The sequence below is a fragment of the Amblyomma maculatum genome, chromosome 11, assembly GCF_055883805.1.
Source record: "Amblyomma maculatum isolate TAMU_Amacu chromosome 11, ASM5588380v1, whole genome shotgun sequence".
NCBI lineage: Eukaryota > Metazoa > Arthropoda > Arachnida > Ixodida > Ixodidae > Amblyomma > Amblyomma maculatum.
The window spans coordinates 80,995,281-81,139,459 of NC_139354.1; the positions used below are offsets into that span (position 1 = coordinate 80,995,281).

Below are 144,179 nucleotides of genomic sequence, written 5' to 3' on the forward strand. Positions count from 1 at the left end.
ATGAGCCTACTTCACAAAGGTCAATGGCTCATTGCACACGCATGTCGATTTGAAATTGATTTTATCCTGATAAGTACGTCTGGGTTTGACGCATGTTTTTGACATTGCGCGTGTGCGCTGATTGAGTAGAGTATATATTGATCTGTGTTTCTTTTTCCTAATAAAGACAGTTGTAAGTTCAGCGTCGTCGTTGTGCACCTCCTTCCACTCGTCTCTGTCCTTTTGCGCTGCTGCTTAAACATTCTATAGCTACCTTGATGTGACTAGTTTGCTTTGCCACTTCCTTTTATGGAAACTCCCCCTTGCCTTGTGGTATAACATTACTAATGTCGTCAATATCAAGCTTCGTTTCTAGCGCCGTTGCTTCCGACTAACCCCTCTCGCTAGAAAGTTCCTGGACTCTTTGTTTAGCACTCGTTCGGTCCAAGCAGGAATACGCACTCCCAGTGTGGGAGAATCATCAGTGTAATCTTTCTTACTCATCAATTTGTTCAAAATCTTTCGACAAATTTAATTTATTCGGGTTCTTTTTAAAATGAACATTTATTCCCCCATCCACTGTTTCACACCGTAAATGTGCCAATGTGCTGAACTATGTCTTTTTAATAACTTTAATCACTCACTGCTTAAAATTTGGGATTTCTTAGCAGCTCACCGCGTTTTTATCTTATCAATCACGACAAAAAACCGTTTACCCACCATCCGCATTGACAACCGCGCATCTTAACGCTTTCTTTCCTCACAAAGCCAAGAATTAACTCTCTGCCGACGCAGTTTACCGCAGTAATGCAGTTCACTTTTAGTCATTTATTGAAGAAAATATTCGACACGCAGTAACATTCCCCCACTCATGTAGTACCCAACATGGGCATTTGAGGTGTCAACAAATACATAACTAAATACAAAACTTTGCACAATTTCCGCATAAATTAGCACAGACGGCCAAAGGGCAAAAATAAGGAACTGCTCTGTTACTTGTGCAGGCATCGCAACAAAGAAGACAAAAGCGCGCTGCTAATTCAAGCTATAAATTTCACACAGTAATCTGGGAAACCTTATTGATAATTCATAAAACAAGGTATTTTGTATTTGCCTTTGTTTTGTTGGAGCCCAGCTGTCAAATAGACAATTTATAACTTTTTGTTTAGGTATTTTGCTCCCTCTTCCTTTTTTACTGCGGTTATGCTGCCATCGCACCATACTTCTGTGACCAGTCGTCGCGCCACTACAACTCCGCCTTCTCGATACTTCGTTTCAAAATCTGCTCGCACTGCTACAAAACATAAAGTCGGCCTGAGCTAATCAGGATCGAGCATGTTGGATGAATACGTTCACAAGCTCGTGCTAGAAACGTTGGCATAGGAGAGTATAGGAGCACAGTAACATCCTATTATTTTGATTGGTCCAGGTCGCCCTCGCTATTCATAGGTCTGCGAAAATCTTTGGAAACGAGGTATAGTTATGAGTCACTGCAGACGTTTAGCAAGGAGCATACTTTTTGTAGTTTCCTTGGAATGTAAAGCCTACTCTTGCCGTCGAATGTTTGCAATTCAACGCTTGTACTATTCATTAAGCATTCAACAGGAATCGGTTGATCGCTGTGTTATGATGGCCCTCATTTTAACGTGAAAGCGTTAGCACGTTCATGTCGAATAATATTGCCCGACAGCATCCCCCGTGCAGGGGCTTGCAGGCTTGACAAACCAAGAGCATGCCTATGAGAGGTTTACAGAGTCTGGGCATCAGTAACTTCAAGGCGACAAAAATTATGTGGTGGCAACGGCGTCTAACATTTGTACCCTCGCAGTCTCGAAAAATGAAAAGCATGCCTCTGACCGGTTGGTATGTGAAACATACCGGGGTCATTGCAACGCGGTTTGGAGCATCGCAGGTTCTAAATATTGAGTGTATGCCGGATTCAAGTGGGTGGTGGAAATGACATGGTAAGGCATTTATAAGCCGGAAGTGCCGTGGTGCGCCGGTGGTCTTTTGTCTTTCGCCCATGCACATCGTCAGGCGAATGATTGGTCAGCGGGTTGTGTAGAGTCGAGACCAGATGGCATTGTCAATTTCTCAAGGTTCACTTGGAGCATGTTCTCTCATATTCTGTGTGCGATGGCAATGGAACCCCTTGCTCCTGCAGTTTCAAACCAGGCCACTTCGAAAAGTCCCGAACCTGTCTGTGGAAGGCATGAAAGTGCACACTTAGCGAACACGAGATTTCTATCATCCCATGAAGTTTGAACCCTTCCCCTGAAAGAAACACCGAAGGCATCCAGTAAATTCTAGGTCAATTAAATGTAAGTTTACATTGCACAATAAAAGATTTTGAAACTTCTTTTTTTCTGTCGTTTTTTATCTAAGCGATAATATTATCACTCAGCATATTGTTACGTACTCAGTACGTAACGGGGGTGTTTATTGGTAGTCTAAAGCGCTGCGAGTCACGCAAGGAACAGCAGCACACACCACTCTGTCTTCCGTTTCTTCTTCTTCTCCAGCCTCTTCTTCCTTTCCTGACGCCCCGAAGCACGTGGCACTTCCCCCCTCGCAGACGAAGCCCCAGGACAAGCAGTTTAAGGAAGGTGCCGGGGATGGAAACTTTTTAGCCGAGCCACATGCACCACCTGGGTCCGGCGTGAGCATCGGCCACTTTCGGTGCGGCGTGAAATTACATAGTTCACGTCACTCAGGCGCTCCAAAACGACAAAAGGGCCGCTATAACGAAACAGCAGCTTCTGGGCTAAACCACGCTTCCGCAGCGGCGTCCACAGCAACACTAAATCACCGGGCACATAAGAGACATGCGGGCGTCGGTTGTCATAACGCTCCATCGAACGTTCCTGTGAGTCTAGGATGCAAGGCGGGCAACGCGGCGAGCTTCTTCGGCTCGACATAAATTAGTGGCGATAGAAGGCTCGTTGTGGAGGGAGAAAGGAAGGATGGTATCAAGACAACTGCGGGGAACTCGAGCATACAAGAGATAAAACGGACTGTAGCCAGTCGTCTCATGCTGTGCAGTGTTATATGCGAATGTAATAAAAGGGAGGATTTCATCCCAGTTCTTATGATCAGAGTCCACGTACATCGCCAACTAAGTGGTCAGAGTGCGGTTGGTCCGTTCAACAAGTACATTCGATTGCGGGTGATACGGCGTTGTATGAAGGTAATCGCAGGTGCATAGACGAAGGAGTTCTTCGATAACTTCAGCAGTAAATTGGCGCCCACGGTCACTGATCAGAACTCGAGGAGGGCCGTAGCGCAGGACGAGAAATCGCAGAAGAAATAGGGATACTTCGTAAGCAGTGGCTGAGGGTATTGCGGCTGTTTCTGAATATCGAGTGAGATAGTCAACACATACCAGTATCCACCGGTTACCGTTAGAAGATCGCGGTAAAGGACCCAAGAGGTCGATGCCCACCTGCTCAAAGGATGTGGTCGGAGGCGCAATAGGGCGCAGCGGTCCAGGTGGACGGGAATTTGGGAACTTGTACTGCTGGCACTTGACGCAACTGGCTACATAGCGCTGAATGACTTGACGCATTTTCGGCCAGTAAAAGCGTTCCTGTGTGCGATGAAGGGTCCGGGCGACACCCAAGTGGCCCGCCGTGGTATCGTCGTGCATCATTTCAAGAACGGGAATGCGGAGGTTTTCCGGCACGACGAGAAGAAAGCGTGCACCTCCGGGGTTGAAATTCTTCTTGTAAAGTAAGCCGACACGAACGCAGAAACGCGCATTTCTTGAATCATGAGCGGCAGAGAAGAGCGGTGCCAAAGTCGGATCGTTGCGTTGTTCTGTCTGGAACAGCTGAGGGTCAGGAAACGTTGCCGAGATAAGCGCCAGGTAGTTATCAAAGTTGTCATCATCACTACCAGTTGATGAAAGTGGCAAGCGTGACAGACAGTCAGCGTCAGCATGTTGGCGGCCTCTTTTGTATGTCACAGTGAAGTTAAACTCTTGCAACCACAATGCCCATCGAGCGAGCCGGCCGCAAGGGTCACGAAGATTTACGAGCCAACAGAGCGAATGGTGGTCAGTGACGATGGTAAAAACATTGCCATATAGGTAGGAACGGAATCGTTGCACCGCAAAAACCACTGCGAGGCACTCTTGTTCAGTAACGGTGTAGTTGCGTTTCGCCTTGCTCAACGAAACGACTAGCATAAGCTATCACGTGCTGATCGGTGCCATGACGCTGGATGAGCACAGCACCAACGCCCACGCCACTAGCGTCGGTGTGAACTTCGATGGGGGCAGAAGGACAGAAGTGACGTGGGATAGGTCCGGATGTCAGAAGGAATTTGAGGTGGCGGTAGGCAGAGTCGCAGTCAGTAGTCCAATTGAACGGTGCATCTTTGTGCAAAAGGCACGTGAGCGGGTATGCGATGTCAGCGAATCTGGACACAAAACGACGAAAATAGGGACACAGTCCTAAAAAGCTACAAAGCTGCTTCGCTGATTTCGGTGCTGTAAAGCTGGTTACAGCCGCAATCTTCTGAGGATCCGGCCGAACACCATCCTTATCGACCAAGTAACCAAGAACAATTGTTTGGCGTTCGCTAAAGTGGCACTTCTTAGAGTTGAGGACGAGGCCTGCTCTCTAATTGCAATCAAGAACGATGGCGAGGCGGCTATTGTGTTCCTGAAAGGTCTTGCCGAAAATCACAACGTCGTACAAAAGCACAAACAAATTTTCCACTTGAGTCCGCGCAGAATGGTGTCCATGAATCGTTCGAACGTGGCAGGCGCATTGCACAATCCAAAGGGCATTACGTTGAACTCATAGAGACCATCAGGGGTCACAAATGCTGTCTTTTCTTTGTCGCTTGGGTTCATCGGTATCTGCCAGTACACCGATCTCAAGTCTACCGAGGAGAAGTATGACGCCGAATGAAGACAGTCGATTGCATCGTCAATACGTGGAAGTGGATATACATCTTTTTTGGTGACGGCGTTAAGGCGACGACAGTCCACCCAGAAACGCCCTGTGTTGTCTTTCTTTATAACGAGAATAACTGGAGACGCCCAAGAACTTGAAGTTTCCTGGATAACGCCACGTTGGAGCATGTCATGAACTTGTTCGTCAATAAGCTGACGTTCGGCCGGAGACACACGGTAGGGTTTCTGTCTGATCGAGCGAGAAATTCCAGTATCAATCGAATGATGAATGCGAGAATTTGGAATCGGTGGCTGATAATCTCTGGCGAAGTCGAAAACTGAAACATGCTTGGACAGCAGGTCTGTCAAAATTCGGCGCTCCTGTTCTCCCAACGCTGTATTTATTATTGCCTGGATTCGAGACTCTGCAAAATGAGATGTTTTTTCTCTTCAGGAGGATGGTTACTTAGTGCCGCCACGTCCTCGTAATGAGCGAGCCTCATGCCACGAGGCAACACGGCTGGCTCGTCTGAATAGTTTACAGTCCACAGCAAGGTGTGGCCTCTGGTGACTGAAACTACGCAACGAGGCAACAAGACACTCTTCTTTGCACAGGCCAGCATTGTAGGTTCTACTACGGCGTCGAAATCCTCGCATAATTTCGTAGATGAAATAACTTGAATGAATTCTCCGGACATCGCAGGTACAACTGTATCTTCAGACACAGAAAACGCTCCTAAATCGAGCGACGAGGTTTCTACAAGGGCCGACATCAACGCAGCATTAAGCGAGATCTGTCCACTACGGAAGTCTAACGTTGCACCACACTGGTGCAAAAAGTCTATACCTAGAATTACTTCATGCGTGGAACGAGGCAACACTGTGAATTTGGTTCGCAACGCTTGGCCCCCAATCACAACTTTCGCGTAGCACACACCCAAAGGCACCCATAATTCACCGCCAACACCACGCAATACCACAACTTGATTCAAGCTAAACATCACTTTAGGTCCTAATCGATTCTTGAATGCTAAACTCATAACAGAGACTGTTAAGCCAGTGTCCATTAGTGCCATCGTGGGAATGCCGTCAATGGATTCTTCGAGTTTGTTCTTTAACATAAACACAGGCAGAGGTATTGAGAACGTTGATTTTCCGGCGACCTCACCCCCATCGGCCAAGTCTTCTAGTTTCCCGAAGGGGAAGAACGGCGCCGAGGAGACGGTGACTGTCGCTGTCTTTGGGTTGGCGGCGTCAAGCTGCGGTTCGAAGCAGGCGATCTGTTTCGCATCTGTGCCAGGCGGTATGTATCCAGAGTCGGTGTCGGATAAGATTCAGTGTCGAAATGATTAGAAACGTTGAGCAGCGGTCGATGATCTTGTGGTAGTAGGCCCCGTCGACGGCAATACCGGGAGATGTGTCCGATCATGCCACAGCTATAACACACGGGTTGCTGGCGTCACCGGTCCGAGTAAATGCGGGCGGGAACTGGTTCTGGTTGGCGTTAGTAAGGTAGTAATCGGGACGGCGTTGCTTGACGAACCACCTGGCGTGTGTAGGTGGTTCTTCGGCCCATCCCTGGCTGAGAAGTGCTAAAATTGTTATGCTGTCTGCCCTCGCCAAAGCGTGATGCATTTAAAGCCGGAGTCCAGGAAATTGATGTGGTCGCGGGTTCTGCTTGCAGCGCGCAACCGTCATACTGGTGTTCGTCCCGGCACGCAGAGTCTTTGCCACGCAACAATTCTTCCCGCACAATCCGGCGTATCAGGTCAGCCATGGACTCCGGAGCACTGACATCAACGCGCGCAACAGATGTGACGTTGGCCAGTCGCCCAAATTTATGAGTGATGCGGCGCAACTTCAAGGTTTCGAAAGTGCGGCAGTGCCTGATGAAGTCAGCTGTAGTGTTCAAATTGTCTTTGCTAATAAGAAAATTATAGACATCTACAGCGATACCTTTAAGCAAGTGCCCCACATTATCTTCCTCGGACATCCGAGGGTTTACCACCTTGCACAATTTCACAATATCCTCGATATATGCGGTGCATGTCTCGCCAGATACCTGGGCCCGCTGCATCAACGTTTGTTCTGCGCGTTTCTTCTTCGCGGATCCGTCGCCAAAGCAGTGCTTTATCTGTTCTGTGAAACAATCCCAGCTGGTAAGCGAGTCTTCATGATTATCAAACCCAACTAGGGCAGTGCCCTCCAAGAAGAACACTGCGTTCGCTAGTTTAACGGTCGCGTCCCAACGATTGTACCGGCTCACCCGCTCGTAGTTGGTTAGCCACTTGTCGACGTCCTCGTCAGATTTTCCACCAAATGTGCGCGGCTCGCGGTAGTGCTGCCAGTTGCTCACCGCAGGTGTTGTTCGGTCAGCGTCGCCGTCTTGAGCCATATCAGATGGTAGGGGTGGCAAACCAGCGAGCCGGCGGCTTCGTCGAAGACAACGGGGATCCGTGTTGATCGACACCGCAAACTCCACCACAACTGTTACGTACTCAGTACGTAACGGGGGTGTTTATTGGTAGTCTAAAGCGCTGCGAGTCACGCAAGGAACACCAGCACACACCACTGTGTCTTCCGTTTCTTCTTCTTCTCCAGCCTCTTCTTCCTTTCCTGACGCCTCGAACATGCACCGACATGCACCGCTATCGTGTGCATTGTGCATGAGTTTCATTGATCGTATGCTTTTTTGGCTCAATGGAGGCGTCCAAACGAGATGATCGCATGAATATCCGCTATTTTCTAATGGACAAGCTGTTTTAAAAACTGACTCTAAAAATTCTCAATTTGTTTTACTTACTCTCATATTTTAAATGAAGATGACACGACGACATGTTGTAGCTTTATGCATGCAACCAATGCGGGACTTGTACTTGTTACTGTCTTTTTTGTTCTCTATGAAAACCTTCGCCAATCCCACACAACAAAACATCTCGAAGAATGCTTCGAGGGTTTGCGAATAGTGCAAGCTCTCGAGCGTGCAGTAGTAGACTTTAACATCTTAGTTTCTGATACAGCTCAGCTCTATGCCAGAAAGGCAGCGTCTTTAAGCTAAATACAATTACATAATGCACTGTTCGTGCTTTCAGTTTATTATTATCAGCTCGGCTCTATGTAAAAAGGCAGCGTCTTCAAGCCAGATACAATTACATAATGCACTGTTCGTGCTTTCAGTTTGACAAATTGTAATTTCCGAACCAGTTCTTCAAATTTTATCTCCACTGAGTAGTTCTGTGCTATGAAAGTGGCATCTTCGCTGCCACCGTCGACCGGTGTTGCGTGTGCCGTTCGTATGTGCGGTCCACCGCCATATCAGCTGAAGAATAATGTGGAAGAGGGTGAGTGTGAACTTTTGACCAAACAAAGTTTTGGTGATCATTATTGACAAAGCAGTTGACAAATTGCTTCAAACCTTCTGCAATACACTCGGCCCACGTCAAGTCCTTCGCCGAGTCTCTACGGTAGCACTCTCACAAGACAAACGAGGTGGCACCACCAGCATCATCTTTGGGACAGCGGCACGTTTTACTTCGTGGTCAGCGCCTGCGATGAGAGCTTTTGATTTCTTCTGATCACATCACGCAAGTATCTAATTTGCCTAATCTCACATTTTCATCGGAACAAGAAAATCTAGTTTTTTTAATAAAATGCCACTTCTGTGCAAACTGTAGGTTCTAATGATTCAACGTGTTCAGTTTTGATAGCTATTCTAGCAAGAGGCATACAATTGTACAATGCGCTCAATTGTTTTATTTGTTAGCCACAGGAGTGTACACGATTTTTAAAGAGTTGATGGTAAAGGAAAGAAATGCATGATAACACCAAAAAACTGTAGTTACATGAATGATTGCTGCTCTTTAAGGAATGTTAAGATGTTCTAAAAAGTATAAGTAAAAGTTATATCCGAAATGCAGCATTCGCGGATTCTTTTTCTGCGACAAAATTGCGCATTCTGTGAAACTTGTGTGTTCTCGTTGATCGGCTGCACATCGCACAGCTTTCAGTGGTGCTCTCAGATGGCCGTCGCTGTTAATAACGTTGACCGCTGACCACTGAGAACAGTCAGCTCGTCCCCTTCCACTTCGATGCTTGCCGCCCTTTTTCCGCCGTCCTTGATGTTTAGATCCACCACCTGTTAAAAAGACGTGATACAGACTGCTCTATTAAAATTGCTGAGACAATTGTATTCTATATAAGTTCACTTTATCCTGTGATTAGTTCTAAGCCCGCGGTAGTCAATTTCGAAACATTTCGGCGCGAACGCCGGAGAAAACGGGGCATGTTGAAGGACCTAGGGGCTTTCAGACGGGCCACCGAGATCCGGGCCACCATGCTGCGCATCCTCGCCCCATCGACATGGGCAAAAAGGCACGCTGACTCACGCATACATTCAACCGCAATGGGCCTCGTCCTCCTCACCTCGTGCAAATGAAGAAGCTGCGCAGGCTCACCATGGCTTCTAGCAAATTCCAGGTCTTTCTAGCAAGCCGGAAGAGGCGAGCATACGTTTGGGTAGTGCTAAGCTATTTCCGATCCTACTCCGCATATCCAGCATTCGACGGCGGTTGTTTGAGAGCGCGCCGCGCGGTCATCGGTGGTTCGGGTCTTTGAGAAAGCGGCCATTGCGGTAGCAGGCAGGCCCCTGCTTAGAAGAAGAGCTAGGGTCCAATGTTGCATTTAGCGTGCCAATTCGTGGAGTTGCGCTTAGTTTTCGTTCAGTCTCTTTTGTACAGTTTAATCGGCTCTCTGTCTTTTGTAAATAAGTTTTCCGTACCTTGTGTTTGTGCCATATAAACTTAGATTTCATCTTGTTACTTCAAGGGCGTTGTCCTTCGTCTCAATGTCTTTGTAAACTACACGTCACCCGCCAAATCGACGCGCACCTCGAAGAAGTGTAGAACAATTGAAAATGAAAACAACGACCCCTGGCCTTTAGTTAAGTCATCTGCTGTCGCTTACAGAATAAAACCAATTATGAATCGAAGTAAGTGGACAACCTTTTTTTTTTTCAAAACAAGAAGCACAACTCATATTGAAAGCATTGCACCAGAAAAAGAAACCTTGATTTAGGCAACTAACTCTGCATTAAAATATATTGCTCGGCGAGGTACGCAATTCATTGCTGTTTGTCCACTCAACTCCCGCAGATACCGGACCCTATGAAAATTTGGAATATTTTTACATTACGGCAACTAAATTTACTCAAAATCGAAAACCATCTCATCACAGTGCACTTTCAAATGAATCCATCTGGCCGCTAATTGCAAGCAAGCATGATTTTACATCTTATTCGGATAATAATTTGGTCGAATAAATACTGGCAAAGTTTTCAAAATAAGGAAAAGTTTGCATTACATGGTACATTCCAAAAACACACCGCACGACATGTTATAAATGCATTAAAAAATTCTTGAGGACACTATTTACCCGTAAAGTGGATGAGGTGAAAGCCATTATAGCACGGTGGATTGCAGCCCTCTACTACTGCCCCTCCATCTCCCTCAATAGAGGCAGATAGAGATGAGGTATAGGATAGAGAACATGTACCTTCCTTTACGGCATGGTACATGTGTCCGCGGAGAATTGCAACAGATATTGCGCCTTTTCTATCCTGTAAATGAATTTCAAACGCCGCTCATGCTTGCTGGAGTAACGCCTCCTAGACGCCTATTTCCGAACTGTAAACTGTCCAACACCTGGCTCCGCTTCTGTGTGCTGTGTGGTGCGGTGTTCGAGGAAGCACCAAATGAAAGGAGTCGCACGGATACCTGGAACAGACACCGGCGGGATCAGCTTCGTAAATGCGTTGATTGATTGATTAAAACTTTATTTTCCACCGATTTAGGAGACCCACTATTCCCCGCTCCTGACACGCAGGCCTGAGGAATAGGGCTGGATTCTCCACGACTGTCAGCTGCAGCTAAAATCGATCGCAAAACCATCCTAATTTGGGTCACCACTCACACGTCCATTTCCGGCAACGAAGTGGCCCATGATTTAGCCCGAGATCTCTTCTTCCTGGTAAACGCGGAACCGCCTGACTACCAGAAGATTGACGAACGTTTGGAAACCTATCAAGAAATCACCGAAAATTATAGATTAGGCAGACGTCTTGTGCCGCCAACGAATCCTATTGCTTGAATAATAAAGAGGCCATAGCCTGGCGGCGGTTACAAGCCGGAAACTTCCCAAACTTTGTCTGGTTGTTTCACACCCAGATAGAGTAGAGCACAAATGATAAATGCAAAGCCTGCGAAGCGAGAGGGACCCTCGACCATATACTTAGGGAATGCCCAAAGTCTGCGGGAGCTAGGGACACGAAAAGTACAAAGCCTGACGGACCCTGTTGCGAAGTGACGTCTTATATGCATGATTCACCTGGTGACGTCATGACCTGTCATGATGGTACATCATGCGCCCCTCGTCGAACACAACCGGCATTTCATTGAAAGCATCAAAGTTCACCGGCGTTTTATAATTCGTTTGTAGGATAACAAAGGCGTATTATCTGTCAAGTGATCTGTGGTGGTGGTCATTGATTGTATATACAAAAGGAAGGAAAAGATGTTTGCCAGCCCCGGTATCTGCTATCTGATATCTGAAGCACCTGAACTGGGCGACGGAAATAAAAGGATAATGAGAAAAATGTAGAGGAAATCGAAGAGTTGAACGATAAGGAGAAAGAAAAGGGTATGTAAAACCAAAAAAATATATATATACTATGGTACAGTATACAGTAGTTTGCTTGAGGCCCACCCGCAAATGTCTTAGGTCACTGAGCACTCGGCACATCGGGCGGGCCTACAGTCTCAGCCACTACAACTGCACCTGGCGTAGACAGCCTCCTGCTCCACCTGTGGGAGGCTCGCAGTGGGATCGTCAAGAGTAGAAACGGCAAAAACACAACAGGAAGCTGAAGCTAAGAATAGCCCAAATCACTGCCGAAGCAGAGAACTATGCTGCCGAGCTGACAAATAACAACTGTCATCGCTTTTGCGACCATCTCGAAGGCACTCTCGGCATGGCTCGCACGTGGTCGCTGCTCCGCGCTTTACTCGACCTCAAACAATCCAAATCCAAGACGAGCAAGGCGATACGTACGCTCCTGCGCAAGGAACAGTGTGACGACGACGCTGTCCTCTCCCAACTAGAACAGCGCTACATCAGTACAAGGACTACCACTACGAGGACGAGAACAGGCCACTCGACGCTGACATAACAGAGGCCGAAGTCCGAGCAAGTCTACAAAATGTTACGAAGAATACGGCGCCGGGTAGGGATGGCATCCATTACAAGGTGCTTAAAAACCTGGACAACCAGTCAATCTCCCAGCTGACATCGTTCTACAATAAAGCCTGGACGACGGGAGCCTTCACTCAAGAGTGGAAGCACGCCGAAATTACGCTCATTCCCAAACCTGGCAAACAACTCTCACTAGCAACTCTTCGGCCAATCTCGCTCACCTCGTGTATCGGAAAACTATTCGAACACATTGTATTATTCCGGCTCTACCCCCCACCTCGAAGCACGAAGATTCTTCCCGGACACGCTGCTTCGTTTCCGACCAAATTTATCCATACAAGATGTCAAGCTACAACTGGCGGAGGAAGTAATGGGCCATCCTAGCAAGCTTCAAACGAGGGCGACACTTGCGCTCCACTTAAAAGGCGCTTTCGATAACGTTGCACATTACCTCATCCTTGACAACCTGGCATCGTCCCATTGTGGGAATAGGATATACAACTACATCAGAACATTTCTGACGGACCGCACGGCCACCATAGGACTAGGCGTACTACGCTCCGACAATATCGCTCTTACAGGCCGAGGGACGCCACAGGGCTCGGTCCTCTCTCCGACTCTTTTCAATGTGGCGATGGCAAAACTGCCACGTCTGCTAGACAACATCCCCCGGGTTCGTCATGCTCTCTACGCGAATGATATCACAATATGGGTCACGGAGGGCTCTGACGGCGATATGCAAGACGCGCTTCAGGAAGCCATAGACGTGGCCCAGACGTACGCCGCCGCTGGCTGGCTAACCTGCGCAGCGGAAAAGTCCGAACTCTTGATTATAAGCAAGAACAGCCACGGAAGGGGAAAACAGCCTCCAGAGATCGATCTTTTCCTTAAAGATGCGCCAATGCCATAAGTGGAGAGGCTTCGGGTGCTGGGGCTACACCTCCAATCTAATGGTAGAGCCGCACGCACAGTACATCTTCTCCGTAAAAAAATGTCTCAAATCACCCACATGATAAGACGGATTTCCAACCGACGAAGAGGTCTTAAGGAGAGGGACACGCTGCGCATAGTTCAGGCGGTCATCATCAGTCGCCTCACGTACCACCTCTCGTACCACCACCTCAATCGGGCCGAACTAGAAAAACCTAACGTGGTACTCCGGTCGGAGGTAAAGACGGCACTGGGTGTCCCTCCCCACGCAGCCACTCACCGCCTTTTTCACTGAGGCATCCACAATATGGTGGAAGAATTAATTGAAGCACAGTGGGTAGGATAAGTAACTAGATTACAAAACACACGCACAGGACGTGCCCTACTCGCGAGACTCGGGTATCCAGCCCCCAGCACCGCTTTACCACCAGATCCGGAGCCCATGAACCCCTTAATGAGAGCAAAGATCCAAGTAGCCCCAATCCCAAAAAACATGCATCCAGACCTTAACGCGGGCCGATGGCATGCCCGAGTATGGGCACTTCAACGTACATTAAGAAATAATGAATTCGTATTATACACCGACGCAACAAGCTACCCCGGCAAACCTGCCGGAAGCCTGGCCGTAACGAACGATGACGGTCAGGTACAAGTAACAGGCTCCATTCTCACGACCTCGATCAGAACGGCGGAAGAGACAGCCATAGCCCTCGCCATCCGATACATCTCATCCATTGCACAAACACTTAAAAACCTGCACTGTTGTCAAAGACTCACATGCAGCATGCCGAGCCTTCTCAATCGGTCTGCTGTCTCCCAAAATCCACCAAATCCTTCGTCAGTGCAAAGAAAAGACGCACACGCCGCTTATTCGAATACTTTGGGCTCCAGGTCACGCATTTCTTTCTGGCAACGAGCGCGCCCACGCACTCGCCCGCGAACTAACTTGCCGGGCACCAGGAGGGAAGACTGAAGACGGCGGATTGCCAGCTAATACGCAAACCAGAGAGGAAAATGCTCCGAGGCCATCATCAAGCTCTCAGCTGTCAACCACCACAGAAGAACTCACGTACACACTTACCCTCGAATACTACAGGCAACAACGAAGAACACGTCCCGCACCGCACAAATCCCTCTCCAGAACAGATGCCTCTACCTGGCGACTTCAAATGCACACATTCCGGAACCCTTACCACAAACACCTTTTCTTTCCCTCGCGGTACCCTTCGATCTGCCAATCATGCGCCAGCACCAAACCAACACTAAACCATTCCATATGGGCGTGTCCAAAGCCGCAAGGCTTCCCGCCCATTCCCCACCCCACCGTCTCCTCTTGGGAAACTGCTCTGGCTAGCTCACACCTGCAAGATCAACAACGGCTGATCGAGCGGGTGCGCGGGATAGCAGCAGCTGCCGGCAACCTGGACTGAGGAGGCCGCCTGAAATGGACACGACCGCCTAATCACCAGTGCCTAGTTATTGGGTTTAAAAAAATGTTTTTCCTCCTCCTCCAAAATATATCTGCGTCCAGGCAACTGTTCACTACGCACGCACTTGCACACTGTAAAAAACATTGACGGCCGTCGTGGGGCGATCAGCCGTTATTATCCCAAATAGCACACGAAGAGCGTTCGGTCACAGCGTGCAGTATCTGGCGAGGTAAAATATGCAGGTCATCAAGACTTCCTGTTAGGTATATTCGCACAGGCTCACGTGTGTTTGCTCGCGGACGCGCGCACTGCCCGGCGGCCACAGGAGCACAGCTACGCTGTCCGGGATTACCCCTTGCGCTCTGTAAGCCGCCAGTAACTCACGTCGTGGTTCGGCTACCGCGGCGCAGTGCAGTAGATGTTAGAGAGTTTCTACCGCGCCACAGACGTCACACACGTCACTGATGGCAAGTCTGTGGCGCATCGGTCTTTCCCCAGGCCACACAAATTCAATGCGTGCACGGACGATAATTGCGCGTTGCAGCCGAGTTAGCGTGCAGCCGCTGACACTGTGAGTGCGCTCACCTCATGCGATGCGTGGGTCGGGGTGCTGCGTCCGGAGGTGATCGTCGATTACCGCACGCACGTCCGCTAAAGCAAGTTGCTCGTCGCTAGGAGGGAGTTTATGTGCTGCGGTCGCGAGCTCGTCAGCACGTTCGTTGCCCTCTACGCCGCAGTTCCCGGGGATCTACTGTGGCCGTATAGAGCAGCCGCGCTCCGCCAAGCGCTCGAGACACGCCCGAATCTGACACAGCAGCGGAGTTCCCCGGCCGGTGGTACGAAGGTGGCTGAGGGCAGCGCGGGATTTAGATAGCACGGCACACATGGGTGGCGGCGGAGTCAGTTCAAGCAGTAGATCCAGGCCTAGGCGTAGGCCCAACAGCTCCGCCATGGTGCAGAAACCCAGGAATGACAAATGCAGCTGCCTGCACAGTTGCAGGGCGGGGATAGTAGCCGCCGCTGCTACCGAGCAACTATCTCTGGCCACGAAGCCGTCGGTGTTAAACGATGAGGCGGTGTTGGAGATCCTCGTCGATGACGGCTCCGGTCAGCTGCTGCACTGCACAGAGCGGCGTGGTTTGTTTCCCCGCGATGCCGACAATCTCTCGCTGAACCTCCTTAGCAGCGGGCCAGGGCGAGAAGAGGTCGTAGGGAGGCGTTTCATTGGTGAGCTGCTCGTACTCAAGCAGCGCCGCACCTATGCGCGAGTGGCGATGATGTCGCAACCGATTTAATAGCGGGCCGCCGCCCTGGAGGTCGAGCATCGCAAGGCGCTCCGTATTTGCCTCGGCCTTCCTCAGAACTCTCAATGCGCAGTTACTTTGGCCGTGGCAGGCGCGTGGCCAATAAAACTTAAGGCCACGCTGCGGGCGCTTCGACACATCAAGGATAGGGTTCCATTTTAGGTAATTATGCTTATGGACCTCCACTGTATGTCGCGCTCCAGAATGGCAGGTTGTCACCGTGACAGGGATGCCAGACCTGCTCGACTTTATTTTCGAGAGAGTACGAAGCGGTTTATTGCCATTCAAAAAGTGGCTGCAGAACCTTCCGAATGGCTCTCAAGGGTAAAGCCTTTGTTGTCGCTTCGGGAGTTTCAAAGCGACGAGGCCAGTCTAACACTAGCTGATCATGACATTTATTCATGTACATTGCCTTATGTGTTTTTTGTTTTACGTTTTGATGGGATTTTCCTTTGTGATATGTCGTGTGCTAAAGCCAGGGAATCAAGAAGAAAAAAATTCGGAGCGTGGCGCAGTTAGTAAAGCGCAGGGAGGGAGAAGCGCTGAGGGAAAAAGGGAGAGAAAGATGCACGCCGCAACAGCCAATGTCCACCACCGAAGCGGTGGCGGGTGCAGTGACGGCCTACAACAGATAAACATTCGGTGGCAGGCTAGCCTCCATCACAGCGGGGACCTACCTGTCCCAGCCCCATCAGAACCAGCATCAGCCACCCTTCCTCCCCTTCTCTTTTATCCGCACGAGGCAGCGCAGGTGGCTCAGCTCCCCTCCCTTCCTGATGGGGCTGGGACAGGCAGGTCACCGCCGCCTGCGACGGGGCTAGCCTGCACCGAATTTTTATCTGTAGTAGACCATCATTGTACCCTTCACCGCTTCGGTGGTGGACGACGGCTGTTGCTGCAGCGCTTGTCTTTCTTTCCCTCGTCCTTTTCTTTCTTCTCTATTTTCTCTTCTGTCTGCACGAGGCAGCAGAAGTGGCACAGCTACAGAGCCAGTAGCAGGCCTGTGCATTTTCTTTTCCTTCAGTCGCAACAACAAAACATTTGCGACATTGCGGTCAATGTAGCTCTCGCACAAAATATTTGGTTCACAGGAAGAGAAAGGCGCAGTATCTGTCCCACTTGTTCTTGTTGTGACTGAAGGAAGAATGAAAAGAAAATGCATGGAACTGCTACTGGCTCTGTAGCTGTGCCATTTCCGCTGCCTCGTGCAGACAGAAGAGAAAACAGAGAAGAAAGAAAAGCGTTAAAGAAGTGCGACTTGAATTGGGCTAGATTTTGAATGTTTTAAGTGGGAAGAAATTGGAACTTCTATCTCCAAAACTTTGGTTTCAAAATAACCTGTTGTTGCTGTTATGGTTTTTATGAATGAGTTTTAAGTGAAAATTTGTGCTTGCGCTCGTTTTTGTCGTTTTAATACTGCCCTAGACGGGTGTCTTTTTTTAATAAACGTGAATTGCTGGTTAGCGCCTGTCGTGTATTTTCTACTCTCCGCCTGCTTTCGTTTTCGCTGTATTTTTTGAGCCCTACCACTCAACGAAGTTGCCGACATTTCTACTCTATTCCGGAAATTACAATTTCAGCACTTGTGAATTGTTACCACTGGTTTTGGAACGGGAAGCAATCCGAGCGCGTACTGCTGGATTATAGGCCGCATAGAAGCCGGCTATAACTATCAGCAGTTGGCTGAATACTCTTCTTGGAAAACTCTTTCCCCCAGAAAACTGCTGCATGTGTTTTCGCTAGAAATGTTTTCTTTAGTTAGCCAACTAAGTGGTTTTTAGTTAATGCATGTGGTATTACTGTGCTAATTTTCAGCAAATCATTAACGCAAGGCAACCATCTACTGTTCGTTGTCAGTGCATTAAGCAACCACAGCTAGGTAGTCAACTGTATCTTAGGTCTTTCACAGCAGTATCCGTCATAGCCAGAGCTGTTCTCAGGCGTTATTCCGTTAACCACAAAACAACCAAAAGTATATACGCTTATTGAAATTTCCCCTCCGCAAAAACAAAACCATGAATCCTTTACCCAACGCACATCACAAGATGATGGCCAGCACTAATCCGCGCCTAAGCATGAGCGCCTACTAGACACGAAAAAAGTGAAGAGCTCTGCCATTTTTGTCACGTCCAGAACATGCCATAATAATCGATTCAAAGAATTAACTTTAAAGGCATAACTGCTTCTCCGGAGTCTTGTAACCGTAACCAAATATAAACTCTTATGAGGGTTTTTGTTTCTGAGCTTGCTGCATACCCAGGGAACACTCAGAAATGCTCAGCGGTTGTGTTTGTATCTGGCCCTTCTCATCATAAATATACTTCTTTTTTTTCTTAAATTCACATCGTTGCCTACGTCCTAGCGCAGTTTTACTCATATTGCAATGTCAGTGAAAATAAGGTGCAGAAATGGCATTTTTAAATGACATTCTTACATCACTAATGGCAGCTCTTACTATTCCGGAATAGGCTGCGCCTTGGATACTTCGCTTCCGTTAAATTTCTCTGTTCTTTTTGTATTTCCGGTGAAATTTTTATCACTTGAGTCTACCCTATAAGTCTAGTCGGACTAAATGTACCGATTTAAAGTCCATTGAAAAGACCAGTTCATTGTGGACTTAATTGTCATGTCAACAAAGAACATCTCACAGTGTCTATTAGATTACGCTTCCTGAGAAAGCCACATATTAAGAGATCTCAGGTGAACCAATACAGCGCACTGTTCTTTAAGGTTTTGAAGAACGACAAGCTAGGATTTCATTTCTGCCGCAGATAACTGGGATATCTTGCGCGTGCTCGCCGTGCTTGCAAAGTTTTGTTTGGCTAAAGTTACTCTATTCCGCTGTTTTCTTTTCTACCTTTTTTGAAATGCTGATCTGCTCCAGGCTTCGTATATGCTAGGTCTGTTAGTGGTAGCCAAGCCGTATGCGAAAAACACGCCTGTGCTGATAGTGGAAACACATCCGAAACTATAAATACTTAGAGGGCAACCATACAATATTTACTCATTTTGCTCTGTGCAACATAGTTTTGTACTAAATCCGTAATTTCTATGGCAAAAGCTGGTGGGAAGAATAACTTACCTTTAGATCATTGCGAATCAGGGTTAACTTCTTCCACAAAGACAAAAACAGTGGACTTGTGAAACGGAAATTTCGGCGCATGTTTTGACCCCCACCTGCAATGCCGACACGATATTATTGACCGAAAAGAAAAGTATAGCTAATTTAGACGCTCAAAACAAACGATCTTTAATCAGCATTGCTGATTGTTAATAAGGATGCAGGCTCAGTTTACTTGGTGGGCACGCAATCGCTACGGAAGGCACAAGTGAAGTACTGCAACCATAGTCTAAACAATGTCCTGTTCAGAGAAAAGTTTCGAGTCGATGCATAAATTTAAATTGCGGCATGCTGAAGTAGCTGCTCTTGTCTGAATACATTCGAGAACAAGAAACGTTTATTATTGATGCCGTCTCTGGTGTGTTCCGGATGTCGGTATTATATGAGTGTTTACTTTTAAGCTGGCAATTTTAGCTCATAGAGCAACGAAGATTCTAATTTGAAGTGTGAAGAATTTCAGAAGCATCCGCACAATTGTTTTAAACTTAGATCGCGAAAGTAAATTTGATGGAACTGAGCCTCGCTACACGTATTCGATTATCCTGCGAAGACAGGTTGTACACATAGGCTGATCTAAAACAAACCCAAGTTCCTAAGTGACCGCGAAAGAATCCATGCGCTAGCCAACGCCTGACGCAAGTTATGAGTACCATGAACTAAATGCGAAGAATGCAAGTAAACGTCTTTCTGAATTATTGCAGGCGTGGCGGCTGATTGGGGTTGAAGAAAAATGCATTCTTGATACAGCGATAACATAAACAATTTTTGAAGTCGACGCAGTCGAATGACAAGTATTTTTAAAAAAGCTCCAAGGATTTTACGAACAAGAACCTGTTTTTGAAGCCTCAATGCCTCTTACTGTTTTTGAGGATCCAGGTATAACGAGAGGAAGAAGATGGATTACACGGTATGAAGAAGCACTGAGCAAGGATAAATGGGACCTGCGAACTGAGCCGTATCCCATTTACCATTGTTCAGCGCTTCTTCTTACTGTTTTGGTTTTTCCGTAGGCTTTTTATATATATGTCGAACATGTTTCTGTTGTGCATCAAAAAAAAAATCATCATGTATGCTGTGCGAACATTAAAGGCTGCGAACTCACCTGTAGCAAGACTTATACCGGTTCCCAGCACGATCGTCAGTATGGCACCAATGAAGGACATCCAATAGAAGGAGATCCGGTACAGTGGAAATACGGCTGAGCTGCGCTTGGGGCAAGAGGAAGAAAGGAAACATGATTAATTGTTTTGAGTGAACAAATTGTCTACCAGTAAATTCTTCACAAACATAGCTGAGGCTGTGGCCAATGGAGTAGAAACTGAAATTTAAAAGTGAATAGCAAGATTAACGTTTTTGCTGCAGAATTTTTGCGTGTGCTACCAGTGCTAAATATGATTTTCAATGACCTTTTTGCGTTTTGCTTTGCTCCAGTGCTTTTTAGTACTTTTCAGTGATTTTCTTAGCCCTTCATAAAGTATGAGTCTCTTCTTGACTAACCGGGGCTAAATTAGGCCACGCAGCTACTCTCAGTGAAGCTAAAACGCAAAGCCGCGTATATATTGCATAATGTCAGTGTCTTTTGAAGGTGCTCAAATAGACTACATTAATGGCGTCCTCAACTAAAGCTTTTTGTAGCCTGGGATGCCTCGGGACGTGTACCCTGCGCATCTTGGTATCATACCATTCACAGTTCATCACTTCATGTTACTCACGAAATCAAGTGTCACCTCCCTCAAGGAGTACCTTCGTCTCCCAACACTCGAATCACGCCGTGTCATTTCTCGCCTATGTTTGTTTCACAGATTTTATCATAATACAATAACACGCCACTACTTGATAACTGCCGCGCTATGAACGTCCTCCCCCCTCAGCCATGATAAACCGATGGCACGTATAATCGGTCACATGTCTTCTTATAACAGTTCATTCTTCCCTAACGCAATAGTACTCTGGAATTCGCTGCCTAAGCACATCGCTTCATGCATTCATCGTAAAACATTCCGCGAAAAACAAAAGCTCATTTCGCTCAGATATCAACTATTTTTGTACAATTGGTTTTTCTTATTTTAATCTTATATATGTTATAGAGCAGTATAATCCTTTGCTATAATCTTACATCAATACCATATAGTTCTCACGTGTGTTTCACTTGGTAGTTACTTCTCACTGTGTGCTTTATTTTCATTGTTTCCGACATTTCCGATACTATATATGTCCCGCCTTATGTAATGCCTTCGGGCCCTTAAGGAATCAGTAAATGAAATGAAATGTATACCCTTTGGTTGCCACAAATGCACGTGAACCTGATCAAATTGAAGCCGTGGTCGTTAGAATGTTTTTCTTCTTTTGGTACCCACGCCAATTTCATTGCATCAATACTTCTTTCCTGAATTTTATATTGTAGTCATGTCGATTTCGTTCCTTTCACCGGGCAAACCGAGGAACAGAAAATTTACGCGAATTGCAGCTGTTTATATCCAGACTCATGATGCATACAGAACAGATAAATCGGATGTTTTTTTGAGTCCTTGTGAAAATTGTTTTATTTTTGCATGACTTCTCAGTCACCCCATGAACGAGCACTGAAGAAGAGTAGTGGGAGAGCCTCAGTGTGCAAGCCGAGACAATGTTACAACAAGGTGACTTGCTTTCTTCTGGCCCAGTCGAAAACAAGTCCCCCTTTTTTTCTTGTCAAAACGCTGGCTCGGCTTGCAATCTGAGGCTCCCCCTCAAACATTGGTAAGTACTCATTATTATTTTCAGTCATCACCAGACAATGTTTTTGTATGTTGAAGTGTTTCAAATAAAATAATCTGCTTACATACGTTTCAAAGGTGGTCGGAGGACATATGCTGATTCCCGGAAATGCAATATTTTTGGGTGAACTATTCATCTTTTCGCGCAATGTTTGCGCAAAAAAAAGAATAAACAGCAAAAACCATGCAAGCACTCCACCAACATAACAATCTACAAATGAGGGAGTCTACTGATGAGTGGTTTAGCTTCCGCCTTTAGAAATGTTGTTGTGCGCTAAAACATTTAAGCAATCATTGCCAGCGGGATAATAAGCTAACAAAGTTCAGTTTCAAAAGTTTGGATTAGAATTCTCATTTATATTCTACTTTAGAGCAGTCCCCTCTCATTAGAATTCGGATTTTCGTAAAATGCGTTGTTAAAAGAGGATATGTTTTTTTTTGTGGTTCGCGTTTCGCCTACATCGAAAGCAAGCTACCGCGGTTGTGTTCTTTGCTTATTATTGCAGATTGACTTTGTACCCGTTGAACCATTCTGCCAGAATATTTTATTGGTAGACGCCACAATCAAAGTTGATACAATGAGCTCAAGAAGAAAACTGCATATTTTTTTATCTTGCCATGATCGTGAAGTCAAAAAAGAATCTGCGCGACCTGATGCATTCTTTAGTGAAATGCAATTACGTTCAATGAAATGAAATTTGATGTCATTTATGACACGTGTATGTTTTATACTATGTGGTGAAAAAAGAAAAGTGGAGCACATATTAAGCACCCCGGCATCCCTAATTAGGTATTTCCGCGCTCCAGCTTTTGAGCTGAAGTAGATTCCCTGCTCCTAGCACTAGATCACAAGGAGAGTATAGCTAAGAACTAGCTTAAATTAAAGCAGCTGTAATAGTGAAGTTCAAGCGAATAACGTAAGGAAGACCAACGCAAAAAGTTTCCTTTGGTAATACCATCAGGGATGGCCTCGATATCAGTGTAGGTTTTATTCAAGTCGCTAAGCGATTCTTCCTCTCTAAGGCAATTCAATTCGCTGTTTCTATCAGATGGGGGGGGGGGGGGGGTGCTATTGTGATGAGAACTAGATCCAGCAGATCTTCAATCGCTCACCCATCTAAGTCTCCATCGTGCTGAAACGAAAATCGCTTTCTCTCTCTCCCTGACACTCCCACCCGCAATTCTCTTGCATCTGCAACATCCATGCTCATTAGGGCAGGCACACCGTATCACTAATATGTGACATGCTGCGTGAGTTCTAATTATCATTCCACAATTTAGAGCTACTGCTAACCAATAAAATGCTAGCCATATTTACGAGCACTCCTTAGACACAACGCAGAATGCCCATAAGCACCAACTACCAAGCACGCTTCAGGACGCCCTAAGGCCATTTACGCTTGTTAACCGCCTGACACATTGCTGAAGATCATGGGCAACTACAAACTGCGAACGGAACCCCTCTCTCATCCCTTTCCCCAGCAGCCGCGATGTTATCCTTTTATTGTTTGCAGAGGACATGCTTGGCTCTGTTGTGCTTTCAACCATAAAAGCTTCACGTATTGTCACGAATGCGCGTCTTGAAACTTCACTAGGAATGCGAAACCGAACAGTAATTAATTTGATTTCACTCGTATGTAGATAACTTCTTTGACGAAATGTCTGCACCGAGGGACTAAAAAAAATTCATAGCCACTGTTCGGCCAGTGTGTTAGACTGTTTGCAGAAAACTGACCTTCCTGTTTCCGTCTCGTCCGCATAATTTGCAGATTCCTCAGTGCCGTTTGAAACGCTCGCGTTCAAAGGGCAGCGGTCCAAAGTTTTAGGGAGGAAGGGAGGTAGGTAGAAGTCCGAAGATATCCTCCCTATCACGTGCCACATCTGTAGCGTGCACACCAGGAGAGTCGCACATGCGATACCCTGCAGGTGAGAGCAGTAGTTTTGGAATGTGCATTCTTCCAGTGTTGGTACACAGCCAGTCTCCCGACGCACACTGTTTCAAAAACTAAGTGCACCTAGAAAGCATGGTAAAACCAAATGCACGTTCAGAAGGGAATCTTCACTATTTCTGTCTTATATTCTGAGGGAATTTCTCAAGTAAAGCAATCTGCTACGATCTACAATAAGAATATTCAATTGGTGTTTTTTTCTTCTGCCCGTACGAATCTCCTTTATATCAAAACCTATACTGACAACAAATGCTCTGCGGTTTTTCATTACTTGCCATGCTATTTATTTGCTGAGCATTCTGCTAAAAGCTGAGGGACAAGAACAGAACAATGTGAAAAACCAGATAAATATCGGGAGAAAATTGTTAACTGGTTTGATAAGTGTCGATGCTTTTTAAAAGCGACTAAATCATTCTCTGTGCTTGCAGTTCTATGCAATACTTTTTTTATGTTCTCCAGCTAGATTCTGTGTAGCGCAGGACTTATTTAAAAACAAACTTGCTTGTTGACGTCGTCACTAACCTAGTCATTTCTTCTGGTTTACGACTGTATGTTTACAGAGTAGTACATCATATTAACAGAGCACTTGTTAAATTAAAGTGCAATGAAAACGTACTTCAAGTAACCTCATTTTTAGCGTAGCTATGACTTCATCATAGCAATAGAAATAAGTTTCGTTGAGATGATCGTGTTATTGTGCACACTCCGAAAGTCGTGCAGTGTATCTGAAGAGGACACAGTCGCATAGGTGAGTGGCCTGAGATATGTTTTACCTGCATTTATACGTGATTTTGGTCGCAACTTTACATTCACCTGCATGAAGCGCATTTGTCGCAAACCCTCTGTCGTCTGTGATTAATATTTCTGGATGCATTGAACTTAATCCTTACCTTTACGTTGACCCACGGAGATGACATGGCAAGAAGAAAAAGACCGGCGAACGGGCCCGAAGCAGATGAGTAAAATGACATGAAAAGCTAAGGACGGAAAATAGTGAAAACAAAATTGGATTAATGAAAATGCGAAGAATGTACAGAACAAACTTTTCAAAACTACTTCACTCACCCGAGCAGCCGTTCCAAGGTATGGCACCGCAATTGCCAACAGCGTCATTATGGTTCCGCTGCAAAAAGCTGAAAGACCACATGTTCTCTTATTGTCGCGGCCACTATTTCCTAGTTTAAAGAAGGCATGATGTAGTACGGTACTAAAGGTACCTGTCTAGCAAGCTCAAGCACTGGAGTAGAAATCGACGTAGCGAGAAACCAGAGTTCACATAAATGCTAGTCGAAAATGTTAGCGCCACGAATTTATTATTTTTGGGAATCTATTCTCATCAGCTCATTTTCATATTATCGACCGAAACAAGTTGAGTTTTGCTTTTGCGCGCCAAAATGCCTTTTCCTAGAATAAAAGACCAGCTCATGAAAGTCCCATAGCATGTTTTTTTTGTTTTTTTTTTTCAGAAGTTACAATACAAATGGCACCACGGAATAATCGTGTGCGACTTTTCTTCTAAGTTCTGAAAAGAAAAAAATGTCCGAAAAGAAATGATTTTGCTTCTATTCAGAAGCGATTTTATTCAGATACCGCTGGAAACATTGCAACCGCAAAACCAAATTAGTTCCATACGCATCTCTCGTATGCCCTTTAAGTACGTAGATGCAGTTTTGGGACCCAGAGCCTTAAGCAGAAACTAACCGCGTAGAATGAATAAAACAGCGTTTCATTTTATTTATAGTGCTTATGGTAGACAGTTTTCGGCATGAGACCTTTACAAACGGTCCGGTATTTGCGTACTAGAATCACGGCAAAAATTGCCTCGCCTTGAAATGAAATTAAACTGTTAACCGAAACAAAAAAAACTAGGCTTCCAGACTTACGTGCACTGTAAGAGTGCACGATCTACTTGAACAAAACACTGCAAGGCGATTTTGATATCCCAATGTCGAAAAAACTCCCACAAGGCTTCCTTTTTCCTGAGGGCCGTTTTTAAGTGAAACAGGCTGCCGAGTAAGGCGGTGAACCTGTCAACGTCCCAATCCTTTGAATCCGTTTTGGCAGCCGTTGTTGCTTGCTTGTGATTGCTGTGCATATGTTGTTATTTTTTAATTTGCCAGTTTGCTAATAAGTGTTGAATTCATGTGTTGCTGAGTAATAGTTGAGTTTTAATTCTTCACTGCATATTTTTGTTGATGTTTTGTATTTCGCTGCTTTTGTCGCCATAATAGGACAGGAATTTGTAGCAAACAGAACTTTTTTTTTGCTTTGTAACCACTCCAGCCTTGGAGGCCAAACGTTTGCTGGCGGTATTGAATAAATGAGTAAATGAGCGATGGTTCTGACAAGCAACGTTTGTTTAGATATTGTTGTTTGTGAGAAAGAAGAAACACTGCCCAGTTTTTTATTGCCATTATTTGCCTCAGGGCATCAGTAAGGTTTGACATGAAGAATGAGCTAATGATAATGAATAGAAAGAGGTTGGCTGATATTATGAGGTCCAAGAGTAAGCGATAATGTAGTCCCTGCGTTCAAGCGAGATACGAGGCAGGATTGCTTGCTGAAAGGCCAGCTATCGTCAACTGCCGGATTCGTGTTGGTTTCAGAGCTAGGCAGACCCACAGTAAATGGTAAATGTCGGCTTCAACATTTTCATCTTTACATATCGGACACCCTGGGCGGGGATATAAGTATCGGAAGTGAGACAACGTCCGAGTGACAGCTAGTGTCAGGGCAACCCCGACCCAGATCCTCCGAAGCGCAACCTCCTCAGCACGGGTGAGATCGTGGGGGAGCGATACCGCACACGGAGGGATAAGAGCACGTGTGCGGCGCCGGAGGTGTTACTTTCTTGATAAAAGAAGGGTAGTGTCGTCTATATCAAGGAGCCGTGGTAATGATGAGTCTTGGGTCACGAGGCACGTCGCTAAGTATGCTTGACTCTGGAAGGTAGAATGTCCCGTGGGACGCACTCAAAACGTACTGACTGCGGGATGGGCGCCTCAAGCTGGTAAATGTCCTGACATAATTTGGGCAACGGCTGACCCGTCGAAGCAAACGTACCGCTTGAAGTGCGTCAGTGCGAATGATAACTTGGGCCGTAGGAAGCATTGTAATGGTGGCCGCGAAGCAGAGCGCCTCCTGAACTGCCACGAGCTCAGCGCAGAAAGATGTAGGTTGTTCATAAAATTTAAGCGTAGAGGTCTGATCCAGGCTAGGTCTCCACGGAAAGTAGATTACTGTTTTTGCTTAACAGTCTTGTATGCTTGCATCCACGTACACTACAATTTATCCTTGAGGCAGGTGAGCGTCTTGTTCTTCATATCTCTGGCAAAGGGACGATGCCGAGTTGACAGACGTTGATCTGCGGTTATCTGTTGGCTTGCTGTCACGTAACTGTACAAACTTCGAGGGAGGGAGAACTGGCGCAGGTGGCTGAAGAATAATGTGTGAAGTTGCCTACGCCCTCAGTGCTTGCATGGAATGTAATAAGGCGGCTTTAAGTCTGCGCGCATCACGGTGCTGCTGTACTAGATCATCTGTGGTCTTGAGCTGCGCATTCTCGTGTAATGCCCCGACCGGGGTGATTCGTAGAAAGCATGTAGTGGTTCTCATAACTTTTCAGTTCACGGATTCAAAGCGATCCCATTGTACTCTTGAAAGATGTTCGAACTGGACTTCATAAACGTTACGTGGCTGCAGCACCGCTCTCACCAACTGGCGTGCAACAGATGAGCCAGCGCCACCGATTTTAGGAGCAATTCTTCTAATCAAACCCATAATCTTAATAGCTTGCTTTTTTGCCTGGGAAAGCCAAGCAGTCGCTGATCCTGACTGGTGAATCGTTAAGCCTAAAATTTTTGCGCTCAGACTTTCCTGTAGAGGGGTGCCTGATAGACAGAGATCAATTGGATTAGCAGTACGTTTACCGCGTCCCCAAGGGTTAGAGACACGTGTACACGCAGAAAGCTGAAGGCCAATGGAAGAAGCGTAATTAGAGGTAACATCTAAAGCTGACTGAAGGGCAGCCTCTTGAGTAAGCTGTTCTTGGTGAGTGCTCCATACCGTGATGTCATCAGCATATAGCAGAAACTTGCTTTTAGAGATGTCATGTAAGTGCCATGCAAGTGGGATGAAACCAATATTAAACAATGTCGGTGACAATACTGATCCATGGGGCACGCCACGTAGTGAAAAGAATCAACAAACTGCGTCACCACTGAGGCGTATTGCAAATGTTTTCCGTCCAAAAATGATGCGACAAACCTGAGTACTATCAAAGGTAGGTGGAGCATGTCAATGGCGTTCAGAACTGCGGCATGAATGATGTTGTCGTATGCTTTATTTATTTATTTATTTATTTATTTATTTATTTATTTATTTATTTATTTATTTATTTATTTATTTATTTATTTATTTATTTATTTATTACATACTGCAGACCCTTTGGTCCAAGCAGAGGGGCATAGTTGAGTACAAAAAAGAGCAAAGAACAACAACAAAAGTAATAAGAAATTATACAATATTATTCGCAATGCATATCCATCTGTAAATTAGTGTTCCAATCTGATATTGTGCGAGGGAAAAAGGAAAACATAAACGTGTTAGTTCGAGCATAATAGGGTGTCAGTGAGTCAGGATGATGATGTCTCGTATAGCGTGTTGATGCAGGAGATATATAAGGGGGCTGGTTTATTGCAAGTGTGTTATTTATCAGAAGAGAAAGGAACACAATCCTCAACTGTTTTCTGCGGGATTCAAGTGTGGGAATAGAATTATCTGTCATTGTTTGAGAGGGTGAGTCGAAACTAGCGAATTTATTAAATATAAACCGAACTGATTTTCTTTGTATTTTCTCAAGGTGCTTGATATCTGACTTAGTGTGAGGATCCCATGCTATGCATGCATACTCTAGCTTAGGTCTAATGAAAGAGATGTAACAGAGTAACTTTACGGAAGCGGGTGCATTTTTTAGTTTGTGTCTTAAGAAACAGAGTTTGTGGAAGGCAGAGGAGCAGATAGTGTTATATGTAAGCTCCAGGACAGAGTAGAAGTTAAGGTAACACCCAAGTATGTGTAGCTGTTAGTACTGCGCAACGTCCTTTGTCAATATTGTACAGACATTGCGGCTGCGGGTAGATGACAACACTTCTGATGCCAAGACCGCCCACCTGTCCACTGCAAGGATGAAATCCAATTTGAGCGGGGTGATATACACCGTGCTGTTCCAGACACCAAGCAAGTCGTATAACCAGCATTTTCTCTGCAAGCTTGCACAGCGTTCATGATAAGGAGATCGGTCGCAAGTTGGCGAGGTCTGAAGGCGCTTTCCTGGTTTGGAATTAGGGATCAGCTTTTCCAGTTAGTGAAGAATACTGTCTTTAGTGTTGTAATAATTTAAAACGACGCGTCATCTATAACAAAATTTGTTGTATCTGACATCAGGTAACCGAAATTTACATCACGTTATAGCCATCGGTCGGCTCGTAAAGCATATAGCGTAAATGCCGCGGACGTCTTTCCACTCCGATTTCTGGCTGATTCGGATGTTTTGCAATAGGCCACGCATTATTTTGACCACTCACAAACGGCGCCACTCGAGCCAGGCTCTTCGAGCCGTAGAGCCGCAGTTGCTTACTACAGGTGCTGTGGGGTCGTTCGGTGCTGGGGTATGTACGTCTCCCTTTTATATGTACATATTTGTTTCAGATTTCCTTATTTTATAAAATACAAAGCAGTTGTTAGACCCGTAGAAAATGGCTTATTGCGTCTCTAAACAAAAAACATGGTTGCAAATGTAGGCTGCAGCGAATCAGCAAACACACTATACATCAGAAATATCCCATGTCATGTCGAGCACATCAAAAGAACGAATAAAAAAACATTTCCGTGCAGAATGTTGTGTCCCAATAAAAAGTAATTGCAAAGTTCTGCCGGAGAGAACATTCCTGGAGCTATGCAAGCCCTTCAAAATAGTCAGCGATTCCCATTTTGATAGCAGTCCACTTGATTAGGACAGCATTTACTTTCTTTTTGAAGTACATTGTAAACTAATCCATACATTTAAGATGTTTGCATAAAATGCGTCTTGGTTGTATACTTTAACATTAACAGCTTCTTTTATATGTACTGGCAGTGAATTCGAGACTATGCGGGTCATACATTCTACAATCCTTATACTGTATACATTGTGAGATGCACCAAGATTCAAATTCTGTTTGGTGGCAGCTCTTGTATTTCGAGTTGGCATTTTAAGTAATCTGATCAGAAACTGGCGATCAGTTTTTCAGTGGTGTGAGGCAAGGCTCGCAGTGATATCAAGTGCTTTCTACATAGAGTCAGTTTACGTTAATTTGTGCTCTGCCAGCTGAGTGAACCTGAAAGAAGTGGAATGGTAGCCATGACGCGCCTTTGCATCTACTGAAAGCGTCTTTGATTCATTTGTACAGCTGGTAAAGGTTTCCTTAAATGTAACACTTCACCAAAACGAACGGCCGACCTCAACTTGCATGCTTGCCAAATTCGGGTTAAGCAGCTTTAAACTACATTTAAACATCACAAGAGAAATGTGTGAAGGCTGTGTTCAGATGAAGCTCTCCGGTTAAATAATATGGTAACCATCGACCGCCAAAATATATATTTATATATGACCCTAAAAATTGAAAACGTTTTCGGCATTTCGCTTTCATCGAAAATACTGCTTCGGCAGCCAGAAATAAATCCAGCGCTGTAGAGTTTAGTAGCAACTCGTCTCCGTCGTTATGCGAGAGCGCTGGGAACTATAGGCGACGAAGAGTGCATAAGCGATGTTGTATTGGTGGGCGGTATTGAATGTTTTGCTAAATTACGCAAAAGCGTTTGACTGCGAAGCTCACAGCAGATTGTGGCGAACTCTCGAAGAGATGGCAGTTCCAATTCACCTCATCTGTCTCCTCAGGAACCTGTATGAAGGGCAAGAGGCCACAGTCAGAACTGGGCATGGTCACACTCATTGGTTTCCGATTGAGCAAGGAATGAGACAAGGCTGCATACTGTCGCCCTGCCTATTTAACCGATATACTGAGTGCATCATGAGGAAGGCCGGTGTGGACGAGTCTTCAGCTAGAGTGAAGATTGCTGGAAAACGTACCAACAACCTTAGATGTGCGGATGATACCACTTTATTCGCAGAAAGTGAAGTGGAGCTCAAGAGACTTCTGATGCGCGTACAGGAAGAGAGTGAGAAGTTTGGGCTTAAACTGAACATTAAAAAGACAAATATCATGGCGCCTTGCCCTATCAAGTCCTGGAGCATCAAGGGACAAGAAGTGGAAGCTGTGACAGATTTTCTCTTCTTGGGCTGCAAGATTATCCCGGAAGGAGACTGCATCCATGAAATTAGGGGACGCCTGCTTCTGGGTAATAGAGCCATGATTATTCTTGACTGCCCAGTAAAGAGCAGAGACATTAGTCTGCCAACCAAGATCCGTATAACTCGTGCTATGGTCTTTCCAGTTGTGATGTATGGATGCGAAATTTGAACTGTGAAGAAGGCTGACCGCCGAAGAATTGACGCATTTGAATTGTGGTGCTGGCGGAGACTCTTGAGAGTTCCTTGGACTGCCAGAAGATCAAATAAGTCGATATTGTCCACCATAAACCCTTACTGCTCATTGGAGGGTCAAATTCTAAAGGTAAAACTCAGCTACTTTGGTCATCTGATGAGAAGAGAGGAGTCGCTGGAGAAAGATTTGATTTTGGGAAAGGTTGAGGGTCGCCGGAGAAGGGGTAGGCAGCGAACGCAATGGTTAGATGGCATCCTCGAGGCGCTGAAGATGAAGTTATGTGATGTTAGGAAGATAGTGAGAGACCGGAAAGCGTGGCGTGACATGGTCCATAGGATCACGAAGAATCGGACACGACTGAACGACTGTACTGAACTGAACTGAGCTAGCGAACATGCCCCTGTCGTTCCTCTAATCAGTCTGCTATTTTACACAAGCTCTGTCTACTCAGAGAGACTGAGAGCTTCAGGAAAGGATAGGTGATCAGACGCAGTGATAAAATATTTTAACGGCTGTAGTGTGTTGTGAGTGAGTGTCCGTTTATATGGGTTTACAAAACTTGTAGTAGGCCTTTTAAAGTATTTAGCTTGTCCGAAATGATGTTCTGTCGCGAGACGCTTTGGATCGAGATCGAAAATTGTGCAAATTTAGCTGGTGCATTTAATATCAAGAAGTTATATAACAATAGTCTTACGAAAGTAAAGGTGTAGTATCTGTCACACTTTATACGTAGACACCTTAACCGCTCACTGAAGGAAGGAAAGAAGGTTGGAGTAAAAGTGGAAATGGAGAAAGATTTGCCATAGTGAGGGGCTACCATTCCTAAAGAAATACTGACAGCACATTTCCTTATCTTCATATTGCTGGCACGTATCTACTAATCTTTATGGTGCCTTATGCGGCGCAAAAACTTATAGCATATGGTCAAACTACTAGAGGCCAAGGGATTGAAAATAAAAATGTAGGTCACTTCGCATGTAGAGTTCCTGGTGTAGTGAGAGAGCGAAAATTCGTCCTCACTGTCATGACAATGGGAAGTTCATGCCCTCATTAAGACCTATTTTTTTTAGTATCCTCGTGGCTTCCAATATCCTTAACGGAGGAAAAGCTCAGTGGTTACAACACTTACCTATCTAACGGAACATAATTTCAATCACGACATCGGCGGTCCTTTATAGATTTGCTGCTTGGGCGATGTGATGTGCGATAGCATTGACGCTCAAAACTTCAAAGTAGTCTAAATTGATCATGAGTCATACACTGTGGCATCACTTAGACGACGAGCTGCTTTGAGTGGTAAAACTCCACAGTTATCGTTTATTATTTATAACTTAATATTGATAATTAGCAAACAAAAGCTACATAATTAGAAAAATAAATTCCAGAATATTTGCGTCGCTGGTTGAGAGTTGTTTCCGCAAGGAATTCCAACTTCGGGCGAGCTTTACGGCCACGTAGATAGTACTTCGCAAAACAATACGCGATACTACATGTTTTCTTCTGACCTGGTCATGCTAAAGATATCCTAACGAACGTGTGGGCACAGAGGAGTTGAATACAAGGGCGCGGAAATATAAATATTCTTGATTTCGGCCATCTAACAGGTCAGCCTTATACAAAACATTTAGGATCAGTATTCGTAAATCATATAGGCATTTGTCCAACGCCGCCAGAAAGCTTCCAGGTCGTGTGTGCAGGCCAGCTCTCTAGTTTCTTGAAGTTTGGGTTTGGCTTTGTGGGGTTTAACGTCCCAAAGCGACTGAGGCTATGTGAGATGCCATAGTTGAGGACTCGGGAAATTTACGCCACCTGGGGTTCTTTAACGTGCACTGACATCGCACAGCACACGAGCGCCTTGCTTTTCACCGCCATCTAAAAGCGGCCGCCGAAGCCGGGATTCGATCCCACTTCCTTGGGAACAATAGTCGGGCGCCGTAACCACTGCGCCATCCAGGCGGGGTCCTTGAAGTTTTAAGACACAAATATGTGAAGGCAGGAGTTCGACTCAAATTTACGTATTTAGCTAAAGACGAGAAATTAGTTTGCTTGACTGAAAGATATAATACTATTGATGTCACTTATTAAGACTATACCTTCCCCATAACAACGTGGTTTTCTTGATCTATGTATGCGGTCACAAACCTAATCAAAGACAATAGACGAATTCCCTTAAATAGACCTTTCCGGGGCTATAACAATGCAATAAATAAAAAAAATTCGCGGCATTTTTTGAAGTTGAATTGTTTGATATCAGGAAGCACAAAATGATTCCATACCTCGCTCTCCCGAGGCGCATGCTTAGCGCGTACAAGACATACACTTAGCGCGAAACATGGCAAGTCGATTGCAGTGAAATTCTACTTACCTAATAGGCGCATGATGATCAGTGCTCTCTTGTCACTTATCTTGACGTATGGAGTGACGACATCGATGTAAAATATGGCTGCGTGAGAGTTTACGATGGAAGAAACAGTGCTGCAAGAGGAATAGAGGGTTTATTGCACATACCCCATTCGCACACGTATCGCGTGTGTTTGCTACAATGAAATATTTGCATTTCCACCAAACTCCAGCATCCGTGCGATGCTCGTCATAATAATTATTACGTGTTGAGCAGACGCGCTCTTAATGTTAGCTTTTAAATATTCGCTCCGTATACAACCCTTCTTTGCACACTTCATAAAGTGTAGGGAAAAATAGGATATAAGTTTTTGAAATTTTTTTCAATTCAGTAAATTCTACACAGCAATCACAATTATGCTTTTTTTTAATGTTTTGGTGCTATGATGTGATTCAATTGGTTTGCCGCACACCTCAGTCCTATACGATTGTCCACAAAGGAGAAGCTGCTACCTACACAATGTAGAAAAACACTAAGACCAAAAACAGCTTTGGTCTTAACAAACCCCACACACTAATATAAATATAAACCATATTTATACAAAATATAATGGGATAATCTCGCGCATCTACAACTTTCAGATGAAAGCAAACGCAACGCAAAGTCAATAACATATAGTGCCGGGAGCAAGCAGTACGGTGTCATGTGCAGTGCAATCCACTAGAGAAAAGGAAAATTCATTATTATCTGTAGGCTAAAAATAGGATTGACGTGGTATTTGTACACGTGGCGTGATTTTCTTGATGAGTGCATAATTTTGAATTCTTGTATACGGACACGTATTTTATTATCAAATAATTCGTTTAGGACACGACTACCAAACTTGTTTGTTTTTATTTTGGTCCTGTTATGTGCGCTTTCAATTACATTCGCTTTCCACATGTTCTGCAATATTTGTAAGTTTCTCGCGCTGGCAAGTAATATGTTCTACTCGTATTTGTGTCACGTAATATCTCTATATAAGCAATGATGACGTTGTTCAAGCCACAAATCTAGCAGGAGCATCATTAGCGGGCGGATTTGCAAGATTTCGTGGTATAAGAAATCAAAGGAGGTTTATTTTGAGACATTCATATCGTCATACCAGATAGACAAAACAAGCTACTGAAAAAGGCAGCATTCATGCTACCCCGAATAAACGCAGACATATCAAGATTTTTCAGTGGCGTAAATATCGAAAGTGGACCCCTAGTCGCATGTGCTGCTCAATAAGACAACTGTAGCTCCACGTCTCCAAACCTGCGAAGTAATTAACATTTCATGATGATTAAGAACACTGATTTTTGATGTGGATAGGTGGACGCCGTATAGTAAATGTGTACTTTAGTAGATGGATCGTAGCACTGATTCTCATTTCGTGGTGTGATCCTGATTCACCAATTTAAGGTGTTATGATAACGGAAATTCTTGAAAGCAATCTCTGAAATTACCCTTTCATAAGAGATGCAAGAAATTGCGCTTTGGATATTAGTTTAAACATAACGAGGATCCAAATCGGTTTCTATGCTAACAGAAATGGGTAATTACAAGAAGGTTGAAATTACGACTTGGAAAAGCAAGTCTGCATGTATTATTTGAATTAAACGCCTTTACACGCACTTCGTGCTTTGCCTGATGAAGAAAAGAAGCCAGCACAGCGGAGAAACACCCTCACCTGCCAAATTCTTGGCCAATCTCCTTGCGTGAGCATGGGCCATTTGTTATTTGATAAACAACAACCTGCTGTAATAATGCGGAAGCAGACTAGGCGACCAATGACAGCGTCCTGGACTCCACGTCTCGGCTTTGTCAAAGAGAGATCAGTGAGAAAATTTGGCGCGCGTGGTCATGCAGCCAGTATACATTAAAGTTAAAAGTGTTTTCGTTTTGCACACTAAGGGGGGGGGGGGGGGGGCTACACATAGCAATAAAGTCCAAGTGTACCGTCGATGTTTTAGTGCACCTCATAAAGCCGATGCTGAGGAATTTTCTTGGGGGCTTATTATAGTGCTAACTTTGGTTGTATATTGTGTAGAACTTTGCACTATCTTCCTATTTGACTCATGCTGAAGCATTTGAGTGATAAAAGCGGCTGCATTCCAATAACGGAAATGTCGTACATTTTATTTGAAAATGTGCCGTTGTTTTGCTCCACAAACAAGAAAATCTCAGACTTGCAAGCGGCTGGCATACTAGGCTTTCGGAGTAAACTGTACCTGCCAGCTTCCTGCCACAAGCCGTAGCCAATAGTGGACCAGTCATTAGCAGGTGCCCACCTTACGGTCCGTTGATGAGGCAAGGAATATTTTTGCCACCACTAGGCTACAGAGGACCACTGATCAAAGTACCTTACCTTAATTCCGTAAGAAGTCAAATAAAACTTCGCAGCTATAGGAAAAGTGGGTTTGTGGGCACACCTTAGTACTGGCGTTTTTCAAACGGAACTTCACTCAAGTTCTGAGAGATCTGAGGTTTTAAGCGCACAATGTGGTCTCGCCTTGCGCTGAGGGGGCGAACGTTTACTGTTTCAACTTGCAAACATACAAATTAACAGTTTACTTACAATTCGGTGGTGTTTGCTCATAGCGTAGTGAGAAATTGACCGGGAGTTAAAATTACTGATCTCTAAAAAGCCTGAGCAATCATAAATGGATTATGCCGCCCAGCACTATTACAGAAGGTGTGTCAACTTGCTGCCTTTATAGGCAAACCTTGACTGTGTCTCCGAATCAGAGCAGCGCTGCCTCCCACTGCTCTGGTGTAGCTCTGTTTGTACAATTGGAAGCGTCATATAGAGCGTGGCTATTTTTTCGTAGAATGAGCCTGCGGTCTTGTATTGTATTTTTCGAAGCGTTCATCTTACAAGCATCTCCTTAGACGGCTGACAATGGGGTGGTGGTAGAGCTTCCTTAGTCCCTCGTGGTGCTGCACTATATTGCCATGATTGTTTCGAGGAAATCACCCTTTGTTTCGAAGGCTAATGAAATTCAAGTTCAAGCGCGACCCTAACAGCCCTCGCTGAGTTAGTATGTCCTCATTTTATGATGTATAATGCATGATTCTTGTCCAAGCTCGCGTGTCCCGGTGCACACATGATCGAACGAGCTGGTGAAAAAAATCAGACACTATAAAAACGTGAGAAAATCAGCGCTGTGGAGCATCTTAGTCTAGGCTCTCCTTGTAGAGACTATATTTGGTCACTACAGTTCAAAGTAGCAGAACATTTAGGTTACGCACAATGCAGCAAAATATTTACCGATCACCTGCTGAACTGCAGATGTTTATTTCAAATACATTTACTTAAGAAAAATATGAATCCTGCCGACTCAAACAGACAGCAGCTACTGGGTTGGAAATTCCTTCTTCAAGGTATTTTCATCCTTTCTTGTTTTTGTTGTGTGTCGCTGCGCGTGATACAATTTCGCGCTTCGTTTTCCAATGTTGCAAAAGGAAAGGCTATGTCTTGTGTTCCACAGGCAGCAAAAAAAAATATAATGAACAACAGCGCACTCTTCCAAATTTTCTTCCCTAGCAGTACACGAAAGAAAAAAACTTTAGAGCTTGAATATAATGGCAGCATCCTTCGCGCGTTTCTGAATGAAACACACGCATAACTTATACATATAGAACGATAACGTGCAAGTTTATACTATAACGCAGCTCAATTGGTGAATATAATCTAAATCGACAACCTCACTGACATTCAGCAAAATGTCTAACCTGAAGAAGCAAATCATTGACTAAAACATTATATGTTAAGTTCTGCCTCGTAATTCGCTTCGTCGCTTTTTAAAGTTAACCACAATCGGCATTTTGCTCCTCTTCGTTAGGCAATTTTTCAGGAGAAAAGGTATGAATATATACAGATCCAGCATAGCCGAGCGATTTGTCAAGTAGTCTGTTTTATACGCTGCAAAAGCTGAATTCTAGGTCATTGTGTATTTTTATCTCAGAGCAACTAATCCAAATATACATTACAGATTACTGACGACCATTAATCCTTTCTGGGGAATGTTACCTTACTACGGGAGAATGAGGCAGAACTAATTTGCGTAAACGTTTTGTTTAAAATTCCTATTATTGTTTAAAATGTACGCTCGAATCACATATAATGTATCGTATTGCGATAACCGCATTGATTTCTCATTTCTGCTGGTCCCCTAAGCTTTTTTCGCATATCAAAAAGGATGGATGCACCTAAGAAGTAAAGAACAAAGTATTAAACATATATTTTTCTTTCAAAGTACTTACATATGTGACGGCGCGTAGAATGTTAATTGTGGCATAGAATCAAATTTGTCAGGATTTTGAAGGTCAGAAAAAGCAAAGCCAGAAAGCATCTAATATTACGAGCCCTTAATAACATAATTCCAGTGTAGAATTTCCACTACAATGAAGAAGCGTAGAAACTGTAAACCTTAAAGCCGGCCACAAGGACAGTAAATGTGCATTCTCTTACCTTGTAGATGCGCCAACAAGACCGGCAAGAAACAGTCCTCTCAGCATTGGGATGTCCGACAAACTTGTCATCATGTAATATGGAACCACCTGAGTTATGATGGGGTAATCAATATAGGAGTGTAGAAGATGATGCTTCTTCCATGTTCCATGTTGTGACACTTTGGCTGTTCCTTCACTTATACCTCACGATGTGCGACGCCGAACGCATTACTGTAAAATCACCTCCTAGTGGGCGGCGCTATCCTCGCCACCACGAGGAATACTGCAAAAATATGCGCCCCACTGTGGCTACATTAAATGTTTTTAGTTGAGTTGGGTTTTATAGCACATAGGCTATAAGGTCATCTGCGCCCAGCGCAAGGTTTTCCGTGTTATATTTCGTTCATTAAACTGTAACTAAAAAAGAGCGCAATATTAGCGCATTATTCGTAATTTAGGTTTTGTTTTGGTGCAGCAACCTCACAATTTATTCTGAAGTCAATAAAGCCTAACTTGCTGGTACAGTAGAAATCAAATCTCACATTGTTCATGCAGGTATTCTATACTACAGAAACGCTGATACGGCACAGAAATGCGACGTGAAAACCAACGCAATGCATGACCTTTACACAACGGGTATATGAGATAATATTATTAATTTAAAAACAAAACTAGCGAGTATGAAAGAGAAAAAAGCTATATACTGTCGAATAAACGCAGCCATATCGGAGGTAATTTAGTGTGAAACAAATACAGTGAATAAAACTCACTAGTTAACAGTCCTGTCCTTTGTGCCTATTTGTGAGTCTCTATTAGCGATGTTATTCTTTCCTTTTAAGAGCAATGCACCAACTAGCCAAGCAATTAGTTTTACTTAACTATTTTTTACCCACTTGGCCGGTTACTCCTGATTAGTATAGTTTATTACTATGATGAAAACGATGCGATATCAGTTTTTGAAACTAAATAAATTCATTTTCTAATGTTCTGCGGCAAGAGACAAATTCGCGTTGTTGAATTCAAAACGAAAACTGGGTGCATTAGACGCGCAGTTGTCGTAGTGAAGACAACACGTCCAAAAATGACGTATTGCACTCCCAACGGCCTCCAGTTGGAATTTCACGCCATTTTTTCTGGAAAAAGTATTAGGCAAAGATTTGACACATGTAAACCTAAGTAACTAAAGCGAAAGTGGCGGCACGTTTCTACCGACCAGCCTCTCCTCGTCTATGTGTGTCAAAATCTGGTCGAGCTACGTCCACAGTATGGTCAGATTCAGCCTGTCCAATTCGCTATCTTGAGAATAGAACAATTCACTAGGCATCTTGCCTAGATCATCTATGTCGACTGCTCCCTTTCAGTTTACGAGAACTGTGGCGATACGAAAGGCACCGGCTAAGAGGCAGCGCAGGCTAGCTGGACAGAGCGAACGTCACGGCTCAAGCGTAGCTGCGGTTAAGTGACGTCGTGGTCGCAACGTGAATAGGTAGAGACGAGCGCGTGTTAACCTCGGTTTCGGCGACCATGGAGACTGAGTGACGTCATAGCTGCTGCGGCGAAATAAAAAAAGAACGGAAAAAACGAAAAAAGATATTTTATGAGAACATTTGCTCGAGCCCATGCTCGAGTGCGCTAGCTCGGGCAATGCTGGCGCTTAGTATTTATTTTTAACGGTTGTCATGCGGTCTTTTGTCGATATAAGGTTGAAGCACGTGTGCACGGCGTACACTACGAAGAATCTATGGAGGGAAGTCATAAAAGCTTTCGCTTTTAAACTGTTTTGGTTCTGTCACTAGGTGCATAGCAAAGGACTGCCATTGCCAACTGAATGGTCGGCATTTCCGAGATAGAGCGAAGGCGAGGACAAGAAACGCGTAATAAAACAGGCAGTTCAAATTTGGCGTCGATACAGGCGCAGAGTGGCAGCCAATTTGCCGCTCGAGGTTTTTTGTTTCTCGATTCTATTTTTGTTCGAAAAGCACCATTTTCTTCACCAAGAAGGGCTTCAGGAAACAATTTTGCCAATTTCTAAGTTTACTGTAGCACTGCCCTGTTCATGAATTTGAACACTCAACTCGCACTATAAGCACCAGTGGATTAATATAACGTCCTTAGATAGGTGGACACAACGTGCAATGGAATTGGAAGATAACTTAGAGAAAAAATACACGCCAAGGCTGAAAGCTCGTTCTTTAAAATATTTTTGCTTCTGATCTTATACTTAGGGATTTTTGAACTGTTCTATAAAACACCAGGCAAGTATATATTAATTTAAATGCATTTTAATCTATGTCTTGCCTTGAAGAGTGAATGTTCCTGTAGTAAATGCGCTACTTGTGAAGCATTGGCTAGGATGAAGGTTTTCGAAATGTCTCTGTATTTAAATTTACAGAGTTCACCAGTCGTGTCACGTGGAGAGGGCAAATAAAGTTGAAATTTGTGATCACGAATTGTTGCTATTGGTGGCTTTCAGAACCTTCAACAAAGACATGTAGAATGCTGCTTGTGATGATAAAAGGAATATGAATCTAAGCTTTGCCAATAGCCCTGCTATTAGCAAAGCTAATAGCGGCGCTCTCATAGACCGATTTTTTATAGACAAATTGTATTTGCCGCGACTGTTCTGAAGCCTAAGCCTACCTTAAGTGCTCGTAGATCAGTAACCCGGTTATCGTAACGTAATTATCGCTACTGTGAATGCCGCTCTCTGCACTCGATAATGCTGACTACACAACTACCCCTCCTCACTCTTTCGGGGGATAATATTTGGACCATATATATGTAACCTCTTTCCTTGTATAGCATGCCGCAAACTAAGAGAATATCTTACCTGTATCATAATATTTAATTGCTGAAAAATTCGTAATTACTGGTCTGTGTTACTCATTTTAATACATATTGAACGAATCGTGCACAAATAAAACGAAATCGTAAATCGCAGGCCCATGGTTCATACCGTTATCACTCAGACTGCACGTCAGCGAGCGTCATAAAGATAGCATAGCAGTAGACAAAGCAAAGTTTTAAACCAATAATAAATGAAATAATTATGCTACAAGGAACATATAAAAGTTTTACACTAGCTGACATTTTGTGCGATTTTTTCATCTGCAGAAAAGTGGAATATATTTTAAACAATTGAGTGTGACGAAAAGGCAAAGCAGCACAGCCGTGGATGGGAAGTTGTAAATAAGAGAGTCCAAAATATTTTTAGTTTGTTCTCTGTCATACGCTTCTTATTTAAACACCTCACTGTAGAACTAGATCAACCATAAAAATTATTTTTCTTCTCGTGTTAGGGAATTTGTGCAGCTTGAAGAAAAACTACAATGCCCTCAAATCGATTTTCACTTCCATGGCGTGTTGAACAGGTGTCCAGCATATAATTTTACAACAGCAACTTGCGACTCTGGCCCCTCACTATACTGTACGTATTCATACCTTGATGTACTTTGGATTGAAGTGTCCACTTACGACCCTGAACATAGTTGTCTGTGAGCATAAAGAACCGCGTCTGTAGCATGCCGTGTACGTCGCATCTTCGCAGAAGCTTTATGGTGGGCTCAAGGTAATAAAACAACAGGAATGGAATCTCATGCATAATTATTTCGGGAGTAAAGCGCTGCCACAATAGAGGTTTTTACTGCTGACAACCACGCTAAGCATAAACTCTATGTTTCTTGCATAACCTGGGATTATAGGAGGTATTGGAAAGACCACGAGAGGGCATCTAACAATGCTTGATAGCTTTACATGTCAATGTAGCTGCATATAATACAGAAGGAAACCGACAAGGCCGAAACAAAGCACAGTATATAGGCAGGCGTAAGTAAGCTGTAATGACACTTTGACTTAAAGAACCTGTTAACAACTCGCGAGCTTTCAAAGCTAGACTTCCGCTGGAAACGCCTCCTGTCCAGTGATGCATATCATCTTCTGCTGATGTAATAATTTGGGGTGCTTAGGTACGTTGTAAAGCCTTTTCAGTTAGTATGACTGGCAATCAAGAATAGGTTACTGTTTTCTGAACCTATGAAACCTGTCCTTTTTGCGGTAAGCTCTGTTGCAACTCCAGATCAATTTCTTTCATCTCCTGCACAGGCCTTGGGCTGGCTCGGAATGCTCAGTTGTATGAGCTCACGGCCTCTTCCAAGGGAACGAAAATTCCGTGCAGCGGCGCAAAATTTCCAGCTTTATTTTTCTTCCCGTGAATAATAATTGCAAGTACTGGTGAAATACTGCAGGATCTCAAGGCCGCAGTGTGCAGTCCCTCCTACTACCTACTTCCAGTGGATTTCATGTAGCCATTTATAATGCACTGTAATTCAACTTTAGGACGGTAAATATCCAGTACTGGCACACAGCACAATACACTCAGACCTAATTTTTCAATCCTACTCTTCCACACTGAATATACGTTTGCGAACTAAAAAATGCAATCTCGGTTCCATCCGACACAAGCCTGTAAAAGAACCTCATGTATTAGGCATTTATATTCACCTGGTCATAGCTCCTGATATCTCTTCTTAGGACAGGATCGCAGTCTCGAAACCAGTATATAATCGCTGCACCGGTGCAGTCCCCAAGAAAGAAAAACAACAGCACGAACAGGGGACCAGCAATGGCAATTCTGAAAAAACAGATCAAAAATTGTTTGCATATATTTTGCAAGCAATATGTAGAAAATATATGCAGAAAAATAAAAGAAACTTACCCTTTTGCTTCCTGTAAGGATCTCGCGGCCATGAACCTCTGTACGGCCATCTGATCGAAACCCGTACGGACCAAGCTGTAAGGCAGCGCACCAGCCAAACCACTCCACAGGCTCTCGTCGTTTGTCATATCGAAAGTTGGCCTGCATGGTGTTCAGAAATATCTCATTCTAAGGTACCATGAACAGAAACACTGCTTATAGTGTGCACAGTTCTAAAATTCGTCTGACATCGATGCTTGATTGCACCCATAACGATACCTGTATAATTTATATGATCATAGTCGAGAGTTAGGTGTAGTTTGTTTACTGAAAAGCAAGGCGCCCGTGTGCTGTGCGATGTCAGTGCACGTTAAAGAACCCCAGGTGGTCGAAATTTCCGGAGTCCTCCACTACGGCGTCTCTCATAGCCTGAGTCGCTTTGGGACGTTAAACCCCACAAACCAACCAACCAACTATAATTGAACTACGTTTGTAATGAGTACAGCCGCCTTCACTTGTAGCTGTAACGCTCTCAGCGCCTTCAAAGTGCTATTCGGTTCGACCCGGCCACACAATAGAGCTAAGTAGCAGGCCATGTGAAGCAGCACGTCATGGTCCCAGTGTGCTTGTACCGATTTGCATCGATATGTGGCTGTGTCGTACGCAATGTTGCTTTTAAAGCAGTGTCTGTGTTATAGCTAGAAGTGGATGACCCTGCAGAGTTCTCTTGCATTTGTAATTATTACTCTGGCGTTGTAAAACGTGAAACAAATTATAATCGCAGGTGATCAAGATCACATGGCGTGCGGGAGTGCCATGCACGACCGGGTGATACACGCTAAAGAGCGCTACGGTTGGAATAAATCTGTGCGAGCAGCTCCTTGGGGATAAACACCGTCTTGGACAAAGTGTTCCACTAAAGCTTTGCTACAAGTTTTACTTTTGACATAAAAGGCAAAACTTTTCCATCGCTGCATTGAGGACGCGTGCTATTTGTATTGGACGGCGTCGAACAACTTTCACAATAAGAAGCAATACACTCTTATTCTCAGCCTTTATATTTGTTTATAATTGGAAGCCAAGCTTCACCACTTTAGGCAGTGATGATTTATTTATCTAGCCTAGTGAAGGTGTCTGATGATTTGACCATCAGTCGACCTTTAAAGAGCATGACAAACTTCTGGTTCAGGTATCGGCAGAGAAATGTGACAGGTAGTGTGCCTTTTCTTTCCTATAAACCAACGCATAATACATATTGATGCGTAGCAATAGGATTAGCTCAAGAACACAACGGCTGATTGGGGCACTGCATTGGGACACGTAGGCCAGGATGGCAGGATGACACCACAGGTTTTGTGTTCCGCGTCGACATACGTAGCCATAGCGTCTGCAGTAAGCTTGTTGAGAAGCTCCGTTAGTCCATTGGTCTGGAGATGGTAAGCTCTTGTATATCAATGGCTTGTATCACCGTTGGTCAAGACGGGTGAGCACCGTCGTCGGTGCTGCTCCCCAGTACCTGAGATGAACTTCGCGGGTGCCGTGTCGCAAGAGAATTGGTTTAACAAAAAACTTGGCTACTTCGACCACGGTGCCATTAGGCACGGCTTTGGCTTCGGAACAGTGATTTATGAAATCTGTGGCTCCGTTGATATACTTGTTGCCCCTTAATGAAGTCATGAAAAGGGCGAGACGATCGGTCACAATTTGTTGAAAGCGCGGGATCGGGGTGATATAAGTTTCAGTCGACCAGCTGGTCTAATAGAAGGTGTCTTGTGTCGCTGACATCCACGGCATGTTTTCACGTTACGTGTAACCTTGGTGGTTAACCAAAGTCAATAATAGTTCTCTGAAATTTGGTAAAATGTGTGTGAAAAACTGAGATGCCCTCGTTTAGTCCATCATGGGGCGGCAGCAGAATTTCTTCCTTGAAGATTTTAGGAACACAATGAGCGGTCCTGTTGGATGCTAAGGTGTTTGAGAGGATGCCATGTATAATGAGAAGGACAACTGATGCCTGAAGACAGCTTGACAAGAAGTGGCCTTGCCTGCTAGCTTCTCCACTAGACTTTGCAGCTCAGGATTCGAGCACATCTGTTGTGCAAAACTGCTGGTGGATACCGTTAACAAGAAGGCGCCACTGTTGTCTTCTTTCGTGAGAGCGCTGATGGGGGCTCGGGATAAACAGCCTGGACCGTATCTCTTGCGGTCTGACTTCTAGACAACAGATATGTCAAATGTTTGAAGACGTAGCAACCTAAAGTCACTTCTTCGTATACTCGCATTGCATGTTGGCTTTGGTGTTCTCCCTTTGATTCGTCGTGCGCTGAGGTCACGGCTCGGGTGCACCGTGGTCACTTCGCTGGCCGGGCGGTCAACTTGGAGTCTGGTCGCGCTGTCGTCGATGCTGTTGTCGTGTTTAGCGGTGGTGTTAATGTTGCTGAGTCATCAGTCGTCGTCGACGGCGGAGGATCTTCGTTATGTCAACACGTAGCAAACTCACCTCTAAAACTCCAGCCTTTAGTTACTCCTACGGTTGCTAACATACCTTACTTGCACACTGCCATCATAGCTCTACTCCGGCAAAACAAAGCGGACTCTCTACGGCTATGGAGATCTGAACCGACGGTTTTATGGCACAAACCTTCTGCTGCGTGAATGTCCATTTCTTGCGGTTCTTCAGCTGAGCAGGGCCATGAGGTATCAATTGCAAAGCTGCGCAGGCCGATTCGTAGGTACGGTAGGCGCCCAAAGGATATGTCCAACCTCACCACAGTGCAATATTGTTCGATGTCCTCCAGGCGTTACCCTCCCTGGTGCTGAGGTGCCATTCGTTACCTGGGGCAGGCGGTGGCCAAGATGCGGCGTTCAGGAGCTCTCCGTTGGCATCGGCAGTGCATTGGAGGCTATCATCCGAGATAGCACGGCGTACTGAAGCAGCATAGTTGATCGCTGTTGCTTCTTGTCTCGGAGCCGTCGAGAAATGCCCAATGGTCGCTGGACTTCTTCATGAATGACGCCCGTAAGTGACGTTTGCGTGGCAGAATCCGGCGTAGCGTTTTTTGAACGGCTTCCCAGATAATCTCATGGAGGTTATCCTGGCCTGTAGCTGTGGCTTTGCAGTTGCTTGCAGAGAACCAATGAAGAGAGGAACGGTTGCATTGTTGAGTTCGAGTGCCTACAGTTTGTTCTATTCAGGACACGTTTCTCTCGAATTCGGCAATGCCTTGGGGTGAGCTTCTTATGAGGACAGCAAAACGAGAACCTTTGACGCCTCGCATAGAAAATTTCACTTTCTTTTGTCAGTTATTTTAGCATCTGCACTACAAAACAGGCTTTTAATTTCTCTAGTGTAATTTAGGACTGAAAAATTCAAGAGCTGAATGTTGGTTTGGAGAAACACTTCCGCTTTTTCTATCCGGACGGCACTTGTGAAGGGCTCCAGAATCTCTGCCCTGAATGCGCTCAATCATTCCTAAAATTTGTATTATTTCCAAATCGCACTCGAACGATCCTTAAAGTTCAAAGTAGACCTGCCTTAACTTTGTAGCGTCGTTCCACGAGGTGAATCTTGCGAAGCGGACGAATAAGTAAAACCATTCTTACTCATTTTCATCTGGCCGGCCGTCGGCGGTAGCGTACTCACGAGGTAGCGCACACATTAGGGGCTCTGTCTCTTCGACAGGCTGCGCCTTCAAGGGCATGGTCCTCTTCATTGCATTCAGAACCTCCACCAAGTGGCACTTGGTAGTAACGAGGCCCTAGGCCCAATCAAGGCTATTGAATTTTACTGGAATAAATGTTGTATTGGGCTGACTCCTTTCTCATATCTACGCGGAAAAACAGCCATGCTTGATACAAAATTTCGGGTATAACGTTCATCGCCTTGCTTTAGAAGCATTTAACTTTAACTTGTCCAAAAAACTCATGTTATTCCCATGCTGTCCCTTCTTTCTGAATATTGTAGAATTGAATTTCGACCGTTCATAGTTCGATTAAGGGCTGTATAGAACGCTGAAGCTGCAAAGGGGAGTATGAGGAATGAGCGGAAGCTCAAGGAGGAAACTTTCCTACAAACTTCCAAAAACCTCGTAAGAGACACTTTTATTTGACGTGTTGTCCTCTTCTAAGAAACTGCATGATGAGACAGTAGTTAAGGTAGGACAAAATAGCGCTCCAAATTACTTATGCTATTGCACTCACCGAAAAGCGAGGTCAGTAATGCTGATCTCATTAATGGGTCGTAGCGGCGGGCTCACGAGACTGGAGTCATAGATAACTTTTGCGATGATGACGATGGGTGACAGGAACATGACGAATGCTTGAGCACAGTCCGCCCAAACAACTCCTCTAAGTCCTCCCTTTGTGAAAAAGAAATCGTGTGTTAAAATGATGCTGCTCTCAAAGAACCTTTCGCAGGACGTACAGTTGAATAACGATCCGAATGAATTATTTAAAATATAAATGTATTTCTTTCTTCTCAGTGTGAAAGACACACCTAGGCGTAGGCATAGACATGAAAGCGATCTTTTTAATTTGGTGATCAAAAAGTCATGTAAATTCCTGTTGTACGTTCCCACTCTGAATTATCTGGCTATGCATATCGAGCATGCACAGCTTGAAAAAGCTAGTGATGGAAAACGTGCATATTTTGTGACAATTCGGCTTTAAGTTATCCAACAGGTTGAAGGATTAAGGAAATATTTTCTGTCCTGCAGGAAACAAATAACTTCATATTCCGCTCAGCTACTGCAAATGTATGGAATCTATAAAACTAATTCCCCTTTGGCGTAGCACAAATCTGTGTCATTTTTTGGCAGTTATGAGAGCTCGGCTTTTGTTGTAATGAAACAATTTTCCTACAGTCTCGCTTTTCTTCGCTGGTGGTTATGTGTGTGTGCGGTTTGTGGCTCCTTTAAATTTAAAACAATAAGCTACCAACTAGCCCAGAAAGAAGTTCTACGTTATGAAACCTTGAAACTTTATCAGTGCTCCCAGAAATCATTGTTCTTGCGTTTAAATATTATCTGACATTTCTGAAGACATTGCTTTTGTGTCAGTCATGCTCTATGTTACCCACAGGAGTAAAAGTACATTCGGTCTCAAAAGAAGGTTTTCTAAATCAGTATGTTGTGAAGAATACAGCAGAAATACACAAAAACAATGCACACTAGCATTATACCTTTACTTTTAAGCGCCTAATATGCAACTCTTACACTGTTGTAAGTTAGACACAAAAAATAATATATTTAAAACCAGACTCGTGCTCAGTGTGGTTTCTTAACTCTCAGATAAGATATTTTAACTGTGCGCACGCTACGATGGCCAAATGCTCTTTATTGTCTTTGCTAAGAATATGGCACGTGGCTCCATTGCAAACTTATAGGCTCACATTAAAAAAATCCAGAACAAGATAATTCATTTACTATATTTGAAATCACCCCTTAAGATAGTTAAACTGCATTACGGCTTTCACTTGGTGGCCGTCCTGAGCGCGATGTATTATTATTTGAGAAGTTTTCTTACCAGAGCGGTATATATTGTTCCTGCGAGACCGATTCCCATGTTTGAGTAGACAAGAGGCACTGGAAACACTATAAATGAAACCAAAATAATGTAATCAGAGCAGCAGAATTGCATATCATGTCGTTATATTATTTTTAAACTGCTCAGATGGGACAGGCATGAAAGACCTAGCCCTATGTGAGCTGCGACTCCGAATGCCTATTAGCAGCTGAATACTTGTTGCTCTGAGAGCGCATTGCTGCTTGACGAGGAAGAATTTGCTTCATTTTCATAAATGACAAATTGACCGCGACTGCTACTTGAATTTTTGGTGCCCTTATTTGTTGTCGTGAGAAATAAATGGTAGTAATTCGTCTGCAAGTTTTGCCCTTAGTTAAGCTTCATTGATCTGCGTTGCGTCATACGTATTTCAAATCCTGGTCATACTAGGTGCACTTGCTAACCTACAATGAAGGCAGAAAAAACATGCATAGCCTTTGATTGATTCCTAAAATGCATAAATAAAAAATTCAGCTGACAAATATTCTGCTAGTAAATTGGTAAGGCGACTCAGCCCAGCTGTAAAAATTTGTATCACCTGCCTTTCGTGATGTCTTTATTTGCAGATTTCATTTCAGACGCCGCGCCATCTGTACGATATATTGAAAATTTCTTCGCATCTTTTTATTTATATAAGAAACACAAACCATCCAATATGGCCAGAATACGCACTTGTTGATATTGCGATCGCCGAACTGTAGATCCCCACGGCACCAACCGTTTGCTGCAAACAAACAGAAGGTTACGAATTTTTCCTGCGGATGTTTCCTGCGGATGATTGCGGATTTTTCCTGCGGATGTTTCCTGCGGAGAGTGTCTAACGGTAACAAGCACTGAAATTGCAAGCCTGACAGGCCATGATCGAGAGCTCTATGAATAAACAATCAAATAAAATGATTCCATGAACTCGGGCATTACGTGCCGCAATATATCAGCAAAGCGAACATTTCAGTGGTAACGACAGGGAAATGCTGGTTGCATTTACCCCGCACTGATTGATTCCGCTGCGCTTCAGCAGAAGTTGAATGCACTTCCATTTATTTTCCTCCTCTGTTGCTAATCTAAATAAATACATTTATCTAGATGGCGAAGAAATAAATGGTTACTGAGAGTTTCAGAGTTGACCGATTAATTTAACAGAGCTGAGTGACACTAGAAGGGGCGGTGCTGAAATTGGAGCCTATCATTTGCCATCTTAGGCAAACAGTGTACATTCATTTTTAAGTTATTTTCTGCGTTCTATAGAAAAGTGGGTTCTTGTTTTACGCCGCGAAGCATCGAAGTGTGTTATCAAATAGACAGTTGAGTTATTATGAAGAAGAAAGAAGTTTACACTTGATTCACCTTCCGATTGTAAAGTTTTATGAGCCTTTAACTACCCAATGAAAAATTATAGCCTCACCATGCTAAGCGCGGTTCATCGTATGAATTACAATCTGCAAAATGCATTGAAAAATAACAAGTAAGAAGACGATTGTTTGTTGGTCAACCTAACAATAGTTCTAATCGGGAAGCCTTGTGTTACAGGTAATAAGAGTGTTGGGGCAAAAAGGGAGCTAGGGCAACAGACGACGTTCCACGTCCGCTGGGAGGGGGGAGGGGAGTGGGCGGGAGTGGCACTGTCGATAACTCTCAAGATGAAATGGTTCGTTCTTTTTTAGTCGCCCGTTCAGGCGGTTCAGCTGCATCGCCGTCGTTGCTCTATGGTGTAACCGAGCGAAAGAGAGTCCCGAGCCGCGGCTTACGATCGAAAGGAAATTGATCAGAAGAAATTAGGGAAGGTTAAACATCGATAAACCTAAGTAAGCCAAGTGAAGCTTGAACGTCTGGCGAGACGGGCTTCATATTCTTCTGAGGAATCTGCGTCACTTAGCTCAACCCGCCTGTCTTCGTTCTATGCGGCTGCATCTCGGTGAGCTACGTCCAGTGGATAATCGGATTCGGACTGTCGTTTTCGCCACATCCAAGTTGCAGACCATTCACGGGGCGCCTTGCATGAATCATCCATGACGAGTGCTGCGGTTAAATTGTCGGCAGCTGTTGCGATCCGTTGGCACAGGCTAAGAGGAAGCGGAGGCTATCAGACAGAGTGAGCCACAGCTCCGGCCTAGCAGCGGTTATCGGGACGTCATGATTACCAAATGAGTCGGCAGAGACGAGCACGCGGTCACATCGGTTTCCTCGGCGGCTGAGTGACGTCATAAGTGTCATGTGGTTTCTCCTGTGTTCAAGGTCAAACACGCGCACGCGGCAATGAGCTACGTAGGGATTAGTAAAAGTTCTCGCTTTTAAAAAAGAAGAGCCACGAGGTATGGGCCGATCACTCATGGGACAGCTGACAGGGCCGCCGGTTCAGCGTGTTCTTGGATAGGGCTGCCTTCCATGAAGAGGTAAATGCGACCGATAGATATGGGAGAACACAGACAAACTTATGTAACTAATGCGGGGAAGTTGCCACTATAGAATATTTTATCCTCTCCGACCGGAAGTTCACACTTCAAAGAAACTCTAGCCTGGAAGTCCCTCTGTCCATCTTAGGCTTCCCCTTGTCCGTAACAGTGTTACTATTGCTCGGCGCGAGCGCCAAAGAGTTCAGTATGGTTGAATATATGGGATGTTTTATAATTATATAATTGCAACTGGTAGGCTGATTTGCTAACTTTTTAAACGTTTCTCCGAATGCTTCTTTTTCGATCAAATATTGTTGCGAAAGCAAAACTACCACCGTCAAAGCGAGACCTGTGAGACCTCGTGTGGCCGCAGCTACACTGTGAAGAGGCACATCTACGAAAAGAAGAAGACGAAGAGAATGCTGGGTCATCCGCAGCTAATGCTTTCGCTCCACATTCGGTTCAGCAACGTCGAACAATTTTCATATTTTTGTATATCTTATGTTACTTTAAACGCTCTTTTGTCACCGTGCATCAATTTGTTGTTTCATAGTTCTCGCTTCGCGTTATTTCTTTTCTCGTAACCGCCTGTGGAAATTTCGAAATTAATGACTTCAAACCTTCGCCAATCTCCCTATGTCTGTATGTGCCATGTTCCAAACGCCAAGAGGAAGATGAAGTAGAAATGCTCCTCCTGTCGCTACCTGAGCATGAGGCTCAACACCGCGGATGCCAGAATTGAGATGTGTGAGGAGATTGCCATTCGCGCCGCCGAAACACGAGCTAGGAACCACCCCCTAGAGGACCCTTAAGTTTACACTGCTGAAGGAGATTATTGCCACAGCAGCCAGGAGCCTGCCGCTCGCGCAGCCGAAGGACTAGCAGAGCTCCAATTTTGGACTGGGGAGTATCGTGAGTAATATGCAATTTTTTTTTCACACGCGCTCAGCAAAGCCGTTGCAGACAGAAGGAAAGGATAAGCTAACCGGATACTAGACAGCACCGTATTTCCTTTTTATCTGCACTTTTCCTCCACGTTGTGACAAATATGCGCCACTCATAGGTTCGCACTCACAGGCTCGTAAGAATAAATGTACTCAGTTGAGATGCGCGTGATCGCTGCGTTCTAATGTAAAATGTTGCCTATGTAAACCATTTCTTCATCATTGTCATTACACTGATCAACAAACACAGAAATTCTTTTTCTAGCTTTAGCAAAAACGAATGTGGGCGGGCTCAATATCATCGCGAAATACGAATAAGCTGACTAATCGCATGTCCCTAAGAGCATCCACATCTATTCCTTACTCACTGATAGCCCTTGAAAATTCCGGTTTCTGCAAACGCGGTTTCCCTTCCTATTTTAGCGAAAGTGAGGAAAAAGTTGTACTTACGCTGAGGACAAAGTAGACTATGCATGCAGTGACGCCCACTTTGTTGTCGAAGCGCAAGCGAAGGTACTGCAGGTAAAGACACAAAGCAAAAAATAAAAGAACATGTCTTGCATGTCTCAGTTTCAGGTACCACGAGTCTCAATAATTGTGTAATTGGAATCGATAAACGCTATTGTGACTCAACAGACAGACGAGAGTATACAACGAAGGCTACGTATAGTCTAAAGTTATTCTTGTCGTTTTTTTTTTTGAAATGTTTCAGTGTTTAATCGCGCTAGATAACATAACGCTTTATTCGAAATAACAAACAGCAGAGTTTGGGATTTATTTCCGAATATTCAAATAATTGTACACATGAATGCGGTTAGTCTCCTGCTCAGCAAAATGCATTAGAGGGGTTAGAAACTGCTGAATGTCAACCTATGCTTTTGAAGCGGTAGCTTCACTGCCCTGGGTAAAGCCAGTGTCACCGTGTGCTTCCGATAACCTTAAAACAACTTCAAGGTCAAGTGAAAATAATTGGTTCGCAGCAAGGGAAAGGCGCAGTGTCTGCCACAATTGTTTTCGGGGGACGCCTTGCCGCGCAGTAGCGGATAGGAAAACGTTGAGAGGGAAATTTGGAGTGTTTCAATGCTGCTGAACCGAATGCCAAGCTATCGTTCTGAAGCAGTTGCTTCACTATGCGAACAAAAGCCAATTTCACCATGTGCTTCGAATGGCCTTAAGGTCAACGTTACTTCAAACAGCTTTAAGGTCAAGTTTGAAATAAAAAAATGGGTTCACAGGAAGACAAAGAAGCAGTATATCTCTCCCCTCTTCTTTTCTATGGACACCGAAAATACGCTGTGAGGGAGGCGATGGCGGTGAAAGTGGAAAGAGAGAAAGAGTAGCCGTAGTGAAGGGCTCAAGAGTCATTTAAACGAGAATCTTTAACGTGCACTGGCACCGCACAACAGCATAATTCTATTTTCTCAAGGGTAGGGTTCTGAAACTCTTATCTCCTCACTAGTTATCTCTCAGCAGTTTAAACTGCGATTGTTGCTGACAAGTGTCTCTGAAAGCAACCTGAAGTTAATATACACTCACATAAGACAGAGAATGATTACGGTGAAGGTATTTGCATAGTGTAACCGTTGCAATACCATCACCCACTGGCTCTGTTCAAAACTGGTTTTGCGGTTAATAACAATCAAAAACATCCCATAATGCAACCTAAACAGGGAAACACCTCAGGAAAGATGTTATTAATTTATTTCAATGTTGTGGGTTGTAAAAAAAGACAGAAATAAGCACGCTGAGGGGATTCGAGCTGACAATTTACTGCTGAGATGAGTAGTGCTAATCCACTCTGCCACAGAACTGTTTTTTCTTTATTGTCGGCTGCAAATACAGTTCATAAAATGTGCTGGCAGCCCTTTGTCTATCGCGACATTAAAATCTTTTCAGTGATGCCAAAGCATCAAATACAGCCGCACATTGAGGCGGATCTGGCAACGCTCGATACACCTCTCAAAGACAGAAATTTTCTTTTTTTTAATTTCATGGAAATACTTGAAGACTGATTTAACCAGGTCGCATCCCATAACCTGTCATACACAGTGACACCAGCATCAAGCTCTGAATTGGTCCGCACATCGAAAATTCAGAAGACATATACATGCATTGAGTAAATGTAACCAGGCAGGAGGTCCCTCCTGCGCAGCATATACCCCGCACCATAGCACACTGTTCTCTGAACAGACACTTCCAGAACTTAGTAGCTCTTCGTGGGGATCTTTCATGCGGATTTTCAACAGGCTAAACAGTACCATGAGCACAAGAAGGTGACACGAAACCTGAGAAGTTTCCATTGTAGGCATAAAATCTTAGAGTATAGGGCACAATATTAAGGTCCTTCTTGACAGCCCGCTGAAGAATCCCCCTCCCCCCCCCCCCCAAAAAAAAGACTGCATCACAGCAATGCACAAAGCAATGGCCTAAAGTGTCTGACTGCTGACAAAGGCGACTATCCACTGACCATGGCGCTAAAGTCCTTGTTGGACAAAGCCACGTTTTGACAGGTGTGGTTGACATGTGAATTTTAAAACAGAAATACTTTGCGCCTGATTTTATATACATGATTTGCACCCACTTTAATACACTATTGTTTACAAAGGGGAGGTAAGGCTGCCAATACATCGGTACAGGAAATATCATGACAATCAGAACTTTTTGTCATCTGTCTTCTGGATAGACTGCATAGGTGTTCTAAGGAACACCTTACGGTGAGGAAATGGAATGTGTCAGAAAATTCCTTAAGAAAACACCACAAAGAACCCTTACTTCTATTTCCAGTGGGCGCAAAAAAAGTAGGCAAGTGGGTACCAAATCATCTAATAGGATGAAGGGATTGGTTGTTGTGTTAAAAAAGAAAAATCTTGAAACAAGCTGCTGAGCAATTAAGTGCTGAAGATCAACTCCACCAGCCTCCGGAGGGAGAAACAAATTGTCTCGACGCATAGGCTCCGATTGGCAGCCCCACACAAAAGTAGCAAAATTCTATGTATAGACTCTACTTTATTTCTTGCACAATTTAGCACCTGCATGACACAGATAATTTTCGAAATCAAAGAGATTGCAAACTTGTGCTTGTGTAAATAGAGACAGCTCCCTACTTATCCAAGCCAGAGTTGGCATCCTAACTGATGAGCTCTCAGAATTCCAGTGAGGCCCACTATTGCGATACTGATGCGAGATAACCCCCTAATGCTCTAAGTGTTCGGAGTCCCACCTGATGCTGGCAAACAAATTTGTTCTTCTACACAAGCGACCTAACCAGAGCCCACTTTATTTATCAAGGTTAATAGACGCCCCCGAAATGTAATAAAAACGCTCCGTTACAGGAAAAACATCTTTCAAGCTCTTTTTATCAGGGCAGAAACTGGTAATGTTATCAGTACAAGCCCAAATCAGCCTCACATTGCGATAGTGAGAAGCCACGAACTGATTGGGTCTTGAAGATACTAAGACGCAGTGGCACAAGATATAACGAGATTAACCAGGGCGATAGCGGACAACCCTGTCGAACAGATGATTTAAGCTGAATAGGTTTGGTGAACATTTGATTAACTTCAGTCTTGTAGTAACCGCTTTATAACATAGTTCAATGCCTTTAAGCAAGAAATCTCCAATGTTTGCGCTCTCCCATACAGCAAATAAAACATTATGGCGAACCCTATCAAACGCTTTTGCCACATAAATTTGAATTAGGTCCACTTGATTGACCTCAGCTGACACTGTCTCTACCACGGAACGTCCGATATGGATATGGCTTTGGATACTACGGTCTTGGAGCCTACACACTTGGCGTGGTCCTCATAAACCTAATGCCACAAGCTGCACACGACCACAAAGACCCTTCGCAAATATCTTATAATCTACATTCAATCGGTTTTTCAATCGAAATGTGTTCGCGGTTTTAGGGAGAACGCTTTCAATGAAGTGTTCGCGCACGGGATGAAAAACGGCTCGGCATGTACAAATTGCATTTTCGTTTTGACAAAGCATGGTGACCAGGACCATAATTAAATAGTATGGCATTTTATTCGATGAATCTATGGTCAGGAAACGTATGCCATATGAGCCAAGCGGGAGCTGTTTCATTATTTTGCGGTAGAAAAAAATATTCTCCTCCCTCAAAAAAAAAACTTAAAATGTCCCAGAAAAATATTGGGTCACGGCAGTCCAGGCATATATGTTCTAAGATTTCAGGTGTTTGGCAAATAAAACAGTTTATAATCCATGTTATGAAAATAGACTTGTCATAAAGTAAAGTCTTAAAGGGGAGTCTGTATACAGCCAAAAAAATGTTTTAACAGATCGTAATACTGGCATTTGTTTATATTCTTAAGCGCATCCTGTACTGGGCCAGCGCGATGGTGTAAGCGGTACTTTGGTAGAAGAAGCATTGTGTCAATGAGGTCATTGCAAATTTTTTCTTAGAAATATTGCTTAGATACTACGGCAAAATCGTCACCTTCAGCCTCCTGTAAGAAAGTACAACTTCACGGAGATAACCTGTCACTTTTCTACACATTTCACATGATGTCACAACGAATTCTGGAAGCAGTCCGCGTAATCGTACTTGTATGACCGTGCGGAGAAATCGATCATGTTGATCCCGTAGATAATCAAACTTCGACTCAGCTTGCCCCAGAAACAAGTGAATAAAACCAAACCTCCCTTTTTTTGATATGATGAAACAAATTCGTTTGGCTAGTACGCTTCAATCTGGAGGCGAAAAGAAACACCGCAAATATTCGATGACAATTTTGTAGAAGAACGGCTGATTGGGCGACTCGGTGAACCTTGACGGACAGCAATATAAGTGCGCAACAAAGACGTGACAAAAAGGAGAAGCGCACAACGACGCCGTTTGCCATGTGTCGCACACAGCACATTCATTATGCACTAGATCTTGGAGATACGAAAGAGGTTGCAGACAGTGGCTCGTTCAAAATTTGACAGACATCTGCCTTGCCATACATCAGACTTCTCCCTTGCACTAACACTTCATCAGACCAATATGCGTCCGGATCGCAATAGCTGTCATGTGGCACACCGAGGTATTGCGTTGGAACAGTAGACCACTGCAACCGAAAAAATGTTCTGGCACGACGTCACAAAAGCCAAGCAAAAATGCATAATTTTTAAAACAGTTCATCTTGGTTCCGGTAGGTTTACAATATTGTTCAACAAGAGTCGTGACTTGTTTAATGGTTGGATGGTTTGTGGGTTTTAACGTCCCAAAGCTACTCAGGCTATGAGAGACGTCGTAGTGGAACACTCCGGAAATTTAAACCACCTGGGGCTCTGTAATGTTCACTGACATCGCACAGCACACGGGTGCCTTGCTTTCCGCCTCCATCGGAAAGCGGCCGCCGAGGCTGGTAGTCAATCCCGCATCCTTGGGAACAGTAGTAGAGCGCCGTAACCACTGCACCACACCGGCTGGGTGAAGGTGGGGTAGAAAACGGTAAGAAATGATATTTACGCGCTCAAGAACTGTTATGAACAATAAGGTGATAGCGTTTAGGGCTCGTTCTACAGTATTTTAGTTAGTAGTAGTAGTAAAAACACATTATTTTAGAGCCGAAATCAACAGCTCAAAATGAATTTTGCCTGCCACACCAGGCAGAGCTTCTCTTCTTCGTAAGGAGAAGCCCGCCATGTATGCCTGGTGTAATGAGTGTGTGTGAATTTTGCGAAGGGTATGAGCCTAGGAAACAGAGAGACGGAGGTGTGGGGCAGGGTGAATGGCGAGCTCCTGCCCTAATTCTGTGTAGTATTGCGTTATGGCTTTCCCGATCAGAAGACTCTCGTCACACAACGATGGGCAGAACCAGAGGATTGCTGGAGCCCGGTGAATAGTTTCGCGGGCCAGCTGATTACACAGCTCATTTCCAGTAATCCCTGAATGCCAAGGTATCCATCTCAATGTGACTGCACGAGGCTTCAGATCAAAATGCGCCATATCTGGGTCAGCGTGCATATTTGAGGGTATGGTTCGCTTTTGAAAGGCATGGAGGGCGGCCTGGGAATCAGTGTACGCAACGTGTTGTTGGGTCGGGGAAAGACGAGTGAATTCCTGGACAGCATGCCCAATCGAAAGAATCTTTATGGTGGTACTGTCTGGTGGGTCTAGACGTGGACCACTAGTGGAATAGAGAGAATCAGGGAAGAGAGGGGAATGTTTGATCTGGGCTGCAGCACCCAGGGATCCGAGTATGGAGGCGTCGGTTAACTCTAGGGTGTGACTGTTTAGGGGCGGCGAGTGTCGGGCAGCCTAGGCTTGCCTGCGCGTGCAGGGTGAAGGATTCGGGATATATTGCGAGGAATTGGTGCTATACGAAGGTTGGAGACGTATGGGTGCCGAGGAACCTGAAGTGCAATGGGCATGTGATTGATTTGAGCATTTGAAATGATCCATCTGCTGTGTAGATGACAGGCGAGCAGATTGACGGTCACGATGGAGATTGAGGAGGGAGCGTTAAGGGAGAAATAAGCCGGTGTCGTAGGGACGTAGTGTAGAAGTTTGTATCGGATGTTGGAGGGCCGCTTTGTAAAGCCTGTGCAGAGCGGATTCCAATCTGTCTATCTGGGTTTGCGTTAGAGAAGATATGGAACATAATAAAGGACTTTATTGAGCGCGAGGGCTTGAATAAGACAACAGGCTTGAGCCACATGAGGCGCAGTGCCGTCTGCCTACACGGCGTACAAAATGTGTGACGGTGTGACAGAAGAAAGTGCTTGTTTTAGAGCCTGCACGTTTTTGTGCGAATGAAGTGGCATGCCTAAAACGCGACATCTTGAGACTGCGAGTATATGTAGCGAGTTCAAATTGAGAGAGATAAAGCTGTTGGGCGTTACACTGCCTCTCTGTTTCGCCTCCATTGAAACGAACCCACTGGCGTTGAACCCGGGAAATTCGACGCAGTAGGTGGACGCCCTATCCACTGCTTTACCACAGCGGGCCAACGTGGTTCCGTTGTGCATTAGTGAAATTGTAAACTGGTTCAGAAGGAAGGAAAGGCGCAGTATTAGCCATAGTTCTGGGTCGACAATGGGGCCATGTGATGAAGGAAAAAAGGAAGTAGGAATTAAAAGAGGTGCCATGGTGGAGTCTCCAAAAAGCCTCTGCAGTGAGCTAAATTTCGCGGCCGCTGTCGGCACAGTCACAGCAATCAAGTGCCATTTGCATATTTGGCAACAAAAGTTTCTACCACCCTAGCCATAAACACTAAATGAAAGAAAAGCTCCCAAAACACTACCTGCATGGCTCCAGATGACAGTTGACTGATTACTGGTACAGATTTACTAATTGTAGTTGTCCAATGGTGTTTCGAACATCGTATAAACGGCCCGAAAATAGGGAGAAGAGAGAGAAAATAGATTTAAGGTTACAATGTGTCATACAGCGCCTACATAAAGTTCGCGTATATAGGAAGGCATTCCAATTCTTTGAAGCTGCTCCATTGTGCCTATAAAACAATATATTTCATTCCCTCGCTTGTTAGAGCCAGAGAGGCCTCTTGGTAGTTGGAAAGTCTGGTGACTATATTGCCGCGAAATTTTCAAAACTAAATTTGTTGTTTTTTAGCAGCAGCCGGCATGCGGCCTTAATACTGTGATTCTGTCACGCATATCGATTCTGTGTTTTTTTATTAATGCTCGATGTCGCGCGAAGCACGTTCACCAGTTTCTTTGTAGCTCAAGAAGCGCAGATTACGGACACTCGCGTATGTTTCTACAAAGTTCCAGGTTGTGCTAGTAATAGTTTGCGACGTTATCTAGATGTTTCTGAACCGCCTTTGAATTGCGCGTGGACGTATGCGACAGGCATTTTGGGTTGGACGATCGACGAGCACGTTTGTTGCTTTCGCCGCCAATTTGCATAGTTTATCTGCGGGCGCAAGTCGGCCCAATACAGAGTTAATTTCGGTAGTATCACGCCTGTGTCCTCTTTCGTGTCTACGTCCTTGTCACCATTACGTGATAACTAATGGAGATGCTGCTCTTCGAGTCCCGGTTTACCCTTTCAAGCCAAGCCAACAGTCATATTCCTGTTGCTACTTAAGCCAGCCGCTGGCATAAAGCGCTCCAACCCGAACATGGTCTGATGTCGGACCCAATTCGATCTCGGAAGGCATCAACGCTGACAATGGCAAAGCCTAAAGCCCCGGTTGTTTTCGTTAAACCCGTAAGCCACCTGTTTTTATGGACAACCGGACGAGGATGCAGAAGAATAGCTTGACCTGTTCGAACGCGTGGCAACTTTTAACGCCTGAAACAACGAAACGAAGCTCAGGCAAGTCTACTTTTCTCTTGAAGGATCTGCCAGAATATGGTTCGAAAATCATACGGCCGCTGTGAACGATTGGGCAATTTTCAAAAAAGAGTTTTTGACTGCCTTTGCAAGTGTCGTCCGAAAAGAAAGAGACCAGGCTCTCCTTTAATCAAGACTTCAACTCCCTAACGACGCTGTCCTGGCATGCGTTGAGGCGATGAAACTCCTCTTTCGCCGCGCCGACTCTAACATGACCGAAGGAGAGAGAGTGAACTTTTTTAATGCGAAGGGTTAAAGAGTCTTTTTGCAGGGCTTGTGTGGAATCCGCCAACAACCATAGCGGAATTTGAAGTCGAAGCGTCTACCATCGAGAAGATATTGGACACCTGGCTGCACCACTACGAATGACCTCTCGAACCGGTCTACGCAAGCTCCTACATCAGAGCTTCTGAGTGCGGACAGAGCCCTTGGGATCTTATTCAGACGATCGTGCGAGAGGAGCTCCGCTGATTGCTACCATCATCCAAACAACCCCAGGTGGCGAAGCTCGTGGACGTCGTTCGTGAAGAAGTCAAGCAGGCACTGAGGGTTCCTCAGGCAACGGCTTCGACTGCTCCAGTGCAAAAAGCAGCAACCATGAACTATCCACTGCAGCAAGTCGTTCTGTACCTCGAAGTTAACTTCCAGACCCTCGACGGTACCGCCCTGTTCTTGAAAGCCGCCCCTTGGCCCCCACCCGCCCATCCGACCAACGACCTCCAATCCCCAGGAAGTGCTACGCCTGGAGGACTGCTAACAACCGGCCATTATTCTTCCACTGCGGTGATGCTGGCCACATTCTGCGCCACTGTCCGTATAGACCAATTGGTCTCCGCGAATTTGCAGTCGACGCTCCATGACAACGCCCAGCTGAACGACCGCCAGAAATCGACAACTATCTGCGTAGCGGTAAGATTGAGCCACCAAGCCATCTGCTCAGGTCCCCATACAGGTACAGGGCTGGCTTTGCGTCGCCAGGCCGTAACTACGATGACAGTGTGCGCTGAAGGTCCGCAAGCCCACGCAGGGGAAACTAAATAGCGCAACCTTTGGAGTTGAGGTTGCTTCGGTTGCTTCACGGGCGAAAACACAAAGAGCCTCCGCCATCGACGAATACTGACGACGACGCAGCCATTAAATTGCCACTCCACAAGATGACAACGTCGACGAGGTCGGAACCAGAGTTCAAGTTGACATAGCCGCCAGCGAAGTGACGATGGTGTGCCACGGACGCGGCTCAGCACGAGACGAAGCAGAGATCGAACACCGAAGCCAAAATGCAATACTAGGACGTGAACAAGCAACCTTAAGGTTGCTGCCGACGGTCGCAGAGTCACTTCCCTAGTAGACACCGGAGCTGAAAATTCATTCATCAGTAGACCTATTGTCCCTCAGCTCAGGAAAATAAAGAGCGCTTGGGATATCCCGCTATTCTGCACCGCTGGTGGCAACCTTATTACGCCGTCCGAGCGATGCACCGCAAGCGTAAGAGTGAATGCGCGTATTTACCCTACCAGCTTCATTGTCTTGCAGCAACGTAATTTTGGGTATGGACGTTCTGAGCGAGCATCAGGCTGCCATTGACCTCCGCTAAAGCTCATTAAGCTCTCCAAGGACAAAGCAATATCTTCCACGACGACTTCGACGCAACACTTCAATCTGAACGTCCTCGACGATGTATTGAGTATACCGCCCCGATCAAGCATTGTTCTCTCTTTGGCTACTAGCGACATCAAAACTGCTGAAGATGTCGTCAAAAGAAACACCCAGCTGCTTTTGGAGCGCGGACTAGACGTCGCAAGAGGCGTCGCCCGATTCCATCATGAACAAGCTCGAGTGTTTGTCACAAACTTCACCGTAGAATACCGGCCCCTGAACCGGGCATGACGATTGCTTTCTTTGACGAGCTAGCAGACACCCGACAAGTATATTGAAGACGGTGCACCCAACAAAGCCAAGCAGCCCAATTTCGACATCAACCTAGTTCTCCCTCGAGACAACCAAGATCGGATTCGCACTCTTCTTGAAAGCTACAGCGAGTGCTTTTCTGCAGAGTCGAAGGTACGGCAAAATCCGTTGGCAAAGCATCGCATGGTCATGGATGAACACGCTCGACCGCTACGTCAAATCCCCTAGCATGTATCGCTGCGAGAACACGAGGCCATACGCGATCAAGTTGAGGAAACGCTACTTGACGCGATCCAGCCATCGAACATCCTCTAGAGTGGCCCCAGTCGTTTTGGTGAAAAGAAAGACGCACACTGCGCTTATGCGGTGATTCGGGAGTGCATTTGGTTGTTTAGTGTTGCTTCCATAGCCACAAAACCTTGGCCCGGGTTATTGTGGCAGCTATTTCGCTGCAGCCAGAATGCTCCAACGAAGCATGTTTCTTTTTTCATACCGTGGTTGCATACACGACGGCAGTTTTTTTTTATCCTCGGCTCCTATGAACGGGAAGGAGAATGTGGAATGATATAGCTGTAGCATTACACTGCGACGGTACGGGATTACGTTTCCTTTGGTTGATTGTTCTGGGTGAGTATATGGCTTAAGTAAAACCTGTTCTGTAACTCCAGTATGGCGCGAGAAGTGACTCTGGAGTGATCAATTTTCAGTTTGTACTAAAAGCATAAACCGTTATGAATCCTCTAGATTCTTGGAGCTTGCAAGATGCCCAAATGATTACGCGCTTTAATCAATGAGACTGCGCTAAGAGCCCGAATTGCACAAAACCAGACGTCCAGGTTGTTGGAGTTTTCACTGAGCTGGAAATCACGAGCAAGCTTTCTTGAAATCAGGTTTGTTTGGTTTATGTTATTAATGTCCAAATGAGACTCAGGCTATGAGAGATGCCGTACTAAAGGAGTCCGTGAATTTCGGCGAGCTGTGGTTTTTTAACGTGGACTCAAATCGCACAGCACACTGGCCTTAATTTTCCATCTCCTCGAAGAGCGGACACCGCGGCTGGGATTCGGTCCTGCATGCTTGTGCACAAAATTTGGGCTCTCTAGCTGCTGCAACACCACGGTGGAGCTTTTAAAATTCGTAATCGGCAAGTGACATGGCTGGGTACTGATCAAGGTTGGCGCATTGGCGACGCTCAGAGTTTAGATGACATAACACTGATGTGGGAAAGGGCAAACTCGCGAAGCTCAACATAAATGATAGAGGAGAGAAGTGGAGGGGAGGGGGGGGGGAATGGCCACCGACAGCAGAACCCTTGGGTGTCCAGGGAGGCGAACTACTTCTAGGTAACACATACAAATTTATGCTTCCTGTCTGAAGGATGGCTGAAACCAAAGAATTAACCGTGTTTTTAAAGTGACTGCAATGGTTATTTCCTGGCTCTCTAGATACATGCATACATTTCTATTAGTAATGCTTTCTGTAAGAAATATTATGTGCGACTGCATGTGCTTGGTTCGTCAACTGCTCAGGTCGAATGAAGAAAGTTGTACTGCCACCTTTATCTCAAGATTATTGTATTGTTTCAAGTTCAGGCGCGGCCCCGTTAGGTTCTGTTGCATTCTAATCACAACCCTTCCATTTAAGTTTACCTTTTGTTTATTCAATTTTCTATGAGTTTATTCTGTCCTATTATGGAAGTAGATTTATTTACGCGAGAATATTCCAATGCATGAAGAGTGAACAATTTCGTTCAGCAGTGACTTCTACAAGCAACACCGATCGTATTGGTCAACGGTGTAGGCAACAATGTTTCCTTGTTTTTTCGCTTGCGCTGTTTGGCGGAAAGGACGGAATAAAAGGTGCGTTAGAAGGATGTGCTTAGCCGAGATGTCGCAGAGGAAGCCAGCGCTTTGGAAGCAGATATGAACAGTTTTAGGGAAATACAAGTATCAAACATATTATCTGGCCCGCGATTGAACCATGTATTTACATATAAGCGCCGGAAAACAAAGGGCTACTATGATTGGTTAAAGCTAAGCACTGTGTTTTAGAAATAATTTTAAACAAGCTTTAGGAAAGCATATGCTGGAAAAGCTCAAGCTTTGTGCATTGAAAACAGAAGCTGGAGCATAAACATTTCTGATATTTCTTAAATCATAATTAAACCATCGTAAGCAATTTGCCTTCATTAACAAAGGTCAACTTTGATTATTAAATGTCCCTTCAGGTGTGCCGCAGGGCCGCATCTTGGATAATTTTTTTAAATATTTAAATAAATAATATAGTAAACACCAGCACACATGCATCCTACAATATTTATGCAAACTACACAAGCCTTTTTTCCAGTCAACTGGGGTTGACGAGATTACGGATTTCGCAAATATTAGAGTACCAAAGCAATTTCAGTGAATTCAGATAAATGGTTTGCAAATTAACGTCGCCAAACAAAAACCACGTCATTTAGTCCTGTACAGAAGATTTTAATCGGGAGGTCGATATAGAAGTGGTTAGGAACAAATAAAAATCATTAAACAAAGCAAAAACATTGGCAGCGACCTTCAGTCAACATCTAAATTGGAATGCCCACTTGGAAGGCGTGGCCGGAAACCAAGCAAGAGCTTGTGGCGTGCTGTGCAAGGTTTTAATGATGCTTCCGAACAAGTTTCAGGTAATTCTTTATAATATAATTTTGCCCCTCATATTAATTAGTGCAGTCTTGTATGGACGAACAAAACTCAAGCAAACTTTACGAAATGGCTGTCATTGCCAAAACAATAGAATTTGTCATGTGGGAAACGCCTCATATGATGCTCATACAAGATAACTTTTGCTTCTTATGTACTCCTTATACACCACTTACATAAACTTAATCTTGTTATGAAGTACACAGTATCAAAACTAACAAAGGCGCTATCCTGAGCTTATGTACCTTAAGAAGACCATTTAAAGCACCCTGTATATTCAGGAAAAGAGAATACTGGTCAATGCCCTCGTCCCGCAACAATCAGAGTCGACACGTGCTGCGATATCACATGCCTGCTTTTTTTAATTTCCTACAAAAATATAGATATATACCAGCGTAGCAATTAGACAACTGGCAGAAATGCTTTATTCTAAAAGAAACATAGGTTTATTTATGTTCATTTCACAGATAGCAGTTGATTTCGTACTGATGTATTGTAATCCAATCTAATAGTTTATTTTTCACTTTCTAGTACGTGAACGTCTGTGCACTCTATTATATCAGGCGCTTTGAACCTACTAGGGAGATAATATTTTTCAATAAAATATATTTCCTTCGTTTGTTTTAGTTCCTTATATATGATAATTGTGACGAGTTAATATAGATAAATGTGCATGTCTTAGATCATTTTTTCAGACACATGGCAACTGTCTCTAGTACACATTCTGTTGCATACTGTTTTGTACCTACATGCATATATATATATATATATATATATATATATATATATATATATATATATATCAGTTCAGTTCAGTCGTTCAGTCGTGTCCGACTCTTCGTGACCCTATTGACCACGTCACGCCACGCTTTCCGGTCTCTCACTATCTTCCTAACATCACATAACTTCATCTGCAGTGCCTCGAGGATGCCATCTAACCATCGCGTTCGCTGCCTACCCCTTCTCCGGCAACCCTCAACCTTTCCCAACATCAAATCTTTCTCCAGCGACTCCTCTCTTCTCATCAGATGACCAAAGTAGCTGAGGTTTAACTTTAGAATTTGACCCTCCAATGAGCAGTCAGGGTTTATGGTCGACAATATTGACTGATTTGATCTTCTGGCAGTCCAAGGAACTCTCAAGAGTCTTCGCCAGCACCACAATTCAAACGCGTCAATTCTTCGGCGGTCAGCCTTTTTCACAGTCCAACTCTCGCATCCATACATCACAACTGGAAAGACCATAGCACGAGTTATACGGATCTTGGTTGGCAGACTAATGTCTCTGCTCTTTACTAGGCGGTCAAGGCTAACCATTGCTCTCTTTCCCAGAAGCAGGCGTCTCCTAATTTCATGGCTGCAGTCTCCTTCCGAGGTAATCTTGGAGCCCAAGAAGAGAAAATCTGTCACTGCTTCCACTTCTTGTCCCTTGATGCTCCAGGACTTGATAGGGCAAGACGCCATGATCTTTGTCTTTTTAATGTTTAGTTTAAGCCCAAACTTCTCACTCTCTTCTTGTACGCGCATCAGAAGTCTCTTGAGTTCCGCTTCACTTTCTGCAATTAAAGTGGTATCATCCGCATATCTAAGGTTGTTGATACGTTTTCCAGCAATCTTCACTCCAGCTGAAGACTCGTCCAGACCGGCCTTCCTCATGATGCACTCTGCATATAGGTTAAATAGGCAGGGCGACAGTATGCAGCCTTGCCTCACTCCTTTCTCAATCGGAAACCAATCAGTAAGACCATGCCCAGTTCTGACTGTGGCCTCTTGCCCTTCATACAGGTTCCTGAGGAGACAGATGAGGTGAATTGGAACTCCCATCTCTTGGAGAGCTTGCCACAATCTGCTGTGATCTACGCAGTCAAACGCTTTCGCATAATCAATAAAGCAGAAGTAGATGGGTTTCTGGAACTCTCTTGCTTTTTCCATGATCCAGCGAAGGTTGGCAACTTGGTCTCTAGTTCCTCTGCCCTTGCGAAACCCAGCTTGCACGTCCGGAAGCTCCCGATCCACATACTGCTGCAGCCTACCTTGGAGGATTTTCAACATCACCTTGCTAGCATGCGAAATAAGCGCGATCGTGCGGTAGTTGGAACAATCCTTGGCACTGCCTTTCTTTGGAATGGGGATGTAAACTGACCTCCTCCAATCCTGTGGCCACTGCAGGGTTGTCCAAATCTTCTGACATAATGTATGCAGAATGTTAACAGCGTCATGGTTGAGGTTTTGAAGCAACTCAGCTGGAATGCTATCAATTCCGCTAGCTTTGTTCTTAGCAAGGCTGGCTAAGGCCCATTCAACTTCACTCTTCAGGATGCCCGGCTCAAGATCAGTTATCACAACCGTCTTATGTTGGGTTTGCACATTCGAGTCCTTCTTGTACAGTTCTTCTGTGTATTCCTGCCACCTCTTCTTTATCTCTGCGGCTTCAGTGAGGTCCTTGCCTCGTTTGTCCTTTATCACGCCCATCTTAGCACAGAAGTTTCCTTTGATATCTTTGATTGTCTTATACAGAGCTCTTGTGTTCCTTAATTGGCTGTTGTCCTCAACTGCTTGGCACTGTATGTTCAAGAAGGCATTCTTATCTCTCCTTGCTATTTTCTGAAAATCCGCATTGAGAACCTTGTATCTTTCTTTTTCCCCCATAACTTTTACCATCCTCCTTTCCTCAGCTATTTGCAAAGCCTCTTCAGATAACCAGTTTGCTTTCTTGCATTTCTTTTGCTTTGGAACTACCTTAGTAGCAACTTCTTGTATTATATCACGAACATCAGACCACATCTCTTCGGGCTCTTTGTCTTCTAGATCCAATTCTTGAAATCGATTCCTCACTTCCACAGCATATTCTAATGGAACTTGATCCAGATTATACCTGAAAGGCCTTCTAGTTTCCTGCGTTTTCATCAATCGAAGCTTAATCTTGGCAACAAGAAGCTGATGATCGGTGCCACAATCGGCCCCAGGCCTTGTTTTTACTGCTTGTATAGCGCTTCTCCATCTCTGCCGGCAAATAATATAATCGATCTGATTCCTGTACAGACCGTCCGGTGAAGTCCATGTGTACAGGCGCCTCTTGTGCTGTTGAAAATGAGTATTCGCTATGGTCAGGTTGTTTTCTTGACAAAACTCTACTAGCCTCTGCCCAGCTTCATTTGGCTCACCAAGACCGAACTTGCCTGTAATTCCGGATATTTCTTCACTCCCTACCTTGGCATTCCAATCTCCTATGAGAAAAACGACGTCTGATGATGGGGTGCGGTCTAAAAGGCATTGTAGGTCCGCATAAAATCTCTCAACGTCAGCTTCTTCAGCAGTAGTGGTCGGTGCATAGACTTGGATAACTGTTATGTTGAAAGGGTGACCTTGGATCCGAAGTGAAATCATTCGGTCGTTTTTGGGGTTGTACCCTAGCACTGCTTTGCCCATTCTTCTGTTTACTATGAGAGCGACCCCATTCCTTCTCTTGGATTCGTGCCCACAATAAAAGACATAATGGTCGCCGGAGTTAAATTCTCCCATTCCGGTCCACTTGAGCTCGCTGATACCCAAGATATCAATGTTCAATCTGTCCATTTCTCGCTTGACGATATCCAGTTTACCTTGCGTCATAGATCTTACATTCCATGTTGCTATGTGATACATCTCCTTGCAACATCGGACTTTCCGGTCGCTTCCCGACACATCCACAACTGAGCGTCCTTTTGGCTTTAGCCCAGCCGCTTCATTCGTCCTGGAGCTACTAGGAATCGCCCTTTGTTCATCCCCAGTAACATGTGGGACGCCTTCCAACCTGGGGGGCTCATCTTCCGGCGCCATATCATTAATGGTATTGTGACTGGCCATATGGTTTTCTTGGCAGGAAATACTGGAGTGGGTTGCCATTACCTTCTCCAGTGAATCACATTTTGTCAGAACTCTCTGCCGTGACCTGTCTATCTTGGGTGGCCCTACACAGCAGAGCTCACGACTTCATCGAGTTTCGCAAGCCCCTCCGCCACGACAAGGCAGTGATCCATGAAGGGGATATATATATATATATATATATATATATATATATATATATATATATATATATATATATATATATATATATATATATATATATATATATATATATACATGACAGTCTGTCGGTCATGTCAAACAGCAAACAGGGGTAGGAGCCTGGTGAAGCCACGGCGCTTGTAGCTTTTTGTTCTTACCCTAGCCTTTCTTTTCCGTTCGTCAGGATCGAACATGGTCAATAAAATTTATTTGATTTCATTTTATTTCTTAACCGTGCCAAACATCTTATGACGGTGGGTACAAAACCTATCACAATGCCGGTTTTGCGTGCAGAAGAAGCCCGAAACTGTTTTTTTTTCTAATTAAGACTTGGCAAAAAGTATATGGACAAATGGATACTATGAGTTGAAAGAAAACATTAAGATCTATTTTTTGCAGCCGCTCGTTCAGATTTCGTTATTCGACTGCGGCTTATTTATAAAACATGGTACGTATGATTTCGTACGGCCTTGATGGCGTTGACTCGCCAATTAAGTGCCTTCAGTGATGCTCCTTCCATGTTCGCTTCCCGACTCTCAGCCATGGTCACTTAGGCGGTCACAGTGGCAAGCATGATATCGAGAGTAGGAGCCTATGCCTTTTAGGCACTAGACGATGAAGTTCAAAAAGCGAACACAGAAGCGAAAACGCCCGCCTACTCTGAAGGGCATTCCGCACATGTTGAAACCACGAGCTCACGAGTAAACAAGCAATGAGGCTTATTTGGTTTAACAGTCCGATAAAATTACACCCTGCGTTATAACGAGCACTCGAGGAAGCAGAAAAACTGGCGTACACAGAGCAAGCGCGCACTGACAACTATGGCTTATTCATAACAGGGCTACGTATAAAATATTTCGCGCGCATTCTGCGATAAAAGAATTGTCGTAAGCGCATTACACGTGCAGTGTCATATCCCTATGCCCCTACGCTACTTTATTTGTTTTATCTCGTGAATTTTCAGCATAAATGACGGTGTGCTAAAACACTTGTCTTCTTCGGCTTCCTGCATCTGAAGCGTTTCAGTTAGCTGCATTTCTTTTCAATCTTTTGAACGGCCTACGTTGCTGGTTCCTTGACATTCTGGCATGGATTTGGATTTTGCGCAGTGGGGTGCATGCTTTCCAGGGTTGTAATTTTACCTATATTGCCGCGAAACCTTCAAACAGTATTTGTTGTTTTTTAACAGCCGCCGGCATACAGGCTTATCACTCTGATTCCGGATCGCGTATCAGTTCTGTATTCTTTGTTTCTTATTGCTCGATGTCGCGAGTCACACCTTTATCAGTTTCGTTGTAGCGCAAGATGCACCGAGATCTGTCTCGAAGGTTCCGGCCACTCGGGTGTCCTTCCACAATGTTCCAGCCCGTGCTGGTAGCTGTTTGCGACGTTATCTAGATTGTTCTGTGCACCCTTTAAATTGAGCGTTGACGAGTGTGATGGGCATTCTTTGTCCGACGACCGACGAGCGCGTTTGTTGCTATCGCCGCCGCCGAGTTGCTTAGTTCTTTTGCGGGCGCAAGTCAGCCCAAATAAAGAGTTTCTTCAGTGCAATCATCGACCCTTCATTTGTGTCGTCGTCCTCGTCACCACTACGTGACATCTGGTGGAGGTGCTGCCTGTGATCCTTCAAGCGAAGACCCAAGCCGTGTTCCTGACGCCCTGGAAGACCAGCCTACAGGTCACCGAGCCAGCCGCCGACTTCAAGGCCTACAACTCAAACACGGTCTGCTGCCTGACTCCATTCGATCTCGGAAGGCATCGACGCTGACAATGGCCCAGCCTAAAGCACCGGTTCTTTTCGTCCGACCTCGTGAGCCCCCCTGCTTCCATGGACGATCGGATGAAGATGCGGGTGACTGAATGGACCTTTTCGACCGTGTGGCAGAATTCAACGGTTGGAACGACGCTGCGAAACTCAGGCAGGTCTACTTTGTTCTTCAAGGACATGCCCGAGTTTGGTTTGAAAATCACGAGACTTCTTTCAAGGATTGAGAGATATTCAAAGCACAGTTCTTGATGGCCTTTACAAGTTCTGTCAGAAAAGAAAGAGCTCAGGCCCTCCTCCAATCAGGAATTAAACTACCAAACGAGCCCGTCCTGGCCTACGTAGAGGAGATGAGACGCCTGTTCCGCCGCGCGGACCCCAACATGACCGAAAATGACAGAGTGAAATTCTTAATGCGAGGCATTAAAGAGCCGCTTTTTGCGGGGCTTGTCCGGAACCCGCCGAAAACTGTGGAAGAATTTGAGAGTGAAGCATCGACCATCGAGAAGACGTTGGATACCCGGATGCGCCACTACGAGCGACCACTTCAACCAAACTACTCATGCCACTACCCCAGCACATCTGCAAGCGGAGAGAACCTTCGGGACCTAATCCGAGAGATCGTGCGAGAGGAGCTCCGCCGAATGCTGCCATCATCGCAACAACCCCAGGTGGCGACGCTCACGGACGTCGTCCGTGAAGAAGTTCAGCAGGCGCTGGGCGTTCCTGAAGCGACGGCTGCGACTGTTCCAGCACAAGAAGCAACAGCGATGAACTACGCTGGTGCATTACGTCGCCCTCCGCCCCGACGTGATGACTTTCCCAGCCCTCGCCGCTACCGTCCTGTTCCTGAAAACCGCCTCTTGGCCCCCGCCCGCCAAGCCTACCAACGGCCCCCAAACCCCAGGAAGTGCGACGCCTGGAGGACTGCAAACAACCGGCCATTATGCTTCCACTGCGTGAGGCCGGCCACATTCTGCGCCACTGCCCGTACCGACGAATCGGTCTCCGCGGATTTGCAGTCGACGCTCCACAACCACGCCCAGGTGAACGACCACAAGAAATTGACAACTACCTGCATAGCGGTGACATTGCGCCACCAAGCCGTCGGTTCAGATCTCCATCGCCGTACAGGGCCCGCTTTGTGTCGCCAGGCCGTACCTATGATGAGAGTATGCGCGGAAGGTCCCCAAGCCCGTGCAGGGGAAACTAAACAGAGCAACCTTTGGAGGTGAGGTTGCTCAACGGCGAAAAGACGAACATCCTCCGCCGCCGACGACCACTAACGACAACGCAGCCGTTTCACTGCCGCTCCACACGACGTCATCAACGACAACACGACTAGACTGCAAGCAGACACCGCCGCCCAGCGAAGTAACAACGGTATGCCCCGGCCATGACCTGAAGAAACGACGGAGCCGTGATCGGACACTAAGGCCCACGTGCAATGCGAGGACGCGAACAAGTGACCTTGAATTTGATATCGACGGTCGCAGAGTCACTGCCCTAGTAGACACCGGAGCTGACTATTCAGTCATTAGTGGACCGTTAGCCTCTCAGCTCAGAAAAGTTACCACCGCTTGGGATGGCCCGCTGATTCGCACCGCAGGTGGCAACCTGATTACTCCATCGGGACGATGCACTGCAAGAATGACCGTAAATGGGCGTACTTACCTTACCAGCTTTGTGGTCTTGCAGCAGTGCTCCCGCGACGTGATTTTAGGTATAGACTTCCTAAATGAACATAGGGCTATCATCGACCTGCGGTGGTAAAAATATTTTAATGAAAATGATTAGGAGGTTGTAGCGGCGGTTGGAGTCCTCAGTCCGGAACCCCATTGGCGTAGGCTGCTGTCCGCGCTCTTCCGATGAGTTCTTTTTGAACCCTTGCGTCCGAGCTGGTCAGAGCTGCCTCCCACCCCTCCTGCGTTGGCTGGTTATTAATAGTGACAGTCTGATTTCGCTGGCATGCCCACACCATATGGTATAGGTCCGCCTTCTCCCCGCAGAATTTGCATTGTGAGTCAAATGACTCTGGATCTATTGCGTGTAGTCTGCGTGGATTGTTAAAAGTGTTGGTCTGTAGCTTGCGGAGGTGTATCTCCTCCCCTTTGTCTAGTGTCTTTGCCGGTGGAGGGTAGACCCGGCGAGATAATCTTAAGTGCTGAAGTATTTCGGTGTAAGTTAGCAATGGGATAGGAGGTTCCACGAGATCCGTATTGGGTGCCCGGGGGAGAAATGCTCGGGCTGAGGCGTGTGCGCTCTCGTTCCCTGGGATGCCCTGGTGACCTGGTACCCATACTAAGTGTTTATCCATGGGTTGGTAGCCACGGGTGTAACTATCTTGCAGGATTTTAGCTGCTAGCGGTGCAATCCTGCCCCTGAGGTAATTGCGATATGCTGTCTGTGAATCTGTAAGAATGTATTCTGAGGTAGTGTGTGTCGCAGCTAGGGCAATTGCCACTTCCTCCGCAGCCAGTGTGTCATGGCTGTGTAATATTAGTCCATCCACTGTTTTATCTTGGTGTACTACCGCAACGGCCGCCATTCCCTGTTCAGGACCCGCAGCATCGACATAGAACACGCCCTCGCGCCCGCCGTAGTGCCTTTTTATAGCTTCCGCTCGTGCTTGTCTTCTTGGCTGGTGAAAGTCGGGGTGCATATTCCTCGGTAATGGAGTTCCCTTGAATTGTCCTCTCCATGAGGCTGGGATGTCGCTTTTAGGGTCTAGCTGTTCGGGGCAATTGATGTTCAAATCGTTCAAGACTTGTCGGCCAGTCAGAGTCGTGGAGAGTCGTACCACCTGCGCCGTGAGGTGTGCCTCAATCAGCTCGTCTACCGTGTTGTGGACGCCCAGTCGTAAAAGCCGGTCCGTCGATGTCGTAAGAGGGAGGCCCAGGGCCTTCTTGTAGGCTGTTCTGATTATGACGTCGAGGTTCTTGATGTCAAACTTCTTGAGACGAAGGTAGGGTGCCGCATAGACGATGCGGCTCACGACGAAGGCCTGCACCAGTCGGAGAGTATCTTCTTCGCGCATCCCTGATTTCCGCGTCGTTATTCTGGCGATCATCCTGCCGACTTGCTCGCTCACGAGGCGGAGTTTCTGGATGGCGAGGTGGTTGTTGCCCTTGTTATTGATGCATAGACCCAGTATCTTAACGGTCTGAACTTCCTTTATGGGTGAGTTGTCAACGTGGATGTCGATCGTGGCCTGATTTTTGTGCTGGCGGAAGACTAGGAGTTCACATTTTTCGGGAGAGCAGGTTAGTCCACACGCTCGTGCATAATTCTGAACTGTTGTTGCCGCTGTTTGTAGTTGTTCTTCCATCATTCCCATACTACCCCTAGTTGTCCAGATGGTTATATCGTCAGCGTACAGGGCGTGTCGTATGCCCTGTATCTGATTTAGAAGAGGTGGAAGATTGCGGAGTGCAATATTGAACAGAAGTGGGGATAATACTGCCCCTTGCGGAGTGCCTCTCGTGCCCATCTTCACTTGCGTTGTTTGTTTAGTGCCGATGCTGATGTTGACTGTTCTGTCTTTAAGGAAATCATAGATGTATGAGTAGACTCGCTGGCCACAGTTGGTGGTCTGGAGATTTTGGAGGATTGTGGAATGTTTGACATTGTCAAACGCTCCTTTGAGGTCGAGGGATAGAAGTGCTCGGTCACTGTTTCTGCGTGCTGGATCAATGACTTCGCGTTTGAGTTGCAGAAGCACATCATGGGTGGACAGATGTGCTCTGAATCCAAACATCGTGTGTGGCAGTAGCTCGTTGTTCTCTAGATAGTTGGAGAGACGTGCGTGGACTGCCTTTTCCATGAGTTTGCCTGCGCACGACGTGAGGGATATGGGGCGTAGGTTTTCAATGCTGATTTTCTTGCCGGGTTTGGGGATAAAGTGTACATTGGCTGTTTTCCATGCCTGTGGAATGGTGCCGATGCGCCAGCATTCGTTAACGTAATCCGTAAGTTGCTGCAGTGCCTCCGTGCCGAGGTTGGTTAGAAGTCCGACCGTAATTTTGTCTTGTCCCGGGGCTGTACCTCGGCGCATATCTGCTAGTGCTGCTATGATTTCTTCTAAAGTGAAGTCTTTATCTAGGTCTTCGTTCGGTTCCCCCCGGTATTCTGGATTTGAGGGTTCTGCGTCTCTCGAAGTGCAGATATAGCGACGCGTGAGTTCATCCATGAGTTCATCATCCGTGCCTTGAAAGTTGTGTAAGGCTCGATGCAAATTTCTACGTTGTTCACTCTTCGATTTCGGTGGATCAATTAGGCATCGGAGAAGGTTCCACGTAGTCTTGCTGTCTAGGCGACCTTTGAGGGATTCGCACCTTTTTAGCCAATTGGTGCGAGCGAGGTCCCATGCGTATTGGTCTGCTTGAGTAGTTAGCTTCGCTATTCGAATTCTGAGTTTTCGATTGTGCCTTTGTTTCTTCCACCGTTTTATGAGACTACGCCTAGCTTCCCAAAGGTGTAGAAGATGGTTGTCAACAGCTGGGTGGTCCTCCGTGGTGGCAAGGGTTTTTGTGAGGTTTTCTTTAAGGTCGAGAATAGATGCCGCCCACTCTTCGTAACTAGTTATTTGTTCCGATGTAACTAGTTTAGTATCCTTCCTGAATTTCTCCCAGTCTGTCATTCTGGCTTGCCCACGAGGTTTGCTGTGCTTGTTGCTTTCAAAGATGGTCTGCAGCATGTAGTGATCGCTGCCTAAGGTCTCTCCCGTATTGAGCCACTCATAGTTGCGGGCGTTGCGGACGAGCGTCAGGTCGGGGGAGGTATCCCGAGTTATGCTGGTACCGACTCGAGTCGGATGCTGCGGGTCAGTAAGTAAGGTGAGTGCCATGTCAGCGATGGCGGAAGCTAGTTTCCTGCCTTTAGTGTCTTCCTTTGGATATCCCCATAATGGGCTAGAAGCGTTAAAGTCGCCGACTATAGCTAGGGGAGCTGTGTGAGCTTCTCTTAGTGCTTTGATAAAGATAGCGTCAAAGGCTGCGCGGCGCTGTTTGGGGCGACTATATATATTGAGTATATAGGTGCCCTTGCTGTTACGGTGTTGTGGTAGCAACTTTATGAAGGTATATTCAATGTCGCTGTGTAGGTCAAGGTCTACAGTGGTTGCTGTGCATGATTTGTGGACCAAAATACATGTCGAGGGGTTTGTTTGATGTGTTGAGTATCCTCTGATCTTAGCCTCCATATTTACTTCTTGCAGGGCTATTATTTGCGGCGCATGAGAATAAGAGTCTATGTATTGTTGTAATGTTTCCCTCTTGCGCTTTAGTCCCCTGCAGTTCCATTGTAGGATGGTGAGTTTAGGTCTTGGTTGTGGCGCCATGTTGAGGATTAGAAATGTGTGTCGGATCCTGTGGTGGATCTTCAGGTTCTTTATCAAGTTCAGGGATGACTAGGCGACGATTTCCCATTTTGCCCTGTAGTTTTGTGCCCTTGTTGTGAGAAACATCCGAATATTCCTGAATTTTTCGGTCAATTCTAATCTCCTGCGCTTGCATCTTGATTAGAACTGGTTCAAGTTTTTCCATCATGGGCTTGATGACTGATTCTAACATGCTTTTGATTGTCGTCTCGATCATAATTTGTAATTTATTGGCCATGAGATCTTGGACTGTGTTTTCCAAGCGGGTAATGCGGTCCTGTGTTTCGGTGTTCTCAATAAATTGCGGCATGGGTGCCTGCGGTGCTGCTGCCTGCGGTTGTGGTACCTGCGGCATTGGCGCCTGCTGTGGCGTCTCTAGTGCAGTTTGCCTGTCGATAGTGCTAGTATTTAGCTCCTGTGGGTACGGAGGGTGTACCTCTTCCTTGTCCTCCTCCATCGGACATGCCTGTTGTGTCAATGGAGGTAATGTGTTCTTCGGGTTGGCTGCGACGCCTAATTGCTCTTTTAATTTCCTATTTTCTGACTTTAGTTTCTCGATCTCTGCTTTAAGTTGTTTGTAAGCCAACGCTTCGGGGGAGGAGGCAGCTACATCTGCCCAGCTCACCTTGCCGTCGTTGCGCTGGTCCTTGTAATGGGGTCCTGTTGTTTTCTCAGCTGGACGACTGCCGGTGGGGTGCGACGCCTTGTCGCTAGTGTCACGTCCTTTGCTTGATGACCGGGAGCCGCGTGGTCCTGAGTTGCTGCTGTTGGACTGGGCCCGTTGGGTCAGTCGGTCCCCGCTGTTAGATGTGCCTCTGCGGCTGGACCGGTCCCGAAACTTGGCCCTGGACTGGTGACTGTCTTGACCTGTCTTGGATTTGGCTGGTTGTGATGTTCGGTACTTGAACTTGCATTGATTCGACCCCATGGGATGTGGGCCTTCGCACACTGTGCACTTGGGTTGGCAGTCATGGGCTTCTTGAATGTCGTCCTGGCCACACTGCGGACATCGTGACTGCGCAGGGCAAGGGCAGACATCCGCCCGGTGTCCAAGTTTCCCGCACAGCAAACAGGCTGGTGTTGTTTTCTTGTACAGGCGCACAGGAAGCGCCTCTCCGTAGTAAAAGACGTGAAAAGGGACCTTTCTTCCTTCGAAAGTGACGGCCGCTTTGTTGGAGGAACCTAGTTTTCTCACGCTCACCACTGGTGCGTCCGGGGAGCGAAGCGCTTCCGTGATGTCTTCGTTGGAAACCCTAGGGTCCACCTGTATTACTCCTTTACATGTGTCGTCAGAAGGCCGGAGGTAGGAGTACACTGCGTGTGCTGTGTCCCCTAGTTTAAGTTCTTGAATTGCGAGGATCTTTCTGATTATTTCGGCATCTCGTACGCCGACGACGATGATGTTTTGTTCCCAAATGGGCCAAACGCTGAGCGCTGCTGATGTGTTATTAATGCCTGCTGCCATGTGCAAGGAGCTTCCGAGAGTGTTGCTTCCCCTGAATTTGCTGAGATCCAGCGTTCCTCTAGGTTTGATTATGATGACTGCATCTTGCTTGTCGAGACGCGGCTGCGGAGGAGGCTTCCAACGCTTGACTTGCGTGCGTGGCGTCTCCTGCAGCGGCGTATCAGCTGCGGCGGTGAAGTGGCCATCTGGCGTTCGTCCATTCTGCCGTGCCGAGCGGTTGTTACGGGCTGATGCGCGTTCCCACTCTTCTATCTTGCGTTGGATGTTGGCTTCTGTTACTTTGTCGAAAACTGGCGTTTTCGCCTGCGGAATGGTGACGATACGCATTCCATCCGGGTCGTACCCCGTCAAGGTTGTCATGATTTGCGGCAGAGTTTGCCCGCGGAGCCGCGGCGGGCAGCTGACTCGAGGCCTATCTGTTAGGCTTAGCTACTCGCTCGATCCGCTTGAACTTGAAATCCTCGTTGAAAATGGTCCCACCTGAGAAACGGTGGTCTCCTCGTTGTTCTGAAGTGCCCGGGAACAAGTCCTGCTGCTTTTGAAGCGCTTTGGAAATCCTTGTCCGGGAAAGGAGAAAATTCGGCGGAGCCGATGTAACACACGGCCGTCCTTCCCGACTGCTCGCAGCGCCCTCCCATCGACCTGCGATCCAAGCTCATCAAGCTCTCTGCAGACAAAGCCATTCCTGCTACGACGACGTCGATGCAACACATCGCTCTAAACGTCCTCGATGAAGAATTGACCGTCCCGCCCCGATCAAGCATCGCAGTCTGCGTAGGTAGCGCAAACATCGAAACCGCTGAAGGCATCGTCGAAGGAAATATCCAATTGCTCTTAGAACGAGGTGTCGGCATCGCAAGAGGCATCGCGAAATTCCGGAGAGGTCAAGCTCAGGTGCTGGTAACAAACTTCACCGAAGAATACCGGCATCTCAACAAGGGCACGACGATCGCTTTTCTCGACGAATTAGCCGACCTCAAAGATGTATTCGCCCTCCACGACCAAACGCTGGAAGACGCACCGGACCAATTCCGTCAGCCCAAATTTGACATCAACCCGGCATTGACCCACAGCAGGAAAGACCTTATTCTCAGTCTTCTTCGAAGCTACGGGGAGTGCTTCTCGTCATCATCGAAGGTACGACAAACACCACTGGCCAAGCACCGCATTATAACGGACGAACACGCCCGACCTCTGCGCCAAAGCCCTTATCGTGTATCGCCCCGAGAGCGGCAGGTCATTCGCGATCAAGTTGAGGAAATTCTGCGTGATGACGTAATCCAGCCATCGAACAGCCCCTGGGCGGCACCAGTCGTTTTGGTCAAGAAGAAAGACAGCACACTTCGCTTCTGTGTTGATTACCGCCGCTTGAATAGCATAACGAAGAAGGATGTCTACCCGCTGCCCCGCATCGACGACACTCTCGACCGACTCTGCAATGCAAGGTACTTCTCATCGATGGACCTGAAGAGCGGATATTGGCAAATTGGGGTCGACGAAAGAGATCGCGAGAAGACCGCATTCATCACACCGGACGGCCTTTATGAGTTCAAGGTGATGCCATTTGGCCTCTGCTCCGCACCAGCCACGTTTCAACGAGTAATGGACACAGTCCTGGCAGGGTTGAAGTGGCAAATTTGTTTGGTATATTTGGACGACGTTGTTGTCTTCTCGTCAAACTTTGAAGACCACCTAAAACGACTACAGACAGTGTTGGAAGCCATCAAGTCCTCGGGACTAACGCTAAAAGCAAAGAAGTGTCACTTCGTCTACGAAGAACTCCGGTCCCTAGGTCACATCGTTAGCAATGACGGTATTCGCCCAGACCCGGAGAAAACAGCTGCAATCGCACAATTCCCACCGCCTGCCGACAAGAAAGCTGTGCGCCGATTCCTTGGGCTGTGCGCTTATTATCGACGATTTGTCAGAAACTTTTCGCGGATCGCCGAACCGCTGACGCAGCTTACAAAGGCTGACGTACCTTTTAAATGGGAAGCACCGCAAGGAGAAGCCTTCGACGAACTCAAGCGCCGCCTGCAATGCCCTCCCGTACTTGGCCACTTTGATGAAAACGCCCAGACCGAAATTCACACCGACGCGAGCAGTGTGGGCCTAGAAGCCGTTCTCGTCCAGAAGAGTGCCGGACAGGAGAAAGTAATCGCCTACGCTAGCAGGTCACTCACAAAAGCCGAAGTCAATTACTCGACGACCGAGAAGGAGTGCCTTGCAATCATCTGGGCCACTTCTAAGTTTCGTCCATACCTATACGGCCGACCATTCAAGGTGGTAAGCGACCATCACGCGCTCTCTGGCTGGCTAATTTGAAAGATCCTTCCGGCCGCCTTGCCAGATGGAGCCTACGACTTCAAGAATTTCACATGACTGTAGTCTATAAGTCGGGCAGAAAGCATTCCGACGCAGACTGCTTATCCCGCGCTCCCGTCGATGCTCCCCCGAAGGACGATGACGACGACGCCTTTTTGAGACCGGTAAGTGCCAGCAGTTTCGCAGAACAACAGCGATCAGACCCTGAGCTGAAAGTGCTAGCCGATTACTTGGAAGGAAAGACCGCTTCCCCTCCTGCTGTGTTCAGGCGACATTTATCATCCTTCACGTTAAGCAATGGCCTCCTCGTGAAGAAGAACTTCGCACCCAACAAGACCGCGCAGCTTCTCGTAGTGCCTAAAACCCTTCGGCAAGAAATTCTGCAGGCGTTGCACGATGAGCCCACAGCAGGCCACCTCGGATTTGCGCGCACGTTGCGTCGAATCCAAGAGAAGTATTACTGGCCGCGACTGCCTGCCGAAGTTGCCCACTACGTGAAGACGTGTCGTGAGTGCCAACGACGCAAGACGCCACCCATCAGACCAGCAGGACTACTAAACCCGATTCCGCCCCCAATCCTGCCCTTTCAGCAAATTGGGATGGATCTCCTCGGCCCCTTTCCATCTTCGTCTATGGGTAACAAGTGGATCATCGTGGCCACTGACTACCTTACCCGTTACGCCGAAGCAAGAGCACTACCAAATGGTACCGCGGCAGAAGTCGTCAAATTTTTTGTCGAACAAATTCTCTTGCGACACGGCGCCCCAGAAGTGCTCATCACGGACTGGGGAACGGCGTTTACGGCAGAGTTGACGCAAGCCATCCTGGAATACAGTCACACAAGCCATCGACGAACAACTGCGTACCATCCCCAGACCAATGGCCTCACGGAGCGCCTGAACAAAACGATCGCGGACATGATCGCTATGTACGTCGACGCTGCACACAAGACATGGGACACCATCTTGCCGTACGTGATCTTCGAGTATAACACGGCAGTCCAGGAGACGACCAGAGCGACCCCGTTTAAGCTTGTGTACGGTAGGGAGCCCACGACGACGCTCGACGCACTGCTGCCGCACGTAACCAGCGAAGACAACCTTGACGTCGCCGCCTACCTGCAGCGTGCGGAGGAAGCCCGACGACTTGCACGGCTGCGTATTAAAGACCAACAGCGCACCGACAGACGACGATACAATTTACGACGACGCTACGCAGAGTACAATCCAGGAGACCAAGTGTGGGTTTGGACACCAATTCGCCGTAGCGGATTAAGTGAAAAGTTATTGCGTCGATACTTTGGGCCATACAAAATCATTCGCCGCGTCGGACCACTGAACTATGAAGTCATTCCCGACGGAACGTCAGCATCACAACGGCGACGCGCACGCCCAGAAATTGTACATGTTGTACGACTGAAGCCATATTACGCGCGTTAAAGAATCCGTGGTAGTGTTTATGTTTAAGTTTCTTTGTTTTGGAACATCAAGGCGATGTTTTTTTTAAGGGGGGAGTAATGCCGCGAAACCTTCAAACAGTATTTGTTGTTTTTTAACAGCCGGCGGCATACAGGCTTAGCACTCTGATTCCGGATCGCGTATCAGTTCTGTATTCTTTGTTTCTTATTGCTCGATGTCGCGAGTCACACCTTTATCAGTTTCGTTGTAGCGCAAGATGCACCGAGATCTGTCTCGAAGGTTCCGGCCACTCGGGTGTCTTTCCACAATGTTCCAGCCCGTGCAGGTAGCTGTTTGCGACGTTATCTAGATTGTTCTGCGCATCCTTTAAATTGAGCGTTGACGAGTGTGATGGGCATTCCTTGTCCGACGACCGACGAGCGCGTTTGTTGCTATCGCCGCCGCCGAGTTGCTTAGTTCTTTTGCGGGCGCAAGTCAGCCCAAATAAAGAGTTTCTTCAGTGCAATCATCGACCCTTCATTTGTGTCGTCGACCTCGTCACCACTACGTGACAATATCGTTACATCGTTCTTTTAACCTTGTGTTCAAACACCTGCAGGTGTGGCCTCTATAACTCATTCCATACAAGGGAATGTTACACACAATACGATTATTACAATCAAAAAATCTTTGTGCGCAATTTCGCACGTGTTGACTCTATCTTTCAGATCTTGACTCATTTTGTAGCAGAGACTCATTACCTTTTTCGGAGCGCTAACAAGAGATGAACGTTATGTCTACTTGCTACTTTCATTAAAGCGTAGGATACATTGTGTACATACGGAATGATGACATCATAAGTAGCTTAACCTAAATTCGTTTTCCGTATCCTTTTGCTGTTACTCGAAGTTTGTAGGTGCTTTTTCGCAACTAAGATAAAAGCTGGTCACGGTATCCATTTGCCTTTAGCCTATCAAGTTGTCCTGTTGGTACATGCTCCCCTTAATAAAAACATGATTTCTTAATGAAATGCTATAAATTATTGGATGCTTGATTTTTTTTTTTCACTAGTTTAGTGTGTGCGGAATGATAGCTTAACCATTTTACAACCATTCAACTCAAGTTTTGTTTCTAGCAATTCTAGGAAACCTGAGATACTAATACGGGATTTGTTCTAGAACCTAACTGTTCTAAACTGATCCATACATTCTTCTACAGCAGTTAAGGCTGCCGCGACCGGTATACTAAAGTGTATATATTTAACATCAACAGACACACAGGTAACCTGGGGGCCTTCTTTAGGGAAAACAGTGACATTTACGAAGTCCTAAATCTTAAACGGGTCATCCAGCTGCAAACGTGAAAGGTGCCGTCTTAAAAAGCGTGCAAACACCTCTCTGCCAAGTGACTCTGTCGTCAATCATGGCCAGGAACAGTTTCACTTCCTTGTGAGGTTTCACCGTAAGCATCGGTGTCATGTTCAGCTGCATCTACAAACTTATAGTGACAGCAAGAAGGTGCGGAAAACAATTTAGGGCAAGGTACCCAAGTGGTCATCATTCCGTATGCACAAAATATATCCCAAGCTTTAAAGAAAGTAGATAGTAGATAGAATGTTCACCTCGTGTTCATCGCTCCGAAAAAGGTAATGAGCCTCTGCCATAAAATGAGTGAAGATCGGAAAGACAGAGTCAACACCGAGAAACATATTTACATGTTATATTGGCATCATGTATAACATTTCCTTGTCGTGTGGTACGAGTATATATGCCAGACCGTCAGCTGTTTGAACACGAGGTAAAGGAAAACTGTAATGATATTGGTAAAATCACTAAACCTGAAAAGCTTGATCCCCATTGCGCAAAACGCAAACGCACGCCAGAATTTTAAGGAGCCACAACCGAAGGCCGTTCAAAAGAAAGAAGAGAAACCAAAATAATAGAAGCGTTTCCGATATGGGAAGGCAGAGAAGACAAGTGCGTAAGCACATCTTCAGTTACGCTGACAACTCATGAAATAAAACTAATAAAGGAACGTATACGCGTATACACTGCCTGTGCAACGAGATTGCTAGATTTATTTTTCTCAGGAAATGCGCTTGGACTGTTTTAATGGTAACCCTGTTGTAAATAAACCATAGTTGTGTGTGCGTGCTTGTCCTGCGTATGTACGTCTTGCTGCTTCCTTGTGGGCCTGTTTATAGCCTGGCGCGTAACTTTCTCGAGAGGAGCTCGCAAGGTAAACAAAATATTTTACTGGGGTTTGTTTCTCTTTGATAAGATTGAGAACACCCAGCTATTCTGAACAAGCGGACGTTTTCAACTCTAAGGTGTGTTGTGAACACAAGTGTAATGCAGAAGCGGACAAAAGTGCAATGCAGATGCATTGCTACTAGCGTCCTTTTATTTTGCAGAAGTGGCTTTGAAACCTCCGTCGAGCTACAACTAAAAAAAAAAAGGAACTCCTCACCAGTCGCTTTTCATTCGATGCCGATGGAAATTGATCAGCTTTCGTGGGCACTGCGTGTGACCACTCGGCCATTTTTGTAGCCTCCGTTATCTTTTAAGTCTGGTTCTTATAGTTCTAAGGACCGGCCGTTCACGCTTCGACTCGTAGCCCATCATATCATTTGTCCTCACTTCCTCTGACCGACTTGCATTAGACTTTATTTTGGCCTTCGTTGAGAATGTGGTATGTAAACCAAGCAAAACGTAGCTAAACATGGCAAGACGGGGAAAAGCAACCCTAAACGAAGTAAAGCATACCTAAGAAGTGATAAACATTGCTTCTGAGTATATATCGCTTCTAAACCAAGCTAGAGCGCCGATAAATGCTAATGACACCAAGACTCTAAATATATCGACGAATCATCCCTCGCGATGCTTTTATTTTGCCCATTATATCAGAAACGTACCGCTTTGTTTTTCTATGCACTTCAAAATACTGTGTGCAAACGCAAGCCCAGCTTTCACAGGGAGATTTTACTACGGGTCGGGATATCTTAATATCCTCTATAAAATATGCACATAACATGGTGGCTCAAGTATCTAGTTTTACGAAAATAGTTTCCAAATCAGCTCTTGCTGGGTTTCTGTAGTGGACGTTACTGTTCGGTGCGAGCACTAGATTTATACTGCAAGCAAATTTGCGCTGCGAAGTGGAATCTTATGGATTCCCGATATGTAAGTTAATACATTATTAACACTGTCTCATAACACTATACTGCTGCATCGAAACAGTGCTTAGTTTATAATTTACTATTACGTTCCAAACAGGCATCAACTTTCAGGCTCACTTCAAAGGATCTATTTTTAACATTCGACTTTGTGAGGTATTTTACCACGCACAAATATCCCAACACGCAACCAAACCCAGTCGGAAACAACTACAGAACATTTTCTGATGTTACGACAGAATTTCTGTGCGGTTTTTGACGGGAAACCTGTTGCGACAACAGAACGTTCTGTAGTAACATCAGAAATTTCTGTAGTTACCACAGAAAAGTGGTACAGAACAACAGACAACAGAAATATACTACAGAAAAACTACGGAAAAGTACTACAGAACTGCAGAAAAATCTGATAGTTACGACAGTACTACAGGATATTTTGTCGTATTTTTGACACAGTTTTGTTGTTTTTTTCGACTGGGAATCTTCCATTTGACCGTGCTCAAAGATTACCCGCTACTATCGGCATTCAACCCGCGTCTTTGGTACCAGCAGTCGAGATCCTTCCCCACGCAAAAATATCCCAACGCTAAACCAAATCTTGTGTTTAACTGCGGTCAAAGCATAACCGCTACCACCGGCATTGAACCCGCGTCCTTGGGATCAGCATTCGAGCTCATTCACCACTGAACCAACAAAACTGAGTAGAATCCAATGCAATGTCCAGAAAGCTAGTTATGGGAACTACCAACGAAAGAAACAACACCAAAACGTCAGCTTTCAGTCTTCACCCATGTAATCGAAGGCAGCAGCAAACATATCTGGTTCCCATGTCCTGTGACGGCATAGGACCCTGTACATCCCTTTAATACACGAGTTTGTTCCTATTCCAAAGCCCACCTGGAATATGGAAGCCACCCGCAGGTTGTAAAGCAGTGGGACCAACGCAAAAGCTGCCGTGACACCCGCCAAAGGAATGCCGGCGAAGACCCAGGTCACGTGGAAGCCGTAGGCGTAGTAATGGCCCACGAAGCTCACCACGCCCACGGCGGTTGCCACGGACGCCACCACAGAGATGGCCAGGGCAGCTGGGGGTAGACTGCGTCCACCCAAGAAGGCTTCCAGGATAGCCGACGCTCCTCCGCTTTCTTCTCTCGGCGTCTGCTGCTGATAAGACCACATGGAATAGCTAAGGGTTCCTGTCCCACTAGCTTTGTGAACATCATGGCCTGGGTCATTGCCAAGCGCTCTTTAGACGTAACTTATTAGTCGTGACAATTTATTTTTCAGGGTAGGAACTCCACAAATATTTTATTTGCGAAACAAAAATCACCTTCTTGCTGCAAGCAAATTTCATAACTTTATATTTCATCGGTGTCTGCCCTTCTTTGCTTTTTCAGGTGTAATATGTTCTCCCTAATTCTCTCCCCATGGGGGTAATTCCGCTGTTGGGTCTATAAGGTAAATAAATTATTGTAAAATAAGGTCTCATGGTTATACTCTTACATACTCTTTTACGATTGAGAGTGTGGGCAATAATTTTGTCGAGAAGTCGCAAAAGCAATAATTCAAAGTAGAACAGGCAAGCCGATTTCTCAGTTTTTTTTTTTGTAGCTACTGCATCTGTAGTAAGTTGTTCCTTATATCTCGTAGTAACTGTAGTTACTGCACGATACATGTTAGTCACTTACTAACACGTACATAAATAACCTCTGTAATAACGGTAATGCGCGCTCGTGACCTATGTACTAATGTTAAAATTGCAATGGGCTCAAAGCTCACCATGGCGACTGCATTTAAAATTAGGTTATTATCTAATTCCGTGCGTACTGAATATTTGGTTTACCTGAACAATTTACGGCGATAAAACGCATTTATAGAATGAAATGCAAAAGCGTAGTCATTTTTCATTCCGCCTACATATTGATGAACTGAATACTGAAGACGTTTCAGGCAAGTTTGACGTTTGGTATTTGAGGCGAAAGCCTTTAATGCCTAATTGTTGTCGACAAAAGGTTGTCAGCTGCAGGTTGTCAGCAGAGATATCACGCTTTCGAGAGCGAGAATTAAATCTAAGTTAATAAACCTTGTCTCTAGCAGGAATAGAAACTACATCCCTTGGATGCCCAAAAAAACACTTGAACACTTGCGCCATGCCCCCTTTTTTTTTTAATTTCCTGTTAACAATGAAAATGATACTGTTGGTGACAAACTTTTAATGATTTAAAAAGGATGGAGGTATGCATGAAACGGATCTTTGAAGATCCAGCCCTTACAGATACTAGGTGGGGTCCCTAGTGCGGGACCCCAGTGGCGTCGGCCGCTGCCCGGGCGCGCTCGACCAATGCCTTTTGGGCCTGCAGGTCATAGCAGCCGAGCAGGGTCGCCTCCCAGTCCTCCCGAGTGGGATTGTGGTGAGGAGGAATAGCTGGGTTGTATGGGCAAGCCCACAACATGTTATAGATGTCCGAAGATTTATCCGCACAATGGGACAAAGTCGAAGTACATTACCACGAAGAGCTGTACCATCACGACAGGTCATGACGTCACTAGGAGATTCATGCATATATGAAGCTGATCCAACCGGGCATCCGATCCAGGCGTCTGTGCGGCGCCTTTCATTTATTTGCCGCTTAGTAAATCGTCTTACCACACAGCAAACAAAAGCAGACTCAGATGTTTAGGAGGAGTTAGTACAGTTGGCATCTGCGGCGTTTTAAATTGATTTGCGGGGTGTAAAAGCGCAGTATCTCTCACAATTCTGCGCGGACACATGTACTACGGCTTGAAGGAAGGGAGGAATGTCAGAGTAAAAGAAGGGAATGAACAGAGGTGCCGTAGTAGAGGGCTACGATCCACCGCGCTATAATCCCTGATTGATTGATTTATAGGAAGAGAAAGGCGCGGTAACTGCTTCACTTGTACTCTGTGGACAGCCGCACTATAATAATTTTGGCTTCATCGTACTTTAGTCACCCAAAGTGCGCTCTACAATTTTGCTGTTCCAATCAGCGTATACACGCGGCGCCATTGAAATAAAGTATATCCGTGTATAATGCCGAGTGATTTGCAGTCAGGTATACCTTTTGCTTATATTCTTCGTAACATGTTACCTTGCTCTCTCATGCTCCAATTTTTGTTGTAATCTTCCCGCTATTTATTCTATTGAGGCGCTACTCTTCTAATTTTAGACATTTCGGTTGTTATCGAAATCAGGTTCTACACGGAACACGTGGGGCAGTGTATTTACAGTTGGTGAGAGATATATCAAACTCCAAGGAGATATTTAAACAGCTCCATATATTGATAATTCGATATACACAACATACCACCATATGAGCTCCTTTGTAATCCAGAAGCTTGAATGCGGTGTACCCATGTTGACGGCGCGTTTCTTGAAGCGATTCTCTTCTCTTCGACCAAATAGACGCCCGAACGCGCTATTCATCAAAAAGGGGGTGTGTTTGGGGCACCTCTATTTGAAAAACCGTGGAATGAAGCACGTCCTCCAAAAATATATTAGTCAGAAATAAGTTCGTCTCAGATTGTGCTACTCACCCCATGCAGTTGCATTTCGCGCCTCGTGGCACATGTGCCTTTGGGCTTAAGGTTGACATAAGAGCTGCTGCAAACGGTGTCTGGAGAAAAGCGAGCGCTGATCATAAAAGGTCTAACTCTCTTACTAGGACACAACAAACGCAAAAATAACTAAGGTAAAATAGGGTCACACTCTGAAGCTTATTTCTTCGTCCCCTTTAACCGCAAAGGAGACCACGCGTGAGCCGCGGCAAGCCTTCGGTCAGCACGGCTGGCTTCACTGCATAGTACCTTGAGCACCTGACGCTATCGTCTCTGCATGACAGCAGTGTCACGTTCAAAAACATGCAAGGCCCAATGGCACTTTAAAGCAGATTTGACGCATCACGCTAAGTGGCTTTACAGCGTTAGCGTTGCCAGCCGCTGCCGCTGTAAAGCGTTGTCAGCCGCTGCGGATGAGAAGGTTGGCTGTTCTTGGCCCTACCTGGTTGGCACGGTAGGTCAACACTGCTTGCGGCGGGGGCTATCCAGCCAGCAAATTTTTATCTGTTGTAGGCCGACATTGCCCCCGCCACCGCTTAGGTGGTGGACGACGGCTCTTGTGGCGCGCGTCTTTCTCTCTCGCTCCTTTTTCTTTTTCCTCTACTTTCTCCCTTCTGTCTTCACGAGGCAGCGGAGGGGGCTCAGCTACAGAGCCAGTAGCAAGCACGTGCACTTTCTTTTCTTTCTTCCTACAGCCACAACAACAGCCGCTGCCCACGGTCCCCAGCAGACTTATCAATGGGCGCGAAAATTTACCGTGGGTGCGCCATTACAAAAATGCTCCTTCGAGGCGCACTGCGCGCAGTTCACACTATTGAAGGCCCCATCGAATTAGAATTCGATGAACGCAAGTATCGGTCTTACACCTTGGCACGGGAGTTTCAAGGATATATTCCGAGTGTTCGACATATCCGAGATTGTCTGCATATTAAAACAATTACTTGATAGCCTGGAAGCTTGCACATGCTGCTAATTCTAGTTATTCCGGTTTGTCTTATCTATAATATCAATACCAACGTACCTGGTTTCGCCTGCGGCCGAAGGAAAAGTACAGTCCAACGATGTATCCGACAGCTGTCAGCACGGAGAACACGATCCCATCGGCCGCATCCATGCTCTTCGCAGACGACAGGAAGTGTCTGTGATGCTCTGAAGATAACGTGTACCACCCAGACGCACTCGAATTTGGAGGCAAAAGTATCTAGCTTTTCTTTTGTTTTCTTCGTTATAGGCGGTACAATTTTTCAATCGAGCCTCTTGGCACAACTGCGAGGCTAACGAAGCGCTTTCATGTGTCAGTTATGGAATAAATGTGGACTAAACCAATAACCATAAGTAACGATATTCCGCACTAGGCGAGCCAGCAGCAAATATCTTATAGCGCAATTCAAAAGTTCAAGCTCTCGCGGTACTCAAACCTATCGAACGAAGATTTAGGTCAAGCGGCACTCTACCGCAAAAAAATTACTCGTGTACAACACTCTATACGGGCAACTGACGGTGCGCTTGAACAGAAGGACAGGCTTGGTCCACCGAAAGCATCCCTTCCTTTTACGCAGTTTCCTGTTCATCACATGTGGCAACAGCAATCTAAAATAAGATGCACGAGTAGTGCATGTGTTGCGAAAGGCATTATGATTCAACAATAAAAAAAGACCGACTCAACTGTAGCGTTCGTTGGACGACGCCAGGCTCAGGCTTCGCTCAATTCAGGTCCAGCTGCATCACCACCGCAGCACTCCCAGCAGACCTGTATTCAGCAGAGAAAAAGTAATACCACATAATATTCGGTATCATTCAGGTACGCTTGCGGGCTGTAGGTTAAAAAAACTCAATTTCACAAGAATATGTACTAGGCCTCGAGAGCAGAGCGTTTGTTTTGTTTCCTCCTAGAAACCTACATGACGGCCAGGACAATACATCTGATAGTGCTCGGGACCCTATATTTCCTTTTTTTTTTCTGCTGAACGTTCGCGAAACCAACAGGAAATGAACGAGACTCTCCTGTTCTATTGCTCTACAAGTACGGATCATTCAGCGATGTTTAGCGTACTCGCTGACAGAAATAGATATGTAACGCTTTGTCGGGAACGTTCACTGGTTAAAACGTACTAGCTCTAAGGAGATGTAATTGCTAAACAAGTTTATTTGGCCAAAAAAAAAGGGAAAAACACGTATCTATCGTTATCAGTGGCTTCTGTGGTATCCATATTTGCGTTTAATAGCAAATTGTTGTGGACACATGCTAATGCTGTAGATACTCCCGCTGTTGGCACGCTCACCCCTCTTAGCTATATTTTGTGATACACTCTAGGCGCAATAACTGCAACATTTAGGAAAACACAGAACAAGCCACTATTCCCTTAATTCTATGATTATCATCTATGCCGTCATAGGCGAAATAAGACCAGGAAAAAAAGCCTTTCGCTTTTTACATTTAGTTACTAAATAACGTTCGTATATTCCTTGGCCCAAAATTTGCAGCGAATACTGTGTGGCTCAACAAACATCGACACGAAAAATTTCAGTCGACCATTCCGGCAGCATTTTCATAAAGCTAGACAACTTGCCTCGGTCCAGATTTAATTTGCCTTACAGAAATGTTTAAACGATATTGCAATCTCGTTGCTTGCCACCAACTGACCTCGCTTTTAAGCATTCAAAAAAGAAAAAAAAAACATATAATTAAATATATTCACCTTGAAGTGCTAAATGTTATAGCTATATTATGTTGGTAGCAATTTCAATGAAGTGGTAATGTTTCTAGCAATAAGTATAGTAATTATAGTATGCTGCCTGCGTTTTCTTTTTCTTTTTTACGTTTATGAAGGTTATTTCTTCGTACAATAGATCGCACTTTCTGTTTCGTGGCGGCGATGACTATGTAATGTGTCAAGTCTTGCATTTCCTAATACGTTTTATCTTGTGTGAAATCAAGAAGAAGCAATGGAATTATGCAGGCAGTGTATTAAAGAGAGCAGATGACCCGTAGTTTGCTTTGAAGATTGCGGTGATATTTTGTTTGCGATGTTTATTGCCTCAGGGCACAAAAATGCTATGAAGGATGAAGGGTGTGATCAAATAAATGAGTAAAGGTTGGCTGATGCAATGAAGTCGAGGAGTGAACGATGATGTGTTCTTGCGTCCAAGCCGCGTATGACTGCAGATTATGGGGAGAGAGGCCAGCTGCCACCAGATGCCGGATAAGCGTTGGCTTGAGCGCTGGACATTCCCACAGCAGGTGATGGATGTCAGCTTCTGTATTTCAGGATTTGCAGACGGGGAATCCAAGGTGTGGATACCAACGTCGAAATTGAGGCCACTTTCTGATCACTGCCAGTGTTATGGCCACCCCAACTCAAATCCTCCGAAGTGCCACCTCCTGTGCACGTGTTAGACCACGCGGGATGCTTACCGTACACCGAGGTATAAGTGCACGGGTACGGCGTCGGAGGTGTTCCTTTCTTGATAAAAGTAGAGTAGCATTGTCAAATTTTATGAGGTTCGGCGATGTCGAGGTTACGGGTGAAAGGCGGGACGTAGAATCTGCCTGACTTTGAGCCCATAAAAGGTCACTTGGAGTCTGTTCAATGCGAATTGGCTGTGGTATGCATGCCGCTAGATTGTGTATGTTTTGCCAGATTTCTGTGCTACCACTAACGAGTCTAACTGGCTTTGTCACCCGAAGGGCATAAGTGTGTATGTCGAAACGGGCTGTGGGAGGCATGGGAATGACGGTCACAGAGCGAATCGCCTCTTGCACTGCAAGCAGTTGCGCACAAAAAGAAGATGGAGGTTCCGGTAATTGAAACTTTGATGTCCTGTTCAGTGAAGACTTGCTAGAGCAGTGAACTGCAGTTGTCACTTCGCATGATTGGATGCACGCGTCGACGTAAATTATAATGGATCCCTGTGGCAAGCGGGCATCTTGTTCCATAATTCGCTCGTGAAGTGACGGCATTTTTCCCTGTGTTCTAGGCAGTCCTGAATCAGTTGGCTTGTTATCGCTCAGCTGTACAAAACGCCAAGGAGGAAGAACTGGCAGCGGCGGGGGTAGAAGTGATTGTGACGAACCGTAAGCCGTCAGAGGGAACGTTGCGTGAGAGAGGGTGCCCTTAAGTCTGCGTGCATCACGTCGATGCTGCACCAATTCTTATTTTCTGCTTAGCTGCGCGTTTTCTTAGAGTGCCACGATTGGTGTGATGCGAGGGAGGCAGGTGATGACCCTCATTGCCTCTCGGTTGATGGCGTCAAGGCGTTCCCATTGTGCCTGGTCAAATACTGAAATTGGGTCTTATAAACAAGGCGCGGTTGAATAATTGCCCTCACCAACTGTCTTGCAACATCTGAGCGAGCGCCACCCATTTTTTGAGCAATTCGTCTGATCATACATATAGTTTGTAACGCCCAATTAGCCAGTCTTACACCAGCTGAAGTCGCCACCGAATTCCCTAACCTCGCCTCCTGGCGTGATTTCCTGGCGGGCGTATATTTTCAACAAAGAGTATTTGAGTGATATACTCTTTGTTCAAAATATACGTCCGACAGGGAGCCGGGTCAAAAGGCGAGGTTAGGGACTTGGCTGGCGACTTCAGCTGGTGTAACACTGGCTAATTGGAGGGTTGTGAGTGAAACATTTTCACAGCAGTGGGGAAACTGGACTGATCTTTAGGAAATCAGTGCATTATGGGCATATTCCACTGCGACTGATTTTATTCGCAACGTTCCCATGGTCTAAGTCAGGGGTTCTCATACTGGACTGCCTGCAAATGGTTGCACTACTTGGAACGCTTTTCATATCCACCTAGCACGTGAATTGAGGCACGCCTCAAACCTTTCGCTGGTGGGTAGTAGAATGTACTGTAATCTCTCATGGCTGACTATTACAATATACGTCCTCACATTACACAGTAGGACTCCAATATTATACTGTTGTACCCTCGTTAGGCAGTCCACGGCTGTTTATTCTTCTGTGAGAGAAAAAAACATGAATTGCATTTGTAATTTCGAGTAAAGAAGCCAACAGACGGAGAGGTTATGAAAGGTGTACGGGATGTTTTTTTAGCTTTATATTTTGTTATTAATCTGAATTAGTGATTTCATATACTGAGGGAGAACCACAATTCATTACAAAAGAGAAACAAACGCAACGCACTGATGACGGCAATTGAACCCACGACATCCGAATATCGCCTCCGATGCTTTTACGAACTAATCTCCGTCGATTTAGGTCAGTTGATAAGAGCACCAGTGCCACTGACTGCAACGGTGATCACACCTATGACGCAGCAAAGGGTGCTAAGAATCTGTCGCCCCTGACAGGGCGCCACTGGGCACTGACCTTGGAAACGTTTAACGCAAGAACCCTAGTTTGTAGGGGAAGTTGAGCAGTGTTTTTAAAAGAACAAGCGTGTATTAACGGGCTCAATAAGGATTATTGATGTTACGAGGCCAATTTCGGCATACATGGTACTAAATGGCGGGCACGTATTCCGTTTCGAGGTTTACCTGAGAGACAAATATAGTTAGGGGGTCAAGAGGTGGTTTAAACCTTCGGTTTATTACTCTTACATGTAGTCAAAATGATATGGCAGTAGAGAGCTTCTACGAAGATGCAGATACAGCAACGAGGAGAGTAAAAATGTAGTATATGGTACCGACGAGCGATATCAATGCCAGGTCAATGTAGGCAACAGCAGGCTGGCGATGAGGTAGTGGGTAATTATGACATTAGAAGCATCTCTCAGAAGACTGTTGCTGCTGGCAGCGCAATTAAATGTTGATGGCAGTAAAGTTGATCTGTCTATGGCCGAGGAGCTGGCCAGGATAACGCCGGCAATAATTACAACCGTGTCTTTCTACTTTGTCTTCGAAAACACTCCCCAATGCCCCTCTCCGCCACCCTTTCTACCTGCCGACCTCGAGCTCGCTGGTATGATGCCGGAGACTTGAGCGTAGGCTTTCTGAACTGTTGTGGATATGAAGGAAATGATCTTCTGGAAACAATTTCAGATGTCTAATGTCATACTGGCGCCCTGAAAATAGGGACATTTAAAGAAAATGCATGTCTCAATGTTGGGACTGTTGGCTATGAGCTGTCACTGCATTTTTGTAGGCGCTAAGCGCAAAGAGGCGAAGGTCAAACTTCTCTGCCTTCCGGAACATACAGATGTTTTTATACACGTTTCAGTTTAGGTGTACGCTAAAGTCACCCAGTTTAACAACTGCCAATTTCAAGTATCAAACGTCAGTTATAAGGGCATGATGCGCAATGATGCCTGGGTGCCCTGGTATGAGCTCTTACAAAATGTAGTGTGTACCCAGAAAGCTTGACACGACAAGGCTCGCTAAATTGAAGCCGCCATACGAGCTGAAAGCTAAATCCGGAATTCAGGTCCAGTGCTACCCTACTTAGTATCTGTAACACTTGCTCTGTGGATACCTGAACCGCGCCATAAGGGGAGGGCGGAAGATGGGAATGAAAGCATAAAGAAAGAGGTGCCATAGTCGAGGGCTCCGGATGAATTTCGACCACCTAGGGTTTTTAGTAACGTGCACAAACAATAATAATAATATAGCTTCACAGGAAGGAAAAGGCGCAGTATCTGTCACACTTGTTTCTCTGGAGACCTGGACAGCGCCGCGCCGTAAGGGAAGGGAGGAAGGTGGGAGTGAAAGTGGATAGAGAGAAAGAGGAACCGTAGTGGAGGGCTGAAGGGCAATTTTGACCACCTGGGGATCTTTAACGTGCACAGATATCGCACAGCACACGGACGCCATTTCGTTTCGCCTCCATCGAGAGAGAGAGAGAAGAAACCTTTATTTAGACGGATAGTTATATAGGGCCGGGCCGAGTTATATTGCCCTACTAGATGGCCAGCAGGTCAAGCCTGTTAGCGACCTCGTAGGCACGCTTGAGGATCCGGTCTTGTATGCACGGGTCCGAGCTGCGCAGCAGGGTCTCCCAGTCATCTGGATGCAGGATTTCTCCTAATTCTGGAGGTGGGGGGTACTCCTTAAATCCCCAGAGTATATGGTTGAGGGTAGCTCTTTCATCGCACAGTGTGCAGTCGGGAGAAAATTGGCTGGGGCAAATATGTGAGAGAACTACCGGGTTTGGAAAGGAGTTTGTTTGGAGTCTCCTCCAGGTAATTTCGTGTCCTTTGCTTAGACGCTTGTGCGGGGGCGGAAACTTCCTTCGTTCAAGGCGGAAGTGGTTTGTTAAATCATGAAATGATATAAGATTATCTTTGGCTGTCCCAAGAGCGGAGGTGGTCACCGCCCGGCCGACTAAACCTCGGGCTGTCTGGTGAGCCGCCTCGTTTCCAGGGTTGCCAGAATGTGCCGGTACCCAAATCAGTTCAATGTCCCTATCTGGGAAGGGAATCTTATTAAGAATATTTAGAGTAGATTGTGCAATTCTACCTCGGGCGAAATTGTGTATGGCAGTCTTGGAGTCGCTGATGATAATATCTGCCTCTGAATTTGTAATGGCTAAAGCGATGGCTGCCTCCTCAGTCATTGCGGATGTGCGTACACGCAGGGAGGCCGAGAATGTAGCGTGTGTTCCCGTAACCCCTGCCACTGCAAATGCTCTTTTTGGAACTGCATACTCAGCCGCATCAACGTAGATAACACCCGGTTGGTGCTTATGAGTCTTATGAAGAGCCAGAGCCCTGGCCATCCTCCTACCCTCGTGGTGTATAGGATGCATGTTTTTGGGCAGAGGCTTAATGGTGAGCCGCTTCCTGATTGGTGTGGGTAGATCTCTCGGTTCATCTATTTCTGGCTCTGAATTTGCGTCCAGTGCGCCGAGAATGGTCCTGCCTGTTTTAGTTTTTGTCAGCCGCGCCATCTGTGTGGTGATGTGGGCCGCGCAAAGTTCCTCGAGTGTGTTGTGAATGCCGAGTTGAAGAAATTTTTCTGTAGATGTGTAATGAGGAAGCCTTAGTGCCGCTTTGAATGCTTGTCTGATTAGGCACTCCAGCTTGGTCTTCTCTGCGGCATAAAGCTGTAGGTAGGGCACTGAGTAGGTGAAGCGACTGATAACAAATGCCTGCACTAATCTGCACAGGTCTTTCTCTTTCATGCCCCTTCTCCTGTTGGCGATTCGTTTAATCAGACGGATTGTCTGATGGGTAGTGGCAGAAAGCCTGTTAATCGTCTCCGCATTGTTGCCATTACTCTGGATGAAGAGGCCCAACACCCTCAGTGTCTGGACTTCCGGTATGGGTTGTCCGTTAACCTTAACAGTAATGGGAATAGAATCTTGATGTGCTCGCCTACCTCTCCCCTTACCTCGAATGACGAGGAGTTCAGATTTAGACTGTGAGCAAGTGAGTCCTGCTTGTGCGGCGTAATTTTCTACCTGGTCAAGTGCCAATTGAAGAGTTTCCTCGATTTCGCCCTCGTTACCTTTATTGGTCCAGAGGGTGATATCATCAGCATAGAAGGTGTGGTGCAAATTTGAAATTTCGGCTAGCATACCTGGGAGGCGGATGAGTGCCAAATTGAAGAGAAATGGGGAAAGGACCGAGCCTTGCGGTGTAGCTTGTGTTCCTAACGTTATTGGGGCGGATGTTATGTTTCCTAGTGTTATGACGGCTGTACGTTTAAACAAAAATGATTTGATATAATTGTTTGTTCTGATGCCTGGATTAATACTACTTAGATTATCAAGGATGATTCTGTGTGAGACGTTGTCAAAGGCCTTGTTTAAGTCAAGGCCCAGGACGACTCTGGTATGTTTGTTTCTGTCCCTGTCGATTATATCCTTTTTGAGACGAATCATAACATCCTGGGTAGATAAGTTTGCCCTGAAACCAATCATTGTGTCCGGGTGGAGACCGTTGTCCTCAACGTAGTTCTGGAGCCTAGTAAGGATAATGTGCTCAAATAGTTTTCCCAGGCAAGAGGTCAGGGAGATGGGCCTCAAATGTTCTAGCGCTAGCTTTTTGCCATGTTTAGGTATGAAAGTAATTTTGGCATGTTTCCAGCTTTGTGGGAGGGTGCCTGATTGCCAATGATGGTTAAGGAATTCCGTTAGGGCGAGGATCGACTTAGGGACCAGAATTCGGAGAACCTTATTGGTTATTCCGTTCGTTCCAGGTGCTGTGCCTGTGCGCAGTTGACCCAGCGCTTGCCAGACTTCTGCATCCTCGATGTCCCTGTCGAGGTACGCATTATCCAACCCAATGTAGTCTGGCAGCGGTCCATTGTCTGTGGTGTTTACATATTGTTGCTGGAGTTCATTAATGAGTGCGTCCTGTGTACCCGGATACTGGTGTACAAGTCGAACCAATTGGTCTTTTTGAGCCGATTTAGGGTTACTGGGGTCTAGAAGATGCCTAAGTAGGAGCCACGTCTTTTTGGTGCCTAGCTGTCCATTCATGCTGTCGCAGATTTGGCCCCACTGTTGCTTTTCTAATTCAAGAGAGTACTGCTCAATCTTCCTTTCTAAGCGAGCAATTTTTACACGTAGTGTCCTGTTTTTGCGCTGTGTTTTCCAGCGTCTAAGAAGGCTGGCATGCGCTTCCCACATGTGGAGTAATTTATTGTCCGTGGTATGTTGCTCTGCAGACGCAGGTGCCAATGAAGTGGCATGTTCTACATCTGAGGTAAGATCAGATATCCATTTCTCCAGGTTAGAGATATCGGTTGAAGCGGTTTGCTCCCGAATTCTGCGAAATTTGTCCCAATCCGTAATTTTGATGGTCGTTTTGGGGGGCTTGTTGGCTTGGATTTGGAAAGCGGTTGAGATAATCTAATGATCACTGCCAAGTGGGACACCCGTGTTGCACCACCGAATATCGCCAATGTTTTTAGACAGCGTGAGATCTGGAGATGTATCGATACTGCGATACTGACACTATTACCTATTCTTGTGGCAATTTGCGCGTCATTGAGAAAAGAGAGGCCAAGGTTTTGTGCTGCAATCCAAATTTTAGTTCCTTTGGTACTGCATTTTCTGTATCCCCATGCGGTATGTTGGGCGTTAAAGTCACCGACGATTAGAAGTTGAGCTCTCCCTGCTGCTCTAACAACCTTCTGAAAGAGACCTGGGATCTCGGTGCCTTTGTCTTTGGGCGTGGTGTATACATTGAGGACAAAGCAGCTTATGTTTTCCTTACCCTGCGGAAGGATTTCGATGAGTGTATGAGGTACTGTTGTTCCGTCTATGTTGTGTTGTATCGCTACCATATTTCTCTGAATGAGAGTTGCAGTGGCAGGGAGTCGCCCTCTGCGTTCATCAATCGGAGATTGGAAAACCTTATAGCCTGGTAATTTTACGATTGCGTTTGTTTCTTGTAGGGCAATAACGTCTGGAGGTTTTTGGAGGGCTAGAATATGGAACTGCGTGTTGGCTTTTTTGTTTCGATACCCCCTGCAGTTCCACTCATCATCATCATCATCATCAGCCTGATTATACCCACTGCAGGGCGAAGGCCTCTCCCATATTTCTCCACTTAACCCGGTTCTGTGCTAGCTGCATCCACTTGATCCAGTTCCACTACCATACCTCAATTTCCCGGCTTCGCGGAGCCATTTTGGTTAATGGTTGGTAATATTAGGCGGGGGGGGGGGGTTGAATAACCTGTGCGGGTTGAGTAACCTGTGCCGGGGATGAGGAGTGGAGGGGCAGAATGGATTCTAATCGTTTCATGATTTGCGAATGGAAGTTTCGAAACATGATTTCAACTTTATCTTCAAGCTCTTTGACGTAGCGTTTACAATTGGCATCGACTTTTTGCATTGTTAAAGGATTAGATGGGAGGTCCTTGTCTGAAGGGGATTCCGACATCTTTTTTGCTTGGGGTTCCCTATCAGAGGTAGCAGGGCGTTTGAGCGCATTGCTGCTGCCCGTAGTGTCCATGATTTGTTCGTCCATGGTCGTAGGACGCGGGTTACCGGTTGAGAATTTAGGCTGATTGGGGAGTGAATTTGCAATGGTGGCCTGATTGGCTGCTATCCGCTGATCCATAGCATCTAGGCGCTTATTTATGTTCCGAATAGCCTGAAGAATTTCATCCAAAGGAGAGTCAATTTTACCTTTTTCCCGCTTCCGGATTTTATCCTGGGAGACCCCGGCACGCCAGCCCACCTGTTTACCCGGCTTGGTGTCTTCGTGTCCCTTGCTGTTACTTCTTCCTCGGGGTGTGGACTGCGACCTTTCGCGGAGAGGTGGAAATGAGCTGGAACGATCACGGGTGCTGTACTGCTCTCCTTGTCCACTGTTCTTGTTTTGACGTTGCCTTGGTCTTGACTCACGTCGTGGAATTCGGATTCCTCGGCGCTGAGGGCTTGACTTGATCCACGTAGCGGTACTTGCAGTTCTTGCGCCCTGTTGCATGAGCGCCCCCACACACGATGCACTTAGGAGTGCACTGAAGGGGCTGGCCAGGGCTCGGGGGCGGGTGTTGTTCACCACAGCTATGACACAGCTGCTGCGGCGGCTTGCTGCAGACGTCAAAGCGATGCCCCATTATGCGGCAATTCAGGCATGTTTCGACTTGTTCTCGGAATTTATAGCAGTGGAACAATGCTGAACCGTAGTAAAGTTCATAGGGCACATGCTTTCCGGCGAATGCAATTAAAACTGAACTAGCTTTGCCAATTCTTCGTGCAGAAATTATTGGCAAGTCCGGGTTGCGACTTACTACAGCGTCCAGTACTTCATCGGGCGTCTCTCCCGGGTGATAGGCTCCGTAGATAATGCCTCTGGACGACTCGTCGGGTGACGGAACATATGCCATAGTTTGAAATTCCTTGCCTTCCAGTTTGACGGACTGCAAGCGGCGATAGCTTCTCATGCGGTTGGGATCCTTGGTGGCGACAGTGATAGTGTTGTTGTAAGGGTTCACTCGAACACAATTTTCCTTCAGCACCAATATAGGGTCGAGATTCACAGATGCGGCGATTGCCTGGTGGACTGCCCGGGGGCTGTAAGCCTGAAGCTCGAAGCCTCTTGGCCTTACGACTACTTTGTGGTAGTCTGCCGGAAGGCGGGGAAGGGCTGCCCTGCGAGGGCGAAGAGGTGGATTGCTGCCAGCGGAGCAAATTTCGGACTCGCCTTTGGCCACGTTGACTTCCGACGGGTCCATCTCGACATCTCTGCTTCCCGCGTTCCGGCCGCGGGCGGATTTCCTGCGTCCAATGTGGCTGTATTTCTCATGGTGTCCCAGAACTCATTCCCAGCCCCCTTCCGAGAGCTGTTCAGGTGAAATATCTTCACCGTCGACGTGGTACTCCACCCTTTGTGGCTGAACGAGCGTGCGTGGAGCCGCCGCGACGCGTCGGGGGACGCTAGGCTTAACACAACCTAGCGTTCCCGTACACCTGGCGATCCAAAAGTCCACTAGAGTGGTCGGTGGATGACCCACCTGCACACAAATCGGCTTCGGCCAGTCCGGGAGCACTGTCCAAAAACCCTGCGGCAGGTGAAGAGCTGCCTACGCGGTGCGTAACGGTCCTCGAGCGGGCGCGAAGAGCGGAGTGCATGAAACCACGTCCGTCCTCTACGGCAGCTGAGACCGCCTCCATCGAAACGCAGCCGCCGGCGGTCGGGATCGAAAACGGGTACTCCGGCACAGTAGCCGGGCGTCTTACCACTGCACCTACGCGCCTTTTTTTCTTTATTTTCTGCAACACCGTGGCGGAGCATTTTAGTTTTTCTACTTCAGAAAAAATTTGTTTTCATGATGCAGTCCTGCAGTCTTGGGGTCCTCCTGTAGATAGTTGGAGCTGCGTTCTCACTCTCGTTTCATCCTGGGTCGTTCTTTGAGCCACGAGGTGACGCGACTTTATCCACAAGAAGTTAAATACCAACAGTACTACTATGCGGTTCATAACAAGGCTATCGCAAAAGCGCGATGACAACCGGATTGAGTCCCAGCAGCCAACGTAATGGACAATCAAAATGCTTCGTTACGAGTGAGCGCGTGTAGAGTTTCAATTTTGCGTTCTGTGCGTTCTCTCCTGTATTAACTGTAATGTAAGATCAAAATAGTGCTGTAAAAGGGGGCATGAATAGGGAACACAGTACTTAGTTCTCCAGGAGCTGCCATAAAAAGCGGGTCAGCTGAATACCGCAATCTCAAACTGTTTTGGCGTTCACTCATTCATTCATAAACCTTGACTCATGATCTGAGACCTAGTGCGGAAGGACGAGGGTTAGGTGAGGCTGAGGGCGCCAGACTCTGACATGGACTAGCAGGGCACTAAGCTTGCGCTTGGCGTTCGTATTGGGGTCTGTCCCGTCTTCGTAAGTGAATGTGGGGAGCAGATGTGTAGGGGGCGTGGAGGATAGCCGTGCCAGGCCAGGTGCAGATCAAGTGCTGCAGATACACGGAGTCAGCAGGCAATTGGGGCTGCTGATCGTGGTTCGGCGCAATTGACTGAGGATGTCCGGTGTGTACTCTGCACCGGTTCGCACCTTGCGAGTTAGAATTTGGGCAGGTCGAGACAGGCCGGAAGGGATCGGAGGAGTAAGATCGGGGCCAAGGTCCCACAACAAACTCCTCCGCTCATGTTTAAGCTACGTGATGACAGAAAACGATATGATGAGGGCCACGAAAGAACAGAGGTGGTCCGAGTTGGACAGGTCCACACCAAGGCTATGCCGGCGGTCTTCCTCTAGGTACGCGCCAGCGGCCTCGTGGGTCGTCCTGTTCCCGGTTCCTTGTGCGTGATGTCCAGGTGTCCAATGAATGCGTACCGAAACTTGTGAGGTCTCTCGCGTGTAGCGGAAGCGCTGTTTGATGGACTGTTGCACTGAGGTCTTGTAAGAACGGGTTTGCAGAGTTATATAGCCTCTTGACTGTTAGTGTAGATGTGGATGATACAATCTGTTCCTTTGGTGCAATGTTGAAGGGCCTCGTCGATGGTCGTTAACTCGAGTTCAGTGGCGGACCAGTACCTTCGACCTCTGTGGCTAGTAGCGGGCAGCTGTGAACCCTCTTGGTAATAGGCGGTGGTTGCAAACGTGATGCTGGTGCCATCCTCATGGTATAGGGCGGCGTCGGTATAAATGCGGAGACCGATTTGTTGGTCTTTTATATCAATTAACTGGCTTTGTCGGTGATCTCTTCCTGGCCCTTTGGTGTTGGTTGGTGGGCGTTCTGGATCCGTTAACAATGTTTCTCTCCAATATGGGCAAGTGAAGGTTTGCTTCGTCAAAGATTCGAGTAAGAAGGCGGTGCCCGAAGGGAGTGTTTCGCAGGCGAGTTTCATGAATGGCTCAATGCGTGGCAATAAGTGCATCCACTGGTGGAAGTTGAGTGAATCTGTGAAGCTCCGTGATGCGCGTGTGTACGGGTAGACCAGTTATACCCCTCAAGGCAGAGATATAAAGTAAGCCAAGTGTCTTGTAATTGGCTGCGGCCAAGCCAAAGTAAAGGGCACCTTAGCGAAACTTAGCGAGCAGAATAGTGACGGTGAAGCAACGCGCCAACTCCGTCCCTGCTCCCCACTCTTGCTACCAAGCCATTTGATGAATTGCAGCGCTGGCTTCCATTGACAATTTAGCTCTTGGATCCAATCCTTAGCAGTACCATGTTGATGGATGGGAACGTCAAGTATCCGGCGATGACCTTCCGGGGTTGTTCGATGCTTTGACCGCCGAAGTGAAGGTTGACGTCCACGCCGCCAGGTGGTGGATGTATGACCAGAAATTCCGTTTTCCAGGGGATGAACGCATGCCTGTCGAATGAAGTTTCGGTTTCGATTGCATCTAGCGCTAGTTGCAGCGTCTCCGTTTCTTCTCGAGCCGTATTATGGTACGTGGTCCAGAGCGTGATGTCGTCCGCGTGTAATTTGAAACATAGGCCATCGATTTTGTTTAGTTGCCATGCGATTTTCGCCATGACGACGTTAAATAAGGTGGGGGAATGAAGTAGTGGTACTGTTTACTCCTTTCAATATTTCAATTGCTTCACTGAAAGACTAAGCACGTTTGTTTTGTGAAGATGGCGGTAAATTGTTCTTCAAGAATTACCGGATATTTCTCTAGATCCACCACCTGCCAACACCTTAATCTTCAATTTATCACAGCATTTATATAGCTTCAATTACAGCATTTAAATAGTCGATGAATTCGAAAAGAACAACATGTTCGGTAAGTCCACCTTTAAGACAATAGTTGTGAGGTTTACTGCGATGAACAACGTTTGAGTAATTGGTCAATAAATAAAAATAACAAAATAAGCGAGGCGTATTAGCTGTACCCACCAAAAAGGTAAAATTCGTTATTTTTCCGCGCTTGAGGGTGGCTTCCATGCAGGAAGAAGAATCGCTGTAGTGAAGAGTTTAACATTTTAATTGTCCGCCAAATTTGACCACAGTAGCGTGGTTTCTTTAACAAATTTTTCAAGCAGTCCCTCAAGCATTCAGTGTTTTTACTCCCAAATAAAGCAAGGCAGAAAGCAGAACTGATCCCCTTGCAGGTTGAAATACAGATTTAAATAGAGAACGCATCTGTCTTCTCCTCCGCAAGCAACCAGCCATCATCCCCCCGCACCAAAATGCATATCCTTTCCGCCGCTTCACAAACGTGTTCTTCTCATAGCACTCAATGCGTACAGTAGAAAGAGTAACGCTAAAAAAAAATCATTTCAAGTTATGAAGGCGAGGCGCAGGCATTGACGTCGAACAAGCTGCTCACCGTGCTCAAGCGCGTATACTTCGGCTACGACGACAGATGTGGCATTAGGTGCGATGCGTAGCGCCTTAATGGGTATCGATTGACTCCGAAGCAATTAAGCATCATGAGGAAATTATGGTACCAATTTAAAGGTATTTGTCCTGGCATGCCTTTGTGTGAAAAATACAGTGCGCCGCCAATCAGGCAACAGGCTGTGCTGTGAACTCTTGCGTGTTTTATTAGTAATCACGCATTGCTCATGATGACAGACGACGCTTTTGATTGACCCCATGTGGTTTTTGTGATTTTTTCGTTTTTCTACTACGTCGTGCAGGGCATAGAAGAACGAAAACATGGTCCGATAGTTCCGGAATATCTGAGCAGCCATCGTGTATAGCCAAGCATTTAGTGTAGGCGATGGAACGTCTTCTCGTCAAAACATTTGTACTGTTAATATCGATTTAGCTGTCTATACCAAACTAAGGGGTCAAGTGGATGCAGCTAGCACAAAACCGGGTGAATTGGAGAAATATGGGAGAAGCCTTCGCCCTTCAGTGGGTATAGTCAGGCTGATGATGATGATGACTCAACTTTGCGATGTAGCTTCGCCGTGGATAGGAGCATTCTAATGAACACCTTCACAATCTCCGTGATGAACTGCGTGGATTATGACTCACTCATGAATATTTTCTTGTTTAACGTTTGGTGCTGCACGGAGTATATACCGAAATAATTAAATCCGGCGTACTGAAAGTGTATCAAGCGTTTAGCATGCGCACCGGAGTTTCGTAATAACACGTTGACGAAACATTACATATCACTAGAAGCAGGTGGCATCGAATCCCAGCCAGGCGAGGCGGTTTTGCCGCTGAAGCGCTGCAGCTTTCGCGCGACCAAGAAAATGAGAATGTTAAAATTCCCCGTCTGCATCAATCGAACAGGCAGCAAATAGTTTCGATGGATGACGTAATTACAGAGAAAGCAAAACCGGTGATTGCTTCAGCGACTACCATATTTTAGCTTGAGAAAGACTGACTTGACACAAAAGCGGGGCTTCAGTTCTCATTTGGCAATGCATTTTCAAGCAGGTGGTACTGCTTCGCTTCAGTAAAGAAGTAACAAAACGTTAATCGCAAACCTTGTTCCCTTCTTTTGTAGCTCTGCGCGGTCTTTGTTCGTGCTTAGTTCTAAGGAACGCTCTCCTTCGGTAAAGCAAGGCAGAAAGTGATTAAAAAGCTTATTACTCTATAAACGAAGCATATCAAATCTTATTTGCCGATGACAGCGATGATGACGTCGTGCTATACCTTGTTTGAGTAGATGGCGATTGGTAAAAAAATGACGCGAGAAACTGGTGTATTTTTTTATTAGTTGCAAAAAATAAGCTGTCAGAAATCGAAGCCTTTCAATCACTTCGGTAAGCGCAACTGTCTCAGATACAGCTTATTAAGAGGGCACGGCGGCACTCTTCCGAGCATCATGTTTCACCATGTCTGGATCGCTGTGCAGGTTCTTTTCTTCGTGCCGCCGCCGTCAAGCTTCAGTCGACCTGATTCGCCCGGTTTGTCAGGACATGCGCTATGGGTTCCTGGATCTTCATGCAGCACGTGGAATCAACCGCTCTGGTCACAAGACTGCCCTACCTTTATCATCGCAGAAAATAGAATACCGCATGGGCTTCACTGCTCAGTGACGTCAACGGAATACGCCATAAAAGGCCCGGATTCTTTGCATCGCCTCAGACGGCACGGCGGCACTCTTCCGAGCATCATGTTTCACCATGTCTGGATCGCTGTGCAGGTTAGATTTTACATTCCGTTTTCTTCTATTCGGACAAATTCTCGTGCGCTCGTCATGCTGCCGTGCCCTCGGCGATGTGCTCAGATTGCTATTGAGTGTTGGTGTGTTTTGTTACTCCTGCTTTGTGGCGATGTGGAAAATAATCCCGGCCCCAACGTCACTAAATGCCATCCTTGACGAACTTCAAGAGATAAAAGATGCTGGTAGAGTACGTGATGCTACCCTTTCCGAACTAGATAAAAAGCTTACCAAATTAGACGAGGTCTTAGAGTTAACCAAAGCGAATGAATCTAAAATAAAAAAAAACTCGAAGAAACGATGCACCATCTTGAAGAAGCATTGTCGGCTCAGAATAAAAAAACTTGTTGATTTTGAGGACAGTGCTCGGCGGAATAACCTTTTGGTTTTTGGTATTAAGGAAATCTCGAATGAAAATAGGCAGGATCTAGAAATCAAAGTTGTTCGCCAGGTTTTCGAAGAAAAGCTTAGCGTCAGTGTAAGTTCAGTGGAACGCATTCATAGAATTGGCAAGCCACGAAAGGATCATACACGACCTGTGATTGTTCGCCTATACAACCACAATGAAAAGATAACCCTGTTTAAGAACTGTTCAAAACTAAAGGGTTCCGGCATATCAATTTCTGACGATTTTTCTCAAGAAACCTTACAGATAAGAAAGAAACTGTGGCAGTCCGGATTAGCTGATAGCGGTCCGAATGACAAAATGAAACTTGTTCACGACAAGTTGTTTCTAAACGATGATGTATATGTATGGGACAGTGATAAGAACAGCAAAGTTTTGTTTCGCAAAAGTACGAAATCAGATGATTGACGTTCTCAGGCTACAGAGAAGCCTGCGCAGAAGCTTCTTCGAATTGTTTGTTTGAATGCGCAAAGTGTGCGCAATAAGTCAGAAAAGCTTGAATGTATTTTGCTCTCATATGATCCCCACGTGGCCATCATCACAGAAACTTGGCTTCACGATGATATCCCGGATAACTGCGTATTTGCACCTTCATATATCTGCTATCGAAAAGATCGCGAAACAAAAGGTGGCGGTACTGCAGTCCTTGTGAAACATGGGCTTTCATCCTTTGCGTTACCAGAAGTTGACAATGCTCACGAAAGCGTATTTTGCAAAGTTGAATTTAGCGGCAGCACAGTCATTATTGCGGGTGTTTACAGGCCACCGGGATCCCCACCAGAATTCTTACTAAAGCTCTACGACCATTTAGAAAAATACCGTGATAAAAATATTATAGTGGCTGGAGACTTTAACTTTCCGGCTATTAATTGGGTGGAAATGAAATGTGGATCAGTTGACGCCCACAGTTCTGAAGTGTTACTTGACATGCTACTTGCATATAACCTCACCCAAACAGTTCTTGTCCCAACACGAGTGACAGATGCTGCTTCCTCAATTTTAGATATTTTACTTTGTTCTAACAGCATTCAGGATCGTACAACACAGGTTCACGATGGTATTTCTGACCATAGCCTCATTTACTTTACCTGCGGTTTTCCACGGGGTTCGGGATCTTGCAAGCCGAAACCTGTTTTTGTCAAGAATTACTCAGCTGCTGATGATCTCCAAATTACGCATTATTTAGAGAATTCCCTTTTTTCGTTTCATGACGATGACATTGAAGCATTATGGACTAAGTTTAAATCGTGCTGTCACTATTGTATAGACAAATTTGTTCCTGAGAGATTGAAAAAGGTTGGTCGAAGGAGCCCTTGGGTAACCAGAGAGCTGCTTTAGTTAAAGCGCAGACTAAAACGCCGTAGAAAATTGAAGCGAATTAATGATGATGTAGTTTCAGAGCTAAAAACAACCCTAGAATATAACATGCGAGAATCTCGAGAACGCTATTTCACTGAAACTCTTGGCAGGTTCGCTTCAGAAAGCCCCCGAAAATTCTGGCAGTTCCTTGGGAACAAGGCTCATCGGCGGATTGAGCATGTAGCAGTAGGTGGTAATATCGTTACAGACAGCAGGGAGATAGCACAAATATTCAACTATCATTTTCAAAGTGTATTTTCAAAGTCAGGCAAGTGTTGCGAAGGTATTCCCGCACCTAGTGAATCACGCACTTTGTTCATATCCTTGGAGGGTGTAATTGAACTGCTACTACGACTAGACGCGAAAAAATCAACAGGTCTGGACAAAATTCCCGCAACATTTCTTAATAGATACGCGGAGCTTATGGGCAGATTTCTCGTCATAATTTTCAATAAATCCCTAGAATCTGGTAAAGTACCGACCGATTGGCTTCTGGCTCATGTAATCCCAGTTTTTAGGAAAGGTAGCCTTCTAGAAATCAGTAATTATCGACCTATTTCACTTACGTGTATTTCTTGCAAGGTGCTAGAGCATATTCTGGTGAAACATCTAAATACTTTCTTGGATAAGCACAGTATTATAAATAAAGCGTAACATGGCTTCCGAAGGGGCTTTTCTACTAACACGCAGTTAATTGTAACCATTAATGAACTTGCTAAAGTTATAGATAAAAACGGTCAGGTAGATATATTTCTGGACTTTTCAAAGGCTTTTGACAGGGTGTAACATAATAAATTAAACATAAAGATGAAAGCACTGTGTATACCTCCTGAAATAATCAACTGGGTAATATCTTACTTGACAAACCGAAAGCAGTATGTAGAGGTAGACGGAGCGTGCTCTGAACATTTAGACGTTTACTCGGGTGTGCCACAGGGATCTGTACTGGGACCGGTCTTATTTAATATTTACATAAATGACCTCGTCGATTCACTGAATCCAACGGCATCAATAAAGCTGTTCGCTGATGATTGTGTCATTTTTAAAACCATAAATTCTCTTTCTGATCAACTTCGCTAAATGATAATCTAAAATTACGAGCAGAATGGTGTGACAAGTGGGGCATGATAATTAATTTTGACAAAACTGTTCACATGTGCCTTACCAATAAAAGAAACAAGCTGGAATTCCTTTACAGCATGGATGACAAGATAATTAAACAAGTTGAGGAATATAAGTATTTAGGGGTTACAATTACATCCAGACTTAAATGGACAACGCACATTGATAACGTGTGCTCTTCAGCTCGTAAAAAACTAGGTTTATTAAAACATAAATTAGGCAGATCAACAGCTGCACTGAGAAAGAAGGCGTACAAAGCCATGGTGAGACCCTCTTTGGAGTACGCGAGGATTGTGTGGGACCCTCACACAAAGGTAGAGATAGAAAAACTAGAAAAACTTCAAAGGTTGGCAGTTCGTTTTATTTATAACCGCTATAAACGCCGAGACTCTCCATCTGCTATGTTAAACGACGCAAACATGGAGTGCTTGAATGAACGCAGAGAAAATTTGCGAATTGAATTCCTTAATCGCTTATATTTTTCGAAACTATGTATTGATCCACAAGAATACATAACTAAACACTCGTCAAGGAAGTCTCGTCATAAGCACAAGCACTACATAGAACCTATTTTTGCTCGCACAGATGTGTTTTTTCCTCACACGATCTGGGATTGGAATTCACTGCCGCATGATTCACCACTACTTGTTTCCGACGAGTGACTCCATCATTAATTGGCACTGTCTGTAATTCGATGTGTTGTTGACTTTGTGCAGCGTTTCTTTCAACTAGGGTAGTCTTTTGATGCACGATTTCACCCCATTTAGTTTTGTATAAGTATTCATTGTTCGTATTTTTCTTCTTTTTTGTGCGTGTTCTGTCAATACCAATGCTGTCCAGGGTCAGTTTTTTGTACTTTCTTTTATACCGTGCCTCTCCTGCTTAGACCATGTTTGTTCCGCAGTATGTGATAAATAAAAGTAAATAAATAAAATAAATATTTCGCTGTGCGACGCACACTAAATGAAGGCGGACGGTATTAGAGAATTGAAACAGGTTGGCGCATTCTGTTATTGGAAATTCTTTTCTCGACAGTAGCGAACAATTACGAACATTTCAAACATGCTGAGACATATGACAACTTGAACGCAGGGTGTGGGTATTACAAGCCAGACTGGCACACGGCAATGATGGGGTGATAGAGCCAGGGTCGCTATAACTGCTCGGCTTGGCAAAGGTGGAACAATAGACTTCCCCTACAATACTGCAGAACTAGGTACTAATGGCGTTTGGGATATAGGTCCGACAGCTGGAATGCAGTTCCTAAATTTTTCTAACCTTTCGTGAGAAATAAGTTGCCACCAAGCTTGTGCGTTTGCCTTCGTACGGATTTGTTCATCTATACGCAAGAAAACTGGCAAATGATCACTGATACCTACTGCGATACGGTCCAAAAAGGGAGCACTATGACTATTTGTTAAAATAAGATTTAGCGCCGAAGAACAGGCAAGTGTGAGGCGTATAGGACTTCTGATAGCGTTGTGAAAAACAAACGCCTCGACAAGCGTTGAAATCGTTCGCTGTGCTGAGCTGACTCTGTTTTTATCTATGTTTAAATGTCCCGCTATACAGGAGAAAAGGTTTTCGGGTTAAAAAGGAAAAATTCGTGCTCATAGGTGTCAAAAAACGGCACTATTTTTCTTGGGGGGTGGGCAAACAATCGAAACAGTTTGGCGGGCCGACTTCACAGGGAGCATTTTGACATCACCGTTGGAGAAGCAGAGGCAAGATAAAAGACCACCGGCATAGTTGCTTTGGAGCGAGAGCTAAACTACGCCAGCCGCTTCGCCTATTCGCCGTGATCGCACTTTCGTCGGGGTCGCACTGATCTTGAACCGTTGCCTAGCAACCACTAGAAGAAGAGGAGGAGGAAGTCGGGGGAAACGGTGGCTGGCATCTGGCATGGCCGAGCACTAACTGGACGCACTAACTGGAAGTAGGTAATGACATTACATTTGGTAGAAGCTTCCAACTCGGGACCTCTCCTTTCATGGGAGGGTGATATCACAATTCGCCTGTCAAAACCTTTGCATTCACTTTATCCCTAGGCTACGTTCATGAGGTTCGGTCAAAGCGGGGCTTTATATGTTGGCTGGTAGCTTCCGCTATCGCATCATCACGAAGGCGGGAGTGAAAACAGAAAGAAAGAGTTGCTATAGTGGAGGGCTTCGGACTACCACGCAACAGACGCGTTCGCCTCATCGCACTTTAGTGTTCAAAGGTGCCCTCTACGGCATAAATAAGGAACAACATTGGAGTAAAATCCTATGTGCAAAAGCCATGTCTATACTCTCAAGCCGAACCAAAGCCTAGCCATTCAGATAGCTATCGCGTAACTACATGGTTAATCATAAGTTAAACCACAGCTAATTTTTTTCCTGTTTCTCATAAGCCTTTCCCAGATTTTTTGTATGGTTATCATAAAAACTATTCTACCCTGGTATTTGCAGAACGTCAGTGTCGCGCTAATGTCACGTTTCGGTTGAACAGATGACATCAAACGATATCGTTAAGAGTGCCAAACATGAGTCAGTTATACATCTTTGTTCATAGCAGATTGCTTGTAGAGATGCATTAACATGAATTGCTCAGTTGAATCTAAGCGATGACATAAAGTGACGTATTTACCATTCGAAATAGCAGGAAACGGGGCCAAAGGATCATACATGACAGTTTCGGGCGGTAGGCCAACAAACTGGATAGAGCGGAGGCGTGACTTCATATCTGCGTGGTCTCAGCAAATTGGCAGGTCTAAGCGAAGGAGGCCATTGCAATAATCATTCAGGGCAGAGTGGGCCGCTAAAAATTCAATGCCTAGGATCACATCGTGAGGGCAGTGTTCGATTACAGGGAAGAGCGCAGGGGTAGTTCGAGCAAAAATGTTTACGCGCGCAGAGCACAGTCCCACGACGGAATCGACGTCTCCATTATCAACAAGAACGGCTGATGAGGCGGGTGTAACAACGTGTTTGAGTCGGTGGCGAAACGAAAAGCTGAATACGAAAATTTGGGCACCCGTGTCAATGAGGGCGGTAACACGGACACCATCTACGCAGATATCTTGAAGATTACGGTGATGAGCGAGGGTCAGCAGAGAATTTTCGGGCCGGGTCGTCAATTCAGCTTCACCTTCGGGAGCTGCATTGATCAGTATTTCGGAAACGGTCCAGAGAAGTGAGATGACTAGGAACGGCGAGGTTGGGGCGAGCAGGAACGGCGGGTCTGGGGAGAAGGCGAGTGGCTGGACATGCGTGTGGATGGCGAGTTAAAGTCACGAGAGAGCTATCACGAAGAGAGTTTGGGTGTGGTCCGTAGGCGGTGCTGCGATCATGATAATAGTGAGGTCAAGGTAGTGGAACCCAACGGCTGCGGCAATGGCGAGAAATGTGGCCGACTCGTGATCAATTGAAGTAGATGGGTCGGTTGTGCAAAGTCCGCCATTCTTCCTGGTTGCGGTAGCGTCGGGGTATCGCGTCGGGAAGAGCGCAGTCGGAGCAGCCGCAGCTACCACCGGAACGGATTGCTGGACAGAGTGTTGTGCGGACGGCTGACCGGAGCTGGGACCTACGTTCACATTAAGGCCCACATTGGCGAATTCTTGGCGAACGACAGCTTGGATCAGTGCTATAGTAGCTTCCGCCGGCTGAGGTGTGAATGTGCGGAGGCCATTGCCTCCAGCTCTCTGCGAACGATACTGGTCAAGTTTGGCTGATGGGACGGCTGCTGCAGTGTTGGCAGATCTTCGAACGAAGACATAGCAACTGTGTTTGGAAAGCCGTCGAAGCGGGAAACAATACGACGATGTTTAGCTTGCTCAAACCGCCGACATACCTCAAAGACGCAGTCGACCGTCGTACATTCTTTGAAAAAGAGAAGATTAAAAGCGTCGTCATCAATTCTCTTTAAGATGTGGCCCACTTGTCATACTCGGGTAGGGCGCTGTTCACTTTGGCGGTATAGAGCTAGTACATCTAGTATGTATGATAAATATGATTCGGTCGATGATTGGGCTCGTGATGTCAGGTCCTTTTTAGCGCTGAGCTTGCGTCCCATCGCCTTGCCAAAGAAATCCCGAAGCTGCTCTTTGCACATATCCCAGGATGTCAGATCTTCTTCGTGCGCCTAAATTAAGAGGCGTGCCGAACCAGGCAGGTAGAAAATGACGTTCGCAAGCATCAGTGTTGCGTCCCATCGGTTGTGCTTACTGACTCGCTCGCACATAGCGAGCCAGTCTTCGATGTCGACGTCATCAGTGCCGCAAAAGGTGCCCGGATCACGAAGCTGCACCACGACGACAGTAGGCGCCGGTTGTGCCGCTATCGAAGTAGCTGCGTCTGACTGCATAGTGCTAGCATCAAGCTAGCCGCCACTGCGGAGATCCAGATTTTGGTATTGGTGTCGCAAACAGCACCTCCACCAAGATGTTGCGAGGCGATGCTACGTGTAGCCGCAACAGTTCGCCGTCAAGGACACACTCGCAGGACAACCAGAGCCTAGCTGCAGCGTCGCCTTTCTCCACTAGCTCAGCACTTCGTCATCGTCTCCGTGACTGCGTACCGAAACAATATCTATTAAATCGTGCAGATGTGAGCAGAGATTCCATGCTCGTATTTTCGACTAAACATTTCATTCATCAATCGCTCAGTGTTCTCTTAAGTACGAGACTCGTCGTATTCTTGACTGGACTCGCCGCGCTGCTCTCATCGGATTTCCAGTGCGTTACCCCACTGCGTGCAAAGTAGGGCCGTTTATAAATGCGTCATACACGTCATATCAGAGTCCGCTTGACGTCTAGCACATGTGCTTAGCTTACGCAAATTTCAGCTCAAGCTTGACGAAGCTTCGTTTTTGCTAAGTACATTATAGTTGCGAGTCCGCGACGCTTATCTATCACTCCAGACTGACTTTTTTAAAGTGCCACTTTATCTGGGATGCAGTCCTCAGCCTGTGTACTTCACCACAACGCAGATGTGCTTAATATTATTATCGCATTACGCTGTGCTACGAATGTGCCCTCAATGATAATTTATTTTCCGAGCTGTTGGGTTTCCTTCTATTCGAATCCATCCCGTAATCTCAAACATCCTCAGATTATTTCTTCTGACACCATACATTGTTTCCTTTTGTTTCTACCTTCTATTATGGGCCAAGGTATCATAAGAGTGCGTTGTTTGAATGACGTCCCTTGGTCTAGTTTCAATTGTTAGTGTTTTATAATCGACATCCGATGTAATCTGTTTGTTGGAATATACTGTCCAGATGAATATTTTATTTTCTGTAAACAGGTCATGCGATGTCCTTCAGAGGTGCACTATCCCTAACATTGTTTCCGCAGCTCGGAACGACTGGTTGGTCTATTTAGGGTGCCCCAGGTAAAATTGACCAAAGTTAAAAATAATCCTAAGTTTTCGTCCCGAGTGAAATAAAGGAGTGTTCTTATGAGCCGCGCAAAGCATCCACAGCTATTTTTTTTATTCCGCCGACTTCAATAATTAGGCAACATTACCTAATTATATTTTTGGTTTAAGAGCGCTCGAAACTCTAAGGTGTGAATTACATAGTTGATAAGGGCGACAGAAAAAGACAGGCCAAGGTTTTGGTGGTAAGGAAGACTTAACGTAGCGCTTTTAATGTTGCGAAAATGAAAGCCCGAAAAGTTTAAAAACGATTTTCTGTCATAGCGCGAAACGTACGCCCACATGCAGTGAGATTAGAGCGCTTTCAGCACGCCTCACTAAAACGCTGCCAGATTCGCTCTTTCTCGGCTTCTGTCTCGGTGACCTGTAGGCTGGCCCCCCGGGGCGACAGGAACAGGGCTGTGGTCTTGGCTTGAGGGAGTAACCAGAACACGAAAGGCAGCACCTCCACCAGATGTCACGTAGTGGTGACAATGTCATTGGCAACGGATCAGGAGCCTTGAACGTCACTTTAATTAACTCTTTATTGGGCTGACTTGCGCCCGAAAAAGAACTAAGCAATCGGCGGCGGTAATAGCAACAAACGTGCTTGACGATCGTAGATCTACGAATGCCCGTTTCGCGCGCCTTGGCACTACAGCCGACGTGCCGTAAAAGCATGCTTTCAGACGTCTTTGACTCGAATCTCGTGTCCAGAAGCAAATCGATGTTTTGTCTTGAACAGAGCAGAAGGAGCGAACTCGGCAGCGCTTTAACCAGTCCCCGATAAGAGTGCTGTAATCACGGCCCATTTAGTCCCATGGAGCGCACCTTCGTATGACATATTTTAAATCTTCTGTAACTTTCATTTTGCGAAATAAAGTTGTACGCTAAGGCGTCCTCGCAGGATACATCACTGTCTGCATATTTTTGTGGCACTCTACACCTTTCCCTTTCACCATGTTATAGTTTAAAACAATATTTAAAAAGTTGTTCGTCATTCAAAGAGACCATTAATTCAAGTTACTCATTATTCAAGTAGGCGGAAGGACTAAACACCAGTGGATAAATTAATAATTTCTAACAACTCGCATTATTTCAGATTAAGAGTGTTTCGGGCTTTTTTTAATCTTCGTGGATTTTAGCTTCGACACTTTTTCATAATTTGTAGGTTTCGCATCGCTTCACCACGTTTTCTTGCAGCTTCTACTTATATTTTGCTTGCATAGAGAATCACATATCTTTGTACGTAAGCAAAAATAAAGCCCATCCGAACCATCAACGACAAGAAAAGTACTTCGACCGCGAGTCTTTCGCGTCACCAGGAGCGCGTTTGCAACATGTACAGCCTTCCTTTTCTGCAACAATATACTGCGACCAAGCGCCCCGCAACGGTCATAAGCGTGCAACACGGCTAGAATTCGTGCACGCGCCCGAAGAGAGTGCCGTCTGCGAAGCTGCTCAGATGAGGGCACAATCCCTGCTAGCCACCATATCCCTGCCACAATACCTGTTTAAAAAAACCCGACGGGAAGTAGTGCGCATGCGCATGAATAAGATGCTACGCTTCGACATAATTTCTCTATCTTGTTTATTAATACTGGAGGCCGCGATGGTAAAACAGAGATAAGGTAAGAAAAGATAAAGGAAAGAAATACAGTAGCACGTGGAAAATTCCTTGAAATGCCAACCTTCTGATTTGAGCAACCCTCTGTGAGACGGGAACAAGATAAAACAGGCACCAAGAAATGCACTTGAACTCTACTGCCGACAGTCTCTTTTTTTTTTTTTTCGAGCAGTTATTGTGGCAGGGCGTGTGTCCTCGTGATCAGGACAGCGTTGAGAACGACGTTCTACTTTTGTGCGCGTGCGCAAACTCTCGCCGTTTTGCTCGCTTATCGCCGTTATAAAGCGCTGACCAACAGTTTGGTCACCGCTCGCGCTATATATTTATGTATCAGGAGGGCGGTACTTAGACTTTGTAAAAAACGTAAACCACGATCGACTTCCTCTAAAACTTATATGAAACGTCCTGCAGTATTCTCGAATAATGCTCATTTGAGGTGGCTACCTATGACATAGTAGATGCAATACGAGCCGTGCGATGAGGTCAAAAGCAAACCGCTTGGGCTCCAAATTGTTCACAAAGAGGGAAGCCGCACTGCTGATCCCGTCGTTCATTTGTGGCATCTCAGACAGATCTTTACGACTCGTCGGACAACATTCGCAAGGTAATCTACAAAGCTTCGTGTACTTTTATAAAATTCCCACGTAGGTCTTAATGCGCTACTGGATTCTTGGCCTTTCGCTTTCCACTCTTAGTAACTATGTTTTCGTCCCACAATTTAGAACGAACGTACTATTTCGAATTATTTTTCTCACGTATTGCGCCACTAGACTAGTTAATCACTATCAGTCTCGATATCAAGGATGCTAAAGGTGCTTATTATATCTGCCTGCAAACCTGAACCATTTCGTTAAGGGTAGGGATGTACAAGCAGTGATGAGTCTTTCTCTGTATAATTAATTTATCGACATCGTCATAATTACTGTTAACATTGTTACCGGGAAACGCGTGACCAAAGTGATTTGCTCACCGACAAAGACAACGACCGAAGAACACGTGCACGCCGACGCTGACAGAGTGGATGCAGCCAGGCTACTGAAGTATTTGCGTTTCGTTCTGCCATCGCAGCGCCAGTTACATTAAGTACATCACCGTAACACCTTGGTGAAGGTACGGGGTGTACGGGTGTTTGAAGGATGCTTGAGAGGGGCCTAGGAGTATTTATTTTATTTATTTGAACATTTATTTACACATTTATTTTGTCAATAATTGCCTCGCTTAGCCCAAGGGTGCTCAGCGTGGAGTTAGAGTGAAAAGAACACTACTTCATTTGCACTGCAAATCTGTTTACGCGAGAGCCGATTCCATTCGCTGATGGAACGAACAAAAAAGACTGGTCTACATGTTTGCATTCGCACGCTATTCCAACATCTACAAACAATTATTTGTGCGAACAGAGACATTATGTGGCCTATGTAGGTACATTTCCTCTCGAATACCTGTTCCGTTGCGATATATATGATGCAGGAGAGTAAGACGCAGTTCCTTCTTCCAATAAGAAGAGCCCGGTAGACTGACGACTCTCAATAAATTTACGCGATAAGAGTCAAGTTCGTATTCATTTTCATTTTAATCATGGTCAGTCTCATTTCAACGCCCTGTCTTTAAACTTTACTTTTGAGGTTCTTTTGTGCCATTGCCATGCATAACTTATATAAATCACATTGCGTTGAATATTTCTGTTACACCCCTTTGCTTACTTTTACTCAATGGCATATGGGAGTAGTAAGGAATAAGAATAGATGGAGAATACCTAAGTAATCTGCGATTTGCTGATGACATTGCCTTGCTAAGCGACTCGGGGGATAAACTGTAAATAATGATTGATTACCTAGACAGGAAAACTAGAAAGGTAGGCTTGAAAATCAATATGCCGAAGACTAAGGCAATGTTCAACAGCCTCGGGAAGGAACAGCAGTGTACATTAGGCAGCGATTGGAAGTAGTAGGCAAATATGTCTACTTAGGACAGGTCATAACCGCGGATCCGGGCCATGAAAAGGAAATAACAAATATAATAAGATTGGGATGGAGTGCATTTGGCAAGCGCTCGCAGATTATGACTAGCAGCTTACCGGTATCGCTCAAGAGGAAAGTATATAACAGTTGCATTTTACCTGTACTCACCTATGGGGCTGAAACGTGGAGGCTAACCAAGAGAGTTCTACTTAAGTTGAGGACAATCCAAAGGGCTATGGAACGAAAAATGGTAGGGGTAACATTAAGAGATAGGAAGCGTGCAGAGTGGGTCAGAGAAATAACTCATGTTACCGACATTCTAGTGGAAGTTAAGAAGAAATGGGCATGGGCAGGACATGTAGTGCAAAGAGAGGATAACCGATGGTCGCTTAGGGTAACAAACTCGATTCCAAGGGAAGGAAAGCGTAGCAGTGGGTGGCTGAAAGTTAGCTGGGCGGATGAGGTTAAGAAGTTCGCAGGGGTCAAGTGGATGCAGCTAGCACAGAACCGGGTTAAGTTAAGAAATATGGGAGAGGCCTTCGCCCTACAGTGGTTATAGTCAGGCTGATGATGATGACTCCATGACATCTAGCATTAGGTGCAGAATAATTTGAAAGCAAGAACACAAATCAAATCTTAGGCATTTTCACTCTAGGGTGTGGCATTATACGCAAGCGTTTATTTCATCCCGTCATTCAGGGGCGGAATCTTAGCCCTCTTCACAATAAGTCTATAAAATCTTCATATAGTCCTTTTTGCAAGGTACCCGTTCCAAACCTATATCAAAACCACCTTAGTGTCCATTACAGAACTGAAACACATTAGTCACCACGCAGTTACCCTCCGTGTTCTCTGAAGAAAATCTTCTGCACAGGCCCAAGAGAACCCGTCCTGTTTAGTTCAGTTAAGTGCCGAGGGTCGTGCGCTCATCATCATCCTCTTGGGTACACTCTGCCAATTGTGTGTCCTTCTTCATCTCAATGTCGTCTATCTGTTTTAAAGAAAGAAAAATAACAATCCTGAAGCAAGAGTGGCTGGAAATATTTAGGTAACTTTTTTTTCAGTGTACTAAAGGAAACGCGATACGATTGCGCAACATTTCTTACACTTTGGTCACATGCTCACAGCTAGCTCACAGCTAACTTAGTAGGATAAGGCTTCTGTATAACTTTGAACTGAAACTAAGCATGAAGGAAGATAATCTTGCAGGAGGAACACAACAGTTAGCCGCCATATAAATTCCAATAGAGGTTCTGATGCAGACACAAGGGAGCAAAGAGATTTTCAAGGGTTTGGTGGTATATTTAAATTTCCTCGCAAGTTGCTATAATTTTATCGCACTGTAATGGCTAGATCTTATTGTACAGAAATCTGTGCTATGGCATGATGCCTTGTTTAAGCATGATTTGCATTCGACCATACCTGACAGTCAACGTTTACGGTAAAATATTCCTCTATATTGACCCACCTAGCTCATGCTGACTTGACATATGTTTTTGGATGTACATTTCGCACCAGTTCATAGGTAGTCTTAAGGTAAGCGTAGCAGAACGTGAGGTGGGCGGATGAGGTAAAATAGTAGCCCCATAATGCTATTATCCGCGGCGTAACAATACTAAGAGCTTTATTTGTCTGCTTTACTTTTCCTACCTTGTTGCTTTTCAGTACTTGCTTTTCAGATATAATATAAACCTGAGACCATTTTTGTAGACACGAGGTAACTTCCGGACCATCCTTCCTTCCGTGCTTCATTTCAAAGCGCAAATCAGGTGTATATTCACGTCTTGACCCTCCAACCGGTTCTGCAACAGTGTTGCTGTTTTTACCTTGCATAGCATGCTTCTGAAGCCTACGTAAGTTATTTCTTCTTGATTATGGCGATGTGGGTGATGTGCAGCATGGATGTTAGATGCCTGTTTCGCTTGCTTCTTTGGATATAATTGACGCGTCGCAAATTAGCATCTGTTTAGGTAACGTTTGTTTTAAGCTTGCTTGTTATTAGCTAAATGTTTAGAGTTCTTTACAATTTGATTAACATGAAGGAGGCTTAATTAGAGTTTGTAGTGGAGAGTTGTTACAGAAGAGACGATGATGACTACGTCATCCGAAAGTCAACTGAAAGACTGGTAGCTTATCATGAGCAGGAACCGATTATTGAGGTTGCGCAAGGGTGTAATGCCAGTGTTGATAACCTCTGTACCTGTTCTAGGTAGAAACTGACTGGCAGCGAGTTCCAGTTGTTTGAAGGCGAGATACAAGGAAGCGAATAGCGTCGAATCTGCATTCAAACGCATAGCTCCAGCGATCACTTTGAATGGAATCCTGCGAGCGTAGTGAACTGAGCAGGTAGTTCAACGTAGCAGTCTGTGAACCGGTATTTTAGATACGGATGAAGCGATTGCAGAATACAAGAGTGCTCGTTTTTGAGTCACAGAGAGTGGAAAATGTAACGGCTCACAGTGTCTGAATACTTAAGCAATGATGTATCGTAGTTGTCAGTGTGCGAAGGGTCCATTATAAGATTGCTTCCCCATAGAGTTTTGTTCGGTAAACAAAAATACTCTGCTATCCGTTTCTCTAGGAGAGATGCGTTTGTCGCAGTTTTATTATCGGTTGTCTACTCTTGTATAGCGGCTTTGCGGGGAACTCGCACTCACTTGAAAATGTTCACGCATATATCTGGACCGTCTCCAGAGATTCACGAACAGCGGACAGGTGAAGCGTAAATTTCTCTTCGTTTCTTGGCCACCTCCTGAAAAAAAAAAAAAAACCTTGCCTCAGTCTCAGCAAGGACTAAAATAGCCTTACAAAATATGGTGATAAAACAAGCTCAGCGTTTAGGATTCTTTAGAAATTTGTAACGTTCGCAATGAGGAAATCAAGCATTATCTGCTATATAAGAACTCGAATATATTGTGGACTGTAAACTATTCAGACGAGCCAGCCGTGTTGCTTCGTGGCATGAGGCTCGCTCATTACAAGGAAGGTGTGTCGAATTACGTGGCGGCACTAAGTAACCATACTCCTGAAGAGAAAACATCCCATTTTGCAGAGTCCCGAATCCAGGCAATGATAAATACATCCCTGGGAGCACAGAAGCGCCGAATTTCTACTGACCTGCTTTCCAAGCATGTTTCAGTTTTCGACTTCGCCAGAGATCATCAGCCACCGATTCCAAATTCCGCATCCATCAATCTATTGATACCGGAATCTCTCGCCCGATCAAACAGAAGCGCTATCGTGTGTCTCCGACCGAACGTCAGCTCACTAACGAATAAGTTCATGACATGCTCCAACGTGGTGTTATCCAGGAATCTTCAAGTCCTTGGGCGGCTCCATTTATTCTCGTTAAAAAAAAGAAAACACATGGCGTTTCTGTGCGGATTATCGTCGCCTTAACGCCGTCACCAAAAAAGATGTATAGCCGCTTCCACGTATTTACGATGCATTCGACTGTCCTCATTCGGTGTCATACTTCTCTTCGGTAGACTTGAGATCGGGGTACTGGCAGCTACCAATGAACCCAAGCGAAAAAGGAAAGACGGCATTTGAGACACCCGATGGTCTCTATGAGTTTATCGTAATGCCCTTTGGATTGTGCAATTCATCTACCACGTTCGAACGATTCATGGACACCATTCTGCGCGGACTCAAGTGGGAAATTTGTTTGTGCTATTTGGACGACGTTGTGATCTTCGGCAAGACCTTTCAGGAACACAATCGCTGCCTTGAAATCATTCTTGATTGCATTGAGAGACCAGGCCTCGTCCTCAACTCTAAGAAGAACCACTTTGGCGAACGCCAAACAATTGTTCTTGGTCACTTTGTCGATAAGGATGGTGTTCGGCCGGATCCTCAGAAGATTGCGGCTGTAACCAGCTTTACAGCACCGAAATCAGTGAAGCAGCTTCGGAGCTTTTTAGGACTATGCTCCTATTTTCGTCGTTTTGTGCCCAGATTCGCTGACATTGCATACCCGCTCACGTGCCTTTTGCACAAAGATGCACCGTTCAATTGGACTACTGACTGCGACTCTGCCTTCCGCCCCCTCAAATTCCTCCTGACATCGGGATCTATCCTACGTGACTACTGTCCTTCTGCCCCCATCCAAGTTCACACCGATGCTAGTGGCGTGAGCGTTGGCGCAGTGCTCATCCAGCGTCATGGCACCGATCAGCACGTGATAGCTTATGCTAGTCGTTCGTTGAGCAAGGCGGAGCGCAACTACACCGTTACTGAACAAGTGTGCCTCGCAGTGGTTTTTACGGTGCAATGATTTCGTTCCTACCTATATGGCAATGTTTTTACCATCATCACTGACCACCATTCGCTCTGTTGGCTCGTAAATCTTCGTGACCTTGCGGCCGGCTCGCTCGATGGGCATTGCGGTTGCAAGAGTTTACCTTCACTGGGGCATACAAAAGCGGCCATCAACATGGTGACGCTGACTGTCTTTCCTTTTCATGCCTCAACATAATATATGTCTGTCACGCTTGCCACTTTCGTCAACTGGCAGTGATGATGACAACTTTGATGACCACCTGGCGCCTATCTCGGCAACGTTTCCTGACCCTAAACTGCTCCAGACAGAACTACGCAAATATCAGACTTTGTCACCGCTCTACTCTGCCGCTCAAGGTTCAGGAGATGCGCGTTTGTGCGTTCGTGCCGGCCTGCTTTACAAGAAGGATTTCAACCCCGGAGGTGCACGCTTTCTTCTCGCCGTGCCGGAAGACCTCCGTATTCGCGTTCTTGAAATGATGCACGACGATACCACGTCGGGCCACTTGGGTGTCGCCCGGACCCTTCATCGCACACAGGAGCGCTTTTACTGGCCCAAAATGCGTCAAGCCATTCAGCGCTATGTAGCTAGTTGTGTCAAGTGCCAGCAGTACAAGCTCCCTACTTCCCATCCACCAGGACCGCTGCATCCTATTGCGCCTCCGACAGCACCCTTTGAGCAGGTGAGCATCGATCTATTGGGTCCTTTTCCGCGATCTTCGAACGGTAACCGGTGGATAGTGGTATGTGTTGACCATCTCACTCGATATTCAAAAACAGCCGCAATACCCTCAGCCACTGCTTACGAAGTATCCCTATTTCTTCTGCGATTTCTCGTCCTGCGCCATGGCCCTCCTCGAGTTCTGATCAGTTACCGTGGGCGCCAAAATACAGCTGAAGTTATCGAAGAACTCCTTCGTCTATGCAGCTGAGATTACCGTCATACAACGCCGTATCACCCGCAATCGAAAGAACTTGTTGAACGGACCAACCGCACTCTGACCACTATGTTGGCGATGTACGTGCAGTCTGATCACAAGAACTGGGATGACATCCTCCCTTTCATTACATACGCGTACACAGCATGAGACGACTGGCTGCAATCCGTTTTACCTCCTGTATTCTCGAGTTCCCCACAACGAGTCTTCTATCGCCCCCACTTTATCTAGCCCGAAGAAGCTCGGCGCGTTGCCCGCCTCCGCATCCTGGTCTCACAGGAACGTTCGAAGGAGCGTTATGACAACCGGCGTCCACATGTCTCTTATGTGCCCGGTGATTTAGTGTTGCTGTGGACGCCGCTGCGCAAGCGTGGTTTAGCACAGAAGCTGCTGTTTCGCTATAGCGGCCCTTTTGTCGTTTTGGAGCACCTGAGTGACGTGAACTATGTAATTTCACGCCACACCGAAAGTAGCCGATGCTCACTCCGGACTCAGGTGGTGCATGTGGCTGGGCTAAAATGATTCTATCCCCAGCACCTTCCTTAAACTGCTTGCCCTGGGGCTTCATCTGCGAGGGGGGAAGTGTCACGTGCTTCGGGGCGTCAGAAAGGAAGAAGTTGTGGCTAAGAGGAAAGAGAAGATACAGTAGTGTGTGCTGGCGTCCCTTGGGTGACTCGCAGCGCTTTAGACGACAAATAAACACCCCCGTAACGTACTGAGTACATAGCAGTATTATTGATTTTCAAAATAACGTTTGACAGCTTACAGGGATTTCTTGTTAAAGATTTGAGCATCTGCTGAAAATTTTGTAATAAAATCTTTTTTCCTCTATTATAATACTGGGTGTTAAAGCTCCTGTTGTTCGTTGAGCCAATATTTTATCAAATCATTTTTGTCAAACCTTCCAAGTATTACTATCAGGAATAAGCACTTCAATAATTGTGAAGTTGCAGGTAGCCTAAAAAAGAGCAGTCGGCCTGCACGCACTGGTAGGCTACAATGAAGCATAATTCTCCGTACCGCAACAGCTTTCTAGAATTATTTCTTCGGCTATGGATACACTGGTGCGTTTTCTGTTTGAAGTTAAAGTCCTAATTTATGCAGCGAAACCATGAACGCCACCGAGCTCACCTGTTGCAAGGCTGAGGGCGGTTCCCAGGACTATCGTCAGTACGGTGCCGATCAGGGATATCCAAAAATACGAGATCTGGTACAGCGGGAACACGCCCGAGCTGCGTACCATGAGAAACGTGAGCACCGAGCATTAATTTGTGCTGTCACTACTGGACAAGAAATAGGGACGTAATGTAAATGCATCAGAACCGCGGTGCATGCGGTGTTCTTTGTACACCAAGAAAAAGGTTATCCTTATATTTTCAACGTGTGCACGTATTTATTGGATTTGTACGACAAACGTGCCAGCAATTCAATCTGGTTTGCCTCTCAGAGTCATCCTGAATTTCATTCTGTAATATGCAGGAGTACCAAACCGGCTATCAGTAATGCGACAGGTAAAGGGGCCAGAGAAATGCTGAACTTGTTGATTTTTTATCGCAAGCGTATATCGTAAAGTTCACCAGCACATTTTAAAGTTTGCGCCTATGAAACATGTAGACTCAGCTTCCACATTTCACCCTTGTCCTTCAAAAATTTTCCTTTTATTCATCTGCAAAGGTACATGCACAGCAAAATAGTTTCGGTTATCTGAAATCTGTATCAGCTCCTTCATAGGGTTATCGATTTTAGGTCGAGCGCAGATTCGATTGCTAACCTCGAAGTTCACTTTTTAGAGCGTGGAGTTGAAAAAGTGCTATATTTATACTACTTTTATACTGTTCATTTGTTGAGTTCATATGGTTTTCTATTCAGAGTAATTGCGGCTGTAGTGCTTGCTAACGCCGTATATTATGCCCACATTGAACTGTAACGCAAGCTCTACGGCCCAGTATAAATAAGGACGTCTACTGCCAATTTAATTTCAATGAAATGCTCGTTTTACTACCTGTTGCCTAGGCCGCCGAATCCATGCGTAATAAAAGGGTACAGCGGGGAACGTACATATTGTGTTATTATGCTCTATGATGTGTAGTGTCCCAAAGCGACGCATAGGCTCTAATGGGGCTACAATAAATGCTTCAGCCTAATTGCGGCCACCTGGAAATCTTTGGCTGCCAGTGACATGTCCCAATGAGACTTGTTTCCGCGTTTTCCCTACATCGTACCACCGCTGCCGCCGCGGGGTTTTGCAATGCTTAAATGGTGCAAGTCGAATCTCGGATCCCTTACAGAAGGCCGGCTGATTGCACGCAGTGCCCAGCCGTTTAGATACTTTCAAGTTACGTTTATGTCTGCCACGAATAATGAAAAGTAGACATCCTGGCTGTCCAAGGACTAAGAACTCACAATATAGACGCAGTTGAAGCCGACGAAGCAAGGAACTAAGAAAAGTTGCGGGAACATTGGTGTTCTATTTCTTAGCGAAACATTCCTTTCAAAATTAAAATAATCACAGCTTGCACACTAATCTCATTATTAGAAACACATTATTACAGTAACGTATCTCCATTTTTCCGCGTGCAATATTGTACACGGTAAAATGAGGAAAGTAACTGCGACGTACGACAGTGCGTCGGCTGTTTTCATCACGTGCGTGTGATGGGGGGGAGTTTTACATGTACTGATATATTTTTATAATATTTTACTATGCAGATGTGGGTGCAACGAATGTGTGTACATATATAAGCTCTTCCGTTCTACGCCTGAATCAGTTGTCAGTTCTGCGCCGTCTTATCCTCTTCTCTTTGTCTCGTCTTTGTTGCGCACGTATATTACTGTCCGTCATGCACTATTAAAGCCATATTTTCTTCTTGCTCGGGAAAAAAAGCAGGAGAAAGTGGAAGACTTTTAAAAGCCCTGCTCTTTTCATGTGTATGCGTTTTTCAGTCTTCCAGAAGAAGGCAATTTTCGGAAGAAAGCTGGACAGAATTAGCATCCAATGACATATATTAAAAAGAAAATTCATTTTAGAATCAACTTTTAAGCTTTCTTCAGTTTGATTACAGTTATTACTACAAACTATAGGACCACGTGAGCGGGTAGTTTCAATTCGTATCTCTCAGATCGCTTTTACATCACCGATATAGGCAGTAGTGGCGTCAAAGCGCGACTGCAGACTATATCTTCTGCGTACACGATACTTAAACGATTGGCAACCTAGCTTGTAAATAACGAAACAATAAAGCTGGGGCAGATTTACGATACATGTCATCAAAAAGACTCAATCCGTCAGAACGCGATGACATTCAGAGCGTATACCATGTTGGGCATTCATTCGAGCCGTTAAAATGCGACACCAGAGAGGAGAAAGAGAGTGGGAAAATATGTTTTACAGGTTACCGTGGGAGAGGCCACAGTCATTTTGCTCTGAAATTTGAGGACGGTAGTCCTTTAATCCTTTTCCTGAAAATTTATAGAAATGTTCGCAGAGGCTCAACACAGTGTGAACCGTTTAAAACATGCCACACACACTTCGGCATGGTTTTTCGTCATGTTATAACCTGAGAGACTGGCATGAAGAAACGATTTTTTTTCTGAGAAGAAAAGGCGCACTATGGGTCGCGTCACAATTCTGTTTCGAAATCCAGTCGCATTTTGTTATCACTTCCTGCTCCATCCTATCATGAGGCAAAGTAAAAGTCACAATCGGGTATAAATCACTGAAATCTGTATAACGCAGGTGAGCTAGGTGAGTAACACAGCTTATCTTCGTGCCTTTTTGATCATGTTTGCTATCCTACTGGCGGGGATGATTCGGAGTTAAATCAAGAGATACCATTTTTATTACTGTGGTCAAAATGCGAAAACGTACGTCTTTTGGAATCAAATTAGGAGTTAATGAGGAGCCTAATAAGAAATTCATTTAGATCCAAGTATCTTTGTTAAAATGGGATTTTAGTTATATCAGAATTTTCCCACCCATTGATCGAAAGTTAAAAGGTAAGTTCCTCTCATATTACACCCCCTCTCACACTGCTGCCAGAGCAGCATTTTTACTCCAAGGATTCAGCAGAAACAACAAGCTTTTCGTAACCGAGGCGCTCATCAAAATCCGAATTCTGTACACAATTGCCAGTTATTTCAATGCCTAGGCTTTTGACTACACTTTACGATGATAAAGGCGACGGCACGCAAGCCCCATCGTGAAAGAATGGCAGTTTAGCAAGCGACATATACACCTCGGGAAAATGCGCAGTAGACCAGCGCTGCCCATCCCTTCGTCCTACTCCGGGATGAAAACCGACTGGCCGCCGTAAAGTATTTTATTTTAGTTTATTACTGGTGTAACGCTTCATCCAGACACATCACTACATTTTTGCTAGCGAGGCAGTTAGTGCTGACGAACTAAATGAATGCAAGCGTGGCTTTGGATCGTTCGTAAGATCGCGTACGGCTTTCTATCCCGCGCAATACAGACAGGGTTAGCGCCACTAGGAAAAGAAAAGAACAAGCATCAGCGAGAAAAAATAAACTTCGAAGCTAAAACATCAGCGCATAGCGCTGTGTATAAGGGCAAACGAGTATAATATATGGTAGGCATAATAAACCGTGACATACGGTGCCCAAAGTTTCGCAACTGCTACGTTTTCCAAGGTGTCTCGCTGTCTTTTAAATCCCGTCCTCACCAAGCCGAGAGCTAGGTCTTTTGAAAATTCCAAGTAGCATCTACGTTCCTTGCACCTCTTTCAATGCCAGCGCGAATTCCGCCACCATCCGACATAGAGGATCCAGATGCAAACTGAAACAACTGTCGTAGCCAAGAGGAAGATTTGATTATCATTTTTGTCTTACATGTGTGTCCATGTTTACCGTTAGCATTACTATTGTGCAATTTTGGATACCAAGCAACAGAAGAAAACATGACTTGGATCTACTGCGTGCCCGACGTTTTTATTGGTTATGAGCCAGAATAAGTCCATACAATCCAATTTTTATCGGTGGACTTTTTCTAAGGCATTCCTGGCATGCTGATCTTCCTGTAACCGTCACTCTATCCGCGCGTGCATTGATGATTGGGGTGACGTAGTTACGTTTGCCGCAGCTTTGCCTTGAAGAGCTGAGCAAATATTGACTTTTTTGTTTTTGTTTTCTTTATTTGTGCTTAAAAACTGTACACGAACAGTTGGTTGGAACCATAGCCTTTACGGCTAGTAATGGGTACAAATGAAAAACAAGTACAATGTTACTGCAGACCTTGTACAGAAAAAATTCAAAATTAACACACACAATCAATTTATTCCAACAATTCCGTGAAAATTAGATACTGTTTTAAAGACGCCGAAAAGTTCTTTTTTTCTTAACTTCATTTGGGGACTTCATTCCACACATGGGCTATCCACTATATTCTAGGAGTCTCCGGCCGTACATACTATAACAACATGATAAATTAAATAGGTTGTTAGTAGCAGCTCTTGATTGTTTCATCGTTAATTTAAATAAACTAAGGGGCAGGGGGTTGTTAGATTTTATTACAGTGTTTACTATTTCAGCTATCTTCAGTTTATATGCCATTGATAGCTGTAAGATGCGAAGCTGCTGAAAAAGTGGCATACTGGAGTATGTACTATTTGAATAAGTTATCATACGAACAGCTCGTTTTTGAAGGCGAGAAACAGGATCTAGGTGTGTTTTATATGTACCGCCCCATGTTTCCAGGCAATAGGACAACTGACTCTGCACAAAGGCGAAACACAGGATGCATAAAATTGGAAGACCAAAGCAGTCCCTGGCCCTTAGTAAAACATGACAACCATAAGCTAATCTGGAGCAAATGTTATTAATTTGTTCTTCCCAGTGCATATCTGACGCGAACAGGACACCAAGATGCTTGTACTGTAGAATTGAGGTCCTGCAAGATCTAAGCCAAATATTTTATTTTTTTGCTACCGAAATACGCCACCGTCAAGTGGCTGAGCTGTACTTGGCTTCAAAAATTGCGCACAGCTTTATAGATGATACAAGAACACGGGAGAGAAGCGGTGAAATAAAAGGTAATGGTGCAAGACACTCGTAGATGCAACTGTTCTTCAATTTGCTTGATGGAGTTTATTAAAGAGGGGAATAGTTCGTCAAACGTGACGGTTACTTTACGCCAATGACTTGAACATTTTTATAGATTTCGGTACACAGCTAATGCTTCCGCCTAACCACCAGTTGTTTTTTTTAGGGTAACAGTGCTAGGTTGAATGCATTGGTAAGAAAGCCATGCGCGCACGCAGTGGCGCCAGATGCAGCAGCAGTGTAGTCAGTAGAACCAAAAAATGAACATTTATTCACAGGTGTAGAGCGTGTTTAAATAGCCGAGTTGCGGAAAGATAGGAACAAGCACAAGTTAGTAGTGATAGAAGTTCTGAATAATCGCCAGGTGCGCGCACTTTGAAAACACGCGTGAACTTGCAACAACGAGATTGTTTTTTTTAATCTACACCAGCTACACCAGTGCAGCGAAAATCCATTCTAGATATAGGACCTTTCCCACACTGGTGTAGCTGGTGTCGGCTAAACAAATGTTCAAAACATCATTGTAGTTCATGCAATTCATTAGACGCATAAAACTCTCATGCGAAGTGTTTTCACTCTATTTTGCTAAAAAAGGAGCGGCTGTTACCAGACAATTTCAGGGGAAAACTAAATAAATTGGCGCGGCACAGGAGTGCGTCTTGCTGCAGTCATGCGAGTTTCAATAAATTTACTGTAATGAATGCCATACCCGCACACGGTACAGGCAGATGCTGAAGTATTCAAGGCTGAATGTTGCAGGTTATGAAGACTATTGTAGAAATCTACGAATAGCGTCGTTTAGATCACTTGAAGAGATTTAAACATATAATGTCACACTACTTATCAAACATTTTGAAATAGATTGCGAGATAAAATATCATACAGGTTGCTGTTGCATTTCCTCGCAGAATAGGCAATGAAATATAGCCTGCTAGCACCGACAGCTCGCGAACAGCAACTCTCCTGTAATTGCGAAAGCTATAATTATGCTCAACACTATAGCTAAACGGGCAATTTTTTGGAACATATTGGATGGAAAAACAGCGCAAAAGACGAACACCACAGCAAAGGAATACAAGACAAGCGCTGTTTTTTGTAAAGAGGGAACACGATATACTATTTCTATAGGTGCTCGTACGGCATGTTTTAACGATTTCATATATATTACATCTACATTAAGTAGGTTATCATTCTATGCATGCTTAATGTGACATTCAACTCAGGCACTAATAATAACACAGTGTATCGCAAAACACATTTACTGTTCTTGGCTCAAGTTTCATAATAAGCCGCTCGTGATGTGCGACGCGCACTCCATATATTAAGCAAAATACTACAGAATACAACAAGCCATGAGCGAAAGCTCACTTTTTTAGCCTGCCGTAATAACCTCAAAGCACTATTCGCAATTAAGTGTGTATAATATGCATGGCAGCCTTATTTACACATAAACAGATTTGTGGTCTGTACAATGGAAAGTCACTATAATATCGTATTGGTGGTTGAAGGAGTTTCAATGTTTATATCATTTGCGTAATCATTGAAAGATGATATGACTCAGCTCCAACATCGACAATTCACAACCAATACACACCTTGGTGGAATTGCTCCAGTCATGGTTATATTTGGTTCATTTGCTTCAGTGTCATTGACAAAACGTGGGCAGCGGTCCAGACTTTTAGGAAGCAAGGGAACGGGAGCAGCACCCGAAAGGCTTGTACCTAGAGCATGCCACAGCTGAAGACCACATACGAGCAGAGTCCCCCATGCTACTCCCTGAAAAAGAATTGTTCAAGAATTAGCCACGTTCCTATGCATTCCGCAAGGAGTAGGATAAAAGACTACGGCGCTGACGTTATATTCACAATCAGCCAGTTTATGGCATATAAGAGCTGTTTTTGTGTACACTACATCTAAATGGTCTACCACACTCAAGTATTAGAAATAGTAAGGAACTCGATATCAACACCTGCCTCCTCAGGTTGTGTCGATCTCATCTTGCATGCTCTGAATGTGCTCCTTTTCTAATATGATTGCGCTATAACAATCTGAGTTTCAATTAGTGCGATGCCTTCATTTGTAACCTGATAGCAATATGTGACAGTGATTTTAATTAGTTTATTTATAAAGACCATAATTTAGGTTTGCAATGTTGCATCTGTATATTTCTTAAATGCATATCATCGATCAAGAAATATTCCATGCGCGAAAATGGTGTATAGCACGTGGTTTAGTGGGATGCTGAGCTTCAGTAATTTCATACTAGTCAGTAGGTAAATGGGCCAATAATTGTATGCAGGTTGGTGCAAGTGAAACCAACGTGGCTCGGCGTTTTGACTTCGGGTGCACGCACCATGATCCGCTGATGCCAAGCTGGCGCATCGCAACCGGAGAACACCGTCGGAGCCACGGAGGAAGGGGGGGGGGGAGGGGGGTGTATATGCAGTTCCGAACGGTGCCGGTAAGAGCACGGGCAGCAATTGGAGAACTCGTGCTGTAGGCGCCACGGAGGGAGACAGAGAGGGGGGAGGTTACACGCAGCAGCGAACGGTGGCGGCAGGAGCGCGTGCAGCAACCGGAGAACACGAGAGGTCGGGGGGGGGGGGGGGGGAGGGGGGGGAGCGTATAAGCAGCGGCGAGCGGTGACAACAGGAGCGCCCGGCTGCGGAGCTGGTTAAGAGGGACAACGCTGACGGCGACGCGAAACGTAGGAACAGGCGCCAGAGCTGCGCTTTGAAAAGAACCAATCCCGAGAACAGCGCCTCATACCAACTTCCACTTATAGTTCAACTTCAGCTTATGCAGCAAATTTGAAATATCTAGACACCTCTTTGAAGTACCTTGGAGTGCAAGCACCTACGCCGCTTTTTTTCATTTCAGAACGTTACCTATAATGCCTTCATTTGCGAGTTTCGCAGTGTTCCAGGGCCTAGCACCTCACGCGTTCCACAGATGGCGCCACGAACATATAGGCCGCATGTTTTTTGTCACGCGTTGTACAGCAAGCTTCGCCATGTTTATTGTAATGCACAGGAGCGACATAACTATACTCTCGCGGCAGCCGATCATGCATCATTCAAAACTGCTACACGCTGTCGTGCCTTGCATAAACATCGCACCTAGACCATCGATCAGTGCGAAGCCAGACTAGGTCTTTGTCGAATACCCGCCCGCTTACAATGCGGCTGCAAACAATAGATAACCCTCATTTTACTTCGTTCAAGCATACTTTACCCTTTGCAATTTAACCAACGATACGATTGAGGGTTTGTAGAGGTTCGTAAGCACAAGCATATCGCTTTCGCTTTCATTTCTTAATGCTATTCGTTTCAAGAGCTACCTTGGAGTTGACCCAAGGCGACGATATTGCAAGAAGAATTAGCCCGCTGAATGGTCCTGCTGCTGACGTGTAGAAAGACATGAATATCTGCAGAAAGAAAAGTGAGGCTTCAGCACAATAATCTCAAAAAAGAAGAGCCGCAGAAACCAAGAGAACGTTTATGAAGGGATGATACGTACACTAGCCGCTGTACCCATGTAAGGAACTGCAACCGCACACATCGTCATTATGGTACCGCTCGCAAATGCTGAAACAAGAATTTAGGTGTCTGTACAACATACAATTGTATATTTCAGCCTTGTATTATCAAATCTGCATCTAGATTTTTCTGATGGGGCCGGTGAGGGTACGCCGCAGGTCTTAACTGAACTTCTGGGCAAAGCATGTGTGCTGCTCAGCGTGACATATAATACATTATTTAGCAATCCCTGTAAGCAGCGCTAAACAGAAAGACAGAAGGAGAAGGCATCACATAAGCGATTGTGTAGTGTCCTCTCATCGTGTAGGGTAAATTCGCGTTATTTATACTATGAACCTGCTTGCCCCAGTTGCGGCTTTAATTTAATATGGAAGAAATACACTAATATAGATAGCCATTTATTGCCAATTTACGTTGATCTAGACGAACGAACTGGTAGTGACGAGCACCCCTGTGGCATGCTCGTGTGAATTACAAGGCACGTAAGAATACATTTACACGACCGCGTATAAAACCCCAGTCTGCGTTGCAAAACCGGCATTGTCGCCATAGACGATGGTTTGGAAAAAAAGCGTGCACAATGAAGCTCCGCCGTTAAGTGTTTGATGGGACAACCATATTAATGGCTCCCGCTTTACGGCTCGCTCCGTGCGGAATGAGAAGGCAGTGGGACATAACTTATATGACGGTCCCCTATTGCAAAAACCAGCGTCTCCAGTGCGAAACCAGTAAGATTTTCGCGCTGGTTTTGCACTGGATCTGCTGGGCACGCTGGAGGTCTGCGATATTCACTGGAGCAGTTACGGGAAGACACTGGCTGCACTGGTGCGATGGAAGAAAAACGCTGGGATTAGCCTTTTGACGCTGGGTGAGTCGCTGGCATCCGCGATGCACTGGGAGAAGCGCTGTATGTGCGCTGGGCCGCACTGGTCCCAGTGCCCCAGTATAGCCGGTGCGGCCTGCGGCGTCAGCCGGAGTAGCATCCCTCAGGGGCCAACACGGCGACAGCGCACTTTCAATCGACCATCGGTGGGCATATGAAAAATATGGTTCAAGCAAGCGCTTTTTGCTGCGAAGTCGTTGCGCATTTGTAAGAAAACAAAGGCGGTATCTTTTTTCTAGAGTTTCCATGTTTCCATAGGTCGTTTTGGAGCGTTTCGAGAGAGACAACGACCGCCGCGCCTCGATCTCATGACACACTGGCGATTAACGCACAACTAAAGCTGGAATTGAATAATGTGGGCTACCATGCATAACCAACTTCACAGCTGATCTTAAGGGCACTCTGACACAATGATTACTGCCAAAATGTTCAATGCGGGCTCAATCGCAGGCGAGCGTAGCCTGCACCACGGCCCAGTATAAAAAGCAAAAAGAAAAACTAAAACCAGGAAGAGAGTAGTTTACCGAGCGATGAGCCCATGAGAGAAAAAGCAACAACATACAGCGCTTGTAATACATAATATTTGGCGTGTTTCTCAAGCATTTGCGCTCCTTCTTACTCTGCGTATCAAGCAGCCGAGCCCTCGGTCATCGCAACGCTTCCCGCAATGTTTACATACAAATAAGGTTTAGTTACACGCAATTAGGGTCATCGCTGCGGCGCTTGCCGGTATTGAAGCTTGGTCGCACTTTTTTTCCTTGAAGGCTTCTACTAAAGCTCCGTGTTCAGCGAAAATTACGCCCACAGTAGCAGAGCACCACCCAAGAGCCGGCGTTGGTAAATTTGCCAGCGATGTCAAACTCCACATATTAAAATGATTCCAGTGCTCAAAATAGCACGCATAGGCACCCAGAACATTAGTTGCAAGTCGTGAGCGCAGACAGCTAGCTAAAATGATCAAGAAGTTGCAATTGTTAGAGCGGTAGCAATGGCCTGTAGACTGCGAAACATGAAGTCCCAACCTTATAAATGCTGGTCATGACATAAAATGCGGAAATGTTTCATCAAATTCCAGTTCTCGGCGTGGTCGAGTGGTTAGGGTGCTCAGCTAGTGGTTGATACATGCCTAGGGACTGAGTTCGAGTCGCGCTTGGTGCAGAAGATTTTTTTCTTTTTTTTTACTTTTTTAAGGCTTTTTTTATGTATCTAACTTGTTTCGTTACTTTTTACTTTTTAATTTTTATCCCATGCCTTTTTTTTTCTCCGGGCGAACAGTGCCGCCAGTGCGGAGCGTCCCAGTATGACGCGTCCCAGTGCGCCCAGTTTCCAGCGTCATACTGGGACCATAATCAGGTATGGCGCTGGGGCGCTGGCACCCAGTGGCACTGGTTTTTGCAATAGGGTCCTTCCTAATTTTGCATTATTTTCATCGCAGCAGAATGACGAAAAAATACTCCAAGAGTTCGACAAACAGGATCAAAATTATGACCTGCCTGCGGTAATTGGCAGGTGGTAGAGATGGTTTTGAGGCGAAAACCTTAGATTCTCCCTTATCGAAAGTTCTCCTTCCGATTATGTCATCACTCTATGGTACCCAAAAGAATGGTCGCAACAGCCATTGGTAGCCACCTGACAGGTGAATAATACAACGGCTTTGTAAAGAGATATTCTTGCAGCAGGGCCCTTGCCCTACTACTGCCTTTTCAAAGCCACGTCCTCGTACTGCCTCACTAACGAACTTCCTTCTGACACTAGAAATCCAGTCGCCCGCACTAATATTGAGGAGTAGTAGTTTTTCTCTCTTTTTTTGGAGTGTTCCGGATGCTGTGATACTATTCTTCTCATTTATCATCTATCTGCTTTTCATTCTAGAGGTAAGTTTGACATAAGTATTTAACCCGACGACAAATGTACCACAATATGTACGTCTTAATCACCTCGCCATCCTGGGTAACCTGGGCAGAGGTCGCCGTCACAGGCGGAAGACGAGTGGAAAGAGCGCCGTAAGAGAAAGTCCGTAGGCATCACGCTAAGAGCTACGTGATGACGCGCGCCCCAGAAAGAAGCATGGGGGAGCAGGCATGGCATGGCAGCGCCACGCGCGAGCGAGCTTTCACCTGCATGCACATGGCTGGTCGTACCTGTGACTACTAAACATTGTTTTGAGACAGACGTTTTTATTTTCTTCAGATGCACACACCGCCTAGCATTAGGCATGGAAAAGCAGCAATGAACTTCCTTGTCGGCATTTTTATATAAATTTAACAATAATGGTTCAAGTGATGACCTCGAGTAGATGACACGCACAGTACCGAACATTACAATTAATCGGATTCAAGTACTTAAGAAGTATGAGTATTTAAAAAGTGGGGCAAAAATATCTAGCTTTTCTTTATAGCCGTGTGGCTACGCTCAGGAGGGTTTTAATTAGTTATTATTTTCTTATTACAACGTACCGACAATATGCAACAATTATTCTAAGCACTTATCCATATCACAATCTATACCATCAATCAGGTGATAAAAAAATGCTCGGAATATAACCAGCCCTTATACATAGCATTCATTGATTACGAAAAAGCATTTGACTCAGTTGAAACCTCGGCGGTGATGCAGGCATTGCGAAATCAGGGGGTAGACGAGCCGTACGTGAAAGTGCTGGAAGATATATATAGTGGCAGCACAGCAACGATAGTTCTGCATAAAGAAAGTAACAAAATTCCCATAAAGAAAGGTGTTAGGCAAGGAGACACAATCTCCCCAGTACTATTCACAGCTTGTCTAGAGGAAGTATTTAAAGATTTGGAATGGGAGCAGTTAGGGATAAGGGTAGATGGAGAATACCTCAGTAATCTGCGATTTGCTGATGACATTGCCTTGCTAAGCAACTCGGGGGATGAACTGCAAATAATGATTGATGACCTAGACAGAAAAAGTAGAAAGTTGGGCTTGAAAATCAATATGCAGAAGACTAAGGTAATGTTCAACAGCCTCGGGAAGGAACAGCAGTTTACATCAGGTAGCGAAATACTGGAAGTAGTAGGCGAGTATGTCTACTTAGGACAGGTAGTAACCGCTGATCCGGACCATGAAAAGGAAATAACAAGAAGAATGAGATTGGGATGGCGCGCACTTGGCAAGCACTCGCAGATTATGACTATCAGCTTACCGGTATCGCTCAAGAGGAAAGTATACAACAGTTGCATCTTGCCTGTACTCACCTATGGGGCTGAAAAGTGGAGGCTAACCAAGAGAGTTCTACTTAAGTTGAGGACAACCCAGAGGGCTATGGAACGAAAAATGGTAGGGGTAACATTAAGAGATAGAAAGCGTGCAGAGTGGGTCAGAGAAATAACTCAAGTTACCGACATTCTAGTGGAAATTAAGAAGAAGAAATGGACATGGGCAGGACATGTAGTGCGAAGAGACTATAACCGATGGTCGCTGAGGGTAACAAACTGGATTCCAAGGGAAGGAAAGCGTAGCAGGGGGCGGCAGAAAGTTAGGTGGGTGGATGAGATTAAGAAGTTCGCAGGGGTCAAGTGGATGCAGCTAGCTCAGAACCGGGTTAAGGGGAGAAATATGGGAGAGGCCTTCGCCCTGCAGTGGGTATAATCAGGCTGATGATGATGATGATGATGATGATTCTAAGCACTTGCACTGTGCACTTAGCTCGCCAGTTTACAGTGCGCCTAGCGTTGACCTCCCATTTCCAAGCACAAAATTCAGCACACTTACTCTTCGCGCCCTGCATATCCTACATAAATGCAACTAAAGGACACCACAGCAGACGTAAAATGAATTAGAATAAATGTGGTCCAAGGGCTACCTGGCCAGAGCAACCTTGGGGGACAAGCAGGAGAATGAAACAAAGCGAGACGATTGAATAACATATGAAGACTCGAGATCCGTGGGGTACTATCAAGTATTTCATTCATTTTCACTATCACAGATGGTGATGACCTGGAGCAAAAAGCCTCTCAGTGGGTCTTGACTTTATCGACGGCCCCCATTCGTGGTATTGGTTTCGAACGGCGAAGCTAAATGAATTAACCAAGCATGGAAGCATCTGACAAAATTTCGAGGTATCAGAAATGATATTTAGAGCAGAAAGAAAACTCGTTTCTTTATGCGTGCGCTCTCTGAATAACTGAAGAAATAAGCAGAAAACTAGCAGTAAACTAAAACAGTATCATATTTACGAAGCTTTTTCTTGTTTAATAACGGTTGACTCGTCTACCACAGGATTTTTCATCGACAGAGTAGCAAGTGTGCGTACATGCTCAACGCTTCGTATTCAGATATGTGGCGCAAACAAAGACAAACACAGGAGAAGATCCACAACACACGCGCACACTACCAACTGTAAGAAGAACCGGAAAACACTTCCTCTTCTACACTCAGGCACGTCTCAACTTCTTCTTCTTCTCATCTCCCTCTTCTTTGCCAAGGGGAAAATGTCACACTCTTCCTCGCACACCATAACCTTGTCCAAACATGGCGGTGACCAATCTCTTCTTTCTTTTCTTCTATTCTTTCTCTTCTTCACCAAGTGGAAAGTGACACTTTCTTCCTCTCAGCCCAAAAAACATCGACCAAACATGACAGTCACAAATTCTATACTGTCTTGTAAATCCACACCACTGCATTGCCCAGTAACTCCTACCACACTGGACAGGTAAATATCACCACATAGTCACAAATCATACACTAAAAACACCACCACACAAATACAGCAAATACAGTAGGACATGTCCATCTACACACCATAACTTAAGTAGTCCCTATCTATTGAGAAACTATATCTTGCCAACATCTAAGAAGCCACGAGGCCCATGTGCTTAAGGGGGAAAAAATTCTGCAAACTCCCATGGCCCCAAAAACGTAAGATGAGTCCAAGAATAACAACTTTAGGCCAAGAATAACAGCTTGAGGCCCGATAATAATCTCATTCTTTGCATAACTCAAGAGAATTGCTCAATAAAATTAAATTCTTTTCTACGTAAACTCAACGAAGCTTCACTAATGCATCTTTCATTCTTCTTCTGTATCCAATACGCCTCTAAAATTTCGCGTGCCATCTTATCCAGACTCTTGCCTAATATGTTTAACCTACTAAACAACGGCTCACACTTGCACTTTTGGCAGTGCAAGGCTAAATTTGACCCTTTGCCATTTTCTATGGACTTCTCATGTTCCTACATTCTATCATTAATACATCTTCCTGTTTGCCCAATATATAGATTACCGCACGTCAGAGGAACCTCATAAATCACCCCCACCCGACATCCAATAAAACTCTTAACATGCTTCTTATCGCATTGCCCTTTGTTTTTTCTCCCTATTATTGCACATAACCCACCCAGTTTATTGGGGGTAGAAAACACAACTGGCACCTCAAACCTACTAGCCACCTTTTTCAGGCCGTGTGAAAAAGGTGGCTAGTAGGTTTGAGGTGCCAGTTGTGTTTTCTGCCCCCAATAAACTGGGTGGGTTATGTGCAATAATAGGGAGAAAAAACAAAGGGCAATGCGATAAGAAGCATGTTAAGAGTTTTATTGGATGTCGGGTGGGGCTGATTTATGAGGTTCCTCTGACGTGCGGTAATCTATATATTGGGCAAACAGGAAGATGTATTAATGATAGAATGAGGGAACATGAGAAGTCCATAAAAAATGGCAAAGGGTCAAATTTAGCCTTGCACTGCCAAAAGTGCAAGCGTGAGCCGTTGTTTAGTAGGTTAAACATATTAGGCAAGAGTCGGGATAAGATGGCACGCGAAATTTTAGAGGCGTATTGGATACAGAAGAAGAATGAAAGATGCATTAGTGAAGCTTCGTTGAGTTTACGTAGAAAAGAATTTAATTTTATTGAGCAATTCTCTTGAGTTATGCAAAGAATGAGATTATTATCGGGCCTCAAGCTGTTATTCTTGGCCTAAAGTTGTTATTCTTGGACTCATCTTACGTTTTTGGGGCCATGGGAGTTTGCAGAATTTTTTCCCCCTTAAGTACATGGGCCTCGTGGCTTCTTAGATGTTGGCAAGATATAGTTTCTCAATAGATAGGGACTACTTAAGTTATGGTGTGTAGATGGACATGTCCTACTGTATTTGCTGTATTTGTGTGGTGGTGTTTTTAGTGTATGATTTGTGACTATGTGGTGATATTTACCTGTCCAGTGTGGTAGGAGTTACTGGGCAATGCAGTGGTGTGGATTTACAAGACAGTATAGAATTTGTGACTGTCATGTTTGGTCGATGTTTTTTGGGCTGAGAGGAAGAAAGTGTCACTTTCCACTTGGTAAAGAAGAGAAAGAATAGAAGAAAAGAAAGAAGAGATTGGTCACCGCCATGTTTGGACAAGGTTATGGTGTGCGAGGAAGAGTGTGACATTTTCCCCTTGGCAAAGAAGAGGGAGATGAGAAGAAGAAGAAGTTGAGACGTGCCTGAGTGTAGAAGAGGAAGTGCTTTCCGGTTCTTCTTACAGTTGGTAGTGTGCGCGTGTGTTGTGGATCTTCTCCTGTGTTTGTCTTTGTTTGCGCCACATATCTGAATACGATGATGCACCAACTAGCCTCTCAAGCCGTTATTTTGTGATGCTCAACGCTTCTTTGGTTCCTATTTTCCTCAACGCTGCTACGTTCCGACAAAAACGATACACCTCGCCTGCGTTTTGAGGCACTTATCCGAGAAGGCTAGCCTTAATATTAGTAAATAAATAGCATCCAATGTGCGCGAGCATTAGTCCTTAAGGACGAATGCTGCATGCGGTTGTTATGGCATGCTCTCATCTGCCCATCAAGTGTTACCTACAACACCTACTATACGCGAAGCTCTTTGACATTGTTGAGGCACCATCTTTTAGCTAGCCTCGTACCTCACTCCGGCTTACAAATTATGTGCATTCGTCTGCTCCGAGTGGTAGTATAAACGCTACGAAGTTCTTCGAAAGCTGCAACGTTTTCAAGGATTCAGGTAGAACGAAAGGAAGAAGATGGTTTGCACGGTATGAAAAAGAGCTGAACAAGGGTAAATGGGGTACGCCTCTGTTCGCAGATGAGCCAACGTTTCGACAAGTGGACCAGACGAAGACAAGTCCACTTGTCGAAACGTTGGCTCATCTGCGAACTGAGGCATACCCCATTTACCCTTGTTCAGTTCTTTTTCATAACGTTTTCAAGGAGCACTCAGATTCACTCTCGGCAAGGTGTCTTATGAATATATATTTGTTTTTCCATACTAACAGTAGTATGGTACTGTTAGTATTGCACTAACTGCATTCTATGCTTTGCAACACGAAGCTTGCCTTAAGTAGGCTTTTGTTAATCCCCCACAAGACACGCCTTGGTTAGGGGTTTGCCTTCGTTGCTGTGGTGGAAATATTTTTACTGCTTTTTTTTGAGGGAAGGGGAGTGCCTCTTACTATAGCAATCCCTTGGTCAGATTTGACTGCACTTACACGGCTCTATTATTCAATTTCTACATTCTTATCCATTCATTTCAAATCCCTTGAGTCTGTGTACGGTAGTAGCAATGGTCCACTTGAGACAGTCGCTTCCTCGCGGTGTAGGTAGACTGACTGACAAGAGTTCACTCTGGTCAGTCGTCATTAAATGCAACAAAGAAATAAAATTAGCCAGACATGCCTGTTTGAGTGACTGATTGATTTTCCTTCTGGAGTGAGAATCTGACTTTACTGTCAGTGCTGTCATCAAGAACACATTTAGGTACAGCTAAGCAATGTCGTGTTCTTTATAATTCACTGTCTATTCAAATGTCTATTTGTTCAATCGCGTGCTGTGCCCTCCCAAACAGGCATGCTAGTATGAACAATACAAAGCAAAGCTGAAAGGGGGTTTTTACTGTGCTTTAACTGGGATAATAGCCCTGTCGAAGTTTCACGGCGAACCACACAAGAACACAGCCAGTCTCAGTCTCCACAAGAGAGCACGAGCAGCGCAGCGGCACTTCGTCATCCTTATCCTCGTCTTCGTGATATTCTCGCCTACTTAATCCTCGTCTTCGTATATCCTCGTGTAGTTCACTACAATTTCCCCCGGAGCGAGGAGCAGTCATCCTGGCGACCTATGGTGAGAGCAAGAGGAGCGGATCGTAGTACGTTTTGAGGCGTCTCACGTGCACAGTTTTGCGGCCGCGATGACGCATGTCCGAAGAGGTAGTGAGTGGCTCCACGATGTAATTCACAGGGGAGGTTTGACGGACAATGCGGTAGGGGCCGTGATACTCGGTTCGAAATTTTGATGACAATCCCGGTGGGGTGCCGGGAACCCAAAGCCAAACAAGGGATCCTGCAGGAAAAACGTGTGGCGTCTGATCTTTGTCGCGGTGATGCTTTTGGCGGCCTTGAGATTCCGATGTAAAACACCGCGCCAACTGGCGACATTCCTCCGCATGTTTGGCAACGTCTGAAAGGAGAGTACACTCGGAGGAGTCGGGACGATATGGTAAAATAGTGTCCATCGTGGACGACGCCTCACGCCCATAAAGGAGGAAGAAAGGACTAAATCCAGTAGTTTCTGCGTGGCGGTGTTATAAGCGTATGTCACGAAAGGAAGGACAGCGTCCCAGTTAGTCTAATCGGCGGCAACGTACATCGTGAGCATATTTCCGAGAGTGCGATTGAAGCGCTCAGTCAACCCGCTTGTTTGAGGGTGGTAGGCTGTTGTGGTCCGATGTATGACGCGGCATTCGGCCAATAGAGATTCAACGACGTTGGAAAGGAAGACGCGTCCTCGGTCACTCAGCAGCTCTCGCGGCGCGCCGTGGCGAAGAACAAAATGATATAGCAAGAACAGGGCAACTTCACGGGCACTAGCGGCGGGTAAAACGGCGGTCTCGGCATACCAGGTGAAGTGGTCGATGCCGACGATAATCCACCGGTTCCCAGAAACCGTGCAGGGAAGTGGCCCGTAAAGGTCAACGCCAATGCGGTCAAAAGAGCGGGCCGTCATGGAAGTGGTTGTAAGGGGCCAGAAGCACGAGGTGTGGATGACTTCCGGCGCTGACAGGCGATGCAGGAGCGGACGTATTTGGAATATGCCCGTACATGCCGCGCCAATAGTAGCGTTGAGAGATCCTTTGAACCGTCTTCACTACACCAGGATGGGCACACTGAGGGTCCGCATGGAAAGAGGTGCAAATTTCATGTCGTAAATGGCGGGAAACGACGAGAAGCCACCGTCGACCATCAGTCACATAATTGCGGCGGTAGAGAAGACCGTCTCGTAGGGCGAAGTGTGGTGCTTGACGGCGTAAAGCCCGAGAAGGCGCAGCAGCGTTAGGAGAAGTGGACACGATCTCGATAAGAGATGCGAGCCACGGGTCTTTTCGCTGCTCCGCAGGCATGTCAGCGATGGTTAGAGAGGAGAGGACGGGATCAGCCGCCGTAGAGCAAGCAGGTTCGTTGGAGACGGGAGAACGAGATAGTGCGTCGGCGTCCATGTGTTTGCGGCCAGAGCGATATATAACGCGGATGTCAAATTCCTGTAGGCGGAGAGCCCATCGTGCGAGGCGGCCGGACGGGTCTTTAAGAGAGGACAGCCAACATAACGCGTGGTGGTCCGTGACGACGTCAAACTGGCGACCGTAAAGGTAGGGTCGGAATTTTGTTAATGCCCACACAATTGCCAAACACTCCTTTTCCGTAACTGAGTAGTTGCGTTCAGCTTTAGAGAGGATACGACTCGCGTACGCGACGACGTATTCGTGAAAACCGTTTTTCCGTTGTGCCAAGACAGCTCCGAGGCCAACGCCACTCGCATCTGTATGGACCTCGGTGGGTGCTGTCGGGTCGTAGTGGCGAAGGATTGGTGGCGAAGTCAAAAGACGGCGCAATGCGTTGAACGCTTCGTCGCACTCGACCGACCACGCAGTTAAGTCACTGTTTCCTCCCAGTAGTTTCGTCAGGGGTGCAATTATCGAAGCAAAATTCTGCACGAAGCGCCGAAAATAGGAGCATAGACCTATGAAGCTTCGAAGTTGCTTGAGCGAAACCAGCTTAGGAAACTCCACCACTGCACGCAACTTGGCCGGATCAGGGCGAACACCTTCCTTAGAGACGATGTGCCCCAAAATAGTCAACTCCCTGGCACCGAAGTGACACTTCTTGAGATTCAGTTGCAGGCCGGCGTCAGTAAGGCAAACCAAAACTTGCCGCAAGCGCTCTAGGTGCATAGCGAAGTCGGTGGAAAAGACAACAATGTCGTCCAAGTAGCAGAGGCAGATGTGCCACTTGAACTTCCGCAAGATGTTATCCATCATCCTCTCGAATGTGGCGGGCGCATTGCACAGAACGAAGGGCATCACATTAAATTCATAGAGGCCATCCGGCGTCACAAATGCGGTCTTCTCTCTGTCACAGGCGGCCATTGGTACTTGCCAGTAACCTGAACGTAAATCAAGAGATGAAAAGTACTCGGCACCTTGGAGGCAATCAAGAGCGTCGTCTATACGCGGAAGGGGGTAATTGTCCTTGTGGGTAATTTTGTTGAGGCGCCGGTAGTCAATACAAAAGCGAAACGAGCCATCTTTCTTTTTCACTAGCACCACTGGTGAAGACCAGGGGCTTTGTGATGGACGAATTACACCACGTTGTAGCATGTCCTCAACTTGTTCATTGATCACGCGACGCTCTGCCACTGACACACGATAGGGGCGCTGTCGAAAAGGCGAGTTAGAGCCGGTCGGAATGTAATGCGTGACTGTGGAAGTGCGGCCGAGAGGTGTGTGGGCGGCGTCGAAAGCGAAGCGAAATGTCTGTAAAAGGGCCACGAGCTGAGTCCGGTAGGTGAAATGAAGAGCGTCATCGATGGCGGTTCGGAAGAAGTCGTCTGGCAAGGAATCAGGCGTCGGATCGGACTGCAGAGCATCAATGTAGTTACTGCGGTAGGTCTCGGAGGCATCCAGGTCAGAGAGAACGTGGGCTGGTTGAATAGAACCGGGAGATTCCCCACGTAGCAGAGTAATCGGGCGTAGGGACGGATTGTAGATTAGTAGCTTCGTGAAGCCACCGTGAATATCGAGAACAGCAGATGGCAGCGGCAGGTGCTTGCGGTGGATGAAGGATGCAGACGGCGTAAATAAAACACTAACGTCTGACACGGCAGGACACGAAAGAGGCACAAGGGCACAAACCTCTGGTGCTACGTCGACATCTTCAGCGATGGTCAGCTTTTGAGGACACACTGAACGGTTGTCGTCGGGCAGTGCGTCGCACAGTGCAGAAAATTCTACTTCAGCTCGGGCGCAATCGATCACGGCGTTATTTTTAGACAAGAAGTCCCATCCGAGGATCACGTCGTGAGAACAAGATGACAAAACTATGAACTCGACACTGTACAAAATACCTTCAATGACGACACGCGCTGTACATGCTGCTAAAAGTGCAATCCTTTCTTCACTGGCAGTGCGGAGCGACAAACCGTTAAATGACGTCGTAACTTTTCGTAATCGTCGGCAGAGTTGCTCATGAATCACTGACACTGCAGCACCCGTATCGACCAGCGCATATACGGACAGACCATCGATAGAAATCATTA

The 144,179-nt window shown here is 45.6% G+C and overlaps 1 protein-coding gene across 1 annotated transcript; it reads right to left on the reverse strand.

Moving 5' to 3' along the window:
• Nucleotides 1–8,641: 8,641 nt before the first annotated feature.
• On the reverse strand, nt 8,642–88,725 carry LOC146174260 (putative sodium-dependent multivitamin transporter). The gene is made up of 16 exons (XM_084583981.1): nt 88,621–88,725; nt 84,921–85,181; nt 52,018–52,083; nt 48,906–48,957; nt 48,195–48,262; nt 46,872–47,029; nt 42,693–42,833; nt 42,479–42,608; nt 37,998–38,086; nt 33,524–33,633; nt 24,680–24,747; nt 24,505–24,591; nt 23,401–23,585; nt 20,012–20,112; nt 18,871–18,965; nt 8,642–9,014 (listed from the first exon to the last, which is right to left on the reverse strand). Exons 1-16 carry the CDS (start codon nt 88,711–88,713, stop codon nt 8,895–8,897), a joined length of 1,824 nt encoding a protein of 607 aa, XP_084440107.1. The 5' UTR covers nt 88,714–88,725; the 3' UTR covers nt 8,642–8,894.
• Between the last annotated feature and the right edge of the window lie 55,454 nt (nt 88,726–144,179).

Excerpts from the sequence above, each read along its gene's own strand:
- LOC146174260 (XM_084583981.1), bottom strand. The coding sequence starts at position 88,713 with ATGGATGCGGCCGATGGGATCGTGTTCTCCGTGCTGACAGCTGTCGGA. Across the intron at positions 52,084-84,920 it reads GGGTGGCTTCCATATTCCAG|TACCTTCGCTTGCGCTTCGA; the intron begins GTGGGCTTTGGA and ends CTTTACCTGCAG. Across the intron at positions 48,958-52,017 it reads TAGTCTACTTTGTCCTCAGC|CAAACGGTTGGTGCCGTGGG; the intron begins GTAAGTACAACT and ends GTTTGTTTGCAG.